This window comes from Aquarana catesbeiana, linkage group LG13, assembly GCF_042186555.1.
Source record: "Aquarana catesbeiana isolate 2022-GZ linkage group LG13, ASM4218655v1, whole genome shotgun sequence".
NCBI lineage: Eukaryota > Metazoa > Chordata > Amphibia > Anura > Ranidae > Aquarana > Aquarana catesbeiana.
The window spans coordinates 93,691,240-93,835,418 of NC_133336.1; the positions used below are offsets into that span (position 1 = coordinate 93,691,240).

The 144,179-nt window shown below is 44.6% G+C and overlaps 1 pseudogene; it reads left to right on the plus strand.

Moving 5' to 3' along the window:
• Positions 1–76,041: 76,041 nt before the first annotated feature.
• LOC141120776 (U4 spliceosomal RNA) lies at positions 76,042–76,106 on the plus strand (annotated as a pseudogene).
• The last annotated feature ends 68,073 nt before the right edge of the window (positions 76,107–144,179 follow it).

The following is a 144,179-nucleotide window of genomic DNA, read 5'->3' on the forward strand; positions in this document are numbered from 1 at the left end:
ACCTGAAGAAAATTAGTGGTGTTCTTCTGATCCCATTAATACCACAGGCAGGCAGCTACAGTATTTACAGTTAGTGTAGTGCGTCCGCTACACAGTGTGCAGCTAAACCTACCTGTAGACAATTGCTGTTGTTCTGCTCCTATTAATACCACAGGCAGCTACAGTATTTACAGTTAGTGTACTGTGTCCTCTGCACAGTGTGCACCTAAAGCTAGCTGAATAAAATTGGTGGTGTTCTTCTGATCCTATATTAATACCACAGGCAGGCAGCTACAATATTTACAGTTAGTGTACTGTGTCCTCTGCACAGTGTGCACCTAAAGCTACCTGAATTAAATTGGTGGTGTTCTGATCCTATATTAAAGCGGGGGTCCACCTATCTATCGTTTTTTTTTTTTTTGAGTTCATTCACAAACTTTTCTTCTCAGCATTACATACTCACATATTGTGTGTAATATGTCCGCCTGTGTCAGATTTCGTCGGAAAGAATAACTTATATTATTCACTGCAGGCGGTTTCCATCTTCATTGTGGGCATTTGAAGCCCACAAGCATTTATTTCCTGGATGTGGTGAATGCTGTGCTCCCAGCATTCACCGCTCGTTCCCGTACATGCTCAGTGGCATCCTGGGAAGCCTGAGACTAGCTCCCAGGAGTCTGGGAGAGGCTAGAAACACGCCTACTCCCACGGGAGGAGAACCAGGAAGTGCAAAGAAGAATAGAAAAATAAAAGGTAATTACGGCGATTTAAATTTTTTTAAACGGCATGTCAGCATCTAGGCAAGGAAGAGAATACATACAGATATTGTTCAAAATTTGGGTGGAACCCCGCTTTAATACCACAGGCAGGCAGCTACAGTATTTACAGTTAGTGTACTGCGTCCTCTGCACAGTGTGCACCTAAAGCTACCTGAAGAAAATTGCTGTTGTTCTGCTCCTATTAATAACACAGGGAGGCAGCTACAGTATTTACAATTAGTGTACTGTGTCCTCTGCACAGTGTGCACCTAAAGCTACCTGAATAAAATTAGTGGTGTTCTTCTGATCCTATCAATACCACAGGCAGGCAGCTACAGTATTTACAGTTAGTGTAGTGGGTCCTCTGCACAGTGTGCACCTAAAGCTACCTGGAGACAATTGCTGTTGTTCTGCTCCTATTAATAACACAGGCAGGCAGCTACAGTATTTATAGTTAGTGTACTGTGTCCTCTGCACAGTGTGCACCTAAAGCTACCTGAAGAATATTGCTGTTGTTCTGCTCCTATTAATAACACAGGCAGGCAGCTACAGTATTTACACGTGCACGTAAAGCTACCTGGAGACTTGCTGTTGTTCTGCTCCTATTAATACCACAGGCAGCTACAGTATTTACAGTTAGTGTACTGTGTCCTCTGCACAGTGTGCACCTAAAGCTACCTGAAGAAAATTGCTGTTGTTCTGCTCCTATTAATACCATAGGCAGGCAGCTACAGTATTTACAGTTAGTGTACTGTGTCCTCTGCACAGTGTGCACCTAAAGCTACCTGAATAAAATTGGTGGTGTTCTTCTAATCCTATATGAATACCACAGGCAGGCAGCTACAGTATTTACAGTTAGTGTACTGTGTCCTCTGCACAGTGTGCACCTAAAGCTACCTGAAGAAGATTGCTGTTGTTCTGCTCCTATTAATACCACAGGCAGGCAGCTACAGTATTTACAGTTAGTGTACTGTGTCCTCTGCACAGTGTGCACCTAAAGCTACCTGAAGAAAATTAGTGGTGTTCTTCTGATCCCATTAATACCACAGGCAGGCAGCTACAGTATTTACAGTTAGTGTACTGTGTCCTCTGCACAGTGTGCACCTAAAGCTACCTGAATTAAATTGGTGGTGTTCCGATCCTATATTAATAACACAGGCAGGCAGCTACAGTATTTACAGTTAGTGTAGTGCCTCCTCTGCACAATGTGCACCTAAAGCTACCTGGAGACATTTGCTGTTGTTCTGCTCCTATTAATACCACAGGCAGGCAACTACAGTATTTACAGTTAATGAATTGTGTCCTCTGCACAGTGTGCACCCAAAGCTACCTGAATTAAATTGATGGTGTTCTTCTGATCCTATATTAATACCACAGGCAGGCAGCTACAGTATTTACATTTAGTGTACTGCGTCCTCTGCACAGTGTGCATCTAAAGCTACCTGAAGAAAATTGCTGTTGTTCTGCTCCTATTAATACCACAGGCAGGCAGCTACAGTATTTACAGTTAGTGTACTGTGTCCTCTACACAGTGTGCACCTAAAGCTACCTGAATAAAATTGGTGGTGTTCTTCTGATCCTATATTAATACAACAGGCAGGCAGCTACATTATTTACAGTTAGTGTACTGCGTCCTCTGCACAGTGTGCACCTAAATCTACCTGAAGAAAATTGCTGTTGTTCTGCTCCTATTAATACCACAGGCAGACAGCTACAGTATTTACAGTTAGTGTACTGTGTCCTCTGCACAGTGTGCACCGAAAGCTACCTGAATTAGATTGATGGTGTTCTACTGATCCTATATTAATACCACAGGCAGGCCGCTACAGTATTTACATTTAGTGTACTGCGTCCTCTGCGCAGTGTGCACCTAAAGCTACCTGAATTAAATTGGTGGTGTTCCGATCCTATATTAATAACACAAGCAGGCAGCTACAGTATTTACAGTTAGTGTAGTGCGTCCTCTGCACAGTGTGCACCTAAAGCTACCTGAAGAAAATTAGTGGTGTTCTTCTGATCCCATTAATACCACAGGCAGGCAGCTACAGTATTTACAGTTAGTGTACTGTGTGCTCTGCACAGTGTGCACCTAAAGCTACCTGAATTAAATTGGTGGTGTTCCGATCCTATATTAATAACACAGGCAGGCAGCTACAGTATTTACAGTTAGTGTAGTGCGTCCTCTGCACAGTGTGCACCTAAAGCTACCTGGAGACATTTGCTGTTGTTCTGCTCCTATTAATACCACAGGCAGGCAGCTGCAGTATTCACAGTTAATGAATTGTGTCCTCTGCACAGTGTGCACCCAAAGCTACCTGAATTAAATTGATGGTGTTCTTCTGATCCTATATTAATACCACAGGCAGGCAGCTACAGTATTTACATTTAGTGTACTGCGTCCTCTGCACAGTGTGCATCTAAAGCTACCTTAAAAAAATTGCTGTTGTTCTGCTCCTATTAATACCACAGGCAGGCAGCTACAGTTTTTACAGTTAGTGTACTGTGTCCTCTACACAGTGTGCACCTAAAGCTACCTGAATAAAATTGGTGGTGTTCTTCTGATCCTATATTAATACAACAGGCAGGCAGCTACAGTATTTACAGTTAGTGTACTGCGTCCTCTGCACAGTGTGCACCTAAATCTACCTGAAAAAAATTGCTGTTGTTCTGCTCCTTTTAATACCACAGGCAGGCAGCTACAGTATTTACATTTAGTGTACTGTGTCCTCTGCACAGTGTGCACCTAAAGCTACCTGAAGAAAATTGCTGTTGTTCTGCTCCTATTAATATCACAGGCAGGCAGCTACTGTATTTACAGTTAGTGTACTGTGTCCTCTGCACAGTGTGCACCTAAAGCTACCTGAATTAAATTGATGGTGTTCTTCTGACCTATATTAATATCACATGCAGGCAGCTACAGTATTTACAGTTAGTGTACTGCGTCCTCTGCACAGTGTGCACCTAAAGCTACCTGAAGAAAATTGCTGTTGTTCTGTTCCTATTAATACCACAGGCAGGCAGCTACAGTATTTAAAGTTAGTGTACTATGTCCTCTGCACAGTGCGCACCTAAAGCTACCTGAATAAAATTGGTGGTGTTCTTCTGATCCTATATTAATATCACAGGCAGGCAGCTACAGTATTTACAGTTAGTGTACTGCGTCCTCTGCACAGTGTGCACCTAAAGCTACCTGAAGAAAACTGCTGTTGTTCTGCTCCTATTAATACCACAGGCAGGCAGCTACAGTATTTACAGTTAGTGTACTGTGTCCTCTACACAGTGTGCACCTAAAGCTAGCTGAATAAAATTGGTGGTGTTCTTCTGATCCTAGATTAATACCACAGGCAGGCCGCTACAGTATTTACAGTTAGTGTACTGTGTCCTCTGCACAGTGTGCACCTAAAGCTACCTGAATTAAATTGGTGGTGTTCTGATCCTATATTAATACCACAGGCAGGCAGCTACAGTATTTACAGTTAGTTTACTGCATCCTCTGCACAGTTTCCACTTAAAGCTACCTGAAGATAATTGCTGTTGTTCTGCTCCTGTTAATACCACAGGCAGGCAGCTACAGTATTTACAGTTAGCGTACTGTGTCCTCTGCACAGTGTGCACCTAAAGCCAGCTGAATAAAATTGGTGGTGTTCTTCTGATCCTATATTAATACCACAGGCTGGCAGCTACAATATTTACAGTTAGTGTACTGTGTCCTCTGCACAGTGTTCGCCTAAAGCTACCTGAAGACAGTTGCTGTTGTTCTGCTCCTATTAATACCACAGGCAGGCAGCTACAGTATTTACAAGTTAGTGTACTGTGTCCTCTGCACAGTGCACACCTGAAGCTACCTGAATAAAATTGGTGGTGTTCTTCTGATCCTATATTAATACCACAAGCAGGCAGCTACAGTTTTTACAGTTAGTGTACTGCGTCCTCTGTACAGTGTGCACCTAAAGCTACCTGAAGAAAACTGCTGTTGTTCTGCTCCTATTAATACCACAGGCAGGCAGCTACATTATTTACAGTTAGTGTACTGTGTACTCTGCACAGTGTGCACCTAAAGCTACCTGAATAAAATTGGTGGTGTTCTTCTGATCCTATATTAATACCACAGGCTGGCAGCTACAGTATTTACAGTTAGTGTACTGTGTCCTCTGCACAGTGTGCACCTAAAGCTAGCTGAATAAAATTGTTGGTGTTCTTCTGATCCTATATTAATGCCACAGGCAGGCAGCTACAGTATTTACAGTTTGTTTACTGCGTCCTCTGCACAGTGTGCACCTAAAGCTACCTGAAGATAATTGCTGTTGTTCTGCTCCTGTTAATACCACAGGCAGGCAGCTACAGTATTTACAGTTAGCGTACTGTGTCCTCTGCACAGTGTGCACCTAAAGCTAGCTGAATAAAATTGGTGGTGTTCTTCTGATCCTATATTAATACCACAGGCTGGCAGCTACAATATTTACAGTTAGTGTACTGTGTCCTCTGCACAGTGTTCGCCTAAAGCTACCTGAAGACAGTTGCTGTTGTTCTGCTCCTATTAATACCACAGGCAGGCAGCTACAGTATTTACAGTTAGTGTACTGCGTCCTCTGCACAGTGTGCACCTAAAGCTACCTGAAGAAAATTGCTGTTGTTCTGCTCCAGTTAATACCACAGGCAGGCTCCTACAGTATTTACAGTTAGCGTACTGTGTCCTCTGCACAGTGTGCACCTAAAGCTAGTTGAATAAAATTGTTGGTGTTCTTCTGATCCTATATTAATACCGCAGGCTGGCAGCTACAATATTTACAGTTAGTGTACTGTGTCCTCTGCACAGTGTTCGCCTAAAGCTACCTGAAGATAGTTGCTGTTGTTCTGCTCCTATTAATACTACAGGCAGGCAGCTACAGTATTTACAGTTAGTGTATTGCGTCCTCTGCACGGTGTGCACCTAAAGCTACCGGAAGACAATTGCTGGTGTTCTCATACTAATAATACTACAGGCAGGCAGTTGATTCTGCTAGCTGCAGTATCAGTATATATATGCATCCCAGCCTTGTGCAGCTACATCTCACTGCAGGCCATTAGTATGTCTGGAAGGTGAACAAGGAGAGGCAGACAGTCACAAGCCAATAAAAGAGGGCAAGCAGGCTCTGTGTCTAGAGGCTACAGTGCTGGTCATGGAGACGGTGCATCCTCATCAGCATGTGGCCGTGGGACATGCTTGTCCTTTTTTTCGGCAGCTGGCCGTGTTGAGCCACAACATGCAGAAAACTTGGTAGCGTGGATGACCAACCCGTCCTCATCCTCCTCATCCTCTCTCACCCAGGCTCAGGGTACTTTGTCTGGCAAAGCAGCTGCCAATGCGGCCTCTTCCCTCGGCTCAATGACATCAGTCACTCCTTCCCTAGCCCCACCATGTCCTCCTGAGGTGTCCCCCGAACTGTTTGACCACACTGTTGGGTACATGCTCCAGGAGGATGCCCAACGTTTTGACGGCTCCGATGATGGTACCCAGCTAGCGGAAGCCAGTAACGTGAGCCCAGAGAGAGGCGGTGCCCAAGAAGGACAAGAAACTAGCAGTCATGTTCCCCCAGCTGCAGCATACTGCCAGCTTTGCTCCAGTGATGAGAAGGCAGGGGATGATGAAGTCACTGAGGCAGCGAGGCAGGATGCCCTCCAGGGGCCAGCTTAAGGGCAGCACACCGACTGCATCACACCACAGAGCTCCGCATGTGCAGGGCGCTGCTGTCTGTGCGCATTATTCCAAAAGTTCTTTGGTGTGGGCCTTTTTTGAGACGAGTGCATCAGATCCCACCGCTGCTATTTGCAACATATGTCTCAAGTGTATCTCGCGTGGCCAAAACATCCCCCGCTTGGGCACCACATGCTTAACCAGACATATGTTGACCTGCCATGCAGTTCATTGGCAAGCATACCTAAAAGACCCACACCAAAGAACAAAGAGGACCTCTCTTTGCTCCTCATCAGCTGGGATCTCCAACCCCACTATACCTTCAGTCCTCTCTGAGACCTGCAAAGAGAGGAATGAAGGTGTTGAATTAGGTGTGTCACAGTCAAGTACTTGGGGGCAATCTGCTATCGGTACACCGACATCAAATTGTACCAGGCAAATTTCCCTGCCCCAGCTGCTGACCGCCGAAAGAAGTTCGCTCCCAGCCATCCACATTCCCAGTGGTTGAATTCTAGCTTGGCTAAATTGCTGGCACTTCAACTGCTGCCTTTTCAGTTGGTAGACTCTGCCCCCTTCCGTGAGTTTGTGGAATGTGCGGTTCCTTAGTGGCTGGTTCCCAAACGCCACTTTTTCTCATGGTAGACGATTCCGGCTCTCTACCGGCATGTGAAAGGCTATGCCTTGGCCTCGCTGGACAGGGCGGTCAGCAGTAAGGTGCATATTACCACTGACTCATGGTCCAGCAGGCATGGACATGGACGTTACCTATCTTTCACCGCACACTGGGTGACTGTTTTGGTAGCTGGGAAGGATGCAAGACAGGGTGCAGTAGTGTTGGAGGTTGTTCCACCACCACACCTCCAAAATACTACTAGTGGTGATTCTGCCACACCTCTCTCCTCCACACCCTCCTCTTCTTCTTTCTCCATGGCCTCTTCCTGTGCTGATTTGTCTTCAGAACCAGCGGTGCTCCGTAGGCATTCAAGGGGCTATGCAAGCACGCAGGCCAAAAGATGCCATGCGGTGCTTGAGCTGGTGTGCTTGGGGGACACGAGCCACACTGGGGCAGACATTCTGTCAGCTCTGCAGGGGCAGGTTCAAAGGGGGTTGACGCCATGCCAGCTTAAGGCAGGTATGGTGGTTTGCGACAATGGCACCAACCTCCTCTCTGCCCTCCGACAGGGACAACTGACCCATGTGCCCTGTTTGGCTCACGTCCTTAACTTGGTGGTGCAGTGGTTCTTGGGCAGGTACCCGGGCTTACAGGATGTCCTGAGGCAGGCCAGGAAAGTCTGTGTGCATTTCCGCAGATCATATAATGCCAGTGCTCAGCTGGCTGACCTCCAAAAGGAATTTAACCTGCCCAAGAACCGCCTAATCTGTGACATGCCCACCAGGTGGAACTCAACGTTGGCCATCAATGAGTACCTGTGCGACTATGGCACCAGGACAGGGTCACGGGAGCTTGTTTTTTTTTCCCCACGCCAGTGGGCCATGATCAGGGATGCATGCACTGTCCTGTCACCATTTGAGGAGGCCATGAGGATGGTGAGCAGTGACAGTGCATGCACCAGTGGCATTGTCCCCCTTGTCCACCTGTTGGAGCACACGCTGCGTGTAATAATGGACAGGGCACTAGAGGCAGGAAGAGGATGACTTCCTTAGCTCTCAAGGCCCCCTTTATCCAGACAGTGTTCCTGCGTGCCCGCCGATCACACAGGAAGAGGAGGAGGAAGAGGAGGATTGTGTCAGCATGGAGGTGGAGCCTGGCACTCAGCATCAGCAGAAGTCTTTAAGGGATCATTTACAGTCCCAAGAAACCCATGGACTTGTACGTGGCTGGGAGGAGGTGGCTGCGGATCATGTCGTCCTTAGTGACCCAGAGCACTCCAGACCGAATGTTTCAGCAAACCTACCCTGCATGGCCTCCCTGATCCTGCAAAGCTTGCGGAATCCTCGTATTCGTGGTATCAAGGAGAGGGATCAATACTGGCTGGCAACCCTCCTTGATCCACGTTACAAGGGTAAGGTTGCGGACCTTATCTTGCCCTCGCAGAGGGAGGAGAGAATGAAACATATTCAGAAGGCCTTGCAGAAAGGTCTGTGCAACGCATTCCTAGAGACTGGGAGGTTACAAACTCCTGTTCCTGGACAGCGTGTTACTTTGGCTTCGGTCAGTCAAAGAAGGAGCGGTGGAGAAGGTGGACGTCTGACCGATGCGTTCAGACAATTTTTCAGTCCGCAGCCCCAAGGTATGATCAGTTCCAGCGACCATCGCCAGCGTCTGTTTTACATGGTGCAGGAATACCTAGGGGCAAGATATGAGTTGGACACCTTTCCCACCGAAAATCCTCTGGGGTACTGGGTCTTGAGGATGGATCACTGGCCAGAGCTTGCACAGTATGCAGTTGAGCTACTGGCCTGTCCTGCATCCAGCGTTCTTTTGGAACGCACATTCAGTGCTGCTGGAGGCTTTGTAACCAATCGCAGGGTGCGCCTTCATAAAAACGAATCAGTCTTGGATCACCACCAGCTACCAAGCACCTGATGCTGATGTAACAAATAATGGAATCATTTTTTTGAAATGTCAGATCCCTTCAAGACTGCCTATGCTGATGCTGAGTGACTATCTTCCTCCTCAATGATCATGCTGATAGCTTATAAGAATATTTTTGGTTCTGGGCGCCGCCACCAGTGGCTAAGGCCCAATTTTTCAGCCCCTGCTTAACAGGGGCGTGTAATTACAATTTTTGATGCAATATTTTGCAAGGAGGGTTCGTTGCTGCGCTAAACTAGAGTATTTGTGAGGGGTTGCAGTGTTGGGGCACCAGCACCAGTGCCTAAGGCCAAATTTTTCAGCCCCTGTTTAACAGGGACATGTAATTACAATTTTTGATGCAATATTTTGCAGGAGGGTTCATTCCTGCGCTCCAACTAGAGTATCTGTGAGGGGTTGCAGTGTTGTGGCACCAGTGCCTAAGGCCCAATTTTTCTGCCCCTGTTCAACAGGGGCATGTAATTACAATTCTTGATCTAATATTTTACAGCAGGGCCCGTTTCTGCGCCCACCAAGAGTAACTGTGAGTACTTACAGTGTTGTGGCAATACCACCACCACCAAAGGCCCAATTTTTCTGACCCTGTTCAACAGGGGCATGTAATTACAATTCTTGATCTAATATTTCACAGTGAGGGCTTACAGTGTTGTGGCAACACCAACACCTAAGGCCGCAATTTCTGCAGAGTATATAGGGCAGCCCCCTACTTTCAAACATCCAACTTACAAATGACTCCTACTTACAAACGGAAGGAGACAACAGGAAGTGAGATGAAATCTACCCCTAGGAAGGGAAATTCTCTCCTGTATGAGTTAATATGGGAAAAACGTGTCTCCTCTTCACTGATGCTTTATCACTAAAAACCCCAAATTGTCAAAAAACATTTGTCATTGGGACAGAAAGTGAGGTGAAATCTTCTGAAGAGGTGCACGGACAGCAAAACAAATGTCACAGGGATGATAACCCTTCCCTATGTTTTCCAAAAAGCTTAAAAATAGATTTTTTGGCTGGAGCTACACTTTAAAAATGTACCAGTTCAAAATTACAAACAGATTCTACTTAACAACAAACCTAGTCTCTGTCTTGTTTGCACCGCCTGTATACTGCTGTTCAGAGTATATAGGGCCTAGGGGCCCCACACCTTTCCTTTTTTTATTTTGGGTGTGGGGTTCCCCTTAATATCCATACAAGACCCAAAGGGCCTGGTAATGGACTGGGGGGGCTACCCATGCCGTTTGTCTCACTGATTTTCATCCATATTGCTGGGACATTACATTAAAGCCGCAAGCAGTTTTAAATGACTTTTATTCCTTTATAAATTTCATTTTGTGCAGGGACTGTTCTAAACACGGGAAACATGCACCGCTTTACAGGCATACTCTAGACACCCCACAGTTTCGATATTTAAAGATATATTTCACTTTTTTCACTTTAAGCATCATTAAATTCACTGCTCCCGAAAAAACGGCCATTATTAAAACTTTTTTGCATTGATACATGTCCCCTGGTGCAGGACCCGGGTCCCCAAACCCTTTTTAGGACAATACCATGCAAATTAGCCTTTAAAGAAAATTAAACCCAGAAATTTGAGTGTTCAACAGCAATGACATCGGGCTAACAAAGCCTCAAAAATACTCACGGTATATGTCTTAGTAAAAACAACAAGAAACAGTTAAGGGCGCCTGGGAAGCTGACATTAATGTTGAAAAAAATCACAGACGAATGGTGACTAAAGGGAAGAAAAGGAGAAAAAATAAGGGCCTATAAAGAGATGAAGTTATTGCCATTAGCAAAGAGACACATATTAGAGATAAGGAGTAGGGCCATGAGCATCATCCAGCTAGGCATAGTAAACCTACATGATTCGATAATTTAAAGAAGGGAAAAAAACAAACTCACCAATAGGTCCAGTGTGACTAATTAGAAGTAACCTGGAGCTATGGAAAAGCAGTCAGTGTAGGTAGTATGTAGAGCACGGTAAAGCTACACTGTAAAAAGGAAAAGGCATCGGGTCAGACTTGATGTCCCAGACCTGAGCGGCAAGGAGTCCTTCAGCGCAAAGTACAGGGATAAAACACGGGCTTACCTGGTTGAACAGGACAACAGGTTTGGGCACCCTAAACCACCGGCAGCGGAATGGCCGGAGAAGCCGGCCTTTAATGTCCCCCACACACGAGCGCGTCTGACGTCACCGAGCGTGTGAGCGGACACAAAGAGTGATTGTGCATGCGCCCATCGATAGCTCCGTGGGCCTACAAGACCCAGGGGGCTGTGCGGGATCATCTAACGCATCTTGTGATCTAAAGGTCGCGGAGAACTTGATACACTGAAAAGCCAACCGAGCTTTGGCGCTGCAGTATATCAGAGGATGTTGTAAAGATCAATGAAGATCATGTAAGCGCCAATGGCTGGAGACGGGCAGACACCAGCAAATAGCGGTGCCGCCCTTGGGTGTCCATACAGCCAAGGCGGCATAAGAAGCAGCAACCCACCTAGAAGGGGAACTGGCCAGGCACACCCCGTGACATATTAATTGGGAGAAAAGGGAGGGAATAGAGGGAAAGGGGGAACCCGAGGGCAGCAGAAGGAAAGCCGAGGAGGGGGAGGAGAGGGGCCAAAATGAGATATTAACAACTATGAAAAGTAATTGCATTCAAGTATAATCTGTAATGAATAAAGATAACTTGATCCGTGGATACATGGTGTGACTTGAAAGTGGGAGGGGAGAAGGGAGGGGGAGATGAGAAAATTGCAATGTACTGACGGAAAGTGTAAAAAAGATGGGGCCACAATTAAAGAAAAGATTTGAAACTAATGTATTCGTTCAACCCCGGAAATTTGGTGGCTTCCAGGGTGTGTATCCACCTAGTCTCAAGTTGAAGTAGCTTTTTTTTTTTTTTTTTTAAAGGGTAAATTTTATTGAAGTTCACAAAATTATTTTACAGTACTGTATCACAATTCTTTGTCACCTTATAACATCTTATATTGTGTAACATTGTATACTGGTAACAATCATTCAAATCTAATATTTGTTATTATAAAAAAAAAATTTATAAAAAAATAAAAAATAAAGCTCTGTCAATATACGTATTAACCAACTTATTCGTTTCTTATCTTATTGTTTCCTTTTCTTATTCCTATTATTTCCTTTGGCTTATATACTCTATTATTATTCCCAACAGTAAATCTATGTCCTACCTCGCGTCCATCACACCTGCACATATATCTTGTTAATTAAGCTGATATTAATTATATATCAATCTCTCCGGATACCTTTGTGATCCATTTCCCCCAGATTTTGTTAAATTTTTTGCTACTCCCTCTAGCCTGATATGTGAGTTTATACATTGGTAGGGCTTTATCTATCAATCTTAACCAGTCCCCAAGAGAGGGAGGGCTCTGTTCCCTCCACTTGAGGGCCAAGGCCTTCTTAGCATAACAAAATAGTATTCGTAAAAGGGTTTTCTTTGATGTGGGTATGTCTTCCTCTTCCAAATCTCCAAGCAAGCACCTAGCTGGAGAATAAATATTTGGAAGCTCTAGCTTTTCCTCCACGAATGTAAGGATTTCCCTCCAGTATGACATCACCTGGGGGCAATGCCATACCATGTGGAAGAAATCTCCCACCTCTGCTTTGCAACGGGTACACTCCGGGGAATCCCTCCTTCCCATTTTATGCAGCCTTTTCGGGGTGTAGTATATTCTATGCAGATAGTTGAATTGAAGCATTTTATCTCTAGCCGAGATCATTGATGACATTGTGGTGTCTAACACTCCCTGCCACGTTTCCTCTGTAAGAGATGGAATATCTGTTTTCCACTGTAAGGCCACCCTATCCAATCCAGGTGAAGAGGGAGCCAACAAAACTGAGTAGTATCTAGAGATCAGCTTTGAGTGGTCTTCCTCAGCAATAAGTTTTTCCATTGCGGACATGGAGAGATTAACCACACCCCCTCCGTATTGCGCCCTGACGGCATGCCTCAACTGGAGGTATCTAAACAGGGAGGTATTGGGTATGTTGTATTCAGTCTTCAGATCTATAAAAGTTCTGAAAATGCCATTCCTAAACAGTTGATGTGCGTATTTAATCCCATAAACAGCCCAGTGGGCTCCGTCTGGAACCTTGGCTATCTCGGGGAGTTGAGGGTTATGCCACAGCGGAGCATTAGGGGAAACTGCCAGATTTGATCCCCCTATTAACCCATTACATATATGAAATATTTTATATGAGAGCTTTAATATATTAGACCCCCTAGTCGGGTACGGGCCATTTCTAAACAGGACATTGTTCAGTGCTTCGTACGAATGAACCTGGGCAGCTTGAGTAGCCACCGAAGCTATGTTCATCTGCGGGAAGCACCACCAATGTACATGTGTTAATTGGGCAGCTAGATAGTAATATCTCAAGTTTGGTAGAGCTAGTCCACCCGACCTTATAGGTAAATGGAGTGTTTCCATAGATATTCTAGCGGGTTTGGGTCCCCATAGAAACGTACCAAGTGTCTTGTTTATGTCAACAAACCATTTCTTTGGAATGTATACCGGGGCATGCCAGAGTAGGTACAAGAACCTGGGCAAGTAAATCATTTTAAATATATTAATTCGCCCAAAAAGGCCAAGGGGAAGTTTAGCCCAGGTCTGCGTACTTTCCCTTAGACGTTTCCAGACCGGTAGTAGGTTAATCGACACATACGAGTTCAATGGTAGCTGTATCTCAACCCCGAGGTATCTAAACCTTGATACCAGGGCTAGTGATATCCCCTGAGAGAGTTTCGGAGCATATGCGGGGTCAATAGGAAATATTACGGATTTGCTCCAGTTCACTTTGAACCCGGAGTATCTCCCAAAATCAGATATTCTGTCCAAGGCTATGGGCAATGACCCCTCCGCCTCCTCCAGATATAGAAGCATATCGTCGGCGTATAAAGATGTTTTTTCTTCTCTGTCACCAATCCTACATCCCTTGATCTGCTCGTCCGCCCTCAACATCGCCGCCAATGGTTCTATTGCCAGGGCAAACAGCAGGGGCGACAAAGGGCACCCCTGCCGCGTGCCCCTAGCTATATTGAAAGGTCCAGCAATGGAGTTATTGACACGTAATCTAGCCCGAGGTTCCGCATATAGGAGTCTGACCCACCTTATGAATTTTGGGCCGAACCCCAGCCGCTCAAGAACCGCTATGAGATATGGCCATTCTATAGAGTCAAACGCCTTATGAGTGTCTAGTGACACCACCACCCGAGTATCGGGGACAGGGCCCTTCGATTGTAATATAGTAAATAGGCGTCTCAGATTTATGGCCGTCGATCTCTCAGGAATAAATCCTGTCTGATCAGGATGAATAATAGATGCTATCACCCCATTGAGACGTTTCGCCAGAATTTTAGCTAGGATTTTTGCGTCTACATTTATAAGGGATATAGGCCTATATGATTCACAGAAATCGTGGTCCTTGTGCGGCTTGGGGATCAGTACTATCAGAGCTTCCCTCATAGATTCAGGTAGAATACCCCTGTCAAAGGCATCTTCATACATCTCAAGCAACCTAGGGGTTAAGGTTTCCGCATATGCTTTGTACCATTCGACTGGAAACCCGTCCAGTCCGGGGGTTTTATTAGGTTTAAGGGACTTTATAGCTGATAATACTTCTTCAGTTGTAAACTGGGCATCTAGTTCCTCCACTCCCTCTGCCGTAATCCCAGTCAGGGGTATTGGGGCAAGGTACGTCCGCACCTCCTCCAACTCATAATCCACCCTTGACCTATACAGATCTTTATAGAACGATAAGAAAGCATCTGCAACATCATCGTGTGATGCGCAGATTTTCCCATTTGCGTCATATATTCTTGGAATAGAAGTGGGGGTCTGCTGGGAGTGTGCCAGGTATGCCATCAATCTACTATTTTTATCCCCAAACTCAAAGATCCTTTGTGACTGATAAAGTAGTTTTTTCTGAGTTTTTTCTATCAACACTAAATCTAGTTTTCTTATATTATCTCTCCATATTCTATGGGTATCAGAATTAGGGTTTTTAATATACTCTACTTCGGATTCCGTGGCTGTTTGTTCCGCATCTCTTACCTTCCAACCTTTATCAGACTGCAGTTGTTTTACTAAACCTGAGATGGATCCCCGGAGTGTAGCCTTAAAAGCATCCCATGTGACCCCAATCGGGACCTCTTTCTGGTTTACTAGCCAGAAATTGTTAATAGATGCTGCGGTGGACCTCTCGAAACACTCCTCCTCAAGCCATAGGGGAGTCAATCTCCATACCACATAACCCCTCGGTTTTTCCAAGTCAATGGAGAGAAGCATGGGAGAGTGATCCGAGATGGCCCTCGGCAGATACTGAACATCTACCACCCTTGGGAGCAGGTTTCTAGAGACAAAACATAAATCTATCCTCGAGAGTGTATTATAAGTGGCAGAGTAACAAGAATATTCTTTAACGTCAGGGTGTTTCCACCGCCAGGTCTCCATTAAATCATAGGGTTTCACACATGCCTCCAGGGGTGAACCTCCTATCGCAGCCATTTTAAACCTATCCTTGTCTGGTGATAATACAGCATTCAGATCCCCGGCCAAAATAATCGGGCCCTCCGCCATCTGCAATACATCAGCCATCATCTCCTCCCATACCTTGATTGCAAACGGGGGAGGTATATACACTGCTACCAGGGTAAAAGCTTGATTATTAATAATAACCGCGAGGGCCACATATCTACCCATAGGATCAATTTTGACCGTTTTAATAGTGTGTAGAAGCGATTTGGCAAGCAAAATGGACACACCCCTAGCATAACTGGAATAAGTAGAGTGGAATGCTCTACCTACAAAAGCCCTATGAAGGGCTAACGTCTTGGATCCCACTAGGTGTGTTTCCTGAAGGAATATGATATGTGGCCTTCGTTTTAATATGTATTTAAATACTAAGGCTCTTTTTATTTTTGAATTTAGACCTCTCACATTCCATGAGAGAATATCAAGGGACTGCATCATGGTGAAATTTGGGTATAATAGCAAGAACGTAAATATCTCGGGGGTATATCAGCATTTCCAATCCCCCCGCAAAGGGACGCTCCATGTATTTCCTTCCTACATCTAAATCTTGCCCCCTGAAGTAACACATGGTGGCATCCTTCCCATCTATAGGTATATCTAGCATGTATGTACCGTACTCTTGAATATGCATATGAACTCTTTTCCCGATACCAGAGTACCCCTATCCTAAGCAGTGTTAAACTTTTAGGGTATCCTTTCGTTGCTTGATATAACTTCAAAAACAAAAGAAAAAAGAAAAAAAAAGAACAAAAGGCATAACAACCAACATTGTGATCACTATAAGTGATCTGAACTCCCCGTCCCCCCACCCTGCCTGCAGCCCCGAACAACCCACAGACTTTCACCCCTAACATTGAAACCGAAAAGAGCACTTCCTAAAGGGGGGTATTCTTCCTACGCCAGCCGGCCTGGAAGCTTTAGGAAAAAGTATATGTGAGTTTACAGAGTTCTACCGACACCGCGTTGCTTGAAGATCATTTACTAGTGTTCCCAACAGGTCAACTTATAGCAGAATCTTGCAAATCGGCATCCATCTAGCTCAAAAGACATCTTTGATACCCTGCAGGGTATGACAAAATGGGATTATGTTGATCATTATTCGTTTCTTTACAGGAATCCACCCGGGCGTTTACCTCCAGTTCTGCTAGCTGTTAGGGACATCCCATCTTTATCCTTGACCAAGAGATTCCAGCCATCTATTCGCCTCTTTGGGTGAGGAAAAGAATTGCGTTTGTCCTTTGTGGACCACTCGAAGTTTGGCTGGGTAAAGCATGCTGTATGGTAAGCTGCGGTCCCGCAAGCGCTGTTTTACACTTTGAAATGCCGCCCGTTGTTTCTGTGTCGCAGCAGAGAAGTCAGGGAAAATGGAGACTCTGTTGTTGTTAAACATTAGCTCAGGTAAATTTCGGGCCTTTCTTAGTATCGTTTCCTTGTCTCTGAAGTAGAGAAAGCGCGCTATCATGGGTCTGGGATATCTCCCAGGAACAGGAGCTCTCAGCGGGATCCTATGCGCGCGCTCTATGGCGAATAGGTGGGAGAAGCTATCAGTGCCAAATACCTGTTTAAGCCAGGCCAGCAGAAATTCCTCCGGGTTTTTTCCCTCTGTGCCTTCTGGGAATCCTAAGAACCGAAGGTTGTTCCTTCTCAGCCTGTCCTCTATGTCTCCCAGTTTAGCCTCCTGGGCTTTGTTGTCCGCCGAGAGATCTCTGACATGTATCATCAGGGGATTAAGATCATCCTCCACTGCACTGATTCTGTGTTCCGTTTGGGTGACTCTCTGCCTCACCTTCTGCACATCATCTTTAAGCAGGGCAAAGTCCACTCTAATGGTTTCTATTTGCGTGGATAAGGCCGCATGGCAGCTTTTGATAGTATCCATAATTTGTAAAAGCGTCGGTTCACCACCTTGCGTACCGGAGCCGCTCTCCTCAGGTTCCGAACCCGGAGATGGCAGGGGATGAGCCAGCGGGTCTGTCGGATCCAGCCAGTCTCTATCCCCCTCGGTCCACTCACTGTTAGGCGGAGCTGCCGGTGGAGGCCTCGCTCTCCCCGTCCGGGCGCCATCTTGGGAGTCCTCGTGCGCATATTTCGCCAGCTTCTCTGCGGGCGTAGGATCTACACTCGGGCCATATTTCACCATCTTCAGGTGCCCGGGATGTTCCGCTATCCGATCCGGTAGTTTTGGGGCGAAAAGGATCAACCTGCAGGTACACAGGATTCGTCAGGATTTAGCCGCGGTCGGAGCTCTGAAGGAAAGCTTCCTCACATACCGGAAGTTGGACACGCCCCCTTGAAGTAGCTTTTGATCAATGCCACCGCCCCTGGCATGTAAAGGAACATGCTCAAGGGCGGTGAACCCAATGACATGAGGGTCAAATTTATGTTGTGAAGCAATATGTCTATTGATTGCAGTGGTTGTGATACGTTTGTACAATGGTTTTATGTGATCTCTAATGCATATATAAAAGGGGCGTTTAGTCTTGCCGACATAATAGCATCCGCAACGGCAAGTAGCTAGGTAGACGATTCCCACAGTTTGACACGTAATTGTGTGTTTTATGCTGTGGACGGAACCATTGGGAAGCGGTATTTCTCGGGAGTCATAAATGAATTCACATACATCACATTTTCCGCAAGGAAAAGTACCTGGAGCAGTTAAAGAGGATGCCTGCATAGGGGAATGGTGAATGGTTATCAAACGATCTCTTAATGAGGGAGATCGTCGGTAGGTTATGTCCGGATAAGGTTTGATGTATTTTTTAATAACAGTATCTGCCGTCAGTAATGGCCAAAATTTGTTGAGAATGTCTCTCACTTGATTGTGGTGCTGGGAAAATTGTGTGATGAGACAAACAGGCTGGGAAGTTTCGCAATTCTACTGGTAGGTAATTCACCATCATTGGGACTGAGGTTTTTGGGCTATCTGATGGGTTGGGAGATGTCCCCCTGGTGGGTGGTGATTGGGGCGATCGCCTGCCCCGGCGTTTTTTTGTGTGAGGAATCTTTTGGTCATGTCCGGCAGCCCCCTAATATGTATTTAATACGTGTTTATTTATTTCATTTCATCTTATTTCATTTGTGTTTGTTTGAGATATATATTGCTATAGTTTCTCTGATTATCTATTTCTCTATCTAGAGTTCAGGAAATTAATACAGGTATAACCAACTGTCCCTGAGGAAGCCAATGTTGGCGAAACATATAGGATTCTAATACCTGTTAACAAGACCCGCCGCCACGCTACTGGCTGGTTCTTACTACATTGCTGCATATGTTGGTTTTGTATTTTTCCCCTCAGTGTTTGTCCACACCCTTATCGAATATATTTATTGTATACTCCTTTTAATCTGTCTGTTAATAAAATTATATTTTTTATATTTATGTGTCAGTATACAGTACTCTAACAATTTCTTTGGGCACCGCTATAATCCCCTTACTCTCCTCCTACTTTTGTTACCATATTTACCCATAGGTCATTATGGGAGGTGAGCTGCTAATGGTGGTTACACATGGTGTGTATAACATACAGTACAAGCACTTTTAAGTGGATTTCATTGTGGTGAAGCACACAGACATGTTTTTTTCTTTTTTCACTTATTTGGAACTATATAAAGACTATTTCATTCATGAATATATTATGAATTTTTATATTTTTATTTATGTATGAGCATTTATACTGTGAAACACAAGTTTAGCACTGAATCACCTTGGATTGTAACATTTCAGTATTTTGGGGTGAGTGGTACACCCTTAGATTTTAGCAGCAGCACTCTATTTATTCGAATGTGTTTTTATTTGTTTCACATAAGTGTGTGCAAGGGTTTTTGTTTCTTTCTTTGCTCTCTGCCTGCCTTTTTTTTTTGGGGGGGGGGGGGGGTACAACTATCTGATTTCCGGTCCTCCTTAACATCCAGTAGCACTCCTATAATATTATAGAAACACTTTGTGAACTAGGTGTTAAAATTGCCAGGGAAAAACTCAGACTCTACCCCCAGAAAAGCTGCTGAGATGTTTTGAGATTTCTCTGCACACCTGAAGATGACACACCTCGCTCACCCAGCACTTATTGACACACCTTGTGATATTTCAAAGCATATATTAGGCCAAGCATAGTCTAAAAGAAGAGAGAGGATTAGCAAGTGTACTTATACAAACATTAAATAGGATAATAACATTACTCTGAGAGATATGATTAAACACTTGCAATATTCTGACTAACAATAATTAACAAAACTGAATTGCATTTACCTAGCAACGGTATACAAAGATATTCCTAACTTGTTATATCAATCCCAGTTTTATCCCAATAGCCAATGGTTGATGAAAAAAGTTGGCTGGCAAAGTTGGGGCCCTTGAAAAAAGCACATCCGTTCCCAGCAGGCAACAGATGAACTTGTACAATGTTACTCTCTTACCAGACCCAGTGTGCCCTCCTCTGGGTCTCTGGTCATGTGCTCTTATTCAGTAAATGTCAAGTTCAAGTCACACAGGGATAAAAGTTGCTGTGATTTCTCTCTTTCAGCCCAGCTGAGATGGTCCCTCTTCTGTTTCCTTACAAGCAGAAAGGGTGCTCTCTAGTACAGTCTGATCACAGCAGGCTTCTAAATCACACCTCACATCCTTCAACGGAAAAAGTTCCCAGTCTCTGAGTCGAGGTTCTGCGCAATGAGCAGTCTCTTTGCTTCTCTTACCCGATTGTGGACACCTAAGAAAGAGTTCCATTCAGTCAATAGCCCGTTCTCTCTCTGACTCCCTGCTAGCTTTAATATTGTCCCCTCATTTCCTCTCAGCAGCCTGCACACCCCTCTTGCTTTATTGCATCAACCAATCACCATCTTTTAGGATTGGTCCGGACCTCAGTCAAGATGGATGCCTCCTGCACTGGAGACACTCCATAGATAAGCATTGCAAAGTGGTCTCCTTAAAGATGACTGCTGAACTTCTGCATTAATGAATATCCAGGTTAACCCTGTCCACACTGCAGAAGGATATTACAGCAGCAACAAAGAAAGGAGTTCAATAATAGTGTAGTCTAAAGAAATAGGGGATTGGCGCTGTTCACTGATAGAGAATGATAATGAATAAATCAATAAACTATACAAACTGCTAACAAAAGGAAAACATAACCCCTCAATGTTGGGTGGATAAAACGTGTAACACAATGTAAATAATTGTTAAAAAATGGATATATGTGCTAAGAATGGTCAAAGGATGTGCAGAATACCTAAGTTGCAAAAGTTGTTATCACAAAATAAAATTGGTAAATAAAACACCAAGCATTAACAAAGGTGAATGATCAATCAGGTGTATATAAAAAAAAAAAAAAATGTATGTGTGCAATGAAAGATATGAGTGGATATACCTAAAAAAGAGGGCAAAACACCGTGTTGCCCACTGGAAATAAATATGTGTACTGGTAAAGCTGAATCGTGTTGGAAAATTTATATGTGAAAAAATGTAAGAATATATATAAAAAATGTGGAAATATGTATAATAATCGGCATGTGATGTGCAGACAATCTAAGTGCACAAAAAACAAAAAGGTGAAAAAACCAAAAAGAAAATGAGAGTCCAAGCAACCAGATCAATTATTAAAAAATATATAAAAAGTTATTATATCCGTGAATAAAAAACAGTTCTTATGCAGCCAGCTGATATATCTTCAAAGGTTGTGGATAGGTCTGTCCCAATGAGTATATGTTGTCCCGTGTGGAGTCCCCTCTAGTGCCCCCACTCACCAGAGTGCCCAACCCCTGCAGGGGTAATGAGCATGTAGATGATCCGATGATCCAAGCGGTTGGTGTCCCCTGTTGGTGTTAATGCTTGGTGTTTTATTTACCAATTTTATTTTGTGATAACAACTTTTGCAACTTAGGTATTCTGCACATCCTTTGACCATTCTTAGCACATATATCCATTTTTTAACAATTATTTACATTGTGTTACACGTTTTATCCACCCAACATTGAGGGGTTATGTTTTCCTTTTGTTAGCAGTTTGTATAGTTTATTGATTTATTCATTATCATTCTCTATCAGTGAACAGCGCCAATCCCCTATTTCTTTAGACTACACTATTATTGGATTGCACCATTGGTGCTTTCTCTTTTAGGGGGGCTGCAGTTCGGTTATAAGCCCGTCCTAAGCGCGGAACACCATTATATACAAAGAAAGGAGTTCCACAGCAGTTAGCTACAGTCCAGGTTACATTTGTATAATGTTTTTTAACTGAAATTAAAGGTATGCAATATATTAGATTACTGTGGGAACAATAATTGTGAACAGAATAAATTGACAGAGGGGTATTGGTTACATCGCAATAAAAATTTGAAAATACATCACAGTGTCTTGGCTTCTATTTATTACATTCAAACCTCAGTTAACTTATCTCAGATTTTCCACTAGATGGTAATTCAAGTAATCCTAGAGAGTGAGACATAGAATAAGAAGAGAAACAGAAGAAATGTTGGGGAATTATAATTAGGGATGGGCCGAACACCCCCAGTTCGGTTGGCGCAAGAACACCTCGAACAGGCAAAAAGTTCTAGGGATCATGCGAACCATATTAGTCTATGAGACACGAACATGAAAAATCAAACGTCCTCATTTTAAAGGCTTATATGCAAGTTATTGCTATAAAAAGAGTATGGGGACCCGGGTACTGCCCTAGGGGACATGTATCAATGCAAAAAAAAGTTTTTAAAACGATTATTTTTTCAGGAGCAGTGATTTTAATGATGCTTAAAGTGAAACAATAAGAATTAAATATCCCTTTAAACATCGTGCCTGGGGGGTCCCCTTGGTCTGCCTGTAAAGTGGTGCATCTGTGGAATGTATAGACTATGCCACAGCAATAATGACATTTCTAAAGGAAAAAATGTCAGTCAAACTTGCTCGCGGCTTGCGGCAATATAGATGAAAAATCAATGGAAAAAAACGGCATAGGGTCTCCCCCCAGTCCTTCGGGCCTGGTATGGATTTTAAGGGGAACTCCACGCCAAAATGTTAAAAAAATTGGCGTGGGGTCCTCCCCAAAATCCAAACTAGACCCTTATCCGAGCAAGCAACCTGGCAGGTCAGGATATGGTAGGGGCGAGCCAGCGCCCCCCCCTCCTGAACCATACCAGGCCGCTTGCCCTCAACATGGGAAGGGTGCTTTGGGGTGCCCCCCAAAGCACCTTGTCTGCATGTTGATGGGGACAAGGGCCTCTTCCCGTCAACCCTGGCCGGTGATTGTCGGGGTCTGCGGGTGGGGGGCTTATTGAAATTTGGAAGCTCCCTTTAACAAGGGGGCCCCCAGATCCCGCCCCCCCATGTGAATGGGTAGGGGTACATTGTACCCCTACCCATTCACCAAAAAAAGTGTCAAAAAGTAAAAACCACAAGAGACAATTTTTGACAATTTCTTTATTTAAAAAAAAATTCCTGCAGTGTACATCCATCGTCAATTATGACGCCCAACGGATCTGGAAAAGTGAAAAAAACGCCGCCTCCGGGGGAAGGCTCCTGCCAACTGCTGTCTTTTTGGCTTTGACAGCTCTTATATAGGCAAGGGCAGGGCCACCCACTGACATAGAAGAAGACTCCACCCCCTTCTGACATCACATGACATCTGAAGGGGCGGGGTCACTTGGTTATGTCACCGGGTAGCCCCACCCTTGCCTTTATAACAGCTGTCAAAGCCAAGAGACAGCAATTGCCGGGAGGCCTCCCATCGAGGCGGAGCTTTTTTAATTTTTTCTATTTTTCAGGTCCGTCGGGTGGCGTGATTGAAGATGGATGTACATCACGGGGCACTTTTTTTTAAAATAAAGGTATTGTCAAAACTGTCTTTTGTGGTTTTTACTTTTTGACACTTTTTTGGTGAATGGGTAGGGGTACAATGTACCCGATACCCATTCACATATGGGGGGCCGGGATCTGGGGGCCTAAAGGGGGCTTCCAGATTTCGATAAGCCTCCCACCCACAGACACCGACAACCACCGGTCAGAGTTGTCGGAAAGAGGCTCTTGTCCCCATCAACATGGGAACAAGGTGCTTTTGGGGGACCCATCCTGAGGACAAATGACTTGGCATGATTCAGGAGGTGGGGCGCTCACTCATCCCCCCCCTTTCCTGGCCTGCCAGGCTGCATGCTCAGGTAAGGGTCTGGTATGGATTTTTTTTAAAATTTTGGCTTGGAGTTCCCCTTAAAACCTATGCCAGACCTAAAGGGCCTGGTAAGAATTTTGGGGGGACCCCACGCCGTTTTTTTTCTTAATTCTGTCATAGGGTACCCCTTAACCACTTCAATACAGGGCACATTCATCCCCTCCTGCCCAGACCAATTTTCATCTTTCAGTGCTCTCACACTTTGAATGACAATTACTCAGTCATGCAACACTGTACTCAACCAAAATGTTTATAATTTTTTTTCACACAAATAGAGCTTTCTTTTGGTGGTATATAATCACCACTGTTTTTTTTCTTTTTTGCGATATAAATAAAAAAAGAGCGACAATTTTGAAAAAAACACACTTTTTTAAAAATTCTATTATAACATTTTGCAAATAAGTGATTTTTGTTCAAAAATTTGGGCCAAAATTGATACTGCTACATATCTTTGGTAAAAATAACCCAAATTAGTGGATATTATTTAGTCTGTGTGAAAGTTATAGAGTCTGCAAGCCATGGTGCAAATCATAAAAATGTGATCACATCTGATGTACTGACGGCCTATCTCAATTCTTGAGGCCCTGAAACCCCAGAACAGTACAAATACCCCCAAATGACCCCTTTTTTGGAAAGTAGACAGTCCAAGGAATATTTAGTAAGAGGCATAGTGAGTTTTTGAAGGTTGTAATTTTCACACAATTTTTGTGAAAATTAAGAAAATAAATTTTTTACACAAAATTGTCATATTAACAATTTTTTTTCTCACACGGCATATGTATACTTCCAATTACACTCCAAAATACATTCTGCTACTTGTCCCAAGTATGGCCATACCACATGTGTGAGAGTTTTACACTGCCTGGCTACATAGAGAGGCCCAACATGCAGAGAGCACCAACAGGCATTCTAGGAGCATAAATTACACATCAAATATCATTCCTATCTATTACATTTTTGAAGGTCCTTGAGCACCGATGTAGTTACCCACAAAATAACCCTATTTTGGAAAGAAAACACCCCAACGTATATTCTATGAGGCATGGGCTGCAGATAGGTAGTCGGGTACTCTGATGGGCTGCAGGAGGGATTTATGATGCGCCGGTAGGGAAGTGGTTAAAATCCATACCAGACCCAAAGGGTCCCCCCACACCGTTTTTTCTCCATTTTTTAAATTTGCATTCTTTTTTGTACATTCAATTTTTTTAAATTGAGCTCTCAGCGGGCAAGCCTTAACAACCTATTGACTGTGCACTCAGCAGGCAAACATCCCACTATGTGCCCAGAAAGTTCAAGTGTTAGGCGGGTACCTGAATGGGTGATGTTCAGGCCAAACTTATGCTCAGCCCAAACCGTTTGCCCATCTTAAGTGGTGCCTGAACACTGTAACCCCTCACAGTTACTCTTGTTGGGTGCAGGAATAAAAAAAAAAAACATTTGAAATTACATGCATCTGTCAAACAGGTGCCAAAAAAACTAGGCCTTGGGTGTTGGTGGTTCCTGAACACTAACCCCTCCCAGTTACTCTTGTTGGGAGCAGGAACTGCTGTTAAAATTTAGAAAACAAAAAATTTAATTGCATGCATCTCTCAAACAGGTGCAGAAAAAATTGGGCCTTGGGTGTCAGTGGTGCCTGAACACTGTAACCCCTCACAGTTACTCTTGGGCGCAGGGTGCCCTAAAAAAAAAACTAGAAAACAAAAATTAAACTAAGGGGATGAAACTAAGGGGAAAGTAATACTGGGAATATGCTATAGGCCCCCTAACCTGAGGGAGGAGGGGGAGACGGACCTCCTATCACAATTTAGATTAGCGGCCAGGATGGGAAGTGTCATCATAATGGGGGACATCTTGAAAAAAATTCCCAGTCGGGTTTTAAAGCAGCAATTGAGAGTCAAAAAAAGAGATTTGTAAAAAAATAAGTACTTTTGTTATCAAAAAACAATAGGACAATACTATACAAAAGTTAAAACATGTGCTCTGGTATACACTGTGCAAGACTATAGGATTGGGAAAAGGGGAAAAAAGGTTGACAATACCAAATAGAATATAAAAATCAAAATTGTTATAAAATTCTTAGCTTGCAATAATTGAATTATGGTTGTACGGGATGTGCGGGAAAAAAACCCAATGCATTTTTAAGTGTTTACGGTCTTCCTCAGGGGGTTCTCATATTTCTAGGAGTACATCAAAAGACAGATTTTAGTCATATATAATATGGTGTACAATCATAATTATTTATACATCTATCATGAATGTAAGAAACGGTAGTCACATCATATTTACCCTCTCCACCAAATAGGCTTGCTTAACCAGAGACTTCTTGTTAATAAAAAAACACACACAGTGATAGCAGTTGATTTTCCCATTGATGATCCTGGAAAATCCTCACCTCCACCCCGAAGGGGGCCACCTCCGACCGTGGCGCTTACAAGTGGTCACAAATAATTGGGCACCCCAGAGGGAGAGGTGGCTGGGAACAAGCAACACCTGAAAGTCATCATAATTATTATAATTAATATATTGTATACTTTTAGGTGTATAAGGGTATGATAGCTGGACTTAAAGGGAGAATAGTTACTAAAAAGCAGCAAGCCTCCTTGAAACAAAGTGGAAAACTTGGATCCCAATGTGTTGTGTGTGTTAAAAAAACACATAAGATTCCCAAAAAGAGTGTTAGGTTAGCGTGTTCTTATATAGTAATACATTCCCGTATGTACTATAGTGAACTACATGTTATTAAAAAGTGGTCAATTCTGATTAATGCTCTGGGATAAGTATTTATATTCAAAGAAACAATATGTGAAGGAATACATGATATTAGGTGTCATTGAATAATTAATAGACTGTATTCATTAAAATATTAGTTGATAGGTGTGAGATGGGAGTGAAATAAATGTGAAATGCAAAAAATAGTGAACTGAATAAAAATTATATAAAAAATATATGAGAATTGTAAAAATTGTGTAATAAAGTGACTAAAAATAATGAATAATGGTCAATATGGTGAAAAAGGTGTGCCATTAATGAAACTGGTGATCAAAAAGAGGAAGAATAAATCAACAGCGTAGTGATACAACAGTGAATAAGTGAGGCGTGTGCACTAAAAGAAATCAAAGTGCTGATAAGTAGGGATGAGCCGAACGAATAAATTCGTTCGAACACGCGAACACCGGTAAAGTCTATGGGACATGAACATGAATAATCAAAAGTGCTAATTTTAAAGGCTTATATGCAAGTTATTGTCATAAAAAGTGTTTGGGGACCTGGGTCCTGCCCCAGGGGACATGGATCAATGCAAAAAAAAGTTTTAAAAATGCCTGTTTTTTCGGGAGCAGTGATTTTAATAATGCTTAAAGTGAAACAATAAAAGTGTAATATCCCTTTAAATTTCGTACCTGGGGGGTGTCTATAGTATGCCTGTAAAGGGGCGCATGTTTCCCATGTTTAGAACAGTCTGACAGCAAAATGACATTTCAAAGGAAAAAAAGTCATTTAAAACTACTCGCGGGTATTAATGCATTGCCGGTCCGACAATACACATAGAAGTTCATTGATAAAAACGGCATGGGAATTCCCCACAGGGGAAAAAAATGACGTGGGGGTCCCCCTAAATTCCATACCAGGCCCTTCAGGTCTGGTATGGATATTAAGGGGAACGCCAGCCAAATTTTTTTTTTTTAAATGGCGTGGGGTCCCCCTAAAAATCCATACCAGACCCTTATCCGAGCACGCAACCTGGCAGGCCGCAGGAAAAGAGGGGGGATGTGAGATCGGCCCCCCCCCCTGACCCGTACCAGACCACATGCCCTCAACATTGGGAGGGTGCTTTGGGGTAGCCCCCCAAAACACCTTGTCCCCATGTTGATGAGGACAAGGGCCTCATCCCCACAACCCTGGCCGGTGGTTGTGGGGGTCTGCGGGCGGGGGCTTATCGGAAGGGGACCCCCAGATCCCGTCCCTCCCCCCTGTGTGAAATGGTAAGGGGGTACAAAAGTACCCCTGCCATTTCACTAAAAAACTGTCAAAAATGTTAAAAATGACAAGAGACAGTTTTTGACAATTCCTTTATTTAAATGCTTCTTCTTTCTTCTTTCTTCTATCTCCCTTCGGTTTCTTCCTCCATCTTCTTCTTCTTCTGGCTCTTCTGGTTCTTCTGGTTCTTCCTTCGGTGTTCTCGTCCGGCATCTTCCTCCGCGGTGTCGGCGTCTTCTTCCCTTCTTCTCCTCGGGCCGCTCCGCATCCATGATGGCATGGAGGGAGGCTCCCGCTCTTCTCTTCATCTTCTTCTCTTCATCTTCTTCTCTTCATCTTCTTCTCCTCATCTTCTTCTCTTCATCTTCTTTTCGGGCCGCTCCGCATCCATGATGGCATGGAGGGAGGCTCCCACTATGTGACGCTTCTCCTCTTCTGACGGTTCTTAAATAACAGGGAGGCGGGGCCACCCAGTGACCCCACCCCCCTCTGACGCACAGTGACTTGACGGGACTTCCCTGTGTCGTCACGGGGAATGCCACAGGGAAGTCCCGTCAAGTCCCCGTGTGTCCCCGTTATTTAAGAACCGTCAGAAGAGGAGAAGCGTCACACAGCGGGAGCCTCCCTCCATGCCATCATGGATGCGGAGCGGCCCGAAAAGAAGATGAAGAGAAGAAGATGAAGAGAAGAGCCGGAGCCACCCTCCATGCCATCATGGATGCGGAGCGGCCCGATGAGAAGAAGGGAAGAAGATGCCGATGCCGCGGAGGAAGATGCTGGACGAGAACACCGGAGGAAGAACCAGAAGAACCAGAAGAAGAAGAAGATGGAGGAAGAATCCGAAGAAAGATAGAAGATAGAAGAAAGAAGAAGCATTTAAATAAAGGAAGTCCCATCAAGTCACCGTGCGTCAGAGGGGGGTGGGGTCACTGGGTGGCCCCGCCTCCCTGTTATTTAAGAACCGTCAGAAGAGGAGAAGCGTCACACAGTGGGAGCCTCCCTCCATGCCATCATGGATGCGGAGTGGCCCGAAAAGAAGATGAAGAGAAGAAGATGAGGAGAAGAAGATGAAGAGAAGAAGATGAAGAGAAGAAGATGAAGAGAAGAGCGGGAGCCTCCCTCCATGCCATCCCATCATGGATGCGGAGCGGCCCGAGGAGAAGAAGGGAAGAAGACGCCGACACCGCGGAGGAAGATGCCGGACGAGAACACCAAAGGAAGAACCAGAAGAACCAGAAGAGCCAGAAGAAGAAGAAGATGGAGGAAGAAACCGAAGGGAGATAGAAGAAAGAAGAAGCATTTAAATAGGAATTGTCAAAAACTGTCTCTTGTCATTTTAAACATTTTTGACAGTTTTTTAGTGAAATGGTAGGGGTACTTTTGTACCCCCTTACCATTTCACACAGGGGGGAGGGCTGGGATCTGGGGGTCCCCTTGTTAAAGGGGGCTTCCAGATTCCGATAAGCCCTCCGCCCGCAGACCCCCACAACCACCGACCAGGGTTGTAGGGATGAGGCCTTTGTCCTCATCAACATGGGGACAAGGTGTTTTGGGGGCTACCCCAAAGCACCCTCCCAATGTTGAGGGCATGTGGCCTGGTATGGTTCAGGAGGGGGGGCGCTCTCTCGTCCCCCCCCTCTTTTCCTGCTGCCTGCCAGGTTGCGTGCTCGGATAAGGGTCTGGTATGGATTTTTAGGGGGACCCCACGCCGTTTTTTTTTAAATTTTGGCGCGGGGTTCCCCTTAAAATCCATACCAGACCTGAAGGGTCTGGTATAGATTTTGAGGGGGACCCCACGCCATTTTTTTTTATTTTGGCCGGGGTTCCCCTTAATAACCATACCAGACCTGAAGGGCCTGGTATGGAATTTAGGTGGACCCCCCACGTCATTTTTTTAAAAAAAATTTTGGCCGGGGTTCCCCTTAATATCCATACCAGACCTGAAGGGCTTGGTATGGAATTTAGGGGACCCCCCACGTCATTTTTTTTTAAATTTTGGTTCTTGGTTCCCCTGTGGGGAATTCCAATGCCGTTTTTATCAATGAACTTCTATGTGTATTGTCGGACCGGCAATGCATTAATAGCAATAAATGACTTTTTTCCCTTGAAATGTGATTTTGCTGTCAGACTGTTCTAAACACAAGAAACATGTGCCCCTTTACAGACATACTATAGACACCCCCCAGGTAGGAAATTTAAAGGGATATTACACTTTTATTGTTTCACTTTAAGCATTATTAAAATCACTGCTCCCGAAAAAACGTTAGTTTTTAAAACTTTTTTTTGCATTGATCCATGTCCCCTGGGGCAGGACCCAGGTCCCCAAACATTTTATGACAATACTATGAATATAAGCCTTTAAAATTAGCACTTTTGATTTCTCCCATAGACTTTTAAAGAGTGTTCTGCGGCATTCAAATTTGCCGCGAACACCCCAAATTGTTCGCTGTTCACCGAACTTGCGAAAGCCGATGTTCGAGTTGAACATGAGTTCGACTCGAACTCGAAGCTCATCCCTACTAATAGGTGCTGATAAGGCCCTGCTCATCAGGGATTAACTGAGAAGTCCACAGTTGCTGCACCTTTTATTTACCCTTGTTGCTTAATTGGTAACAATCCACAGGTCGCCAGCTCCCTAATACCCCCCTTCCAAAAGAGGAGGCACCACCAGGCCGCTGGTGACGGCCCTTCTGTGTCCACCTCAGCGTCCCGGAAGGCAAAAATGCCCCGGAATCCTCTGTCACCTCCGACGCAATTCGTGTGACCGAAAATGTGCCGTGCGCATGCGCGGCCGAGGCACTCCCCGCATAGCACCACGTCATTCCCCAGTTCGACAGTGAACACGGAATGCCGCCGGCAGGGCTAGAATTTCCCACAGTGGCGGATGAAAAGACTGCGGGTGCTGCTTAACCACTTGACCAGTGGGCACTTAAACCCCCTTAATAACCAGACCAATTTTCAGCTTTCAGTGCTCTCACATTTTGAATGACAATTACTCAGTCATGCAACGCTGTACCTATATGAAATTTTTGTCCTTTTTTTCACACAAATAGAGCTTTCTTTTGGTGGTATTTAATAACCGCTGGGTTCTTTATTTTTTGCGCTATAAAAGAAAAAAGGCAGAAAATTCTGTAAAAAAATGCATTTTTCTTCGTTTCTGTTATAAATTTTTGCAAATTACTAATTTTTCTTCATATATTTTGGCCAAAATTTATACCGCTACATATCATTGGTAAAAATAACCCAAATTGGTGTATATTATTTGGTAAAGTTATAGAGTCCAAAAGCTATGGTGCCAATATCTGAAAATTGACCTGAAGTACTGATTTCTGATTTCTTGAGACTCTAAGCCTCGGTTCACACTGGGACGACTTGTCAGGTGACCTAGTCGCCTGACAAGTAGCGTCCCATTCTCTGCAATGGAACCACTCTAATCGGAGCGGCGCAAGATGGCGATACCACATGTGTGAGACTTTTACACAGCGTGGCCACATACAGAGGCCCAACATGCACAGAGCACCTTCAGGCGTTCTGGAGCACCCAGGCCAATTCTGACATTTCTCTCCTACATGTAAAAATCATCATTTATTTGCTAGAAAATTACATAGAACCCCAAAACATTATAAAGTTGCAACTTTTTATCTCGCACGGTATTTGCGCAGCAATTTTTCGAACACTTTTTTGGAAAAAAACTGTTTTTTGCTTTAAAAAAAAATAAAACAGTAAAGTTAGCCCAATGTTTTTGCATAATATGAAAGATGAAGTTATGCAGAGTAAATAGATACCTAACATGTCACCCTTCAAAATTGCACACGCTCGTGGAATGGCGCCAAACTTTGCTACTTAAAAATCCCCATAAGCGATGCTTTAAAATTTTTTACTGGTTACATGTCTTAAGCGCCTTGTTACTGTGAGTACCCACTGCGGGATTTGTTTATGATTTTAATAAATTTAGTACATACTGTACCATGAAGTCCTTTTTGTGTTGATATATTGAGGTACAAACGGGACTGCTGTGAGGAACAGAGGCACCAGTGCAAATCTATCCAGGACCCTGCATATAACATCGAACCCATAGAGGTTCTAAGGCGCATTCTGACCAAGCTTAATTGCGAGGTCACACGCCCTAAGGTGAGGGGCTATCACCTGGGGGGGGAGCACTTGTATGAGCACACAGCACTTTAGTTTGTGTTCACAATAACACACGAATGGATTGTGGAAGATCTGTGGACTGTTAATTTGATCATTGCACAGCAACACAGCACTGAATTTCATAGAATCAAATGGATGCAACACCAAATCGCATGGATGCGTTTTTTGTATTTTTTAATTTTTTATTGTTTGAACATTGCACTAACACCATATTGCATAAATGCAGCACTGTAATGCATGGATGCAACACTAAATCGTACTGTTAATTTGATCATTGCACAGCAACACAGCACTGAATTGCATAGAATCAAATGGATGCAACACCAAATCGATATGATGCGTTTTTTGTATTTTTTTACTTTTTATTGTTTGAACATTGCACTAACACCATATTGCATAGATGCAGCATTGAAATGCATGGATGCAACACTAAATCGCATGAATGTTTGTTTTGAATTATCTATTAATGTTTGGAAATTGCACAAGCTTTGTGGAATATTTGCAATACACAGGCTGATTGGAGCACTTATTGCACAGTATTGCAGAATATTGCACAGTATTGCAGGGTATTGCAGAGTATTGTGGGGTATTGCAGGGTATTGCAGGGTATTGCGGGGTATTGCAGAATATTGCAGAATATTGCAGGGTATTGCAGAGTATTGCAGAGTATAGCGGGGTATTGCGGGGTATTGCAGAGTATTGCAGGGTATTGCAGAGTATTGCGGGGTATTACAGAGTATTGCAGAGTATCGCGTGGTATTGCAGGGTATTGCAGGGTATTGCAGAGCATTGCAGTGTATTGCAGGGTTTTGCAGGGTATTGCAAAGCATTGCAGAGTATTGCAGGGTATTGCAGAGCATTGCAGATTATTGCAGAGTATTGCACAGCATTGCAGAGTAGTGCAGGGTATTGCTGAGTATGGAGGGATGTCTGAGCATGGATGGATGGATCCATGGATGTGACAGCAATTGTCACAGAGCAGCGCTGTGGGCACTACACATCCAGCCCACAGCACTGCTGCCATCCGATCCCTCCCCCTCTGTGTACCGATCGCTACAGAGAGGGGAGGGAGGAACCGGCATCATGACATGACGCCGGTTTGTTTAAATGTGATCGTTCTGTCATTTGACAGATGGTAAACGGCCGCAATCCGTGATGGTCATGGATGTTCTCGGGTGAGCATCCCAGGGGGTGCGTGAGAGCAGGATTCTGGGAGGACGTCACTGTAAGCCCTCCCAGAGTTATCCAACCGCCCTGCAGCCGTCATTTGGCTATGGGCCGGTTGGTAACTGATTAATGGGGGGAGACATGATGCAAACACATTGGACAGTACAACCATAATTCAATTATTGCAAGCTAAGAATTTTATAAATTTTGAATGTTATATTCTAGTACTGCTTGGACCTTGAAGAAGGGGACATACCCCGAAAGCTTGTCCTGAAAAATTGTATGTTAGTGCAAATAAAAAAAGTATCACGGACAGTACTCAATTTTCTCTGTCACAATTGCACTAATACGGCTACAATCAAATCAAATATATTCTATATGGTATTGTCAACCTTTTTTCCCCTTTTCCCAATCCTATAGTCTCACACAGTGTATACCAGAGCTCATGTTTTAACCTTTGTATAGTATTGTCCTATTGTTTTTTGATAATAAAAGTACTTATTTTTTTACAAATCTCTTTTTTTGACTCTCAATTGCTGCTTTAAAAACCCCAGGAATTTTTCCTTTTTTTCAAGATTTGCTATCCAGGGTGCGCAGCCTCTCAGACTTATATATGTGTCATGCCATGCTATAGTTTTGTCTTTTTGGGTGGTTAAACACCCCTCCCCCATTTCCATGACACATATGGGCTGAAACATGAGCTTTTGGTACATTGTTAAAAATTGTAACTTTGGGAATTACGTATTGAGTTTTTGCTATGTAACCTCGTATTGACTCAGCTTTATATATTGTAGTTTGCATTTTTATTGATATATCTCTGTACCTCAAAATGAGTGACTTTCAAGGTGAGGAATGGATTAACTTAATGTCGGGCTATGAGACTGACTTTGAGTAAGGGGACCAGGTAGAGACCCAGATTGTTTCTCTCATTTAAAAATTTAGTAGAACCTTGGAGAAAAAATCTGCCCTCTATTGGCATACTAAATCTTTTGACCAATATATATAAAAGAAAAGATCAACCCGTATGGGTTACAGATTCAGATCTTTCCAAATTTGGAACTAATTAGTGAGGAGTGTAAAAAAGAATGGGAGACCAATCTGCAGAGCTGCTCAGAAACCATGATGACTATACTTATTAAAGAATATACAAAACAAATAGCCCAATTAGATTTGGAAATAAACACTTTGGAGACACAGCTGGTCCAATTTAAGGGCCATGCTTTGTACTCAAAGCTACAGACCAAGATAAAGGAGCACCTGTCAGTTTACAACAAAAATATTCTCCAGAATAAGGAAACAACATTTTGGAGGGACAAGACATCTTTCTCTGAGGGTAAAGCCTACAAATGGGCTAGTAATAAATTGCTTTTGAAAGGACAGGCTCGAGATTGCCCCCAATCCAACAAACCTTTTACCCATTCCCATTTTAATACCAATGACAGAGGGGTGGACACCAAAAGAGGATGATAACCAATAGGGGTTCTCTACAACAGGATCCGAAGAAACGCACTGTAGACACTGATTCTGATTACACTCAGTGCTTCCCGATGGCGGCAAGAGGATGTGAATCCTCCTACACAGCTCCTGGTGAATCCGATTCATCACTACCGGATGCCACCACTGCTGCGAACTGACCATTAAGTTCACAGGAACGTGCAGTATCGCAGAAGACTTTAAACTCTATACGGGGAATGAACTCCCCACAATCCAACAAGACTTTGAAAGGGATGGACGCGCATGTGATTTGTCTATAACACAACCTCTTAATGTCATCAATTTGTCTAGATATTCCATTACAGAAGTAGAAACTCGCTTTTTATCTAAAGGCTTGAGTTTCTGCCCTGAACAAAACTTTGATTTGTTTGAATTGGTCACGGATCTACATCTTTTTGCTCGAAAGCTACTCTTGAAATGTCGATATGAATCTATACCTAATGAGACAGACACTACTGATTGGTCCCAATACACCATGAAGGAATTCAAGGCGCTACGTGACTTGACCCTGTTATTCCAAGAGAGCAATTCAGATGACTTGATAGATCAACTTGATCTGGACAAGTTACTTGAAGAAGTGAATAAGTCCAAGCTTAATCCAGTAACCCTTTTTAAAAAACAGTCGACCAAATTTCCACCCTTGCACACAAATTCAAGTGTAGCTACTTTCGTGCGACAAACACTGAAGGATGTTGCTAAATATCCTGCAGCACAAATATTCCATAGAATTTATCGGTAAAAGAGAATAAGGCACTTGAATCCCTATGCATGAATGACTCAATTGTAGTGAAGCCATCGGACAAAGGAGGTAATGTTGTCCTGATGGACAACAATATGTATAAGACAATGTGCCGTAACATACTTGATAACAGGGAATGGTATAAAACCATCCATATTAGACATTTGGAAAAGTCCAAACAGGTATTTTACAAATTGATTGACAATGCATACAGAAATGGGATCATCAATAAGGACCTTCAAGACTTTATCCGGATTAAACACCCCAAGACACCCACATTTTACAGTATTCCGAAAATCCGCAAAAAAAAAAACCCGACCCAAACTACATGTCGACCAATAGTGTCAGGGAATGGTGGAATCTCGGAGAATCTGAGTAGGGTGATTGATGTTTATCCTCAACTATTTATAGTAGCACTACCTTCCTTCACAAAGGATACGATTCACTTCTTACAGATGATAAATGCATTGAAACTTTCAGGAAATTTTATCTTGGTCACAATAGATGTGGAAGCCTTGTATTGTTCAATCCCACATGGGAAAGGACTCTTGGCTATCCAAAATTTATTGCAGCAGGGATCACGCTATGACAGTGCCCGTAATAATTTCATTCTAAGTGGACTTGACCACATTTTGAAAAACAATCATTTTTGTTTTGACAGCTCCCACTACCTCTAGGTGCAAGGCGTAGCGATGGGGACATGATGCGCCCCATCCTATGCCAATCTGTACCTGAGCCATGTCACCACGTGGCTCAGGTACATCGATGACATCTTCGTCATTTGGGAAGGACTCGAGGACCTTTTTAATTCAGTTTTTTGATCATATAAACACAAACAGTTTTAATTTAAAATTTACTATGAGTCATGACACTAGATCCGTGACCTTCCTAGATGTTAAGATTGAATGTGACACACAGGGAAGTTTAACTAGCACACGTTACAGAAAAAGCACTGCAGGTAATACGTATTACATGCGGAGATCTTCCATCCAAGCCCCTTAAAAAATTCCATCCCATATGGACAATACCTCAGTTTGCGGAGAAATTGTTCCAACAACATATTATTCAAAATAGAAGCTGGCAAGCTCCAGAATTGCCTCCTGGACAGAGGGTACAGCAGTTCCTGTTTACGTAAAGCCTACAATCGTACTATCGCACAAACTCGTGAAATTCTGCTGTTCAGACCTCAGACGAAAAGTAAGAAACAAACAGATCCTATGCGCATTATTATGCGCTTCTCGCGACAACATAAACAAATCCGTAACATCATTGAGAAACATCTGTCTATTCTAACGGACAATGATATAGTAAAACACTTTATTTCTCCAGTTCCCTCCATCACTTTCAAAAAAGTTGCGTCTTTAAAAGGCAAACTGGTAAAAAGTGAATATCGAAAGAGCATGAAAAAAACATTGGTCAACATATGGAACATTTCCATGTGGACATTGTGCCCATTGTCAATGGATTAGAAAAGAAAAAGTCTTCACTCTTCCTAACAGTCAGGTGTTTAAACCCAAACATTTCGTAAATTGCCAGATCCCAGCAGTAGTCTATCTAATGACCTGTGAGTGTGGCGCATTTTATGTGGGCAAAACGAGGCAAAGGTTCTGGTGTAGAACATCCAAGCTCGTTTATAACATGGAGATAGGGAATATCTATCTCCCCTTTGGAAGACATGTGGTCACTCAGCACCATTACAAAATGCTGAAAATTGCCTTCCCCGCCCTAGACCGGATACATATTCCGGTGAGGGGCGGTGACTGGAATAAATGGCTTTTACAAATCGAACAAAAATGGATATATAAACTTGGGGCCACTACATATCCAGGCCTCAATGAGTCAATTTCATATGTTCCATTTCTCAAGGGTTATAGTTCGGGAAAGACCAGTTAAGGTTGCGCGACCGGAGGGGCATGGATATAGATGTGATAGATGTAGATTCTTCCTTATCTTAGGATATCATCAGTAATCACCACTTCCTGTTTGGCTAGAGTTTATGTTGATGTACAGGTTCTCATAATAGTATTTTTATTACTGGGATATGAAATTGTATTTTCTCCCAGTTTAACAATACATGCATACATATGTTGTTTTACTCATGCCTTCCGATACGCGCAATCGATACCGGTTACTATACCTTGTAAACATACTCTAGGAAAGTCTGTATATTTCCCTATCGATGCCTAAATTACCATTTAGATTTTATACAGTGTACCTTCAATGATTAATGTGTTTACCTAATTCATGATTATGAATTCAAAACAATAAAAGTAACATAGTAATCACCATACTATTAACAAAGTAATGATTATAACAATTTTGACTAAAAGATTAATGTGCAAATTTTGAGTAGATTGATAGTGTATTGTACATATTATTATATAATTTTTTTCATTTTTTATTTTTTATGTTTTCTTTTTGTTCCCAGATTCTGGATTGCTGTGGTCCTTCCCTCCCTTTGCCTCTTACGGGGTATCCCCTAGGTCTGGTGGCTTCCCGGCAGGGTGGGGGGGATGTGTTTGCCTCATGTCTCCCCCCATTAAGCAGCACCCGCAGTCTTTTCATCCGCCACTATGGGGAGCTCTAGCCCTGCTGGCGGCATTCCGTGTTCGCCGTCAGACTGGGGAATGATGTGGCGCGCGTGCGCGGCACGGTCTCCTGCACTAGGCGGGGAGTGCCTCGGCCGCGCATGCGCACGGCACATTTACGGTCACGTGAATTGCGTCGAAGGCCACGGAGGATTCCGGGGCATTTTCGCCTTCCAAAACGCTGAGGTGGCCACAGAAGGACCGCAACCAGCGGCCTGGTGGCGCCTCCTCTTTTGGGAGGGGGGTATTAGGGAGCCGGCCACCTGTGGATTGTTACCAATTAAGCAACAAAGGTAAATAAGAGGTGCAGCAGCCGTGGACCTCTCAATTAATCCCTGATGAGCAGAGCCTATGCACTTTTGATCACTCGGTAAGAACGTATGGCAATAGATGGTGACTGAGCACTGCTGTTGCTATATATACATTTTTTACAACACTGTTTTTAAATAGTCTGTATGCTTTTCCCCATTTAGAGCCTTCAGCTATTTGTATCCAATCTAAATCACTGGACCTGATGCCTCATATTCCAGAGGCCACAGTGTTCTAACAACTTTTATATAGCTATCAGGTATTCAGCAATGTTGTCATTGCACTTATCAGCACTTTGATTTCTTTTAGTGCACACTCCTCACTTTTTTACTGTTGTATCACTACACTGTTGATTTATTCTTCCTCTTTTTGATCACCAGTTTCATTAATGGCACACCTTTTTCACCATATTGACCATTATTAATTATTTTTAGTCACTTTATTACACAATTTTTACAATTCTCATATGTTTTTTTATATATTTTTTATTCAGTTCACTATTTCACTCCCATCTCACACCTATCAACTAATATTTTAACTAATACAGTCTATTAATTATTCAATGACACCTAATATCATGTATTCCTTCACATATTGTTTCTTTGAATATAAATACTTATCCCAGAGCATTAATCAGAATTGACCACTTTTTCAATAACATGTAGTTCACTATAGTACATACAGGAATTTATTACTATATAAGAACACACTAACCTAACACTCTTTTTGGGAATCTTATGTGTTTTTTTAGCACACACAACACATTGTGATCCATGTTTTCCACTTTGTTTCAAGGAGGCTTGCTGTTTTTTAGTAACTATTCTCCCTTTAAGTCCAGCTATCATACCCATATACACCTAAAAGTATACAATATATTAATTATAATAATTATGATGACTGTCAGGTGTTGCTTGTTCCCAGGCGCCTCTCCCTCTGGGGTGCCCAATTATTTGTGACCACTTCTAAGCCCCACAGTCGGAGGTGGCCCCCTTCGGGGTGGAGGTGAGGACGGCCCTTCAGCATTTTCCAGGATCATCAATGGGGAAATCAACTGCTATCTCTGTGTGTGTTTTTTATTAACAAGAAGTCTCTGGTTAAGCGAGCCTATTAGGTGGAGAGGGTAAATATTATGTGACTACCGTTTCTTACATTCATGATTGCAATCTGTCTTTTGATGTACTCCTAGAAATATGAGAACCCCCTGAGGAAGACCGTAAACACTTAGGTCAAAATGCATTGGGTTTTTTTCCCACACATTGGACAGTACAACCATAATTCAATTATTGCAAGCTAAGAATTTTATAACAATTTTGAATTTTATATTCTATTTGGTATTGTCAACCTTTTTTCCCCTTTTCCCAATCCTATAGTCTCGCACAGTGTATATCAGAGCTCATGTTTTAACTTTTGTATAGTATTGTCCTATTGTTTTTTGATAATAAAAGTACTTATTTTTTACAAATCTCTTTTTTGACTCTCAATTGCTGCTTTAAAACCCTACAGGGAATTTTTCCTTTTTTTTTTCAAGATTTGCTATCCAGGGTGCGCAGCCTCTCAGACTCTGTATCATACCATGCTATAGAATTATCCAGACATAGACTGGGCGGAATGAACCACGCATTCGTCTAAGGCTCGTCAGTTCCTAAATGTCTTGCAGGACAATTTAATCGGTCAGATGGTAGATGCACTAACTAGAAACAAAATGTTACTAGACCTACTGATTACCAACAATACAGACCTGATCACGGATGTGGAAATAAGGGGCAATTTAGGAAACAGCGATCACAGGTCACAGGCCAATTAGCTTCAGTATAAATCACACAAATAGGAAACATAAGGGGAATACAAAGACACTGAATTTCAAAAGAGCCAACTTCCCTAAACTATGAACCTTTCTAGATGATATAAATTGGGATAAAATCTTAGGAACAAAGAACACGGAGGAGAGATGGGTTTGCTTTAAGAGCATATTAAATAAGGGCATTGGCCAGTGCATCCCATTGGGAAATACATTTAAAAGAGCGAACAAAAGTCCTGAATGGCTTAACTCCAATGTAAAAATGCATATAAAAGCAAAGGAGAAGGCCTTAGAATAAATACTAGGCTGAGGTATCATCATCAGCATTCAGACACTACAAAGAATGCAACAAGAAATGTAAGGGTGCAATTAGGGCGGCTAAGATAGAACATGAAAGACACAAGAGGAGTAGAGCAAAAAAAATCCCAAGAAATTCTTTAAGTATATAAACAGTAAAAGAGGGAGGACAGACCATATTGGCCCCATAAAGAATGAGGAAAAAAATCTGGTTACAAAGGATGGTGAGATGGCGAAGGTATTGAATTTATTCTTCTCCTCAGTCTTCGCGAGGGAATCGGGGGCTTCAGTAACCAAAACTGCAGTGTTTATCCTCAAGACACATCACAGGAAGCACCCTCATGGCTAACAGAGGATAGAATTAGAAATAGACTTGGAAAACTTAACATTAATAAGACACCGGGACCAGTGGCTTGCACCCGAGGGTCCTTAGGGAACTCAGTCAAGTAATTGCCAGACCATTGTTCCTAATTTTTACTGACAGTCCACTGACTGGAATGGTACCAGCTGATTGGAGAAAAGCCAATGTAGCACCAATATTTAAAAAAGGGCCAAAATACATCAATGGGAATTACAGACCAGGTAGCCTAACATCATTAGTATTCAAGTTCTTATAGAGGGTGATAAGGGACTATATACAAGATTTAGTAATGAAAACGGTTTCATTAGCAGTAATTAGGGATGAGCTTTGTGTTCGGATTGAACGCATGTTCGACTCGAACATTGCATGTTCGGTCGTTCGTCGAATTCCGAACGATATGGGCCGTTTGCGCCAAATTTGAGTGGCGTGTCACGGCCCATAATTCACTGCGGCATCGCAGTGCATTGCTGGCTGATGATTGGCCAAGCCTGCACTATGACCCGCATGCTTGGCCAATCACAGCGCCGTCTGTACAGAGAGACGTAATTAGCCAAAGGCACCCTGGCTCAGGGGGTTTAGTACACGCCCCACACTATATAAGGCCGCCTACCCGGCGGCCCTGTGTAGTGTGTTCCGGTGTTGAGAGAGAGATAGATAGACAGAGAGACAGTGTCATTTGATTTAAGTTAGAGTAGGCAGGCGAGTCAGTTAGCTACACTTACAGTGTATTGTGTATATATATATATATATATATATCCTAGGTGTTGTATATATATATATATATATATATATATATATATATATATATACACACTGTATTCAGTTTAGCTAGATCCTTTCCTGTTATTCTCTTTCTACTACTGACAGACAGGCAGGTGTTTTTACACTTTTTACAGCTACCTGAAGAAAATTAGTTTTCTTCTGATCCTATTAGTCCTATTAGCTACAGTATTTACAGTTAGTGTAGTGCGTCCTCTGCACAGTGTGCACCTAAAGCTACCTGAAGAAAATTAGTGTTCTTCTGATCCTATTAGTACAGTATCGCAGGCAGCTGTAGTATTTACAAGTTAATGTAGTGCAACCTCTGCACAGTGCGCACCCAAAGCTACCTGAAGAAAATTAGTGGTGTTCTTCTGATCCTATTAATTCCACAGGTAGGCAGCTACAGTATTTACAGTTAATGTAGTGCGTCCTCTGCAAAGTGTGCACCTAAAGCTACCTGAAGAAAATTAGTGGTGTTCTTCTGATCCTGTTAGTAAAGTACCACAGGCAGCTATAGTATTTACAAGTTAGTGTAGTGCGTCCTCTGCACAGTGTGCACCTAAAGCTACCTGAAGAAAATGAGTGGAGTTCTTCTGATCCTATTAGTACAGTACCACAGGCAGCTGTAGTATTTACAAGTTAGTGTAGTGTGTCCTCTACACAGTGTGCACCTAAAGATACCTGAAGAAAATTAGTGGTGTTCTTCTGATCCTATTAATACCACAGGCAGGCAGCTACAGCATTTACAGTTAGTGTAGTGCATCCTCTGCACAGTGTGCACCTAAAGCTACCTGAAGAAAATTAGTGGTGTTCTTCTGATCCTATTAGTACAGTACCGCAGGCAGCTGCACTATTTACAATTTAGTGTAGTGCGTCCTCTGCACATTGTGCACCTAAAGCTACCTGAAGAAAATTAGTGGAGTTCTTCTGATCCTATTAATACAACAGGCAGCTACAGTATTTACAGTTAGTGTAGTGCGTCCTCTGCACAGTGTGCAGCTAAAGCTGCCTGGAGACAATTGATGTTGTTCTGCTCCTATTAATACCACAGGCAGGCAGCTACAGTATTTACAGTTAGTGTACTGTGTCCTCTGCATAGTGTGCACCTAAAGCTACCTGAAAAAAATTAGTGGTGTTCTTCTGATCCTATTAATACCACAGGCAGGCAGCTACAGCATTTACAGTTAGTGTAGTATATAACAAAAAAATTCCGCGCTAGATGTATATAAAATTAAGCAGCAGTAAACAGTGCGACAACACCAATCAAAACAAAAAGAATTTATAAACTGCGCTAACCAGAAATCTTATGTTTGAAGTAAAGTGATAGTATAACCTAACACCAACAAATATTTAAAAAGTAATATAAAGTCCAAATCTCCAAAATGGTAGGATGTTCGGTTTGAACGTAAATAATAATCCAAATGAGCTATGATTGCTCTTACCAGAAATACCAATGATATGAGCGGATGGCAAAAAACCCTGCCAGGGCCTTTGGAATGATAGACCAGTCAGCACCGTCCGTTTTTCAAATCAAATACCCTCAGTGGATGCAGGAGAAAAAACAAACAAAAGGAAACTGGCCATGGTGTAGTATTTTAAATATTAAGCATGGACAGACAAACATACCAAACACCCTGGTGTGCACATAACAACAACCAAAAACAAAGGGGGGAGGGAAGTGAAAAAAACCCCACCACCGTGGCTGTAGATTGTGCTTACCAAATCACAGTGATAAGCAGGCTCTAAATGAGTTGGAGGCGGATCAGAAGTTGGCAAGGAACACTTTGATTCATCCACATTAGCCCGAAATCCACATCATCAGTACACCACCCAGAATACAAATGATAAGCTTTCCATGGTGAAGTACGTTTAAAATCAAGTTTAATAAGTAAAGTAATGCACTTACAGGATAAAAACACTTGTATCGCATAGAGTATAAGTCGCCGGCCGGCATACAAACATGGAAGCGAAGCTCGTCCTACTTCCTGGTCTCGTGGTAGCATCGCTGCGTGCGTACCCAGACGCGTTTCATCATCAAAAGGACGTTCTCAATGGGGACCTAAAAATTAGTGGTGTTCTTCTGATCCTATTAATTCTACAGGTAGGCAGCTACAGTATTTACAGTTAGTGTAGTGCATCCTCTGCACAGTGTGCACCTAAAGCTACCTGGAGACAATTGCTGTTGTTCTGCTCCTATTAATACCACAGGCAGGCAGCTACAGTATTTACAATTAGTGCACTGTGTCCTCTGCACAGTGTGCACCTAAAGCGACCTGGAGAAAATTAGTGGTGTTCTTCTGATCATATTAATACCACAGGCAGGCAACTACAGTATTTACAGTTAGTGTAGTGCGTCCTCTGCAAATTGCGCACCTAAAGCTACCTGAAGAAAATTAGTGGTGTTCTTCTGATCCTATTAATACCACAGGCAGGCAACTACAGTATTTACAGTTAGTGTAGTGCGTCCTCTGCAAAGTGTGCACCTAAAGCTACCTGAAGAAAATTAGTGGTGTTCTTCTGATCCTATTAGTACAGTACCACAGGCAGCTATAGTACTTACAAGTTACTGTAGTGCATCCTCTGCACAGTGTGCACCTAAAGCTACCTGAAGAAAATTAGTTGTGTTCTTATGATCCTATTAGTACAGTACCACAGGCAGCCGTAGTATTTACAAGTTAGTGTAGCGTGTCCTCTACACAGTGTGCACCTAAAGCTACCTGAAGAAAATTAGTGGTGTTCTTCTGATCCTATTAATACCACGGTCAGGCAGCTACAGCATTTATAGTTAGTGTAGTGCATCCTCTGCACAGTGTGCACCTAAAGCCACTTGAAGAAAATTAGTGGTGTTCTTCTGATCCTATTAGTACAGCACCGCAGGCAGCTGCAGTATTTACAATTTAGTGCAGTGCGTCCCCTGCACAGTGTTTACCTAAAGCTACCTGAAGAAAATTAGTGAAGTTCTTCTGATCCTATTAATGCAACAGGCATCTACATTATTTACAGTTAGTGTAGTGCGTCCTCTGCACAGTGTACATCTAAAGCTACCTGGAGACAATTAATGTTATTCTGCTCCTATTAATACCGCAGGTAGGTAGCTACAGTATTTACAGTTAATGTACTGTGTCCTCTGCACGGTGTGCACCTAAAGCTACCTGGAGACAATTGCTGTTGTTCTGCTCCTATTAATACCACAGGCAGGCAGCTACAGTATTTACAGTTAGTGCACTGTGTCCTCTGCACAGTGTGCACCTAAAGCTACCTGAAGAAAATTAGTGGTGTTCTTCTGATCCTATTAATACCACAGGCAGGCAGCTACAGAATTTACAGTTAGTGTAGTTCGTCCTCTGCACAGTGTGCACCTAAAGCTACCTGAAGAAAATTAGAGGTGTTCTTCTGATCCTATTAGTACAGTACCACAGGCAGCTGTAGTATTTACAAGTTAGTGTAGTGCGTCCTCTGCACAGTGTACACCTAAAGCTACCTGAAGAAAATTAGTGGTGTTCTTCTGATCCTATTAGTACAGTACCACTGGCAGCTGTAGTATTTACAAGTTAGTGTAGTGCGTCCCCTGCACAGTGTGCACCTAAAGCTACCTGGAGAAAATTAGTGGTGTTCTTCTGATCCTATTAATACCACAGGCAGGCAACCACAGTATTTACAGTTAGTGTAGTGCGTCCTCTGCACAGTGTGCACCTAAAGCTACCTGAAGAAAATGAGTGGTGTTCTTCTGATCCTATTAGTACAGTACCACAGGCAGCTATAGTATTTACAAGTTAGTGTAGTGCGTCCTCTGCACAGTGTGCACCTAAAGCTACCTGAAGAAAATTAGTGGTGTTCTTCTCATCCTATTAGTACGGTACCACAGGCAGCTATAGTATTTACAAGTTAGTGTAGTGTGTCCTCTGCATAGTGTGCACCAAAAGCTACCTGAAGAAAATTAGGGGTGTTCTTCTGATCCTATTAATACCACAGGCAGGCAGCTACAGTATTTACAGTTAGTGTAATGCGTCCTGTGCACAGTGTACACCTAAAGCTACCTGAAGAAAATTAATGGTGTTCTTATGATCCTATTTGTACAGTACCACAGGCAGCTGTAGTATTTAAAAGTTAGTGTAGTGCGTCCTCTGTACAATGTGCACCTAAAGCTACCTGAAGAAAATTAGTGGTATTCTTCTGATCCTATTAGTACAGTACCACAGGCAGCTATAGTATTTACAAGTTAGTGTAGTGCGTCCTCTGCACAGTGTGCACCTAAAGCTACCTGGAAAAAATTAGTGGTGTTCTTCTGATCCTATGAGTACAGTACCACAGGCAGCTGTAGTATTTACAAGTTAGTGTACTGTGTCCTTTGCACAGTGTGCACCTAAAGCTACCTGAAGAAAATTAGTGGTGTTCTTCTGATCCTATTAATACCACAGGCAGGCAGCTACAGTATTTACAGTTAGTGTAGTGCGTCCTCTACACAGTGTGCACGTAAAGCTTCCTGGAGACAATTGCTGTTGTTCTGCTCCTATTAATACCATGGGAAGGCAGCTACAGTATTTATAGTTAGTGCACTGTGTCCTCTGCACCATGTGCACCTAAAGCTACCTGGAGAAAATTAGTGGTGTTCTTCTGATCCTATTAATACCACAGGCAGGCAACCACAGTATTTACAGTTAGTGTAGTGCGTTCTCTGCACAGTGTGCACCTAAAGCTACCTGAAGAAAATGAGTGATGTTCTTCTGATCCTATTAGTACAGTACCACAGGCGTGGTGTTCTTCTGATCCTATTAATACCACAGGCAGGCAACCACAGTATTTACAGTTAGTGTAGTGCGTTCTCTGCACAGTGTGCACCTAAAGCTACCTGAAGAAAATGAGTGATGTTCTTCTGATCCTATTAGTACAGTACCACAGGCAGCTATAGTATTTACAAGTTAGTGTAGTGCGTCCTCTGCACAGTGTGCACCTAAAGCTACCTGAAGAAAATTAGTGGTGTTCTTCTGATCCTATTAGTACGGTACCACAGGCAGCTATAGTATTTACAAGTTAGTGTAGTGTGTCCTCTGCATAGTGTGCACCTAAAGCTACCTGAAGAAAATTAGTGGTGTTCTTCTGATCCTATTAATACCACAGGCAGGCAGCTACAGTATTTACAGTTAGTGTAGTGCGTCCTCTGCACAGTGTGCACCTAAAGCTACCTGGAGACAATTAGTGGTGTTCTTCTGATCCTATTAATACCACAGGCAGGCAGCTACAGCATTTACAGTTAGTGTAGTTCGTCCTCTGCACAGTGTGCACCTAAAGCTACCTGAAGAAATGTATGGTGTTCTTATGATCCTATTTGTACAGTACCACAGGCAGCTGTAGTATTTACAAGTTAGTGTAGTGCGTCCTCTGTACAATGTGCACCTAAAGCTACCTGAAGAAAATTAGTGGTGTTCTTCTGATCCTATTAGTACAGTACCACAGGCAGCTATAGTATTTACAAGTTAGTGTAGTGCATCCTCTGCACAATGTGCACCTAAAGCTACCTGAAAAAATTAGTGGTGTTCTTCTGATCCTATGAGTACAGTACCACAGGCAGCTGTAGTATTTACAAGTTAGTGTACTGTGTCCTCTGCACAGTGTGCACCTAAAGCTACCTGAAGAAAATGAGTGGTGTTCTTCTGATCCTATTAATACCACAGGCAGGCAGCTACAGTATTTACAGTTAGTGTAGTGCGTCCTCTACACAGTGTGCACGTAAAGCTTCCTGGAGACAATTGCTGTTGTTCTGCTCCTATTAATACCATGGGCAGGCAGCTACAGTATTTGTAGTTAGTGCACTGTGTCCTCTGCACCATGTGCACCTAAAGCTACCTGGAGAAAATTAGTGGTGTTCTTCTGATCCTATTAATACCACAGGCAGGCAACAACAGTATTTACAGTTAGTGTAGTGCGTCCTCTGCACAGTGTGCACCTAAAGCTACCTGAAGAAAATGAGTGGTGTTCTTCTGATCCTATTAGTACAGTACCACAGGCAGCTATAGTATTTACAAGTTAGTGTAGTGCGTCCTCTGCACAGTGTGCACCTAAAGCTACCTGAAGAAAATTAGTGGTGTTCTTCTGATCCTATTAGTACGGTACCACAGGCAGCTATAGTATTTACAAGTTAGTGTAGTGTGTCCTCTGCATAGTGTGCACCAAAAGCTACCTGAAGAAAATTAGTGGTGTTCTTCTGATCCTATTAATACCACAGGCAGGCAGCTACAGTATTTACAGTTAGTGTAGTGCGTCCTCTACACAGTGTGCACGTAAAGCTTCCTGGAGACAATTGCTGTTGTTCTGCTCCTATTAATACCATGGGAAGGCAGCTACAGTATTTATAGTTAGTGCACTGTGTCCTCTGCACCATGTGCACCTAAAGCTACCTGGAGAAAATTAGTGGTGTTCTTCTGATCCTATTAATACCACAGGCAGGCAACCACAGTATTTACAGTTAGTGTAGTGCGTCCTCTGCACAGTGTGCACCTAAAGCTACCTGAAGAAAATGAGTGATGTTCTTCTGATCCTATTAGTACAGTACCACAGGCAGCTATAGTATTTACAAGTTAGTGTAGTGTGTCCTCTGCACAGTGTGCACCTAAAGCTAAATGAAGAAAATTAGTGGTGTTCTTCTGATCCTATTAGTACGGTACCACAGGCAGCTATAGTATTAACAAGTTATTGTAGTGCGTCCTCTGCACAGTGTGCACCTAAAGCTACCTGGAGACAATTAGTGGTGTTCTTCTGATCCTATTAATACCACAGGCAGGCAACCACAGTATTTACAAGTTAGTGTAGTGCGTCCTCTGTACAATGTGCACCTAAAGCTACCTGAAGAAAATTAGTGGTGTTCTTCTGATCCTATTAGTACAGTACCACAGGCAGCTATAGTATTTACAAGTTAGTGTAGTGCATCCTCTGCACAATGTGCACCTAAAGCTACCTGAAAAAATTAGTGGTGTTCTTCTGAGCCTATGAGTACAGTACCACAGGCAGCTGTAGTATTTACAAGTTAGTGTACTGTGTCCTCTGCACAGTGTGCACCTAAAGCTACCTGAAGAAAATGAGTGGTGTTCTTCTGATCCTATTAATACCACAGGCAGGCAGCTACAGTATTTACAGTTAGTGTAGTGCGTCCTCTACACAGTGTGCACGTAAAGCTTCCTGGAGACAATTGCTGTTGTTCTGCTCCTAATAATACCATGGGCAGGCAGCTACAGTATTTGTAGTTAGTGCACTGTGTCCTCTGCACCATGTGCACCTAAAGCTACCTGGAGAAAATTAGTGGTGTTCTTCTGATCCTATTAATACCACAGGCAGGCAACCACAGTATTTACAGTTAGTGTAGTGCGTCCTCTGCACAGTGTGCACCTAAAGCTACCTGAAGAAAATGAGTGGTGTTCTTCTTATCCTATTAGTACAGTACCACAGGCAGCTATAGTATTTACAAGTTAGTGTAGTGCGTCCTCTGCACAGTGTGCACCTAAAGCTACCTGAAGAAAATTAGTGGTGTTCTTCTGATCCTATTAGTACGGTACCACAGGCAGCTATAGTATTTACAAGTTAGTGTAGTGTGTCCTCTGCATAGTGTGCACCAAAAGCTACCTGAAGAAAATTAGTGGTGTTCTTCTGATCCTATTAATACCACAGGCAGGCAGCTACAGTATTTACAGTTAGTGTAGTGCGTCCTCTGCACAGTGTGCACCTAAAGCTACCTGGAGACAATTAGTGGTGTTCTTCTGATGCTAATAATACCACAGGCAGGCAGTTACAGCATTTACAGTTAGTGTAGTTCGTCCTCTGCACAGTGTGCACAAAGAGCTACCTGAAGAAAATTAGTGGTGTTCTTCTGATCCTATTAGTACAGTACCACAGGCAGCTGTAGTATTTACAAGTTAGTGTAGTGCGTCCTCTGCACAGTGTGCACCTAAAGCTACCTGAAGAAAATTAGTGGTGTTCTTCTGATCCTATTAATACCACAGGCAGGCAGCTACAGTATTTACCGTTATTGTAATGCGTCCTGTGCACAGTGTACACCTAAAGCTACCTGAAGAAAATTAGTGGTGTTCTTATGATCCTATTTGTACAGTACCACAGGCAGCTGTAGTATTTACAAGTTAGTGTAGTGCGTCCTCTGTACAATGTGCACCTAAAGCTTCCTGAAGAAAATTAGTGGTGTTCTTCTGATCCTATTAGTACAGTACCACAGGCAGCTATAGTATTTACAAGTTAGTGTAGTGCATCCTCTGCACAGTGTGCACCTAAAGCTACCTGAAGAAAATTAGTGGTGTTCTTCTGATCCTATTAATTCCACAGATTGGCAGCTACAGTATTTACAGTTAGTGTAGTGCGTCCTCTACACAGTGTGCAACTAAAGCTACCTGGAGACAATTGCTGTTGTTCTGCTCCTATTAATACCACAGGCAGGCAGCTACAGTATTTACAGTTAGTGTACTGTGTCCTTTGCACAGTGTGCACCTAAAGCTACCTGAAGAAAATTAGTGGTGTTCTTCTGATCCTATTAGTACAGTACCGCAGGCAGCTGCAATATTTACAAGTTAGTGTAGTGCGTCCCCTGCACAGTGTGCATTTAAAGCTACCTGAAGAAAATTTGTGGTGTTCTTCTGATCCTATTATTAAAGTATCACAGGCAGCTATAGTATTTACAAGTTAGTGTAGTGCATCCTCTGCACAGTGTGCACCTAAAGCTACCTGAAGAAAATTAGTGGTGTTCTTCTGATCCTATTAATTCCACAGGTAGGCAGCTACAGTATTTACAGTTAGTGTAGTGCATCCTCTACACAGTGTGCAACTAAAGCTACCTGGAGACAATTGTTGTTGTTCTGCTCCTATTAATACCACAGGCAGGCAGCTACAGTATTTACAGTTAGTGTACTGTGTCCTTTGCACAGTGTGCACCTAAAGCTACCTGAAGAAAATTAGTGGTGTTAATATGATCCTATTAGTACAGTCCTGCAGGCAGCTGCAATATTTACAAGTTAGTGTAGTGCGTCCCCTGCACAGTGTGCATTTAAAGCTACCTGAAGAAAATTTGTGGTGTTCTTCTGATCCTATTATTAAAGTATCACAGGCAGCTATAGTATTTACAAGTTAGTGTAGTGCATCCTCTGCACAGTGTGCACCTAAAGGTACCTGAAGAAAATAGTGGTGTTCTTCTGATCCTATTAATTCCACAGGTAGGCAGCTACAGTATTTACAGTTAGTGTAGTGCGTCCTCTGTACAATGTGCACCTAAAGCTACCTGAAGAAAATTAGTGGTGTTCTTCTGATCCTATTAGTACAGTACCACAGGCAGCTATAGTATTTACAAGTTAGTGTAGTGCATCCTCTGCACAGTGTGCACCTAAAGCTACCTGAAAAAAATTAGTGGTGTTCTTCTGATCCTATTAATTCCAAAGGTAGGCAGCTACAGTATTTACAGTTAGTGTAGTGCGTCCTCTACACAGTGTGCAACTAAAGCTACCTGGAGACAATTGCTGTTGTTCTGCTCCTATTAATACCACAGGCAGGCAGCTACAGTATTTACAGTTAGTGTACTGTGTCCTTTGCACAGTGTGCACCTAAAGCTACCTGAAGAAAATTAGTGGTGTTCTTCTGATCCTATTAATACAGTACCGCAGGCAGCTGCAATATTTACAAGTTAGTGTAGTGCGTCCCCTGCACAGTGTGCATTTAAAGCTACCTGAAGAAAATTTGTGGTGTTCTTCTGATCCTATTATTAAAGAATCACAGGCAGCTATAGTATTTACAAGTTATTGTAGTGCATCCTCTGCACAGTGTGCACCTAAAGGTACCTGAAGAAAATTAGTGGTGTTCTTCTGATCCTATGAGTACAGTACCACAGGCAGCTGTAGTATTTACAAGTTAGTGTAGTGCATCCTCTGCACAGTGTGCACCTAAAGCTACCTGAAGAAAATTAGTGGTGTTCTTCTGATCCTATTAATTCCACAGGTAGGCAGCTACAGTATTTACAGTTAGTGTAGTGCGTCCTCTACACAGTGTGCAACTAAAGCTACCTGGAGACAATTGCTGTTGTTCTGCTCCTATTAATACCACAGGCAGGCAGCTACAGTATTTGCAGTTAGTGTACTGTGTCCTTTGCACAGTGTGCACCTAAAGCTACCTGAAGAAAATTAGTGGTGTTCTTCTGATCCTATTAGTACAGTACCGCAGGCAGCTGCAATATTTACAAGTTAGTGTAGTGCGTCCCCTGCACAGTGTGCACCTAAAGCTACCTGAAGAAAATTTGTGGTGTTCTTCTGATCCTATTATTACAGTATCACAGGCAGCTATAGTATTTACAAGTTAGTGTAGTGCATCCTCTGCACAGTGTGCACCTAAAGGTACCTGAAGAAAATTAGTGTTGTTCTTCTGATCCTATTAATTCCACAGATTGGCAGCTACAGTATTTACAGTTAGTGTAGTGCGTCCTCTACACAGTGTGCAACTAAAGCTACCTGGAGACAATTGCTGTTGTTCTGCTCCTATTAATACCACAGGCAGGCAGCTACAGTATTTACAGTTAGTGTACTGTGTCCTTTGCACAGTGTGCACGTAAAGCTACCTGAAGAAAATTAGTGGTGTTCTTCTGATCCTATTAGTACAGTACCGCAGGCAGCTGCGATATTTACAAGTTAGTGTAGTGCGTCCCCTGCACAGTGTGCACCTAAAGCTACCTGAAGAAAATTTGTGGTGTTCTTCTGATCCTATTATTACAGTATCACAGGCAGCTATAGTATTTACAAGTTAGTGTAGTGCATCCTCTGCACAGTGTGCACCTAAAGTTACCTGAAGAAAATTAGTGGTGTTCTTCTGATCCTATTATTACCACAGGCAGGCAGCTACAGTATTTACAGTTTGTGTAGTGCGTCCTCTGCACAGTGTGCACCTAAATCTACCTGAAGAAAATTAGTGGTGTTCTTCTGATCCTATTATTACAGTACCACAGGAAGCTGTAGTATTTACAAGTTAGTGTAGTGCTTCCTCTGCACAGTGTGCACCTAAAGTTACCTGAAGAAAATTAGTGGTGTTCTTCTGCTCCTATTAATACCACAGGCAGGCAGCTACAGTATTTACAGTTAGTGTAGTGTGTCCTCTGCACAGTGTTCACCTAAAGCTACCTGAAGACAATTGCTAGTGTTCTCATACTAATAATACTAGTAGTTCATTCTGCTAGCTGCAGTATCAGTATGTATATACATCCCAGATTTGTGCAGCTACATCTCACTGCAAGCCATTAGTATGTCTGGAAGGCCTACAAGGAGAGGCAGACAGTCACAAGCCAGTAAAAGAGGGCAAGCAGGCTCTGTGTCTAGAGGCAACAGTGCTGGTTGTGGAGACGGTGCATCCTCATCAGCACGTGGCCGTGGGACACGTTTTTCCTTTTTTTCGGCAACTGGCCGTGTTGAGCCACAACATGCAGAAGACTTGGTAGAGTGGATTGTTGTAATATGTTGTAATGTTCACCGATTTATGTGGGACATTATTATATGTATATACACATACAGTCAATATTAACCAGGCCAGAATTGAGTTGACGATGGTCTATTTGTCCAAACCAACTCAATTTTAATATAACAGCTGAAAACCCTTTGATGTGTTAGTCTCATGCAAGTCTACCTAGGGGTGTGAGGTATGGGCTGTTAACCTAATTGAACATTTCAAAGGGTACATTGTTTAAAGGACCATAGAAGAAATATTTATTGATGGTAATTAGACTTGAGGGGGTAACAATGGGATCAAGGAGTGTTTTGGGTTGGCCTAGCGGAGGCTCCCTCCTGTGGGGCTAATTTATCAGGGGGGCTTGTTGATATGCAGGAATGTAGGTATTCCAAAAGGTATTCAAAAGGGTGTTCAGGTGGTATACACATATCTAAAGGGGACTTGTTGATGTTGATATGCGGGAGTGCAAATTGGGGTGGTTCACGGCTGTTCACGGCTGGGGGTTGTTGTCTGTTTGAAAGACTAAAGCTAATCAAAGTCCTAAATTGAAACGGCCAATCAAATTGCTCAGCCATTCAATATTTAGTGAATATAACACGGCATTCAGTCTATAGGTTTGGGGAGTGAGGCTCGTCTGTGTATGAGAGAGGCTTGTCTGTGTATGCACACTCGGACCTAAGACATGAGGTTCTGAATTATATCCACTCTGTCGGATCTTTTTGTCATCTGTGGACTTTGGACTTTGTTCTGTGTTGGAAGTCAATAAAGTGCATCTCTCTGGAAGAATTGGGTTGCTGCGGAAGAGTACTTACATCATCATCATTATAATAATACTTACTAATTAATTATCATACCCACTCTACATCATATCACCCAATATATATTAATATACTCGATCACTACATTGGTGCCGTTCATGTGACCAGAAGAGCATTTTCGGACTTAGTAACAGAAGTCGGTGGTGACAACAATCCTTTGAGGTGGACAGAAGTCTGATGAAGAACCAAGAGCTGTGCTGTGACTCTAATGTCTGGTTGTGACATAAGAGAGTCTGATCTACAAAATTAAACAAGTTGGAAACCCCAGAATTATTCTCTGGAGACTGGAAACAACAAAAAAAAAAAAAAGGACTGTGTCGTGTACCAGAAGACCTGAACTGGAAGATGAAGAGTAACTAATGCGGTGAGTAAAATATTTCCTTTTTTTAATCCTAGCAGAAACTCCCTCTTAGTGGACTAGTATTTCATAGAGGACATTCAAGCTGGATTTAGTTTTAAGTGAGGCTTGTCTGGGTATGAGAGAGGCTTGTCTGTGTATGCACACTCGGACCTAAGACATGGGGTTCTGAATTATATCTACTTTGTCAGATCTTTTTGTCATCTGTGGACTTTGGACTTTGTTCTGTGTTGGAAGTCAATAAAGTGCATCTCTCTGGAAGAATTGGGTTGCTGCGGAAGAGTACTTACATCATCATCATTATAATACCTAAATATTAATTATCATACCCACTCTACATCTATACACCCATTAATATACCCGATCACTACATGGATGACCAAGCCGTCCTCATCCTCCTCATCCTCTCTCACCCAGGCTCAGGGTACTTTGTCTGGCAAAGCAGCTGCCAACACGGCCACTTCCCTCAGCTCAATGGCTTCAGTCACTCCTTCCCTAGCCCCACCATGTCCTCCTGAGTAGTCCCCCGAACTGTTTAACCACAGTGTTGGGTACATGCTCCAGGAGGATGCCCAATGTTTTGAAGGCTCTGATGATGGTACCCAGCTAGAGGAAGGCAGTGACATGAGCCCAGAGAGAGGGGGTGCCCAAGAAGGACAGCAATCTGGCATTCATGTTCCCCCAGCTGCAGCATACTGCCAGCTTTGCTCCAGTGATGAGGAGGGAGGGGATGATGAGGTCACTGACTCCACGTGGGTGCCCGATATAAGAGAGAAGGAGGCACATCTCCAATGAGGCAGGATGCCCTCCATGGGCCAGCTTAAGGGCAGCATACCGACTACATCACACCGCAGAGTTCAGCATGTGCAGGGCGCTGCTGTCTCTGCGCGTTATTCCAAAATTTCTTTGTTGTGGGCCTTTTTGGAGACGAGTGCATCAGATCCCACCGCTGCTATTTGCAACATATGTCTCAAGTATATCTCTCGTGGCGAAAACATCTCCCGCTTGGGCACCACATGCTTGACCAGACATGCAGTTCGTTGGCAAGCGTACCTAAAAGACCCACACCAAAGAACAAAGAGGACCTCTCTTTGATCCTCATCAGCTGGGATCTCCAACCCCACTATACCTTCAGTCCTCTCTGAGACCTGCACTGAGAGGAATGAAGGTGTAGAATTAGGTGTGTCACAGCCAAGTACTTGGGGGCAATCTGCTATCGGTACACCAACGTCATATTGTACCAGGCAGATTTCCCTGCCCCAGCTGCTGCACCGCCAAAAGAAGTTTGCTCCCACATTCCCAGCGGTTTAATGCTATCTTGGCTAAATTGCTAGCACTTCAACTGCTGCCTTTTCAGTTGGTAGACTCTGCCCCCTTCTGTGAGTTTGAGGAATGTGCTGTACCTCAGTGGCAGGTTCCCAAATGCCACTTTTTCTCATGGAAGGCGATTCCGGCTGTCTACTGGCATGTGGAAGGCAATGTCTTGGCCTCGCTGGACAGGGTGGTCAGCGGTAAGGTGCATATTACCGCTGACTCTTGGTCCAGCAGGCATGGACGGGGACGTTACCTATCTTTCACCGCACACTGGGTGACTCTTCTGCCAGCTGGGAAGGATGCAGGACAGGGTGCAGTAGTGTTGGAGGTTTTTCTGCCACCACGCCTCCAAAATACTACTAGTGGTGATTCTGCCATACCTCTCTCCTCCACCCCCTCCTCTTCTTCTTCCTCCATGGCCTCTTCCTGTGCTGATTTGACTTCGGAAAGCAGCGGTGCTCCGTAGGCGTTCAAGGGCGTACGCAAGCACGCAGGCCAAAAGATGCCATGCGGTGCTTGAGCTGGTGTGCTTAGGGGACAGGAGCCACACTGGGGCAGAGATTCTGTCAGCTCTGCAGGGGCAGGTTCAGAGGTGGTTGACGCCACGCCAGCTTAAGGCAGGTATGGTGGTTTGCGACAATGGCACCAACCTCCTCTCCGCCCTCCGACAGGGACAACTGACCCATGTGCCCTGTTTGGCTCACGTCCTTAACTTGGTGGTACAGCGGTTCTTGGGCAGGTACCCTGGCTTACAGGATGTCCTGAGGCAGGCCAGGAAAGTCTGTGTGCATTTCCACACGTCATATAATGCTAGTGCTTGGCTGGCTGACCTCCAAAAGGAATTTAACCTGCCCAAGAACCGCCTAATCTGTGACATGCCCACCGGGTGGAACTCAACGTTGGCCATGCTGCAGCAGCTGCACACGCAGCAGAGGGCTATCAATGAGTACTTGTGCTACTCTGGCACCAGGACAGGGTCAGGAGAGCTTGTTTTTTTTTCCCTACGCCAGTGGGCCATGATCAGGGATGCATGCACTGTCCTGTCACCATTTGAGGAGGCCACGAGGATGGTGAGCAGTGACAGTGCATGCATCAGTGACACTGTCCCCCTTGTCCACCTGTTGGAGCACACGCTGCGTGGAATAATGGACAGGGCACTTGAGGCAGAACAGAGGCAGGAAGAGGAGAACTTCCTTAGCTCTCAAGGCCCCCTTTATCCATACAGTGTTCCTACGTGCCCGCCGATCACACAGGAAGAGGAGGAGGAGGAGGAGGAAGAGAAGGGTTGTGTCAGCATGGAGGTGGAGCCTGGCAGTCAGCATCAGCAGCAGTCTTTAAGGGATCATTTACAGTCGCAAGAAACCCATGGACTTGTACGTGGCTGGGAGGAGGTGGCTGTGGATCATGTCGTCCTTAGTGACCCAGAGGACTCCGGACCGAATGCCTCAGCAAACCTACACTGCATGGCCTCCCTGATCCTGCAAAGCCTGCGGAAGGATCCTCGTATTTGTGATATCAAGGAGAGGGATCAATACTGGCTGGCAACCCTCCTTGTTCCACGTTACAAGGGTAAGGTTGCGGACCTTATCTTGTCGTCGCAGAGGGAGCAGAGGATGAAACATCTTCGGGAGGCCTTGCAGAAAGGTCTGTGCGCGTTCCCAGAGACTGGGAGGTTACAAACTCCTGTTCCTGGACAACGTGTTGCTGAGGCTTCGGTCAGTCAAAGAAGGAGCGGTGGAGAGGGTGGCCATCTGACCGATGCGTTCAGACAATTTTTTAGTCCGTAGCCCCAAGGTATGATCGGTTCCAGCAACCATCGCCAGCGTCTGTTTTACATGGTGCAGGAATACCTAGGGACAAGATCTGACTTGGACACCTTTCCCACCGAAAATCCTCTGGGTTACTGGGTCTTGAGGATGGATCACTGGCCAGAGCTTGCACAGTATGCAATTGAGCTGCTGGCCTGTCCTGCATCCAGCGTTCTTTCGGAACGCACATTCAGTGCTGCTAGAGGTTTTGTAACCGATCACAGGGTGCGTCTGTCCACCAACTTGGTCGATCGACTGACCTTCATAAAAATGAATTAGTCTTGGATCACCACCAGCTACCAAGCACCTGATGCTGATGTAACTGAATAATTTTTTTTGAAATGTCAGATCCCTTCAAGACTGCCTATGCTGATGCTGAGTGACTATCCTTTTCCTCCTCAATGATCATGCTGATAGCTTGTAAGAATATTTTTGGTTCTGGGGGCCACCACCAGTGGCTAAGGCCCAATTTTTCAGCCCCTGTTTAACAGGGTCGTGTAATTTTTGATGCAATATTTTTCAAGGAGGGTTCGTTGCTGCGCTCAACTAGAGTATTTGTGAGGGGTTGCAGTGTTGTGGCACCAGCACCAGTGCCTAAGGCCCAATTTTTCTGCCCCTGTTTAACAGGAGCATGTAATTACAATTTTTGATGCAATACTTTGCAGCAGGGCTCATTCCTGCGCTCTAACTAGAGTATCTGTGAGGGGTTGCAGTGTTGTGGCACCAGCACCAGTGCCTAAGGCCCAATTTTTCAGCCCCTGTTTAAGAGGGGCATGTAATTACAATTTTTGATGCAATATTTTGCAGGAGGGCTCATTCCTGCACTCCAACTAAAGTATCTGTGAGGGGTTGCAGTGTTGTGGCAACACCACCACCAAAGGCCCAATTTTTATGCCCCTGTTCAACAGGTGCATGTAATTACAATTCTTGATCTAATATTTCATAGCAGGGCCCATTTCTGCGCCCACCAAGAGTAACTGTGAGGACTTACAGTGTTGTGGCACCAGCACCACCACCACCGAAGGCCCAATTTTTCTGCCCCTGTTCAACAGGTGCATGTAATTACAATTCTTGATCTAATATTTCACAGCAGGGCCCGTTTCAGCTCCCACCAAGAGTAACTGTGAGGACTTACAGTGTTGTAGCAATACCCCACCACCACCAAAGGCCCAATTTTTCTTCTCCTGTTCAACAGGTGCATATAATTACAATTCTTGATCTAATATTTCACAGCAGGGCCCATTTCTGCGCCCACCAAGAGTAACTGTGAGGACTTACAGTGTTGTGGCAACACCAACACCTAAGGCCCCAATTTCTGCAGAGTATATAGGGCAGGCCCCTACTTTCAAACATCCAACTAACAAATGACTCCTACTTCCGAACGGAAGGAGACAGCAGGAAGTGAGATGAAATTTACCCCTATGAAGGGAAATTCTCTCCTGTAAAAGTTAATATGATAAAAACGTGTCTCCTTTCCACTGATGCTTTATCACCAATCCTTGCTTCACTAAAAACCCCAAATTGTCAAAAAAGCATTTGTCATTGGGACAGAAAGTGAGGTAAAATCTTCTGAGGAGGTGTACAGACAGCAAAACAAATGTCACAGGGGTGATAACCCTTCCCTATGTTTTCCAAAAAGCTTAAAAATTTATTTTTTGGCTGGAGCTACACTTTAAAAATGTACCAGTTCAAAATTACAAACAGATTATACTTAACAACAAACCTACAGTCCCTGTCTTGTTTGCACCTCCTGTATACTGCTGTTCAGAGGGCCTGGGGCCCCACGCCTTTCCTTTTTTTAATTTGGGTACAGGGTTCCCCTTAATATCCATACAAGACCCAAAGGGCCTGGTAATGGACTGGGGGGGGTACCCATGCCATTTGTCTCACTGATTTTCATTCATATTGCCAGGACCGGACATTACATTAAAGCCGTAAGCAGTTTTAAATTACTTTTATTACTTTAAAAATGTCATTTTGTGCAGGGACTGTTCTAAGCACTGGATACACGCGCCACTTTACAGGCATACTATAGGCACCCCCAGGTATGATATTTAAAGGAATATTTCACTTTTTTTTTCACTTTAAGCATCATTAAAATCACTGCTCCCGAAAAAACGGACGTTTTTAGAACTTTTTTTTGCATTAATACATGTCCCCTGGGGCAGGACCCGGGTCCCTAAACCCTTTTTAGGACAATACCATGCAAATTAGCCTTTAAAATTAGCACTTTTGATTTCAAACGTTTGTGTACCATAGACTTCAATGGGGTTCTGACGTTCGTGCGAATTTTCGGTCCGTTCGCAGGTTCTGGTGCGAACTGAACCGGGGGGTGTTTGGCTCATCCCTAGCAGTAATCAGCATGGATTAATTTAGAATCGTTCTTGCCAAACCAATCTATTAACCTTCTATGAGGAGGTGAGCTGCCATCTAGATTATGGGAGGCCCGTAGACGTGGTCGTGTATCTGGATTATACAAAAGCATTTGACACAGTTCCCCATAAACGTTTACTGTACAAAGTAAGGTCTTTTAGCATGCACCATAGGGTGAATACATGGACTGAAAACTGGCTACTTTGCTGGAAATGGAGCAAGTACAGAGAAGGGCAACAAAATTAATAAAGGGACTGGAGAATATTAGTTATGAAGAAAAGGAGCACTGAACTTATTCTCTCTGGAGAAGAGATGCTTGAGAGGGGATATGATTTCAATTTACAAATACCATACTGGTGACCCCACAATAGGAATTAAACTTTTCCGTGGAAGGGAGTTTAATAAGACACGTGGCCACTCATTAAAATTAGAATAAAAGAGCTTTAACCTTAAACTGCGTAAAGGGGGTTCTTTACTGTAAGAGCGGCAAGGATGTGGTATTTCCACGGGAGGAGCTGGGTGACATCACTTCCGGTTTATGGCCATGACGGCCATGAAGTCCCTGTGTTTGACACATTTTTCTGCTGTTGCCATTTTTGACATTTTAAATTGTCATGTTACCTTATACTTTTAAATAAACCAAACCAATTTTTAACTACTACACTATGGAGGCTCTTCTCTTCTATCCTGTGGTCTTGGAGACAATATCTTAGAGGAGCTGGTCGTGGAACTTGGATCCTTTGGAGAAACAGTCTTGATACTGCAGTGATCATTTGTCCAGGATACATCCACGGAGGAGGAAAAGATCATATCGGTGTTATACATTCTTTGATGCGCGACTAGACCCATCAGGGGTCTATCTTTAAGGTGAGAGGCTAGCACACACTGGGTGTGGATTGGAGAAGGACATCTACAGGCTATCATATTTCATCTATAATTGGACTCCCTTTCCTCTCCCTTTCCCTCTCTTTATCTTTTTGCACTTACTTTTTGCATTTATACACTCAAAGAGACAATTTTTCTATAACTGTTTGATATTTTGGATGCACTTTATTATTGGATTATTCATCCTTGTTATTTATTTGTTGGACATTTTTTAATGATATTATTTTGCACTGTTTGCACATTGGGATGTGAGATATATATTAGCACTTTATATTTAAGTATTGCTTTAGAGTATTGAGCGCTGCTTCACTATGTCCTATATACATTCATTGGTGCTGGCAACACTATAGAAGTTCAGCAGTTGTATACACCTTTTGCATTAAGCACTTTATTATTCTAATCGTTTGCACTTCTAGTAGCGCATTAGTATTTCACATATATTAAGGATGTGGAATTCCCTTCCACAGGCGGGGGTTTCAGCGGGGAGCAACGATAGTTTCAAAAAAGTATTAGATAAGCACCTGAACGACCACAACATACAGGGGGATATACAATGTAATTCTGACAGATAATCACACACATAGGTTGAATTTGATGGACTTGTGTCTTTTTTCAACCTCACCTACTATGTAAAAATTACAGGCATCTGTCAAACAGGTGCAGAAAAAATTGGGCCTTAGGTGTTGGTGGTGCCCTAAACCAAAAATATTGTTTGAAGCCAGCATAATCAAGATTCAGAAAGAGGATAGGCAGCATAGGGGATAGGCATCTTCAAGGGATCCCAGATTCCTAGCAAATTCGATCACATCAATTACATCAGCATCAGGGGCTTGATAGCTGCTGATCCAGGACTGATTCATTTTGATAAATGTCAGCCTATCAAATGAGTCTGTGGACAGACGCACTCTTTAATCTGTGACAAACCCTCCAGCAGCACTGAATGTCCATTCAGAAAGCACACTGAATGCAGGACAGGCCAGTAGCTCGACTGCATATTGAGCAAATTCTGGCCAGAGGTTCATCGTCAAGAACCAGTAATCCAGTGCATGCTCAGTTAGAAAGGTCTCCAAGTCTGCTCTTGCCCCTAGATAATCCTGCACCATATAATGCAGATGCTGCCAATAGTTGCTTAAACCTAATAGACATGTGCGCCGTCAATAAATTTGTTTCATTTCGTTTTATTCCATTTTGTATTGAAATTAATTCATCATTCGTAATTCGTGTCCGAAATTCAATTCGGATTCGTACAAAATACGAAGGTTCGTAAACTTTTCGTAAAAATAACGAAAGTTCGTTATGATAAATGCATCATTATGAGGGGCTCCTGCCATCCCTGTGCTGTGCTGTGCAGACTTCCTGGGGTTTTTAACTTTTAGGTTCATTAACTTTTCGTAATAATAACGAAAGTTCGCTCTGATAAATTTATCCAAAGTTTGTTAACGAAATTTCGTATTTCGTACAAAATTCGTATGCATAAAAATTCGTATTTCGGATCCTCATGAATGTACGAATTTCCTATTCGCACAAAACTAATCATAAATGTCTAAAATAGCCCTGGGTGCTGAGGACTAAAGAATTGTTTAAAGGCATCAGTCAGCTGGCCACCTTCTCCACTGCTCTTCCTCTGACCGAAAGAAAGCCTCAGAAACACATTGTCCAGGAAGTGGTAACCTCCCAGTGTCTGAAAAAGCGTTACACAAATTTTTCTTCAAGGCGCCCTGAAGATGTTTCATCTTCTGCTCCCTCTGCGAAGGCAGGATGAGCTCTCCAACTTTACCCTTGTAACGTGGATCAAGAAGGGTTGCCAGCCAATAATGATCCCTCTCCTTGATACCACGAATCCTTGGGTCCTTTCACAGGCTTTGCAGAATCATGGAGCCCATCCAGCATTCGTTTGAGAAGGCATGAGAGTCCTCTGGGTCACTAAGGATGACATTGTCAGGAACTACCTCCTCCCAGCCACATACAACTCCTTCGGTTTCTCCTCCTCCTCTTCCCCCTGTGTGTTTGGCGGCCCCATAGGAATAGTATCTACATAAAGGGGGCCTTGAGAGGAAAGAAAGTCATCCTCTTCCTCCCGCTGTTCTGCCTAAAGTGCCCTGTCCATGATTCCACGAAGCGTGTGCTCCAGCAGGAGGATTAGACGAACAGTGTCACTGATGCATGCATTGTTGCTGCTCACCATCCTTGTGTATTCTTAAACGGTGACAGGACAGTGCATGCATCCTTTATAAGTAGCCACTGGCGTGGCAAAAAGAAGCCAAGCTCCACTGAGGCTGTCCTGATGCCATACTCGCACAGGTACTCATTGATGGCCCTCTGTTGTGTGTGCAGCCGCTGCAGCATTGCCAATGTTGAGTTCCACCTGGTGGGCATTTCACAAATGAGGCGGTTGGTGGGCAGGTTGAATTCCTATTGAATGCCAGCCAGCCGAGCACTGGCATTGTATGACCGCTGGAAATGCCCACAGACTTTTCTGGCCTGCCTCAGAAGATCTTGTAAGCATGGGTACCTGGTCAAGAAACGCTGCACCACCAAATTCAGGACATGTGCCAAGCATGGAACATGTGTCAAGTGTCCCTCTCGGAGGGCGGAGAGAAGGTTGGTGCCACTGTCGCATACAACCATTCCTGGCTCAAGCTGCAGTGGCGTCAACCACCTCTGAGCCTGCCCCTGCAGAGCTGATAGAATTTCTGCCCCAGTGTAGCTCCTGTCCCCTAGGCAGACCAACTCAAGCACCGCATGGCATCTTTTAGCCTGACTGCTTGCGTAGCCCCTTGAACGCTTATGGAACACTGCTGGTTTAGAGGACAATTCAGCAGAAAAGGCCATAGAGGAAGAAGAAGAGGAGGGGGTGGAGCAGATAAATGTGGCAGAATCACCACCAGCTTTTTGGAGGCGTTGTGGTGGAACAAGCTCCAACACTAAACCCTGTCCTGCATCCTTCCCAGCTGCCAGCAGAGTTACCCAGTGTGCTGTGAAGGAAAGGTAACGTCCCTAACTATGCCCGCTGGACCATGAGTCAGCGGTAATGTGAACCTTGCTGCTGACCACCCTGTCCAACGAGGCCAAAACATTGCCTTTCACATGATGGTACAGAGTTGGTGTCAGGGACATGGCATGCACAGACGTGCATTTACAGGTGTCCGTCTTGCCGGGCATAGCTGCGCTGGAACATTAGCTATAACAGGCGAACACTATGCGCATGCACGAAAATACTGGTGCAGCTGCTGTCTGATCTGCAGCTGTACCCTGTGTTCTGATTCTGTGCCTGTATCTGATCCAGTATTGACCCGGATTCCTGACCATGCTGTTATCTTCAGTCCTGACCCTTGGCTTGCTTGACCCTGCTATTCCTGCCTGTTGCCTGATTCTCCATGGCCAAACCCGGCCTGAACTCTGACCACCCTCTGCCTGCTACTTATACTGATTGACCCTCTGTGTATGACCTTGCTTGTCTGACTCTGATCCAGCCTTCTGCCATCCTGCATCCGCAGAACCCCTGCATCCACTGTCCTGCATCCACAGCACACTTGCATCTGCAGCACACCTGCATTCGCTGGTCCTGCTACTCATCAGCTGCTACCTCTTCCAGCAAGAGTCTCCGCAGGCACTCTTACCTCACCGTGCTCTCGCGACCAGCTCCGGTGGTCCTTGAACTGGGGCTGTACAAGAGGTCTCCCTCTGCACATCAGGCTCATCTCCAAGGTACGTGACAGTTGGAATGGCCTTAGTTAATAAGTAACTATAGACCTGTTAGTTTAACTTCTATAGTCGGGAAGATACTGGAGAGTTTAATAAAAGACCACATAGACGAGATCTTGTTGAAAAAAAATAATTTAAGCAACAGACAGCATGAATTTATGAAAGACAGAAGTTGTCAAACAAGCCTGATTTCTTTGTATGAGGACGTGGTATAGCTGGACTTTGCAAAAGCGTTTGACACAGTTCCCCACACACAGCTCATGAGTAAGCTAAAGTCTACAGGCTCGGAAAGATCAATTTGTAAATGGATAGAAAACTGGCTAAAAGACAGAATTTAGAGAGTAGTGGTTAATGATTCGTATTCTGAATGGTCTAAGGTTATCAGTGGTGTACCCCAAGGTTCAGTGCTGGGACCCTTACTTTTTAATATCTTTATAAATTATATAGGGTCTGGGATTAAAAGTAACATTTCTGTCTTTGCAGATTACACTGGGGGAATCAATGGTGGAGAAGGATCTGGGGGTTTTGGTAGATCATTAGCTCAATAATAGCATGCAATGCCAAGCTGCAGTTTCCAAAGCAAGCAAAGTCCTTTCTTGTATTAGGAGAGGTATGGACTCCAGAGAGAGAGATATCATTTTGCCCCTGTACAAATCATTAGTAAGACCTCATCTGGAGTATGCAGTTCAGTTTTGGGCACCAGTTCTCAAAAAGGATATCGGGGAACTGGAGAAAGTGCAGAGAACGGCAACTAAACTAATAAGAGGCATGGAGGAGCTCAACTATGAGGAAAGATTAGAAGAACTGAATCTATTCCCTCTTGAGAAGAGGAGATTAAGGGGGGGAGATGATCAACATGTACAAACACATAAGTGGTCCATATCGTGAATTAGTTATTCACTTTGAGGTCATCACAGAGGACAAGGGGGAACTCTTTACGTCTAGAGGAAAAAAGATTTCATCTCCAAATACAGAAAGGTTTCTTCACAATTATGCCCCGTACACACGGTCGCATTTTCCGACGGAAAATGTTCGATGGGAGCTTATTGACGGAAATTCTGACCGTGTGTAGGCTCCATCGGACATTTTCCATCGGAACTTCCATCACACAAAATTTCAGATCTGGATCTCAAATTTTCCGACAACAAAATCCGTTGTCGGAAATTCCGATTTTGTGTACACAATTCCAACGCACAAAGTTCCAAGCATGCTCGGAATCAAGCAGAAGAGCCGCACTGGCTATTGAACTTCATTTTTCTCGGCTCGTTGTATGTGTTGTATGTCACCGCGTTCTTGACTTTCGGAATTTCCGTCAAGATTCGTGTGACTGTGTGTATGCAAGACAAGTTTGAGCCAACATCCATCGGAAAAAATCCATGGATTTTGTTGTTAGAATGTCTGATCATGTGTACGGAGCATAAAGGGCTGTGAAAATGTGGAATAGACTCCCTCAAGAGGTGGTTCTGGCAAGCTCAGTCAATTGCTTTAAAAAAGGCCTGGATTCTTTCCTAAATGGACACAATATAATTGGGTACTAACTGGGATGTTGCACATTCCCTGCATTTGCCCACTCACTTTTTTGATCATGACAATGTCCCTACCACTACTTTTATCTTCTCAGATGTTTATTACGGTCTTGCTCCTGACGAGTGACTTAAAGGTCCCAAAACGCGTAGAGCTTACAACTACCGTTACCACCATCCATTCATGAATTCACTACGGCCGTTTTTCTCCACCAAGTATTATTTCCTTTTTCCCAATGTGATGCTTTAATGCATCCTTTTACTGATTTCATTATTACCTACACTGCAATTAATCACGCCCTTATGTGACCCGTGCAACTGTAAAATACTGCCTTACATTTTCTACCAGAGTCTAGATGCAAGTTTTTTAATAATTATTTTCCTACTTGTCTTATCTCTACTATTATTTCTAATGACGCTTTAATGCGCTAGCTACTTTTATGAGTATTCCTACATTACAATTAATCATGTTATTACGTGACCTGTGTATCTGTAAAATATTGTTTTATAATATGATAATGTACCTATATGTGATGATTTATCTTGAAACAATGACATACTATATGCAATGTATTTTCAATCTATGTTCTAAAAAAAAATTGACTCTATTAATAAACCATTTCTTAATTCATTTCTTTACTGCATCCGTGTGCTTCACTCAAAGTCCCGCCCCCTTAAAAAACCTTTCTATAATTGGGTACTAACATTTATACGTAAAGTTGATCCAGGCAAAATCCGATTGCCTCTCGGGGATCAGGAAATAATTTTTTTCCCCTGCTGTAGCAAATCGGAGCATGCTTTGCTGGGGGTTTTTTGCCTTCCTCTGGATAAACTCTGGGTATAGGTTTGTGTATATGTGTACATGGCATTGTAATTATTTTATTTTTTTGGTTGAACTTGATGTACTTGTGTCTTTTTTCAACCTGACTAACTATGTAGGCTAATCCAAAGTATTAGTCACTTTGGTGATCTGTGGGGCATAGTATAACCCATAACAAGCTCATATTTTGTAGAGCTTTTTGTATTTATCCTGGCTTATGAGTACCTATCTTTCTGCTTCCATGATATTATCTACCTCTCCTTTCCATTCTAGTAGACTAGGACATCTTTACTCTTTCCACAGGCAAGGGATGAGACATTTGGCAGAATTTAGTAGGTGTGGTAACACACTATTTTTATAGGACTTGATGAAAATTTGTGTCTTGATATAGGAGTTGTAGCGGGTCATGGGTAACAGGCTGTGGCAATATTTTCTTTATTCAGGGTGTGATTGTTTTCTAAAATTCCTGAATGTTTGCACAATACAACCATATGTGCATAAAGGAACATGTTTCAGCACAGCCATGCCAGCAAGGTGGGAAAAGCTTGGGTACATGATTTTGTTGGAGTTTTATACAGCTTGGATATAAATTTATAACAGAAATCTTGCATTTTCATGTTCGACATGAGTCAGGTGCGGATTTAAAGTTTTTGGACAGAAGTTTGCAGTATAACTCTTTTTCCCATTTGTACAGGTAATTTGTACATTAATGAGAGAAGGTGGTAGGTACTCAAATTATCACATTCTTTCAAATACTGTAAGGGTGACTATGGATCCCAGGAAACACATGTATCTATGATGCGCTTGAGTGTATCGCCTCAAAATTCTGAGATTTAATAATAATTTGCTTGAACTAGCAAAAGTCTTGCAGAGCAATATTTAGCATCATCCCCATGTACCTGTTGTAATTTTAAAGTAGAACTTAACAGCGGCCATACCAGTGCTATTCTAAAAAAAATTCTCTGGCACATTTTTATAACATAACATTACAAGCAGTGGCTCCATAATTCGGTGGGGGGTGGGAGATGGACATTAACGCGAGGAACACCAGGAACACACCCCCACTGCCGCCGTCACCTTACCTCTGTCATGGCCAGACTCCAATCTCCCCTCCTCGAACTGGAGAGTGCTGGATGCTGGATGGTGAGCCATCCCTGGAGTAGCGGCTGGTAGGTCCGTCAGTCTTCTCCTGTTTCTCCCCTGTTGCACGTCTCTTCCCCCCCCTTGGCCAATAAGATCACTTGTCCTTTCGGCCAATTGGAAATGGGTCACACGACCTGCTTCCTGAGAAGCTGGGAGAAGAATCAGTGTGAGAATAGCGAATATTTTGGCTCTAATCACGTGCTTCAAAAAAAAACACCCCCCCCATTGGTATCCATGGTCCGGCGCGCTGTATATGGATCAGGGGGCCAGACACATGGATGGGGGTGTGGCGCCCGTGCGCCCCTAATGGATGGACCACCACTGATTACGAGTGTGCTTTCTGCTTGATGTGCTTAGGTACTCTATAGCAAGCAATGTCCTTTCTCATTCAAAACTTTTTTTTAAAAAAGTGTTGGGAGGAAGAGGAAATCTTTGCCAAGTCATGTGATAGCGCTTTTCTCCTGTTCCAGAGCGTTCTCTGTAGCATTATGAACAGAACAACCTGCAGGACAAGCTCCACCCTGCACAGCATCAGTCTACATTATAAATATAAAGAAACAAAAAAGTGTAGCGCTATACTGTATCAGTTAGCAGCATCAAAATGTGCTAGGGTGACGAACAGTGTATATCAAAAGTTATATTAGACCATATGCGAAAGTACAGTGAACCATTAAGAAATCTAATATTCCAAAAGGAACATCTGTTCACATATCAGCTATACTTTATCGGTTAACACCATCACAATGTGTCAGGATGACAAACAGTGTGTATCAACAATTGAATTAATATTTGACCTCATACAAGAGGATAGTACATCCGTGAGGAATCCAATATTCAAAAGAGGACCTCTGTTAGCATATCCTCTATAATAAAACAATGTGAATCAAAGGTGCATCACACAAATTAAAAATCATACATAAGCATGTGTGGATAAGAGTAAATAATAAGTCTCTGAGGTGGGGACAGTTCATATAATCAAATGGAGACTTCTTGGAGCATAGGTATCTATCTCAAAATGACATTTGTTGCTGGATTCTTCCAGTGATCAGCCTGGTGTAATAATATAAAATGCCCTTACCGGACGCGGTGGACTCACAGGCCGTACAGCGGTGAGTTATACGAGCTTGAACCGTGTACCACGGTAGAGTTATAGTTGTTCCTGGTCCACCATCAGATGATCTTGATAGAAAACTCCAATCATAAACGGTCTCCCGGTTCGTCCTCCAACACTCACTTTGGTCTCCGACAATTCAGGACAGGGACAATAGGAGAAGAAAGGCTCCACATAGTGTGAATTCCGAAAGGATTTTATTGCATAAAAAATTCCAGCATAAAAATTCCAGATAAAAGCAAAATTTATAAAAACATGAAAAAATGTAGTAAGCGCAGTAGATAAATGGTTTGAGGTAGCGTCCTACCTCAAACCATTTATCTACTGCGCTTACTACATTTTTTCATGTTTTTATAAATTTTGCTTTTATCTGGAATTTTTATGCTGGAATTTTTTATGCAATAAAATCCTTTCGGAATTCACACTATGTGGAGCCTTTCTTCTCCTATTGTCCCTGTCCTGAATTGTCGGAGACCAAAGTGAGTGTTGGAGGACGAACCGGGAGACCGTTTATGATTGGAGTTTTCTATCAAGATCATCTGATGGTGGACCAGGAACAACTATAACTCTACCGTGGTACACGGTTCAAGCTCGTATGACTCACCGCTGTACGGCCTGTGAGTCCACCACGTCCGGTAAGGGCATTTTATATTATTACACCAGGCTGATCACTGGAAGAATCCAGCAACAAATGTCATTTTGAGATAGATACCTATGCTCCAAGAAGTCTCCATTTGATTATATGAACTGTCCCCACCTCAGAGACTTATTATTTACTCTTATCCACACATGCTTATGTATGATTTTTAATTTGTGTGATGCACCTTTGATTCACATTGTTTTATTATAGAGGATATGCTAACAGAGGTCCTCTTTTGAATATTGGATTCCTCACGGATGTACTATCCTCTTGTATGAGGTCAAATATTAATTCAATTGTTGATACACACTGTTTGTCATCCTGACACATTGTGATGGTGTTAACCGATAAAGTATAGCTGATATGTGAACAGATGTTCCTTTTGGAATATTAGATTTCTTAATGGTTCACTGTACTTTCGCATATGGTCTAATATAACTTTTGATATACACTGTTCGTCACCCTAGCACATTTTGATGCTGCTAACTGATACAGTATAGCGCTACACTTTTTTGTTTCTTTATTCATTGTCACAATTTGTCTAATTGTTGGTGTTGGCTGCTTATTGTTTCACTACATTTCATTTTCACTTTTATTGGTTTGTTGGGTTGGCGCAGCAGTTTCTCTTCTCTTTTTTTACATTATAAATATGGTTTCACTTTTAGGTCTTTCTCTTAAAAACTTATAGGATGGTTGCCCTAAAAATTCTATCCCCTGTGCACTTGCTAACATGATCCTACTAGCTTAAAGTCCCGTTCACATGTAACGATTCGGGATCGCAGGTAGAATTACTGAAATCCTGCCTGCTATTCGAAATTGCACTGCAATACTGACAAAACACATCATGTGTGTTCGAGTGCCATTCATTTTCATTGGCACCTAAATACAGTGTGGTTTTGTTGCAATTGTTGCTTGATAAATCTCATTGCAATCGCTCTAAAACCGCATCACACAAAGCTTGTCACCCAAAAAGGAGCTTCTTTTGGGCAACAAACTTTACGCAATGTGGTTTTCCATGGTTACAGTGCTATTTATGGCATGACAAACGCAGCAAAACGGAATGGCACCTGAACACGCGAGCTGTGTATTGCCAGCATTGCAGTTCAATTTGGAATCTAGGGCAGAATCGCAGCGGGGTCTTAGTAATTTTCAGTTATGTATGATTTAGTAAAGGAAAATAAATTGTGCAAGTGTAGTCGCACTCTACAAACTGCAATTGTTCCAGAACTTAGTAAATGAGGGGAAGCTCTGCTTACTTCTATTATCCAATCATGTGCAAGCAAAAACGCTTTTTTTTGTCTTGCGTGTTATTGGATATTCTTTGCAAAGTGAAGCTTTGCCTCATTTACTAAGCTCTGGAGCAACTGCACTTTGTAGAGAGCAACTGCATTTGCAAAAAGCACAGTCTATTTGCCTTTAGTAGATCAACCCCTATGTGTTGCTGGATTTTCAAGCTGAAGCAAGGATTCACAATAATTCCCAATATCTCTGAACTTTCTGATGTTTATGTCCCCCACATGATTGTATGAATTTTGTCAGGGTTCTCTGGTTTGTTCTCCAAATCCACAAGCATGTGGGAAGATGTGGATCTATACTCTTTGTGGTGTGGACATTCGGTAAGTAATGGGACAATTGGCTGCTCAGCTATTCCATGGCCAGGTGTGTGTTATTCCTTCATTATCCCATTTACAAGGAGCAGATAAAAGGTCCAGAGTTCATTTCAAGTGTGCTATTTGCATTTGGAATCTGTTGCTGTCAACTCTCAATATGAGATCCAAAGAGCTGTCACTATCAGTGAAGCAAGCCATCATTAGGCTGAAAAAACAAAACAAACCCACCAGAGAGATAGCAAAAACATTAGGTGTGGCCAAATCAACTGTTTGGAACATCCTTAAAAAGAAAGAATGCACCGGTGAGCTCGGCAACACCAATAGACCCAGAAGACCACGGAAAACAACTGTGGTGGATGACCGAAGAATTCTTTCCATAGTGAAGAAAACACCCTTCACAACAGTCAAGAATCAAGAACACTCTCCACGAGGTAGGTGTATGTGTGTCAAAGTCAACAATCAAGAGAAGACTTCACCAGAGTGAATACAGAGGGTTCACCACAAGATGTAAACCATTGGTGAGCCTCAAAAACAGGAAGGCCAGATTAGAGATTGCCAAACAACATCTAAAAAAGCCTTCACAGTTTTGGAACAACATCCTTTGGACAGATGAGACCAAGACCAACTTGTACCAAAGTGATGGGAAGAGAAGAGTATGAAGAAGGAAAGAAACTGCTCATGATCCAAAGCATACCACCTCATCAGTGAAGCATGATGGTGGTAGAGTCATGGCGTGGGCATGTATGGCTGCCAATGGAACTGGTTCTTTTGTATTTATTGATGATGTGACTGCTGACAAAAGCAGCAGGATGAATTCTGAAGTGTTTCGGGCAATATTATCTGCTCATATTCAGCAAAAAGCTTCAGAACTCATTGGACGGCGCTTCACAGTGCAGATGGACAATGACCCAAAGCATACTGCGAAAGCAACCAAAGACTTTTTTAAGGGAAAGAAGTGGAATGTTATGCAATGGCCAAGTCAATCACCTGACCTGAATCCGATTGAGCATGCATTTCACTTGCTGAAGACAAAACTGAAGGGAAAATGCCCCAAGAACAAGCAGGAACTTAAGACAGTTGCAGTAGAGGCCTGGCAGAGCATCACCAGGGATGAAACCCAGCATCTGGTGATGTTTATGCGTTCCAGACTTCAGGCTGTAATTGACTGCAAAGGATTTGCAACCAAGTATTAAAAAGTGAAAGTTTGATGGATGATTGTTAATCTGTCCCATTTTGGTCCCTTAAAAAGTGGGAGGCATATATACCAACTGTTGTAATTCCTACACTGTTCACTTGATTTGGATGTAAATACTCACTCAAATTAAAGATGAAAGTCTGCAGTTAAAGCACATCTTGTTCGTTTCATTTCAAATCCATTGTGGTGGTGTATAGAGCCAAAAAGATTAGAATTGTGTTGATGTCCCAATATTTATGGACCTGACTGTAAGGTAAGAAAAGTAATTATATCTAAGTGAAGTGTTTTGAAAGTGAGTTCTCCCAAGAATGTGCCACTCACAAGGAATCAAAAAGTCACATATTATATTGTAGTCAGTCACACCCTGATACAACTGCTGTAAGGCTTAGCTTGTGAGAAATTAGAAAAATTGACCCATTACTTAGCCAAAGTGGTCTGTAAAAATAACCATACAGTACATTGCGTGACAGGCTGCTCATTCTAATACATTATGTTTGGCCAAATTGGTCACAGTGTCCAGAGAAGAACTTGAACACACTCCAACATTCTGGATTTGGGAGTGGAAACAACACCTATCTGAGGTCCAACAAATTATTAAAGACCAGTCATAGGTGGAGCAAAGAAAGATGGAAATGTCGGAGTTTGACCTTTAACTTGGGGAGACAGTTCAAAATAAAGTCTCACACCAGCATGGAAAATTGCAAACGCCCAGGTGTATACAAAAGATATCAAAAAGAAAGGTTGGGACTTTAATGAAGCACAGCTAAGAGCGTACAGAAAAATAAAAATCACATCATGGATTCCAAAAACATATACATTGAATCACAAGAATAACATGATGGAATTTAGTAAAATCTTAATAATTTATTATGCGTGATGATGACATAAATCATAACCAAACTATGAGTAATAGATATATTGGTACATGATAATGCGATTATGCTAATTCATGAGCAACATGATTGAGTTGATAATTACATAATTCATAACCAGTCTATGGATAATAGAAACATTGGTACACGATAGTGCGATTATGCTAAGACATGAATCATGTTAAAAATAACAATGAATTGGTAAACATTAATGACAAAATTAATATCACTTGTTACGGAGTCTCAAGATCACGTGATTATGTGATGTACTCCCCGCATTGGGTACTCCCCGCATATGTGTTCCATGTGTATTGGAGTTCCATGATTGTGAATCTTTTGCATTTTGTATTGCTATCTTTTTGTATGTATCACGTATGCTGCATATTTACCCCATGTACCACAGATCTATTTGAAGATCTATACCATTAATAAACACTCTATTATTTGAATACAATCTTATATCTTTCCTACTGTTTATGACCCGTGAGTAGGTGTTCCCTTTAAAGTCCCGTAAGAGGATCAATTTCCATTTAGCTAGTTTAACTTGGGATGTGGGTTCACCCTACCCCTTAGACCAACTTAGCACCAACCCCTGTTTATTCATGTGATGTACCATAAGGCTAGGGCTCTACTGGGGATTCCCACCCATCAGGAGCAGTTGCACGTGCAATGGTCTATAATAGAAGAGTAAAAGATTACAAAGTGAACAATTGCTGGACACAGAGGAATTAAGAGCGAAAATGCAAGGGTATTGCTAAACGCTCTTACCTACAGTTAAAAGTAAGTATTTAGGTAGTATGATTGAAGGTTGAAGACACCATAGGGATATCAAACCTCCCACGGGAGCTGAGGCCGCATATACATGGCAACACCGAGGCCCAGGGCCGCAGCATGAGGAACACCAGTGGTAATGTGGTTCCCTGTTGGTGATTGATTGATGGTGAAATGTAAATGCCAGTTCCAGTGAATGTACTGTAAAATAAAAGAAGTGATTGTGTTAGTGTATGAAAACTGTCCCTGGGCAGCGTCTGCCCAAGCCAGGCGAAAGACTGTGCTAAATGGTGTATCACACCAACCCAGCCCGGGTTGGTGGGGAAGTGAAAAACACAAAACTTGGTGAAAAAACCTCACTAACAAAAGAGTGTAAAAAAGTGTTTACCTTGCATCTCAAAAGGAGATCATGGGGACCAGTATGTGAAGAACTGGAAAAAAGAAATGGGATGTGTGCTCCACCAGCATGCAGTCCTAGAGGCCAAGGATAGCCACGGTATTCCGCCAATGCCACGCTGCATTATGAAGCGGAGGGAGGAGGGATGGCACCAACACATGGATGCCTGGCATCACTCAGCAGTTGGCGCTCAAGATCCTCCCTCGCGTCAAACGTCGTTGGGAAACAGAAGCACAGCAGTGTGCGGCACCTGGGGACGCCTCTAATCAGCCCGCGGCATCATATGGCGCCGCACGCTGAGTGCATGTAACATGGTGTTGATGTGTGGGTGGCGCCACCCACAGCCCCAGATTCGTAGGAGGGAGGCAGAGGGAGGGGCCAAACCATACATCGCAGCTCCCGGGGATGCAGAACCCAGGCGTCTGCAACCAAGATATACTATTGTTGGGCAATTAAAACTATTAAAGTCTCAAGTGTCAAGCAGGGGTCACCCTGCAATATAAAACCAATATACACTTAACAAACCGTATGCTACCTTAGCTTGTGTGCTTCCATCCCTACGTCATGGTGGCAAAAAAGAATAGAAGTCCCTACAGTTGTCCCTAAATATCCTATTCTAGATATTTCAGTCTACAATATTCATAGAGAAGGAACCCATGCAAAAATGAGAGTCCTATACTGTAAAATCATCAAACCCACTGGGACACATAGAGAGGCCCATAAGGGGGTACCTGTCAAAGTTCAATGGTGGCTGCCCCAGCTCTTTCACTTTCAATAGGTTTTTATTAAGATATAACCCCAGCTCTTTAAACATTATCAGATTCTAACAATAGTATAAAGCCCAGTGGTCAACCAGCTCAGGTCCATGCTCCTGCTGTGGATATGTCTGGGATCAGGATGGAGGTCACTGGTTGCAGCAGTACAGAGGTTCAAGCAATAGTTTTCTGGCTGAATACATAAGTAGATCCCCCTAGCGGATGGAGTGGGCTCACCCGAGGGGCAGGGTCTAAGCACTAGCCGGTCTTCACCAGAACTCCTGGTGGTGGAGAGGGGTTTTGCTGCATGCTCATGCCAGGTCGCGGCTCTCTGGATTGCCCTAGCATGAAGAGAGCAAGTGTGGGTTAGGTAGCAGATAAAACAAATAAGGAGCAAGCAAAAGCATAGTTGAGGAACAAGACAAAATGTCAGTAACGAGCAGTAGCTGCATGGGATCAGAAGGAAGTGCAGTCGACAAATGCCTAAAAGGTCAATAAGGAGTTATAGCTAGATAAGATCAGGCAGAGGCGTAGTCGATGCACATGCCAAGGGTCGATAACAAAAGTAACGATGGTAAGGACAGCAGCAAGTATGCAAAGATTCAACATGTCAGCTGAAGAGAGCACAATAATCTGGAAGTGGAGACATAGCTTACTGGTAAATTGAAAGTTCATGGGAGGAGCAAGGAGTTCAAGATTCACCAGAAAAATGTGTAGCACCAGTGTCTGTAAATAGTTCATCTTTTTGTTTTTTGGTAGGCAGGGCAGACCCATGTGGGCTGGCTTTGCTGGGTGCCCCTGAGCAGCCTTGGTAGAAATCTACAAGGTTTCCCCAGGGACTGACTAACAGGGAAGAGAGCCACTGCTTGGCACTACTGTGGAAGTCCTGGCCAATTCCAAGCTGAGAGCTTGATGGGGGGGGGGTACCACATATATACTGCTGGGGCCTGCTACATGGGGAGTTATGTGGAGAGATGGAGATGAAGTGATGGAATGCTGAGCCAAGAGGGGGCCCCCGGGTGGAGCGAGGTGCTACCTCTCTCTATGTGTGTGGTTAAGGTGACCACCGATGTGCCTGTGCCACAGTCAAGACTGGCTGCTGGCATTCCTGAGGCTGGTGAAGAGCAGGCACCCCAGTGAGCTGTACTGTGAGCTTTGCGCAGTGGCAGTATCATAGCCAATGAGGTTCAACTGAGGCGTGATTATTGCTAATTGCTTCTCGGCCTTTTGGCGAAGATCAAGTGTAGTATCTATTCTTATCAGTTTCCAGGAGGTGGCGCTTGCTTCCGTCCCTGATCTATGGCGAAATAGAGATGGGATTGCGGTTGCTATGCAAAACCTGCTGGAGTGAAGGTGACCTGGAGCGGTTTGTAGCCGAAAGGGAAGCCTTCTGATGGGGATGGAGAACCACGGGGTCTGAACCAGAGGGTCGGGACCCTGGCCTTCTGGCCTGGATTGGGGCGGATCTAGCTCCAGACAGTTATTTGGGAGAGAACGCTTACTCCTGCCTTGCAAGGGGGGGAGGGAGTGGCAAGTACTTCCCGAATGTAATTAGGAGGAGTGATGGGAGCGACGGCAGTGCCTGATGGTAAAGGGCTCTTTCCGGCTTCCTGATCTCCATATCCTTCCTGTCTGTGGTGGGGTCTGCTGTGGTCTGGGCTGGGTGGTCAGGGCTTTTTTGAAAAGCCAGTGGTGAATGTGCCCCTGAAGTGGCAGTTCAGGGGTGCCGTATAGTCACGGTGTGAAAGCACTTGATTTTATGGCACCATGGTCACTTCACCACAACACACGTTTTTCACACCTGCCTCTTGGGCCGGGCCTTTTGGCCAGGACCAGGGGAAATTTTTATGCCTGGCTGGAGGGCCGGCCATTGTATAGCACAATGGCCACTTTCACTCTCCCATCTCACTATCTTCCCCACTCTTTCTTTTACCCCTGTTTGTCACCTTTTTGTCTTTTTTTTGGTTGTCTTTGTATACACGTTTTGTCACTGTGTGGCGAGTAGGGTGTGGGTCCTCGGGCCTACTCTGAAAGTCTTGGGAGGGGGTGGACATAGGCCTTTTGGCTTGGTTCGCCCTCTCCTTTGAGGGGTCTCTCTTCGGGAGAGCCCCACTGTACTTGGGTTGGTCTGCTTCGGCAGTCCTTCCAGTTGTGGGGGTCCGCCTGGTTTCGGCCGGATGGACCCTTTGTCTGAGTACCTCAGTCCCTGTCTGGAGCCTAACGCCCCGGGGGATCAGGGTAAGGTCCTTCCCTAGTGGAGGACTCTGTACACCCGTTGCACGTTTTTGTGTTTCACTCTCTATGTGTGGGCACTTTTTTTTGGCACCGGGTGGAAGTTTTTGAGGTGTGTTTTGCACGCCACTGGCTTTTCGATAGAGAGTGAGCTGTACTGTGAGTAACCATCCCCCTTAGAAGCAAGGATCAGGTATAGTGGGGCATCTGTTTGTTTGTACTTCTATAGCCAGAAGAGGGGATAGAAGCAGACAGGCACAGGGACCAGCTAGTTTCCAGAGATCGCAGGAGGGATCACACCTCTTGCTATAGGAGGACTGTGTTGTACTGCATCCAGAAACCGTGAGATGTGAAGAGGAGTGGAAATACAGTTGCTGCAGTGTATGTAAAGCTTTGCTGTGAAAGAGAGACTGAGCCACTTAAGAAAGGCTTCTCTTGGGTAGTCTGAAGATTACTTAAAGTGACAGAGTCCACAATGTATAAAGTTAATGGATTAATAGTGTCCTGGTCCTTTCCCATACCCCATCCAAGTTTAAATTCCCTAATAGATATAAAAAAAAACAATTCAATTGACTGTTCTCTGACTGCGAGTGGCTGGTATAAATGCTGGTTGCTTGGCTGTCGGGCTCGAATGATTCCCACCTGGCTGCACACACAGGGTGAACCTTTTTTAATCAAGCGGCTGCTATGGGGAAGGGCTACACATGTAACAAACTAAGGTTGTCCAAGAAATCAGGCAGGGAGCTGTCAAGCATCTCAGGTAGCATAGAAAAAAGAGACACAGCAGGACACCGGAGAGGTCCCAGGTTCATATCTGGATCCTGACAGTACTCCCTTCCTTCCAAGATGGTCCCTGGATGTCTTAGGGCCAGCTTTTTGAGGAAACCTCTGTTGGAATTCTCTTATCAATCTGGGGGCATGAACATTCTCCTCAGGTTCCTAAGATTATTCTCTGGTCCGTATCTTTCCTACTGAACCAGATATTGTAATTTGTTCCTAAAGATCCTGGAATCATGAATTCTTTCAACCACAAATTCTTTTCAACCTGTACCTCAATGGGTGGGGGGGCTGGGAGAATTCTACCAGAAAAAGCATTTTCATTAAAAATGATATGAGTAGTGATATGCAAAAAAACAGGGTAAATCTTTGTACTGTCGGGAGGTTTTAAGGGAAAGGTGACCAGATTGATTTAAGCAGAAATCTGGAGGGTCCCACAAACTTTTCACCCAGCTTAGCAGATGGAAGATGAACCTTCAAACATTTGGTAGATGACCAAACTTTGTCACCCACATAAAAACTACGGAGTGATCTGCAATATCTCCTTCAAAGTATCAATCAAATTCTCCTAAATTTCCTGTAAAGTAGTTAACCTGTTGGTAACAGCAAGAATTAGAGTTGAGAAAAGGCAATCAGGAATAAAAACTGGGTGATTAACTGTGTAAAAAAAAAGACTCTGAGAAGTTCAGGAGACCCTCTGTACACCTCGTGCAATCTGAATTTGTATAGTCTGCAAACTTGCCAAGGACAGCAATTTCAACTGGGGTGGAGAGTAGCAAAATGCCATTTACTGACCATGCTCAGATGCAGGTATAGGCCCCTTTAACTACTTTTCCCACAATTGAGTTTGTGAACACACCCAGGGAAAATTTTTCTGCTTCCCTACTTCCCAGGAGCTCAGCCAGTACACACCCGATGAGGCAGAGGTAGTTAAGCAAGTAATCTGCAGCCAGATGAGAGGCCCTCCAATGTCAGAACTGCCATGTGGACAGCCAGGCAGGAACCTAATAGCATATGGCTTCCACAAAAGACCCAGCTACTGTGGGGCGCTCACATCCAAGTACTACCAGAGTGCTCCAGTTTCAGTGGGGGGGCCCTTTGTTCTCGGGCCTTGGATCTCTCCAGCGGTTCATCTGTATTACCAGAGCTACCCTGTGACAGTTAAACTGGTGAGGTGACCGGACAGCAGCCAACTAGACACCTGGATGGATATTGCGATCCCTGAAGCGGTGTGGGTTGTCTCATTTGGGCGGCACTGGGTTGCTGAGCAGGGTGCCTGGGCTGAACGGTGGCGAACCGTGTAGTTTTCACTGTTCCTGACTCCCCTCAGCCTCCTGTCTGCACTCTCACAGTAGTCTCAGGAAAAGCGTGGCTAGCAGGTGCTGCTAGACAGTGTGTTTCTTTCTCTTTCAGATTGGGTTTCACCACACAGTCCAGTCACCTCTCCTCCACTCTCTCTTCTTCTGCTGACAGCACTCTCTCTGTAGTGCTGTGTGGAAGCCTGTCTCTCTCTGTAGTGCTGTGTGGAAACCTGTCTCTCTCTCTTCAATCACCTCAGCACTCCAGAAAACTCCCCCTTCTTCCCAGTGTCCTCTCTGTCACCTCATGTTCAGGCAGGAAGGAAGGGTCAGAATCCTCCTATCTCCATCTTGTGGCCAAAAGGAGAAACTGCATGTTTGGTTGTATCAAATAGGCTTATATTATAATCTATGCATGTCCTGAATGGGGCCAATGACAGAATGCCTGTTAGACACTCCCCACACCAAGGAACCTTCAGTCCCCAAATGAGGGACAGAGTCTACCAAAATATAATGTCTGCAACCTGTTACATGCTTTCAAAATACATCAGGAGGCAAAAGCAGGTTATACATATATGGAAACAAACAATCTGCATGCACATATGAACCTGGCACGGGAACCTCCCACCATTTGCCATAAGAGGTGAGCTTGTCTTGCCCACAAGCCACCGATATCGGGATAGCCCAGTGGTGTATTTAGGTTTTGTGCTGCCCTAGGCCTGACTAAGCACGCGCACCCCCCTAATTTAACTATGACCCACCCCTTCCTGTCAAGGCCACACCCCTTCCTTTTTAAGATCCGCCCTGTCATCTTCATGGGAGGACAAAGGGACGCCACGGGAAGAGGACAAAGGGACGCCGCGGGAGGAGGACAGTGAGCGATACAGCATCTTTTCATTTGGGGGTAAGGGGATATGTGCTGGGTGCTTTGGGAGGCTCTTGCACTGAAGTCGTGTCCCTCCTCTGTGGCTCCTCCTCCTCCTGGCTGTGTACTGAGTATGTGGCTGACAGTGGGGAGAGAGGTGTTGGCTGCTATGGAAAGCCCATCGCCGCTTGTGGGACTCCGGGCGGCAGATGTCCTGGGTGCCCACGCTGGCGCATCCCTGTCTGGCCAGTTACCGAAACTCAGTGCCGTAACTTGTTGTGGGCTCTGGGACAGTGGCGTCACTAGGGTTGGCCTAGAGGATATCAGGTTAGGTACTTCCTAATGGCTCAGTTCCTGGGAACAGTAATGTATAATGGCCAACAGGCTCTCTTACCAGACCCGGTGAAACTGCAACAGTGATCCCTCCGGCTGGACGTTCACTCACTCTGGGTTTCCCAGGCCAACTCTAGTCAGTAGTGTAGCATCTCTACCCTGGCAGTGGCTTCATCTTCCTCCCCCTCTGGTGGTGCGGGTACAGCGTGGCTCTCTGGTGGTGCGGGTACAGCGTGGCTCTCTGGTGGTGCGGGTACAGCGTGGCTCTGGTGGTGCGGGTACAGCGTGGCTCTCTGGTGGTGCGGGTACAGCATGGCTCTCTGGTGGTGCGGGTACAGCATGGCTCTCTGGTGGTGCGGGTACAGCGTGGCTCTCTGGTGGTGCAGGTACAGCATGGCTCTCTGGTGGTGCGGGTACAGCATGGCTTTCTGGTGGTGCGGGTACAGCGTGTTTCTGGTGTTGCGGGAACAACGTCTCTCTGGTGGTGCGGGAACAACGTGGCTCTCTGGTGGTGCGGGAACAGCGTGGCTCTCTCTCTGGTGGTGCGTGGCTCCCTCTCTGGTAGTGCGGGTACAGCGTGGCTCTCTGGTGGTGTGGGTACAGCATGGCTCTGGTGGTGCGGGTACAGCGTGGCTCTGGTGGTGCGGGTACAGTGTGGCTCTCTGGTGGTGCGGGTACAGCGTGGCTCTGGTGGTACGGGTACAGCGTGGCTCTGGTGGTGCGGGTACAGCGTGGCTCTGGTGGTGTGGGTACAGCGTGGCTCTGGTGGTGCGGGTACAGCGTGGCTCTGGTGGTGCAGGTACAGCGTGGCTCTGGTGGTGCGGGTACAGCGTGGCTCTGGTGGTGCGGGTACAGCGTGGCTCTGGTGGTGCGGATACAGCGTAGCTCTGGTGGTGCGGGTACAGCGTGGCTCTGGTGGTATGGGTACAGCGTGGCTCTGGTGGTGCGGATACAGCGTGGCTCTGGTGGTGCGGATACAGCGTGGCTTTCTGGTGGTGCGGGTACAGAGTGGCTCTGGTGGTGCGGGTACAGCATGGCTTTCTGGTGGTGCGTGTACAGCATGGCTTTCTGGTGGTGCGGGTACAGCATGGCTTTCTGGTGGTGCGGGTACAGCGTGGCTCCCTATCTGGCTTCCCCCAGCACAGTACTCTCTTTTTCTCCTCCTGTAACCCCCCCCCAGCAGAGTGCATGCATGCTGGGGGCTGTAGCATGATGTCTGTGGACACACAGGGCTACCATTCTTCAGGGATTACTCTTCCCATGATGCCCCCAGAGTCTTCTGATTGGCCCTCTGCTGTGGCCAATTATGGGGTGAGAAACAGCGGTCAGGAAGCTGGGCAGCGGCGCAGGGAAACCAATTAGAGCCGCTCTCTCTCTCTTCTCTGACAGAAAGGGGAGGGGGGGCGAGCGGGGGAGATACACAGACAGCCCGCATCTCTCCTCTCCCTGTCACAGCTTCTCCATTTACCAGAGAACTCCCCCGCTCGCCCCCCCTCCCCTTTCTGTCAGCTGAACGGAGAAGAGAGAAGAAAGAGAGAGAGCGGCTCTAATTGATTTTGCCGTGCCGCCGCCCAGCTTCCTCCCTGCTGTTTCCCTCCCCATGATTGGCCACATCAGAGAGAGAGAATCACAGCTTTACAGGGGCGGCTTGACAGCTCCTGATTTAACTGCTTCCTGGCCTCATCTGCAGCCGCGAGGCCACTGCACTCCCAAGCTGTACTCTCCTGATGTGCCCTGCTGTGCGGGAGGAGAGCGGGTGCCGTTTTTGTGGGGGGGGCGGCTTTTTGCCGCCCCCCACAAAGTGCCGCCCTAGGCCTGGGCCTTGTTGGCCTAGGCCAAAACACAGCACTGGGATAGCCCACCTAGATGTGCCAGAGGGTGAGTTGGAGTCGCCCTCCACTAAATCTGTAGTGGGAAGAGTCGGCAGGTTGTGCGTTCTCTGAGATGTGAGGATAATTTCTTCAGAACTTTCACCTAAAGTATTGTATGTCAGCCTTTTTGGTGGATGAATTGTTCGCTTTCCTCTCTGCTCTTTGGGCTCAGGGGTTTTGGGTATAGTGGCCTCTTCCTCTGATGCTACAGAAAGTTGGGGAGCGTCTATGTCCTCTACAGTTGGGAAACTCAGAAAGTCTTCTTGGCTTGTCAAGGGTTGGCTCTGTGGAATGAACTCCGGAGCCTCAGGCCTGAGGGTTCCCATATCAGCTTCTCTGGGAGAAAGGAGAGTGTCAGTCTCTGACATAATAGATTGCTATAGCCAGTCCATTCCCATTTCTTCATCCTCACTGTCTTCTGAATCCATGTTTGGTGGAAAGGATTGGGACCTGGTTACTGGAGATGATTCCTGAGAGGTGGTTTGAATAGGCTGTGGATTTGGTTGATGAGGTATATGAACCGCTTCTGATAAAGGTAGCAGATGATTCCAGTGCCAGGTCTTTAGTGAGCCTGTGCTTCCTTCTGGGTGAAACTGGTATACTGAAAATGCTGTCAACTGCTTACAGATGATGTAGGGCTGCGACTTCCACCTATCAGCCAGTTTGTGTTTACCAGGGATGCCCAAGTTCCTTAATAACACTCTGTCACCAGGCTGCAAATCATGTACTCTCAACTTCAGGTCAAAGTTTTGCTTGTTTTGCTGGCCCTGGGTGTCTGAGGCAGCCTGGGCTTTTTCATATGCTGTTTTCAGACTCTTCCTTAGGCAGTCCACATATCCTCTGTGTGACGCCATCGAGGTATGATCTAAAGAGGTGCTGAATTCTAAGTCAACTGTCAGTCGAACTTCTGTTCTGAACATCAGCCTATATGGTGAATAACCTGTGACATTGTTTTCAGTGCTATTATAGGCATGTACAATAGCTGCAACGTGCCTGCTCCAATGTTGCTTCTTTTCAGCCATAAGAGTCCCAAGCATATCTAGGAGGGTGTGATTTAAGCATTTTGGCTGAGGATCCCCTTGAGGGTGGTAGGGAGTGGTTCTTGACTTCTGAACACCTAACAGGTCTAACAGTCGTTTACAGTCTACTCTCAAAGTCTCTCCCCTGGTCAGAGTGAATACATTGAGGTAGGCCATAATGGACAAAGAACTTCTCTACCAGAATTTTGGCCACTGTAGATGCTTGTTGGTCTTTAGTTGGGAATGCCTGGGTGTACCGGGTGAAGTGGTCAGTTAACACCAGAACATTTCCCTGTTCAATCAAGTCAGGCTCCAGACACAGAAAGTCAATACACACTAATTCCAGTGGTCCTTGATTTTGAAGATGACCCGCTGGGGCAGCTCTGTGGGGCAAAGTCTTTGTCTGCATACACCGTATGCAGGAGTGACAGTATCCCTCAACTTCAGCCCACATACAAGGCCAATAGAACCAGTCTCACACCAGTTTGAATGTCCTCTCAGGCCCTAGGTGGCCATGATTGTCATGCAAGGCAGTCTGCACAGTCTTCCTATGCTTTCTTGGTAAGAATAGCTGCCACTTATCTTCAGGATTGTCTGAGGGGCCCCTTCGGTAGACCACCTCATTGCGTAGCTGCAACTGATCCCATTCTTTATGTACCAGATGTGCTTCTTTTGGAGAGTCTGTCAGCAGTAGATCTGGACATTAACCTTTCATTGATCTTCCAGGGCCTTCAATGCTAAACAACTCCATCTGGTCCTTTCTTAAGTCTCTGTCTGAAAGCATAGGTAGGCTTTTGTCCCTGACCTGGGACAGATCACGGTAGTATTTGGGGACACCTGCCACTGTGACTCGGATGGCTTCGGTCCCAGTTGCTCCACTGGTATGATGTTTCACTCCTTGACACAAGGCTTGTATCCCTTCTGGTGTAAGTTGATTCCACTCTTCAGAGGAAGCTCCTGTGTCATAGGGTCTCCTCGATAGGGCATCAGCATTCCAGTTCCCAACCCCTGGACAGTACTTTAAGCTGAAACGGAATCCTGATAGGGTGGCCAACTACCTGTGCCCAGTGGCATCTAGCTTAGTTGTGGTAAGGATAAATGTGAGCGGGTTGTCGGTTTTAATTATGAAGTCTGCACCAGGGCCGGTGCCAGACTATTTTGCACCCTAGGCGAGACCAGCTACTTGCGCCCCCCCTCAAAAAAAAAAAAATCAATTCAATAATTTTAGCACCAGAACTCCTGGTGGAGGGATGGAGCCAGGGAGGGGGGTGGAGCCAGGTGGAGGGATGGAGGGATGAGCCAGGTGGTGGGATGGAGGGATGAGCCAGGTGGAGGGATGGAGCCAGGTGGTGGGATGAGCCAGGTGGAGGGATGGAGTCACAGTGGAGGGGGATGGAGGGATGAGCCAGGTTGAGCTACGCTTGCTTCCACGCTTGCTTCCGGGCTGTGGCTCTGGTGTTGGAGTTGTGGCAGGAGATGGAGGAGGAGGATGGTCCAACTCACTCAGGTGGGTTTTGCTTGTGAATTCACCCCTCAACCCCTTATTTAGGGCCAGATAGATCACATTTTCACAAAAGAGGCGTTGGCCCACCATTTCCTGAATTTTGTTGGCTACCATGCAGACATAGGCCTCTTGAATATTGGGGGTGGTTCTGAGGGCCGCAGCAGCCTCCCTAATCAAAGAAAGCGCTGACTCCTGCACGTTCCTCCCCTTCCTGGTACTTTTTATTGGAAGGCGGAGGGGAGGAACCTGGGATTCGGTCAGGCTACAGGGCCTGGCCACCTCCTGGATGCCACTTTTCCCCGCCACCTCCTGGCTGCCACTTTCCACAGCCTCCTCTTGGCTGAGGCTTTTCTGTGTATGAAAATGGGACATATTTTTAGTTTATTGTTCATCAATCAAACAGAGCTCAAATTGAGGGAGCAGGATCAGTACAGAAGAATCAAGAGAGTGCTGCAAAAAAGTAAGTATTTTTTGTTCCTATTATTATTATTACGTTCATGCTGCTCCATGTGCTTTTCTTTACTGTTGTACAGTTTAAAATGGCAAGTTTCAGGTTCATGGGCACAGTAATCATTCGCAGATTAACTATATGCAGATTAACTACATTTGTTCATACCTATTTGTATTAAAAGAAGGTTATAACATTGTTGTCTAGATGGGTTTGTAACTAGAATGAAATGCAAACTTGATACAGTGTAAGTAGAGGACATTCAGCAGCTGTTTACAAATCTGGACGCAGGAGCACTAGTGTGGGACACCAGAACAAACTTTTTAGGGTGTCCCACACAGGTGCTCCAGTGGATACTAGGGGTCTCTACATGTGTGAAACTTGCACAAAAAGGTAATTATTCCAGGTTTAGAAAGGCAAAAAAATCATGTCTTCAGCTTGGAAATCTGACAAAACTGACAATTGTACATCACTTCCAAGCAATATTTCATATTCTTATTTCTGGCCTCAAATATCTGTGTGCTAAGTATACCTATTTTTTAATTCACATAGGGGAGAAAAGACTCGGGACCTCTGAGGTCAACAGGGATCCCCAAACTCTTAAAGAAGGGGAACTCACAACACCACAACCATAATGTGGAGGAAGGAGAGGTTTATGAAGTGGGCGAAATAGTGACCACAACAGGTGAGTGTCTGAGACCACAGCTTCAGTTAATAGATGTATGCCTGCATATTTATAATACACGGTGTGGTTTTTTATTTTAGGTGATATGGATGTTGTGGAAGAAGAATCTCATTTCACGAGTACAAGTGCACACGTCCTCATCGGGGAGTTCATGGTGTGCAATCGTGATTTACAGAAGATCAAGGAAGACATCAATGATGTGGAAAAAAGACTCAAAAACATCACTGATGTTTTAGGCAGAATCTAAAACACCCCAAAATTATTCTAGTTTGTTTGTATTTTTCTGACTTTCACACATTTTAAATATTTTTTAGAAAGCCAAATTTTGAAGATGCACACAGTGTGTCAACATGTGCTATCTGCCATCATGGGATATCAAGGTACGCGTTTTGTGGGTGCAACCCCTTCCTCACAACTAAAGTAGATGAGAGGAAGGGGTTGCACCCCCGAAACACGTCCATTGATCCCCCATGATGGGAGGTAGAACATGTTGACATTAGGCATGGGATCAGGAGGGAAATCCACATTTTCACTCCCAATTTGTGTGCATCTTCAAAATTTGGCTTTCACAGGGGTGACATCACCCCATCTGATGAAGGTAAGATCAACACAGTTTGGATATACTGTTGTATGATATTGCTTCACTTTGTCAAAGTTGAACTTTGTAAGTTCCTGAGTTGTGTATGTTTATGGTTTTAAACATGCCTGTTTAACCCAAAACAGGCTATTTGTACTGTCAATCCTAAAAATGTTATACAGCAAATATGTTGGTTTGTTCAAAAACCCTTTTCTAACGCACATGTGAATGTGCACAGAGTAAAATGTTTTATACTCAACAAAGTGTGGCTTCTTCTTTCAATACTCACTACCAGTTTTTGTAGTAATTTGGTGTTTACAGTGGCAATGGGGGTTATTTACTAAAGGCAAATCCACTTTGCACTACAAGTGCACTTTCAGTGCTGTTTCAGTGCACTTTCAAGTGCACTTGCAGTGCACTAGTAGTGCAAAGTGGATTTGCCTTTAGTAAATAACCCCCACAGTTCTCTAAAATTTACCCCAATCAGGCCAGTTTGGGGGCTCAAAACAATTAATTCATGGTGCTGAAAAGGATGTTTTTTATCATTAATGCTTTACATACATTAACAACAAAAACATTGTATGTGTGTAGCAGACCCACAATATAATAGTTAGCTGAAGAAGAGATTGTCACCTCATGTATCAACTAAATTACGTTTGCACTATTGAAGAAGATGGCCAAAAAGAAAAGCCCATAGGAGAACCTAGGAGACAGCTAACAGAAACACAAGCAATAAATAAAATGAAATATTATTATTGCTTATCAAACATTTGCTGGCATATCAATGGCCCCCCTACCAGCAAAGTACCAGACCTCGCGGGCACTTTGGGGTGGCAAGCCAGGACGTCCAGTTTCAAGCTCCATCAGGGTTGTTGTTTGTTCTGGAAATCTGGCCTCAGGCCCAACTGAGGCCACATAGTTTGTAGCATTTCTCCTGAAAAGTTGTGTAGAATGCAGCATGCAAGTATTATATGGTTTAGTTTATATTCCGCCATGTTGATTGGCGTCAGGAACAGGTGGAACCGGTTGGCCATTATCCCGAAAGCATTCTCCACCACTCTTCTGGCTCTGGCCAGCCAGTAGTTAAAAACCCTCTCCTCCGAGGTGAGGGTCCTCATCGGGAATGGCCACATCAGGTGATCACCCAGCCCAAATGCTTCATCAGCGACAAAGATGAACAATAGACCGTCCACATAGAGAAACTCGTATGTCGCTGACACCACCACCAACATCACAATACTATTAAACCCCTTGTAATTATAGTAGTATGACCCTGAGTTGGGGGGGGTGGCACGATGTGGACGTGTTTCCCATCAATTGCCCCTCCACAGTTGGGAAAGTCCCACCGCTTGGCAGATTGGGAAGCCACAGTCTGCCATTCCTGTGGCGTTGAAGGAAACTGTGGAGTCAAACAAGAAAAAAATTAATTAGTACTTTTGCACATTGCAAGCAGATTAAATACAAACATTCTTGGCCAACATAAGTATAAAACATTTATTTTAAGGAGTATTTAAAGACAAAATATAAAGTCCACTTATCAGATTCCTCACCCCCTCTGATTGACCATTTAAAAATTTTAGGGGGGGAGATGTTTTGGACAGGTAACCCTCTCCACTTCATTGAGAGCTGAATGCATACATAATGCGTGTTACTTTTGCCATCGGTTGACTTAGCGGTTGGGGGGAGGAAGGGCCCCCAAAAAAAGCCTCTTGCACTCTGCCTGAATTAAAGGACAAAAGTAACATTTGTACACATTTTAGGGGGTGTTTAGGTTAAACAGTACAATGGGGCTGACAAAATAAATTGTTAAGTGACTAGGCTACGTGTGTATGGGCCCAAGATAGCATGCTGGGGAGGTTAGTGAAGGCAAATATGCATGAAGGACAAAAAAGAGCATTAAAAAATTCAAGCATCCATGAGGATAAAGGGGACATTCACAGCATATTACAATCATGGTAATTATGGAATGATGAAAGAAATACAATACATTAGCAAACATTAAATACATAGAATGTGATGTTAAAGGATACAACTTACCTTAATATAGTCCTTCTGTAGGACCTGAATGATGGCAGAACAGGTCTCTGGAATATTGATCCCCAGAGCCTGGGGGGAGATGCCTGTCGAGAACATGATGTCCTGCAGACTTCTCCCCATCGCCAAGTACCACAAGGTGGCGATGAGCCCCTGTTCAGGAGTGATGGCTTGCTGCATGCAGGTGTCCTGCTTCGTAATATAAGGGGACAGCAAAGTCAACAAACGGTGAAAAACGGGGTCCGTAATCCAGAGATAATTCCTGAAATCATCAGGATTATTCTCATGGATCTCCGCAACAAAGGCATGTGCGAGAATTGGTCACGCTGGAGCAACCAATTCTTCGTCCATGAATTCCTCCCCGCCCTGTTCATGGACTGGGCTTGGGTCAAAGTAAGAACCCCAACACCAAGCCCCTGCACAGCACGAACTCTATGACGAGTACGTAACCGCAACATGGCTTCAAAACAGTCGGCTGGTCAGAACGAACTAACAGAACACACTGAAAATCAGAAAGAACCTTAGAAGAACGAGCTGAAAATCAGAAACGAGCAGACAAGAACGCACTGCAAATCAAAACGTACTAGAAATAGCACGCACCGAAAACCAGATGCGAACTGACTACACGCACTGAAAACCAGATACAAACCCACAAGCACAAACTGAAGAGCAGTAACGATCGGAAAAGCACGAGGCTGAAAAGCGCGAATCGCCTCTCACCAAACTTTTATTAACACGAGATTAGCAGAAGGAGCCCAAAGGGTGGCGCACTGGCTATTGAACTTCCTTTTTCTAGTTCTGTCGTATACGTTGTACGTCAGTATGTTCTTGGCAATCGGAATTTCCAACAACATTTGTGTGACCGTGTGTATGCAGGACAAGTTTCAGCCAACATCTGTCGGAAATAAATTCACGGTTTGGTTGTCGGAAATTCCCATCGTCCGTACGCGGCATAAGAGTGGCAAGGATGTGGAACGACCGCAACATACAGGGATATACAATGTAATACTGACATAATCACACACATAGGTTGGACTTGATGGACTTGTGTCTTTTTTCAACCTCACCTACTATGTAACTATGCCTAGATACACCAACACTTCGATTAGGTTCATGTCCCCTACTGTCTTCTCCATCAGTCTCTGGAACGTTGCTGGGGCACCAGACAGACCTTGAGGCATCCTGTCAAATCAAAGAACCCTACTGTGGTGATAAAAGATGTATTTTTCCTGTCCTCAGGGTGCATGGGGATTTGATAATACCCCCTTTTCAAGTCTATTACCATTTTGCCCCTGACAGGCTTTGTAAGGCATCTTCTATTCTTGGAGTGGTGTACTGATCAGGGATAGTTCTCCGGTTTAGTGTTCAGTAATCGATGCACAATCTCAGGGAACCATTCTTCATCCATACCACCACTATGGAAGAGGCATAAGGACTCCGTGACTCTCGAATGATGCCTGCTCTCTTTAGCTCTGCTAGTTGTTCACGGAGATCTTCCAGATCACCCAGTGGGATCCGCCTGATTCTTTCCCTGAATGGCTTGTCTTCCTGAAGACGAATCTTGTGCTGGGTAGCACATCCCACATCAAACTCATGGTTCGAAAACATATCCTGCCATCTCAGGAGCTGGGCTTTAACCTTTTCTTTTTACTCAGATGATAGTGGGGTGTTTTGTGGGTAAAACTGTTCTATGGAGATTCTGTCCTTCCCTCCCTTCTCCAAATCAGATGTTGAGACTGGGGTGGCTGGATTCACTTGTCCTAACAGTATTTGGGCACACAGTTTCAACCGCGAGGCCGTAACATTCCGGATGCTGGCAGGGATCTTCCTATGACTCCATTGCAGAGCTCTAGTTGATATCACTTCTGGGATTACCTCCACTAATGTGTCCTCTCCCTGGTAGTCAGCTTCAAGGACAACAAAGGGGCCCGGTTGTTTCCAATTGAGTTTGACTGAAGCTTGTAGACACACACCCTCAACAGGCTGTAGTATCTTCTCACTTCTGTCCAATCGCCAAATCTTTCCCACTCCTTCATCTGGGGCTCTCTGTTCTTGAACTAGATGCTAATACACTTGTGTCAGCATAGGGTGTATGCCCTTGGTTGAGTTGTCGGACTTCGATACAAGAGTAGTCAGCAGCCTTCTGACGAGGACAGTGTTCCTATTATCAGAACTCTTGTTGGCTCCTAAAGGGCAAGGGCATACATAGGCTAGGGTATCAAATGTTTCTGTTTGTCCGGTCACAGAGGGGTCAAATGTCAACTTGACTAGTAAATATCCATCATACGGGAAATTCTGGGTTCCAAGGCCCTATATTTATAATTCCTCCAATTTCTGCAGGGGCAAGTGTTTGAATGCCTGTCATAAAAATGTCTAGATATAGCAGGGTCACTTACGCCCCCATGTCCAGAAGGGCCTTTGTGTAGATGCCTTCCGCTTGGATTGACACGATGGAAAAAGGTCCCACTAGTTTGTCAGGGAATTTACCAGTAGTGGGGCCAGTCTGTCCTGTTTTCTGTATTTGTGCACCTTTCTTGAGGCTCTTCCGGTTTTATTTGTGTCTCAGTGGGCCCCGGGAGGGCTGGTGTGCACTGACTTTCTGAAGTCGGTCACCCAAGGTCGATGGGAGCGGGTTGTCTGGTCGCTCAGAAACAGCAACGGGAGCCTTCTGAGAGGGTTTGGGCTTCCATTGTGGTTTCTTTGCGTCTTTAAATTTGGAGCTAATTGCTGAGGATGGACACCCGGTTGGCCCCTTTGAAGTTTCCCGCTGGTTTCCGGCATTGGCTTTCAGACTTGGGTGGACTTGAACAATCACGTTGGTAATGTCCCATTCCTCCACAGTTGAAACAAACCTCTCGATTCACTGATTTTGTGGTGAAGGCAATGATAGGAGTTTAAGATTGGCTGGACCCCAGAGTACTTTCAGCAGACAATGTGTTGATTTTGGCTGCTAACTGATTCATAATTTCCATCATCTGTGACATCTGGGATTTCAGCGTGGTTATCTCCAAATTGGGCTCTGCTGCCCCCACTGACATGACATCAGCTAGAGACGTAGATACTGGCCTGGTTGCAGTTTTCCTGCCCTCAAACATAGCCTCTTCCTCCCTCACTACCCTGATGAGTTCAGGATAGTTTAATGATATGACATCGGCTGTCTTTAGCTGGATCCAGATTAGCACCTCTCAGGATCTACTGCATTCTAGCTTGATATATGGCTGAAGGTTACATTCCCTTCTTTAATAAAATTTTGTTTAGTATTTTGTTTAATTTCCAGATATACTCGGACAGGCACTCACCCTGGCATTGGAGAGCATGCACAAATTGGTAAATCAAGTCTGCAGCCTTCTCTGTCCGAACTCCTCCTGCAACATGGCGAGGTAGTCATAGGCTGTGCATTTTCTTGGAGGTTTGTTAGTAGAATAGAGGATCCCGGACGAGCCCCCATGTGTAGCACCACCTCCGGAGGAGACGCTGGTTAAATTTTGGGTCCTCTGTCTTCCGCCTCGACTCCAAAAACAAACTCAGCCTCTCTGGCACACCTGGTTAGATATAAAATCACTACAAACACTTTCAAGAATAGAAGTAGAAAATCCTGGCTGTGGATTGTTACCAGAAACAGACAGACACAACTGGTAGTGATAAATAAGTTGAGTATATTATCACGGAAAGAAATGTGTAAACTTAAAGCACTGTTAAACCTTGCTGCAGAGTATCAATACAATAAATGACAACATCGAATATATAGCAACTGTAAATATAGAAAATAAAGCCCAATAATCTACATGTCCATTGCACGGGCACTGAGAGGGAGGAGAGAAGGTTTGTCAACTTCTCAGATCCTTATGGGCCACAATCACCACTGAAAGTAACCACACAAAAAAATATGAAGAAATGGGTTAAGCACTGTTCGGTAATGTTACAGGTCCTGGGGTGAAGAGTACTGATATCTTCTGCTAGCAAACGGTGTCCTTTGTAAAGAGAGTAGGTTTAATCAAGCAAAATAGAGACGGTAATCATCTAGGATATTCCGTTAGGTAGTGGCTAAAGGTGGCAGCTCCAAACAATCATCCTCTGACACTATAAAGCGGAATAGGTGTCTGCATGGAGTGTCTGTACTGTATTAAGAAGGATGTTTGGGTTTACACCAGCTCACCAATCCTCTGTGCGATGACACAACAGAGATTCGCAATGCTGGCTCAGGCTCCTGGCAGTGCTGTAAGGCACCAGATAGCCTCAGGTAGGCCAATCAGGATGGCTGGTAGCTAAACTGGCAAGGCGACCGGACAGCGGACAACTGGACACCTGGATGGATATTGCGATCCCTGAAGCGGTGTGGGTTGTCTCTTCTGGGCGGCACTGGGTTGCTGAGCAGGGTGCCTGGGCTGAACGGTGGCGAACCATGTAGTTGTCACTGTTCCTGACTCCCCTCAGCCTCCTGTCTGCACTCTCACAGTAGTCTCAGGAAAAGCGTGGCTAGCAGGTGCCGCTAGACAGTGCGGCACTTTCTCGTTCAGATGGCGTTTTACCACGCAGTCCTGTCACCTCTCCTCCACTCTCTCTTCTTCTGCTGACAGCACTCTCTCTGTAGTGCTGTGTGGAAGCCTGGCTCTCTCTCTTCAATCACCTCAGCCTTCCCTCTCTTCAGTCTCCTGTCAGCACTCTCTCTGTAGTGCTGTGTGGAATCCTGTCTCTCTCTCTGTAGTGCTGTGTGGAAGCCTGGCTCTCTCTCTTCAATCACCTCAGCCTACCCTCTCTTCAGTCTCCTGTCAGCACTCTCTCTGTAGTGCTGCTTGGAAGCCTGTCTCTCTCTGTAGTGCTGTGTGGAAACCTGTCTCGCTCTCTTCAATCACTTCAGCACTCCTGAAAACTCCCCCTTCTTCCCAGTGTCCTCTCTGTCTACTCATGTTCAGGCAGGAAGGAAGGGTCAGCATCCCTCTATCACCATCTTGTGACCAAAAGAGGAAACTGCATGTTTGGTTGGATCAAATAGTCTTAGATTATAATCTATGCATGTCCTGAATGGGCCAATGACAGAATGCCTGTTACAATAGCAAAAAGTAAAAAAACAGTGGTGATAAAATACCAACAAATGAAATCTCTATTTGCGTCAAGAAATTGATATAAATTTCACTTGCGTACGGTGTTGCATGATCACGCAATTGCCCGTTAATGAAGCCCAGTGCTGAATAGCAAAAAATGACCGGGTCATGAAGGGGGTAAAACCTTCTGGAGGTCAAGTAGTTAAATCTTCTCTAACTCCTCCAACCACTCAGCGAGCACCCACCAGTGCCCCCATAGCAAGCGGCTTGCTATTGGGGGCACTGGTCAAATGGGAGGAGTCAGGAGGTCCAGCGGGGAACCCGAAAATAAGAGGATTGGGCCTGCTCTGTGCAAAACAATTGGCAGGTAAGTATGACATATTTGTTATTTTTAAAAATCTGAAAAAAACTTTAATATCACTTTAAACATGTTACATAGTTACATAGTAGGTGAGGTTGAAAAAAGACACAAGTCCATCAAGTCCTAGGCTTTTGGTTTTGGCAGGCCCACCTATTATATAAAGAGGGAGACCACTAAGACCAGGGCCAGAGCTGGGAGATGGAGTGGAGTTCATAGAGTTCATAGGATATGGAGACCCACCTTTGAATGCTAGGATGGCACTGAAGATACCGGGAGTCACAGACAGCATTTAAGTCACGGAGAATGCCTCCATGGACTCTCACCTCATGGAGGTATGCCTGGGCCACTATGCTATTTTAGTTAGATTTAGGAACAGGACGTTATTCATGTTGTATTGCCACAATGCCTTTCCACAAGCTTTGTGAACCCTTCTGAGCCTGGTCTGAAGTTATTCAAAGGAATGCATGCTGGTTCTGGCATATGCCAAAGAATCTAGGTCTGTAAAAGCACTACGGGGTATGAGTAACACTACTACAAAAGGTTAACTCGGCAAGACAAGGAAGAGGCGTGTAGTTACTATGGGCAACCAAGTGAAGGAACAAGCTACAGCAACTAGTCATCAAGCATGATACCTGGTAAAGTGACAGGTCCTCTGGTAGCGTGGGGTTCGATGCTCTGGCTCCCTCCCTAGCAGTCCGTCTCCCATGGCAATCGGGAGCAGACTAGCATTATGGAGATCTGTGGCCTGGTCATAAAGTACAGGAAGGAGAGTAAAGGGAGAGCATGCATGAGATCTACGCTATGTGGTCAGTGGGACCCTATACTATCACTGGGAGTGAGGTTAGAGAGGTACGCTGGACTGGTGGAGTGGGCGCAGGCTTAGCACATCCCTTCTAATGCAACATACAAGTACAGTGTGTAGTGACATGGGACAAGTCACTTTTCAGAGGAACTCTGCACTTTATTACTGCACACAGTGAAAGATTATCTCTAAGCCAGGGAAATCCCTTAATGTTTGATTCTTCATATGACCACAGTCTCTGCCTGGTTCCAGGCATTGATGAGCACGCTTCGCGTGTGTGTTACCCTACGTGCAGGGCCTGCCCACACACAATTGGTCAAATAAGAGGGGAAAATAAGCATTTTTGGAATTTGGATCTGAACTGGTCCCATGGAATCAGTAATCTCTGCATTCCCTGTGGCAAAGCCACTGCAACATCATGAAAATGTAATTTCAGCAGGTATTGTCACTTGTATGAAAACATGACTATCCCCAATTTATTACTAAAATCACAGTGCTTTAAGCAAAAAAACAGTCAATTTTTGCAGACAGTCCCTAGCCAACCCAAATGTATCCATCAACATGTTCTCATTTTGACTCTGTGTCATTGAGAAAGAGATCCTAGTAATGTTTTGAGATCTCAGAAAACATAATGCTTTGAGTAGTTGGCAGGAGGGGGCTTAGCACAGAGTGGCAGTAAAAGGAGGGGTGTGGGAATAAAGTGCTATCTGCTCGTGTATTAGCACTTACTACCGTATTACGAACTGCAGCAGAGGTGTCAGAATAAAAGAGTGACGAGTATTCAAAGCAGATGCCTTTCACACCATTAGGATGAAACTAAACCAGCCATGGACAATAGAAGCAAGCCTAAGGATATCTTACATGGTTATGCTCTAAGGACAAAAAATCATCTAAGAGCAAGATTCATTTCTGTGCCTCAAAGCTCTTTGCACTCCATGTATCTAATCCTTTTAGTTTTTTTTTTTTTTTTTTTTTACTACAATGTAGTAGAGCTGTTTAATGTTATAATGTAGTAGAGCTGTTTAATGTTAGTTTCAATCATTCTTTCTCTAAGAACTTTTTGTCCAAGTATCACTTGGAATGTCCTTGTTGTGTATATTTTCATGGAAGCACTATTCATTTATATTATTGCACAGATTATTACCCTGAATTAATTGTGACTACACTTGTCTGACTGATTCAGGTTGGCAACTGTAATTGAGTGTTAGGAAAGCTATACATTATTTTATGTTGCTGTTGTATTTGTGTAACTGCATACCTCTCCAGAGGGCTGGTGCAAGGATTTTTGACACCCTAGGCCAAAACCTAATTTTGCCACCCCCTGGCTCCGCCACTGACTTCACCCCCTTTACCCTGCCCATGTATACGGTGGAGGTGGCGGTGGTGGAGATTTTTGCAGCACCTCTTCACCTATTTCTTCAGCCATGGTCCGCAGGCCCGCACCTGCGCCTCTGATACCCAGCCTATAGATAAATAGTGGCTGCAGCGGCTAGTTTCCTCACACCAGCCGGGGTCTGCAGGTATATGGGCAGGCTAGGGTAGTATATAGACAGACTAGGGTAGTATATAGACAGGCTAGGATAGTATATGGACAGGCTAGGGTAGTATATAGACAGGCAAGGTTAGTATATAGACAGGCTAGGGTAGTATATGCACAAGTTAGGGTAGTATATTGACAGGCTAGGGTAGTATATGGACAGGCAAGAGGAGTAAATAGACAGGCTAGGGTAGTAAATAGACAGGCTAGGGTAGTATATAGACAGGCTAGGGTAGTATATGGACAGTCTAGGGTAGAATATGGACAGGCTAGGGTAGTAAATAGACAGGCTTGGGTAGTAAATAGACAGGCTAGGGTAGTATATAGACAGGCTAGGGTAGTATATGGACAGTCTAGGGTAGAATATGGACAGGCTAGGGTAGTAAATAGACAGGCTTGGGTAGTAAATAGACAGGCTAGGGTAGTATTCTTTTTCACAATGATTGCTTATTACAGTGATGATCACTGTATAAAGTGAGGGAAAAAAGTATTTGATCCCCTGCTGATTTTCTACATTTGCCCACTGACAATGAAATGATCAGTCTATAATTTTAATGGTAGGTTTATCCTAATTTTAAAAAAGTTATAAATTGATTTTCATTTTAATGAGTGAAAAAAGTATTTGATCCCCTATCAATCAGCAAGATTTCTGGCTCCCAGGTATCTTCTATACAGGTAACGAGCTGAGATTAGGAGTACGCTCTTAAAGAGCGTGCTCCTAATCTCAGCTTGTTACCTGTATAAAAGACACCTGTCCACAGAAGCAATCAATCAGATTCCAATCTCTCCACCATGGCCAAGACCAAAGAGCTGTCCAAGGATGTCAGGGACAAGATTGTAGACCCACACAAGGCTGGAATGGGCTACAAGACCATCACCAAGCAGCTTGGTGAGAGAGTAACAACAGTTTGTGCGAACGGAAGAAACACAAAATAACTGTCAATCTCCCTCGGTCTGGGGCTACATGCAAGATCTCACCTCGTGGAGTTTCAATGATCATGGGAACGGTGAGGAATAAGCCCATAACTACACGGGAGAATCTTGTCAATGATCTCAAGGCAGCTGGGACCATAGTCACCAAAAAAACACTTGGTAACACATTACGCCGTGAAGGAAATCCTGCAGCGCCCGCAAGGTCCCCCTGCTCAAGAAAGCACATGTACAAGCCCATCTGAAGTTTGCTAATGAACAGCTGAAATATTCAGAGGAGAACTGGGTGAAAGTGTTGTGGTCAGAAGATACCAAAATCAAGCTCTTTGGCATCAACTCAACTCGCCGTGTTTGGAGGAGGAGGAATGCTGCCTATGACCCCAAGAACACCATCCCCACCATCAAACATGGAGCTGGAAACATCATGCTTTGGGGGTGTTTTTCTTCTAAGGGGACAGGACAACGTCACCGCATCAATGGGACAATGGACTGGGCCATGTACATCAAATCTTGGGTAAGAACCTCCTTTCACTGGCAAGGGCATTCAAAATGGGTTGTGGATGGGTATTCCAGCATGACAATGGCCCAAAACACATAGCCAAGGCAACAAAGGAGTGGCTCAAAAAGAAGTACATTAAGGTCCTGGAGTGGCCTAGCCAGTCTACAGACCTTAATCCCATAGAAAATATGTGGAGGGAGCTGAAGGTTCGAGTTACCAAACGTCAGCCTTGAAACCTTAATGACTTAGAGAGGATCTGCAAAGAGAAGTAGGACAAAACTATATATGAAATATAGTGAATGTGACAAGTTGCCAGCACTAAAAAGTCTAATACAAAAACTCCAAGTAAATATGCATAAAAAGTGAGTGCAGCGCTAAAGCAAACAACAAGAAAAATTATTTTCAAATTTGTAAGTGAAAAAAAGGTAAAAGGGAAAACTAAGGCAGAGTCCCAGTGCAAAAATCAGTCCATAAATCAAGAAAGAAACAGCAAACATCCATCCATGTAAGATATCTGTGACAAATTGTAAGAAATTGTGAAGAATCCTCCAAGAAATGTGCATCCAACTCCACACCCAAGTGAGTAAGTAACCTGCTTACCAGCTATCCGTGACTGCTAAAAAGCAGTGTCACCCAACACAGGGAAACGGTCTCCCCAAGACCATTGAGGATGTCTGGAACCACAGCTAGGACGATGTCACTCAGAAGAAAAGTTTGGAGCAGAAGTTAGCGGTCTCCAGGGGGTTCGGCTTGCCTTCCTTGTGCTCCATACTCAGCACACCCGGGTCACCACAATGCCCCTGTTGTCACCGGGACAGCCCCGGGCTGGAGGACTGAACAAATTGCACAGCGCAGCACTCTGCTAAACCTGACGCTTCTACCACCCAGCCCTGCACCAAACAGCACACTGCCACACAACACCACGCCCATCGCTGGAATAATAGCCTGCTACTGGATGGAGGCTCTCAGCCTGACCCGGGTGTGCTGAACATGGAGCATAAGGAAGGCAAGCCGAACCCCCTGGAGACCGCTAACTTCTGCTTCAAACTCTACTTCTGACTGACATCGCCCTAGATGTGGTTCCAGACATCCTCAATGGTCTTGGGGAGACCGATTTCCCTGTGCTGGGTGAGTAGCTTGCTGGTAAGCAGGCTACTTACTCACTTGGGTGTGGAGTTGGATGCACATTTTTTGGAGGATTCTTCACGATTTCTTACAATTTGTCACTGTTAAAATAAACCTACCAGTAAAATTATACACTGTAGACTGATCATTTGTCAATGGGCAATAATCAGCAGGTGATCAAATACCTCAGGTGTACTTGGCATTTTTTACCAACACCCGGTCTAGATGTTTAATGTGTTCTTCAAATGTTTTGGAAAAGATGATGATATCATTGAAGTAAACAAACACAATCTCAAAAATGAAGTCTCAAAGACATCTTTCCATTAAGCGCTGGAAGGTGCTAGGGGCATTACTGAGGCCAAAGGGCATGCAATCAAATTTGAATAGTCCCAAGGGGGAATGAAGGCAGTCTTCTCTTGGTCTTGATCCCGCACTGGGACCTGCCAGCAGCCGCTGGCCAAATCCAGGGTGGAGAGGAACTTTTCTTGTCTAAGGGTCATCAGAGATTCTTGACCCAAGGAAGTGTGCAGGCATCCCACTGGGTGCAGGCGCTGAGCTTATTGTAGTCCACGCAGAACCGTAGACTTCCATCCTTTTTTTCACACCAGGACAACAGGAGAGGCCCATGGACTGTGGCTTTCCTTGATCACTCCACTCTGAAGCATGGTACATAGTAACTATTTAACCTCATGACACAATGCTGGGGGAATGTGTCGGTACCACGCCCTGATGGGCGGTGCATCCCCTGTGTGTATGGAGTGGCCGATGACTTTCTGTGAACCTGTAGTCCCCTGGACTGGTGGCAAACACCAGCAGGTGTTTTTCCAGCAGCTGATGAAGCAGTCTCTGTTGGGGTAGGGAAAAGTCTTTGAAGGGAATGTCCAGCTGCTCTAGTATGGACCTGTATTGGGTTTCGTCCTAGGAGGACATAGTTGTCTGTAGAGGGGCACAGATCGCTTCCCACCCATGGTTGGGCCTCAGAGATACAGTGACAAGGTACTGTATAGATATCATCCAAGATGACATGCCTGGGCAGCGATATTGGTGCGGTTCCCAGGTTGACGAGTTGCACCAAGACTAAATTGGATAGGGTACAGCCCACCAGTCACTCTCCTGATGTCACTGGATCCTTGCAAAAGAAGATCCTTGCAAAAGAAGTACGAGAGCTTCTTTTGGATGAAAGATGTTCCGTGATTCTGTTTGCGTAATTTTAGCGTGATTGTCGCCAGACACGCCAAGATGTGAACGGAGCCTAAAAAGTAAAGTTTTGATACAAATACACTTTAGGCTCCGTTCACATCTTGGAGTATCGGACAGCAATCGCCTGACAAATCACGGCAACATCAAGCCGTGTTTGGGGTGCTATTGAAAGTGACAGAGGGGAGCATGTCTGGTGATGTAACGTGCTAAGAGCTGGGGGAGGGGCCTGGCAGCGGCACCATGGAAGTAGGAGTGATACACGCCGGGATGTTGCCTGAAACCCGCGATTGAAGCTGCAGGTGATCCATCTGTCCCGACTCGGCTCACAGCCGAAGATCTCGAGCCGGCTCTCCACGCGGATCGGGTCCGCTCTCCTCCACGCCGTCCTTCTGGCTCTACTCCTGGATCAGGACCTCCCTGAGCCAACCCTCTGTCCTCTCCACACACCCGGAGATTGTCTGGGGCAGTACCCCATTTAAAGCCTGCCAGGGTTTCACCTCAAGGTGCAGGATAAAGCAGCAGACCCCGCGGGAGACCCCCTGAAAGAAGAACACATTGACCCCTGGTATGCTTAGACAGCCGGGAGCATTCTCAAGGTAGGATTATGCTATGTTATACTCTGGCTGTGATTTAAAGGACAAGTTCAAGAGAAACGCTCGGAAAAATAAGGGATAGGTCCCCCTGTGCCCCCTCCTCCCTGTGTACCGTATGGGAGAGTGCAAGCAGGTTCTAAGGAAATTTTGTGTGAAGTTTTCCTTTTTTTTTTTTTTTCTTCTCTTCTCTTTTTCTCTTCCAGTGGGAGGGAAGAGAAGGGGAAAATATACATAATATCATTGTAGATGCTTGGAGTTTGGTTCCCAGCCGAGTGACTGTTGGTATAAGGAATGTGAATAACTCTGAATACAAATGTTCAACTACAGTACCAAAGCATGGTGTGAAATGTATGTTTACCCAGATTAGTGTTATTCTTTAAAATTACACTCTGCGGAGAGGGAAGGTGCAGAGTGAAGGGTTAAGGTGGGAGAGAAGCGATAAAGGAGAAAAGTGTGGGTAACAAAGTAAGCGCAGGTGGGCGGACGTGGTCATGCGTGGTCGCTCCCAAAGAGTGGCAGAATCAAAGAAGCCGAGAGACAGTTTAAATTCAAGCTCCATCCAGAAATATCTGAAGGAGGCAAACCTGGGAAGCCCAAGAAGTCCTGCTCAGGAAAGCAAACAACAGGGAGGTAAGGATAAGAAGAAAGACCCCGTGAAAAATAAAGGCGCCCAAGGTGGACTATCTAGTGCAGAAGGGAAAGATCTTAGCTTTGAGGAAGAGAGTGCCATGGAATCGCTACTAACGAAAATGGAATTTTTAGATATGTTTGCCAAGCTGGAGAACGTAATTAAATCTGAGATCCTCAATGTCAGAACTGATATGGGCCACCTGCTGAAGCGTGTGGAAATAGTGGAGGAAGTATCTGAGAAGCAAGTCCGAGAAAATGAATTGAATTAAAAGCGGGATACACTCTATAAAATAGAAGAGCAAGAGAATCAAAGTCGCAGACAGAATTTAAGGCTGAGAGCCTTACCAGAACAACATGGCGAAGACTTGCCTACCAAAATAAAAGCTATTTTTAACCCGCTTTTAGATAGAGGGCCCAACGAAGAATTGAAGATTGATCGGGTCCATAGGCTAAGAAAACCTCCCAGTGTCAGTGAAGACACTCCCAGAGATGTCATTATCAGGTTCCACCACTATGAAGACAAAGCAAGGATCTGGAGCAATCTTAGAAGAGCCCAGCCTGTAAAATATGATGGGGTTATGATCCAGATCTTTGCCGATCTTTCAGCAGGGACCTTGGCCAGGAGACTTCAGCTAAGGCCTTTGTTGGAAATACTGAAAAAGGCAAATTTAAAATATAGCTGGGGCTTCCCTACATCTCTGATCGTGGTGAAAGCTGGTAGAACTATCAGACTGAAACACTTAGAGGACTTACAGGATTTTTGTAGAGAATTAGATATTCCTGCCCCAGTTATACCTGGCTAGGCGGAGGATGATGGTGACTGCTGTTGGGTTTCCAATAGGGTTGACGGGTGTATAGGTTTAAGATATGGATTACAGGAGAGGGGAGGGGGGGTTTGGAGGGGGGGAGGGGCTGGGGGGAGGGGCGAACTATAGGACGAGGTGAGAGGTTGCTGGTTGCCCACTGGCCCTGCCCCCCCCTTCGAGGTGGTGGGTGGGGGGACCAGGGCGACCCGCCGTTAGAGCCACACCCCAATACTTGATTGGACGCAGGCAGAGATCCATGTTATCTCTCTGCTGCGGACCTAGAGCCAGGTATTGGCTGGCAGGGGGGGTGGGTGGGAGGCGAGTTGGGGGGGTGGGTGAGTTGGGTGAAGGGGAGGGTGGAGGTGGGAGAAGGAGAGATGCGGGAGGTAGGGAGGGGCGGGGGGAGGGGGGGGTGCGGGGGATCTTAGTCCTGCAGAGGCTTCGTTTAGGGATTTAAAGAGCAACATGCGCCATCATAATGCAGGTTCTACCTAAAGAATAAATGACAGTGTTCCCTTGTTTGACATACAACGTTAAAAGGTTGAACTCCCCCCCTCAAGAGGCACAAGGTGTTAAGAGAACTAGAGCAATTCAATACAGACGTTGTGTTTCTTCAGGAGACCCACCTCTCACAAGACTCACACATTAGATTGTTTTCCAGATGCTTCCCCAGTTGGTTCTTTAGTGATTCCCTTATCAGGAGGGCCAAAGGGGTGGCAATTGGGTTCTCAAAAAGGACTAAGTTTGCGCTCTTGGAGAGGAGCGCAGATCTGGAGGGCCGCTATCTTTTTTTGAAGGTGAGGGTGGGAGAAAGGGTCTTACTCTGGCAAATGTTTACTGTCCTAATAGAAACCCAACTGAATACCTGTCTCAGGTCCCGAATAAGTTGATGGTTTTCAGGGCAGGGGAGGTGATTTTGGCAGGAGATTTCAATTTCTGTTTAGATCCAACTTGGGATAGTACATCTAGTTCACAGGGTGTGGGTAGGAAACTTAAAAAAAAAATAGGTCAGAAACTGCATAGTTGCCATATGATTGACACATGGAGAGTACAACACACGAAGGATAGGGACTATACTTTTTTTTCATCAGCCCACGGGTCTTATTCAAGGCTCGATTATTTTTTGGTAGATCATAGATTATTAAAACATGTTAAGGATACGAAGATTGAAGTCATCACGTTGTCTGACCACGCCCCAGTTCTGAGGTGGGGATCCTGGGATTCCGGAGGCCCCCATTTTCATGGTATCTAGATGAAAGGCTCATCGAGAATCCCAATATCAGTAAAAAAATTCAGGAAGAAATCGATGGGTTTCTTTCGATAAACGATACCAGTGAGATTTCTGGATCAGTCCTGTGGGAGGCACTAAAAGCATACATAAGGTGCATCTTGATCTCAATAGGGGCTAATGAGAAAAAAGAAAGGTTAAAAAATAAACAGAACTCTTATAGGGCGTACACACGGTCGGACTTTGTTCGGACATTCCGACAACAAAATCCTAGGATTTTTTCCTACGGATGTTGGCTCAAACTTTTTTTGTCTACACACGGTCGCACAAAGTTGTCGGAATTTCCGATCGCCAACCACGCGGTCACGTACACCACGTACGACGAGACTAGAAAAGGCCGGTTCAGAACCAAGTGTGGCACCCTTTGGGCTCCTTTTGCTAATCTCGTGTTAGTAAAAGTTTGGTGAGAGACGATTCGCGCTTTTTCAGACTCGTGGCTTTCAGATCGTTTTCTGCCGTTCAGTTTGTGCTTGTGGGTTTGTATCTGCTCTTCAGTGCATGCAGCAAGTTCCGCATGACTTTAGGTAGTCATTGTATTCTTGTTCGTTCGTTACTGTTTTTCAGGTCGCTCTTCACAGGCCTTGCTGTTCTTCAGTGCGTTATGTTACTTCGTTCTGAGCAGCCGACCGTTTTCTAGCCATGTTTCGTATGCGTACTCCTCGTAGAGTTCGTGCTGTGCGGGGGCTTGGTGTTGGGGTCCTGACCTTGACACAAGTCCAGTCCATGAACAGGGTGGGGAGGAGTTCATGGACCAAGAATTGGTTGCTTCAGCGTGACCAGTTCTCTCATATGCCTTTGCTCCGTGAGATCCGTGAGAATAATCCTGATGATTTCAGGAACTTTCTCAGGATGGGATTGGGATTGGGATTTAAAACAGGAGGTTATAACAGGGGTCATAGTACCTGTGTAGTGTGAGTATCTGAGTGTTGTCTGAGTAGTGTGTGTGGATCGTTAGTACTTGTGTATTGTGTACTGTGTACTTGTGTATTGCGAGTGCACGTAGGTCTGTGAGTACCTGTGTATTGTCTTGTTGTGTACCTGTGTATTGTCTTGTTGTGTACCTGTGTATTGTCGTGTACCTGTGTATTGTCTTGAGTATTAGTGCCAGGAATCTAGCTGTTAGGTAATTTGGACAGGGTAAAATCCCCAAATCCTCACTAAATTTAATAGGTACGATGCCCGGCGGGTGTGGAGAAGCGACTCTTTGTACATCTTGCCGCATGTATGCGTTCCTTGATCATCCAATCGAGGGCGAATACTGCTGTGCAAAATGTAAGCACATTGTTTCCCTGGAAGCCCAGGTTCTGAATCTGGGGAAGCAACTGTCAGCACTGAGAAGTCCCTCCATACTAAAGGTGAGCCAGGAACGTACACGGCAGGTGCCGGCAGGGGCCAGCACAGAGGCGGGTGGAGACAAAGAGGTGCAGGCACTAGCAAAGAGTAAATGGGTGACAGTCAGGAGGGGTAGAGGGGGAAGTGCCAGAGAGGCCGATCCAGGACTGGAGCATCCCAATAAGTACGCTCCATTGAGTGACATTGGTGAAACCAGTCAGGGACCAGCACTGCTGGAGATGAGGGACTCTCCTAGCTGCCAGGAGAAGAACTCCTCCAGTGAGAGTGGGGGGGGCAGCAAAGGGAAAGGAAAGACAGATTCTGGTGGTAGGGGACTCAATTCTTAGAAGGACAGAGAGGGCAATCTGTAACCAAGACCTGAAGCGCCGAACAGTATGTTGTCTACCGGGCGCTCGGGTTCGGCACATCACGGATCTTGTGGACAGATTACTGGGAGGGGCTGGGGAAGACCCGGCTGTCATGGTGCACGTTGGCACCAATGACAAAGTCAGAGGCAGATGGAGTGTCCTAAAGAACGATTTTAGAGACTTAGGAGCTAAATTGAGGAAAAGGACCTCCAAGGTAGTGTTCTCAGGAATACTACCGGTACATCGAGCCACACCAGAAAGGCAGAGGGAGATTAGGGAAGTAAACAAGTGGCTGAAGAGCTGGTGTAGTAAGGAGGGGTTTGGGTTCCTGGAGGACTGGGCTGACTTCTCAGTCGGTAACCAGTACTATAGAAGGGGCGGACTGCACCTAAATGAGGAGGGTGCAGATCTGCTGGGAATGAAGATGGCCAAAAAGTTAGAGGGGTTTTTAAACTAGGCGATGGGGGGGAGGGTCCAGAGACAGTGATAGCCAGCGCGGAAGATATTCCAGAGGGTAGTATTGGGGGCATTAGTGGTAGGTTAACCAAAGCACAAAAACACAAGGTGAGTATAGTAGCAAGTCCTAGTTGCAATCTTGAAACACCCAATACGAGGACAATATGCGACCGGTCTAAACTATGTGGCATGTTCACTAATGCCAGGAGCATGACGGACAAGATGGGTGAACTAGAGATACTGTTGTACAAGGAGGATTTGGATTTTGTGGGAATTTCAGAGACCTGGTTCAACAGCTCTCATGATTGGCTGGCAAACATTCAAGGGTATACCCTATACCGCAAGGATAGAGAGGGTAAAAAAGGGGGAGGGGTATGCCTATATATCAAGAATAATGTACAAGTGAATGTGAGAGATGACATCACTGAGGGGGCTAGGGAGGAGGTGGAATCTTTATGGGTAGAGCTCCAAAGGGATGAAGCTAAGGGGAAAATAATACTGGGAGTATGCTATAGGCCCCCTAACCTGAGGGAGGAAGTGGAGACGGATCTCCTATCATAAATTGGATTAGCAGCAAGGATGGGAAGTGTTATCATAATGGGGGATTTTAATTATCCAGACATAGACTGGGCGGAGGGAACCGCGCATTCATTTAAGGCTCGCCAGTTCCTTAATGTCTTGCAGGACAATTTTATGGGTCAGATGGTAGACGCACCAACTAGAAATAAAACATTACTAGATCTACTGATTACCAACAATACAGACCTGATCACAGATGTGGAAATACGGGGCAATTTAGGTAACAGCGATCACAGGTCAATTAGTTTCAGTATAAATCACACAAATAGGAAACATGAAGGGAACACAAAGACACTGTTTCAAAAGAGCCAACTTCCCTAAACTACAAACCTTGCTAAAAGGCATAAATTGGGATAAAATATTAGGAACAAAGAATACGGAGGAGAGATGGGTTTGCTTTAAGAGCATATTAAATAAGGGCATTAGCCAATGTATCCCATTGGGTAATAAATTTAAAAGAGCGAACCAACATCCTGGATGGCTTAACTCCAATATAAAAATGCATATAAAAGCAAAGGAGAAGGCCTTAAAAAAATACAAGGTTGAGGGATCATCCTCAGCATTCAGAATTTATAAAGAATGCAATAAGAAATGTAAGGGTGCAATTAGGACGGCTAAGATAGAACATGAAAGACACATAGCGGAGGAGAGCAAAAAAAATCCCAAGAAATTCTTTAAGTATGTAAACAGTAAAAAAGGGAGGACAGACCATATTGGCCCCATAAAGAATGAGGAAGGACATCTGGTTACAAAGGATAGGGAGATGGCAAAGGTATTGAATTTATTCTTCTCCTCAGTCTTCACGAGTGAATCGGGGGGCTTCAGTAACCAAAACTGCAGTGTTTATCCTCATGACACAACACAGGAAGCACCTACATGGTTAACAGAGGACGGAATTAAAATTAGACTTGAGAAACTTAACATTAATAAATCACCGGGACCAGATGGCTTGCATCCGAGGGTACTTAGGGAACTCAGTCAGGTGATTGCCAGACCGTTGTTCCTAATTTTTACGGACAGTCTATTGACTGGAATGGTACCAGCTGATTGGAGAAAAGCCAATGTAGCACCAATATTTAAAAAGGGCCCAAAAAACATCCCTGGGAATTACAGACCAGTTAGCCTAACATCAATAGTATGTAAACTCTTGGAGGGGATGATAAGGGACTATATACAAGATTTTAGTAATAAGAATGATATCATTAGCAGTAATCAGCATGGATTCATGAAGAATCATTCTTGCCAAACCAATCTTTTAACCTTCTATGAGGAGGTGAGTTGCCATCTAGATAAAGGAAGGCCCGTAGACGTGGTGTATCTGGATTTTGCAAAAGCATTTGACACAGTTCCCCATAAACGTTTACTGTACAAAATAAGGTGCGTTGGCATGGACCATAGGGTGAGTACATGGATTGAAAACTGGCTACAAGGGCGTGTTCAGAGGGTGGTGATAAATGGGGAGTACTCAGAATGGTCAGGGGTGGGTAGTGGGGTTTCCCAGGGTTCTGTGCTGGGACCAATCCTATTTAATTTGTTCATAAACGACCTGGAGGATGGGATAAACAGTTCAATATCTGTATTTGCAGACGATACTAAGCTAAGCAGGGCAATAACTTCTCCGCAGGATGTGGAAATCTTGCAAAAAGACCTGAACAAATTAATGGGGTGGGCGAATACAAGGCAAATGAGGTTCAATGTAGAAAAATGTAAAATAATGCATTTGGGTGGCAAAAATATGAATGCAATCTATACACTGGGGGGAGAACCTCTGGGGGAATCTAGGATGGAAAAGGACCTGGGGGTCCTAGTAGATGATAGGCTCAGCAATGGCATGCAATGCCAAGCTGCTGCTAATAAAGCAAACAGAATATTGGCATGCATTAAAAGGGGATCAGCTCCAGAGATAAAACGATAATTCTCCCGCTCTACAAGACTCTGGTCCGGCTGCACCTGGAGTATGCTGTCCAGTTCTGGGCACCAGTCCTCAGGAGGGACGTACTGGAAATGGAGCGAGTACAAAGAAGGGCAACAAAGCTAATAAAGGGTCTGGAGGATCTTAGTTATGAGGAAAGGTTGCAAGCACTGAACTTATTCTCTCTGGAGAAGAGACGCTTGAGAGGGGATATGATTTCAATTTACAAATACTGTACTGGTGACCCCACAATAGGGATAAAACTTTTTCGCAGAAGAGAGTTTAATAAGACTCGTGGCCACTCATTACAATTAGAAGAAAAGAGGTTTAACCTTAAACTACGTAGAGGGTTCTTTACTGTAAGAGCGGCAAGGATGTGGAATTCCCTTCCACAGGCGGTGGTCTCAGCGGGGAGCATTGATAGCTTCAAGAAACTATTAGATAATCACCTGAATGTCCGCAACATACAGGGATATGTAATGTAATACTGACACATAATCACACACATAGGTTGGACTTGATGGACTTGTGTCTTTTTTCAACCTCACCTACTATGTAACTATGTAACTATGATGACGGACCCCATGTTTCACCGTTTGTTGGCTTCGCTGACCCCCTATATCAGCAGGCAGGATACCTGCATGAGGCAAGCCATCACTCCGGAGCAGAGGTTGGTCGCTACCCTGCGGTATTTGGCGACAGGGAGAAGCCTGCAGGACTTGAAGTTCTCGACAGGCATCTCCCCCCAGGCTCTGGGGATCATTATCCCAGAGACCTGTTCTGCCATCATCCAGGTCCTGCAGAAGGAGTATATGAAGGTAAGATTTTTATCCTTTTATATCACATTTTATTGTATTGAATGTTTGCTAATATATTGTATTTCTTTCCTCATTCCCTAATTACCATGCTTGTAATATGCTGTGAATGTCCCCTTTGTCCTCATGCATGCTGGATTTTTATGTAATTATTATTTTATGTCCTTCATACATATTTGCCCTTCACTAACCTCCCCAGCATGGTGTCTCCTGGCCCTATATTCACCTCATGTAGTCACTTAACAATGTATTTTATCAGCTCCATAGTAGTGCTTTACCCCAAACACCCCCTAAAATGTTTGGAAATTTTATTTTTGATTTAAATTCAGGCAGAGTGGCAGAGGCTTTTTTTTTGTGGTGTCCCCAAATAATTTTTAGTAACTGCTAAGTCAGCTGATCCCAATTCTCTATCCTCAATCATCATGCTGACTTTGCCAAACCCATACACACTATACCCATCTCTTTTGTGCTCAGATTTATGGATGAATTCCCCAAAGCATGTAGTGCAAGGGCCTGCCTGTATACTTTCCAATGGTACTGTTTAAAGTTTTTGTATCCTATTATTATCTTGATAGGTAATAGCAGAATGTCCAAATGTCCTCAAATGTGTACAGTGTGTATTTATATCTTTGTATCATGACACTTCTTACCTGTCCAGTGGTCTGCCAATAGTGTAACTAAGGAGGGGCTGTTCAAAGTAATACCCATTATTTAGGCATTCATCTCTCAATGAAGTGAAGAGGGTTACCTGTCCAAGATTTACACACACCCCCTATAATGTTAGAAATGGCCCATGAGAGGGGGGAGGGGGAATATGATAGGTGTACCTTATACTTTGGCGTTGTTAAATTCCCTTTAGTAAATGTATATCTGGAGGTTGCCCCATAATGTTTGTGTATAATCTGCTTGCCATGTTTCAGAGTAAAAATAGTAATGTTTATTGTTTTTTCCTCAACAGTTTCCTTCCACGCCACAGGAATGGCAGACTGTGGCCTCCCACTTTGCAGAGCGGTGGGACTTTCCTAACTGCGGAGGGGCAATTGATGGGAAACACGTCCACATCGTCCCACCACCCAACTCGGGGTCGTACTATTATAATTACAAGGGGTTTAATAGTATAGTGATGTTGGCGGTGGTGTCAGCTAATTACGACTTCTTATATGTGGACGTGGGGAAGAATGGCCGGATGTCCGATGGTGGAGTCATCGCCCAGACGGAGTTCTACAGGCGTCTCCAGAATGGCAGCTTGGACTTGCCAGCTCCAGAGGACAATGTGGAAGGACTCCCATTTGTGTTCGTCGCTGATGAAGCGTTTGCGCTGGGGGACCACCTGATGCGGTCATTCCCAATGAGGACCCTCACCCCGGAACAGAGGGTTTTTAATTACTGGCTGGCCAGAGCCCGAAGAGTGGTGGAGAACACATTTGGAATCCTGGCCAGCCGGTTCCGACTATTTCTGACACCCATCCATATGGCGGAGTATAAACTGAACCATATTATACTGGCGTGCTGTGTTCTCCATAACTTTTTAAGGAAACATTCAGCCAACTATGCTGGCTCAGTTGGGCCTGAGGCCGGAATCCTACATCAAACCACACTGACGGCGCTTGAAAGTGGCCGTCCTGGCTTGCCCTCCCTGAGTGCCCGTGATGTCCGGTTACGCTACCTGGAGTTCTTTGCGGGTAGGGGGGCTATCAATATGCCACACAATCTGTGAAGCCTTTTTATAATAAAAAAAAAAGAAATTCTTGGTGGACATTTACTGCTTGTGTTTGTTTTAGCTGACTCTGACAGAAATGTGTTGAGTCCAGAAAATGTCGTGATTGTGTAACCTTATACAAAGCACTGTTGGCTGTTATTTCCTAAATGCAAAAACACATTTCACTACAAGTGCACTTGCAACTGCACTGAAACTGCACTTGTAGTGCAAAGAGGATTTGCCCTTAGGAAATAACCCCCATTTTTGCTGAAAACAGCAATTACATCACCCTAAAAGTGTTGTATTGTAGTGTTGAGACAATAATCCACACATTCTTGAGTAAGCAACTTTTTTATACCTGCACAATTACATGTGCATTTACCAAAGGTTTTTAAAACAAACCAACATGTTTGTTGTATAACAATTTTTGCAGTAGCATTATCAAAAATTGAAATGTCCATTTCAGATAAAACAGGCCTGTGTAAAACCAACAAGAAAGACAAAAAACTTGAACTTACAAAGTTCACATTAGGTAAAACCTGAAGGCTATATCAGACATCAGTATTTAGGAACTGGGTTTGATATAGCGTTCAGATGGGGGGAAATCACCCCAGGAAAAGCCAGATTTGGAAGATGCACACCAATTTACGAATGTCAACATGTGCTATCTGCCATCAGGGGGGATCAAGGGACGTGTTTTGGGGGAGCAAGCCCTTCCTCAATGCTACTTTATAATTGAGGAAGGGGTTGCACCCCCAAAACGCGTCCATTGATCTCCCGTGATGGCAGATAGCACATGTTGGCACACTGTGTGCATCCTCCAAATTTGGCTTTTCAAAACATTGCAAAAAGTTTTAAAAGATTGGACCACAATACAAAAAGTGATTTTGTGGGGTTTTAAATTCACCCCAAAACATCAATGATGTTATTATTTTTTTTAATAACATCATTGATTTTTTGCTGTATGTTTTGCAGTTCTACATTACACCCCATGATCTCCCCGATCAGGATCTGGGCACTTTCTGATGTGAAACGTTCTGGATCCACAACATCACGATCACCTAAAAAGAGAGAAACAAAACAAAAACAGGTATCAAAAATCTGCCACCATCCATCTCTTTTACCTGAGCCCGTGGTCGCAGACACTCACCTGTTGTGGTGCCAATCTCCACCACATCTTCTTCTTCCTCCTGCTCAGCTTGGGTTGGTGGTATTTCACCTTCTTCCAGAGGTGGGGGGTCTCTGGTCTCCTCGGATGAGGGGTGTCCTCCGAGTCTTTTCTCCCCTATGTAAAACAAAAATGGTATAATTAGTACACAGATATTTGATCTATAAATAGGAAACATTGCTTGGAAGTGGGGTACAAATGTCAATTTTAGCCGAGTTCCAAGATGTCTTTTTTTTATTGCCCTTTGTCAAGCTGCAATACTTTACCTGTTTAGTACAAGCTTCACAGATGGAGACCCCCCTATAGTATACACTGGAGCACCTGTGTGGCCCCCTAATAAAAATGTTGTTCTGGTGTCCCACACTAGTGCTCCAGTGTCCAGATGTGAAAACAGCTGCTGAGTGTCCTCTCCTTACACACAATCTAGTTTGCATTTCATTCTAGTAACAAACCCATCTACACAAACAACTATTTGGCATCCAAGTAGGCCCAAAAAAAATGTGGGAAAATGCATATGGCCTAAACAATGGTGTTTTAGAGGCCGAACAACAAATGTTTGATACGAACGAATAATGGGCCCATGAACATTAAAGTTGCCCTTTTAAACGTTACAATTAATAAAAGCATATGGAGCAGCACGAATGCAATAAAGACAAAAAGAATAGGAACACAGCACAACTACTTACTTTTTTGCAGCACTCTCCGGATCTTTTGGTACTGCTCTGGCTCTCTTAACTTCAGGTCCGACCACCGCTTCCTGAGCTGATCTTTCGATCGTAGTACCCCGAAATTCTTCTGCAGACTTTTGATCACTTTCGCCATGATCTTGGCCTTTCGTATATTGGGGTTGGGGTAAGGCCCATACTTTCCGTCATAGTCGGACTTCTTCATGATGTCGACCATCTCCAACATCTCCCCAAAGGACATATTTGTGGCCTTAAAACGTCTCCTTCTGGATCAGGACGTGTCCGGATCCGGGCTTTCCTCCTCCTCCTCCTCGTTGCTATAATTAGCACGCACCTGCTCTGACTCCGCCATGTGCTCTTCACCCACTGCGCCGAACGAAAAGGGGCGGGGAATAGACTAGAGAGAACGTCAGGGGCGGGCGGAGTTACACGCATGCGCAGTGTGTATAAAGCGTAACACGCGTGCGTATTACGTACGATCTGTGAGCGGAGGAAGGAGCATTGGACGCGCCGATCGTAAGAACGAAGGTAAGAGACAAACTTGTGCCTATACTGCTTCTACATTGAAGCCTATATTGTAACAAGATTAGGAGAGTTTTGTCTGACATTAGGCTTTGTCTTGTGTCGTGTCTTGCAGTGAACATGGATATCTTAGTGAAAGACAATGACTTCATGTCAGTATTCATAGATATCTTAAGGGAGCTGCCCTATCTGTGGGAGATTAAACACCCCCATTTCAAGAACCAAGCAAAGAGGAAGGCAGCACTGGTGCAATTGTGTGAAATTGTGAAGCAGGTGATCCCCACGGCAGACATCACCTATTTAAAGATCTTCATTGGTGGCCTGAGGAGTACATATCTAAGGGAGCGCAAGAAAGTCCTGGATTCACAGAGATCCGGAGCAGCAGATGACATCTATGTCCCCAGGATGTTGTACTACGACAGGCTGCATTTTCTGGCAGGCCAGACTGAACCCAGGCCATCCCTCTCCAGTCTTCCTTCCACGCTTCCTTCCCCCCTGGCTGAGGCTTCTGACGCCCAACCTGGGCCTTCCAGGCAGCATGTGGAGGAGCCCAGATTGAGCCAGGTATAGCATTCCTCTAAATATTTCTGCTTGTCCAATCAATGATGTTAACTAGATGTTAGTTTGGAGTACTAATTTAGGATTGTGATTGATGAAGCAACAACTAAAACCATGTCCTTTTTCATACACAGGGAAGTCTCAGCCAGGAGGTGGCCGGGCCGAGCCGGCTGGCTGATCTGCAGGTCCCTCCACCCCCACTGAAAAGAGAAAGTGGCAGTAGGAGGAGTGCCTTAGAGGAGGCTACCGGAGGACTCTTTTGGAGGGCTACAGAGGTCCTGGGAGCACGACAGACCGTGGAGGAGGACATTGCTGCCGTCATTGCATATAAAATGCAGAGGATGGAGGAGGGCCAACAAGTCATGTGTGAGGCGCTCATATTGGAGGCTCTTAACAAAGGTATGAGGGGCCAAATGACAGCTCAGACACACCTTTGCGATGGTCCTCCTCCTCCTCCTGTAGGTCCTCCTCCTCGTCCTCCCTCTCCTCCAGGTCCTCCCAGTCCTCCTCCAGGTCCTACTCCTCCTCCTGCCACATCTCCAACTGCACAGCCACAGCCGGGAATGAAGCGTGAAAGGAAGACCAGAAAGTGAGAACCCTGGATCCAGTCTGGTCGGCCAAAAAATGCAGCCTCTTGTGGTACCACAGCCTGGGGACACAGATGTCATCTGCTGCTTTCCGGATCTCTGGGACTTCTGGACCAGACTGCCCTCCCTTACATATGGACTCCTCAGGCCACCAATTTTGATGTTCAAGAATTGATGTCTGCCGTGGGGGTCCCTGGCTTCGCTAATTTCTCATGTTGAGCCAGTGTTGCCTTCCTCTTTGTTTGGTTCTGATCCCTTAATAAAGGATTTTTGTTTTGAATTATACTCTCCTATGTGTTTTACTTCAAAAATGACAGTTTGTTTGTGAGGATTCAGGTACATTTCAAATATACAATGTGAAATGAACAAGGGACATCAACACCAAACAAATAATAAAAGATATCAATGGTGTTGGGGTAACTTGACACACAAAACACACCCAAAAATATTCTGGAGTAAAAATAAAAATAACATTGAACAAAGATCAGCCTTTGAAAAAATCCAAACATTAAATAAAAAAAAAGGCTTAAAATCCCAAAAAAAATTAAATACAAAAAAAAAATTCTGTCAGATGTGACAACTAATAACAATATATTCAGGGAATCCCAATAAAAAAACAAAAATAAAACTTTGTGAGAAGTGTGTGTGAATATGAGCAGCAAAACTACTTAATTCTTGTCACATTATAAAGAAGAAGAGAGTGCGCTGTATTAAACCATTTTTAACATTGCAGCGTGACGAAAGTGCTGTATCCATTGCGAACGCTAAGTTTACCAGAACGAGCTGTTCCGTCTTGGAATTTCTTCTGAGCATGCGTGGCACTTTGTGAGTCGGAACAGGCCACACACGGTCGGAATTGACGCGATCGGATTTTGTTGTCGGAAAATTTTATCTCCTGCTCTCCAACTTTGTATGTCAGAAAATCCGATGGAAAATGTCCGATGGAGCCCACACACGGTCGGAATTTCCGACAACACGCTCCGATCGGACATTTTCCATCGGAAAATCCGACCGTGTGTACGGGGCATTAGATGAAATTTACCACTTTGAACAGTTACATAAGGCAACTAGAGGCAGTCACTCCTACATCAGCTAATCATAAAAAGAGAAGAATTAAAAGACTTAATGGAGATAGATTCGAAGCGTACCTTAAACAAAATCTCAAAAGATAGACTTAGATGAAGTAGCAAGGTGGGGAAGCATCTGGCAACGGTATTGAAAAGGAAAGGGGGGACCAACTTTATGGATAGGATCCAAAGTAAAAAGGGGGTACTAAAACATAATTCTGGAGATATAGCTGAAGAATTTCTGAGTTATTTTGCATCCCTCTATAAGGTTGGACAAGGTGGGGTAGGTACCATGGAAAGAGAGGAAAAGATGGATGAGTTTATAAGGGAGGCAGGTTTACCAAGCCTTTCGGATAGTGATGCAAAAGAACTAGACGGACCAATCACTGTAGAAGAGATCGAGAAGGCTTTGAAAGCATCTCCCTCAGGAAAGAATCCAGGGCCAGATGGTTTCACTTCCTATTTCTATAAAAAATTTAAGGAGTCCCTGATCCCCAAGCTCTGTCAGATTTGGAATAGGTTAGGGGGCCAGGAAGAGTTATGCGAGGGATCACTGGCGGCGTCAATAACATTAATACCTAAGGAAGGCAAAGATAGTTCGCTGTGTTCGAACTATAGGCTGATAGCATTGCTGAATGCAGATATTAAATTATACGCCAAGGTATTAGCCAGCAGATTAAGGGATAAAATGCCGCATTGGATCCATCCAGATCAGACGGGTTTTATTCCAGGGAGGGAGGGGAGAGACAACGGCGTTAGATCGCTCCTGGTTATGGATGCGATGAAAGCAAAGGGGACCCCCGGTCTGCTTCTGTCGATTGACGCAGAGAAAGCCTTCGACAGAGTAGACAGGGGGTTTATGATAAGGACGCTGAGGGCAGTCGTCTTGGGTGGTACCATGCTGAATTGGATTAAAGCATTGTATAAATCTCCCTCGGCATTTGTCAGGGTGAACGGTACACCATCGGCGGAGTTCAGGATGGAGAACGGGACCAGGCAGGGCTGCCCCTTGTCCCCCCTACTGTTTGTTTTAACCCTGGAACCCTTGCTAGCCTCGATTCGTAAGAATCCGGATATATGCGGATGTGTGGTGGAGGGAGACGTACATAAGCTCTCGGCGTTTGCCGACGATGTATTGTTCTATATCGTTAAACCGAGGATTTCACTCCCCAATCTTCTGGCTACTCTGAGGAGATACGAGGAGCTATCAAATTATAAGGTCAACCTTAGTAAATCAGTTGTTCTAAACATTAATATTGATGGACGAGAAGCAACTAAACTCAAGGAAAATTTCCATTTTCCATGGAGCAAACAAATTAGTTATCTGGGAGTTACACTAGCAAATTCCTTAAGGAAATTGTACCTCTTAAACTTCATTCCTCTCCTCGACGAGGAAACGAGAAAAAGTATGTATCTTCCGATCTCTTGGATCGGAAGAGTAAATACTGTTAAAATGACCCTGGCCCCGAAGATCCTGTATAAAATGCAACTACACCCAATCCCGTTTGCGCAGATTTTCTTCAGGGTATTGAATAACATTCTTACTAGATTTATTTGGAAAAATAAGAAGCCACGGATTGCCTTTAAGGTCCTGAGTAGGGATAAAGCACAGGGTGGTCTGGCTCTTCCAGACTTTAAAAAATACCACAGAGCAATAGCTTTATCATGGGTGTTAGATTGGGGAAAGGAATCAATAGACAAAAGATGGGTAAAATTAGAAAAAGATATGAGTAATGCAAAACTGCACCAATTCATTTGGAATCCCCCACACTTTAGGAAACTAGGCCCTAATACACATAATATAACATGCTACACTTTAAAGATTTGGGACCAGTTACATAAGCAAAATGCTTGGGAGTTTAATTCACCATGTATTTATTTAAAAGATAACGAGTTTTTTCGCCAGGGTTGAGGGAAGTGGGAGGGAACTGGATAAAAAAAAATGACACACAATTAATGGATATTACGAAAAACTGTAAAATTGTCACTTTCCAGGAGTTAAACTTACTCAAGGACCTAATGAAAATAGACACATGGCGATATAACCAGCTTGCGCTCTTTATCAAAAGCCTCCCCGGGCCCATCAGAGATAAGAAGAACCTCAGGTCTTTGGAGAAACTGTTCTTGAAGAACAGAGTTTTAAAGAAAACAAAAGAATTATACAAAATAGTGCGGGATGAGGGTGAAGTAGCGAAACCGTTATATTTCAATAAATGGGAATCCGAATTAGGATCTCTATCTAGCAGAGCGACTTGGAAGGCCATTCTAAATGCAACACATAAATCAGCAGTAGACACGAGAATGATAGAATCAAATTTCAAATGCCTAGCCAGATGGTATACGACACCAGATAGAACAAATAGGTTGCAACCGGAAATTTCTGGGAATTGTTGGAGGGGGTGCTCCATTAGGGGAACTATGGCCCACCTCTGGTGGGAGTGCCCAATTATTAAAAAATTCTGGCAGGATGTGCTAAAGATAATACATGAGATAATGGGTACTGAGATCAGGGAGGACCCCTGGGTGTGCTTGTTCCACGGGACTGAAGGTCATATTAGCAAGTATAATGCATCTCCAACGCCGGTACTTCTAAATGCGCCGAAAAGTTTAATTCCAAAAAAAGGCAAGAGGCTGAGGGCCCAAGTATCCGAGAGTGGTAAATAAGGGTTAATGAAACCTATATCTTAGAGGTGGGAGGGGTTGAAGATACTAGGTTAGAGATGGAAGAGGATCTGGATGGAGCAAAGTGGGCGAAGTGGATATCCTTCAAAAAAACAGGTAGTTTTGCTGAGAAGTTCATGTAATGAATGCATGGTTTACTGGAAGCACGACTGCAGGCAGGGGGAGGGGGCTCTTGGTGCATGGGAATTTAAGTTGCATATTGGAGCTTAGTGACAGTAGAGGGATTTCTAAATTTTGTAAAGAATAAATAAAGTTTTTTTAAAATGAATAGAAAATAAAAAAAAAAGCCACATCTCTGCTACTATGATGTGACGGTAACGAGATGGGAAAAAAATGAGCCATAAATGGTGATTTAAATGCTCTCACTGGAAACGCTGAAGTAGCAAAAAAAAAAAGAAAGTGACAGGGAATGCAGGGGCATCCCGCGATTTGCCACTATTTCAAATTGCGGGCAGATTCTCTGCGATTCCACTCATGATTCAGAACATGGAGATGTGAGCGAAGCCTAAAAGCAGTAGTAGACTGGAAAAAAAAATTGACCACCCTGCAGGTTTATGTCATAATGTGCTAGTATGTGCCCCATACTTACCTTTCAAACAAAGCCCCTCCAGCACCACAGTGTTACCGATGCCGGGGCTTCAAATTTTCACCAGGTCATCCTTCCATGTTCGCAGGCTACGGCCATTTGAATGGCCAGGATGACATCACTCTCACACTCTGCATCCCATGGCACACTCTGTATGTCCTCACTGCACATATGTAGGTTATGTCATTAGCTATTGCCAATGTGAATATTTCTTAAATGGTGCACATTTAGAAGATATTCATTGTATCTACAGGTAAGTCTTATTGTTAGCTTACTTGTAGGTACAAGTTCACAAGTTTGCATCACCACTGGCCATGTTACTTGAAAACCCAATCATCTGGGCTAGGGATGGGCTATCTGTTTGAGTCGAGCATGAGTTCGACTCGAACATTGGCTGTTCGCCCGTTCACTGAACAGCGAACAATTTGGGGTGTTCGTGGCAAATTCGAAAAGCCGCTGAACACCCTTTAAAATTCTATGGGAGAAATCTAAAGTGCTAATTTTAAAGGTTAATATGCAAGTTATTGTAATAAAAAGTGTTTGGGGACCTGGGTCCTGCCCCAGGTCCTGCCCCAGGGGACATGTATCAATGCAAAAAAATTAAAAACGGACATTTTTTCAGGAGCAGTGATTTTAATAATGCTTAAAGTGAAACAATAAAAGTGAAATATTCCTTTACATTTCGTACCTGAGGGGTGTCTATAGTATGCCTGTAAAGTAGCACATGTTTCCTGTCTTTATAACAGTCCAAGAGCAAAATGACATTTCTAAAGGAAAAAAAGTAATTTAAAAGTGCTAGCGCTAGTGCCGGCTATTAATGAATTGTTGGTCTCGACAATACACATAAAAGCCATTGAAAGTCCCCCAAAATTCCATTACCAGGTCCTTCAGGTCTGGTATGGATATTAAGCGGAAATCAGATAAGAAAAAGATAAGAAAAAAATGGCGTGGGGTTCCCCAAAAAATCCAAACCAGACCTTTATCCGAGCATGCAACTTGGCAGGCCGCAGGAAAAGAGGGGGGGACGAGAGAGCGCCCCCCACCTCCCGAACCATACCAGGTCACATGCCCTCAACAAGGGTTGTGGGGATGAGGCTCTTGTCCCCATGAACATGGGGACATCCTTCCCATGTTGAGGGCATGTGGCCTGGTACAGTTCAGGAGGGGGGGCGCTCTCTTGTCCCCCCCTTTTTTGCTGCAGCCTGCCAGGTTGCATGCTGGAATAAGGGTCTGGTGTGGATTTTTGGGGGAACCCCACGCCATTTTACAAAAAAATTTTGGCGCGGAGTTCCCCTTAATATCCATACCAGATTTTTCAATGGCTTTCAATGACTTTTATGTGTATTGTCGGGACTGACAATTCATTAATAGCCGGCACCAGCGCTAGCACTTTTAAATGACTTTTTTTTCCCTTAGAAATGTCATTTTGCTCTCGGACTGTTATAAACACGGGAAACATGTGCTACTTTACAGGCATACTATAGACAGCCCCCCATGTACGAAATTTAAAGGAATATTTCACTTTTATTGTTTCACTTTAAGCATTATTAAAATCACTGCTCCCAAAAAAACGGCCATTTTTAAAACTTTTTTTTGCATTAATACATGTCCCCTGGGGCAGGACCCGGGTCCCCAAACACTTTTTATGACAATAACTTGCATATTAACGTTTAAAATTAGCACTTTTGATTTTTCATGTTTGTGTCCCATAGACTTTAATGGTGTTCGCGTGTTCGAACTAATTTTTTTGCCTGTTCGCATGTCCTGGATGCGAACCGAACAAGGGGGTGTTCGGCCCATCCCTAATCTGGGCCATATGATTTGGGTAAATACAGTATATGTAAATGCTGCTTTATAGTTGGTTTCCAGATTGAAAGACTCACTTTAGGATGAAAGAAAGTTTGAGCCTGTAAACTCCAGTTAATAATCTTGTGATTAGAAGGGCCAGAAAGAATGACAAGAAGACTTGGTTATATTCTGTAGGTTTGGTCATTAGAAGCAGCTCCTCAGTACCTTATGATGGCAACTAGGGATGAGCCAGATACGGGGTCAAGATGTATAAGCTCTGTGACAGGGACACAGGCTATACATATAGTTTTTTGGTTTACAAGAGAAGAGATAGTCATGTAGAGCTGCCGATCTGCCCAGATTACATAGGGAGCGCTGGCAAGATTGTGTGGGACTTGGTGTCACCCTTATTCAGAAAGGGGTACCATTTGTATGTGGACAATTATTACACCAGCGTGCTACTTTTTAGTCACTTGTTTGATCATCAGATTGGCACATGTGGCACCGTGCGATCTAATCGCCGGGGCTTACCCCAGAGGCTTGTAGATTCCCCTCTTAGGCTGGGGGAGAGAGCCTGCTTGAAGTGGAAAAACTTGCTCACTGTGAAGTGGAGGGATAATAAGAATGTTTTTGTTCTGTCCTCCCTTCATGCAGACACGACGGTCCAAATTCCTACGGCGACTGGTGTTGTGGAGAAACCCCTCTGTGTCCACGAATATAACCAAAATATGGGAGGGGTGGACCTCAACGACCAGTTGTTAGCCCGTACCTAGTTGCCCATAAGGCCAGATGCTGGTATAAAAAAGTGTCTGTATACTTATTTCAATTGGCTTTGCTGAACGCTCATGTGCTATACAGAGCTTCAAGACAGACTGGATCCTTCCTTAAATTCCAGAAAGAGATTGTCAGAGCCCTTCTGTTTCCAGACGGTGCTCCACCTCACCTTCCCAATCCAAATGCAGTAAGCCGGCTGCATGAGAGGCATTTTCCGTATGTCCTCCCAAGTACCCCTACCCAACGAGCCCCCCAAAAGAAGATGTCGTGTCTGTAGCATGCACGGATATTGGCGTGACACCTGCTATTATTGTCCCTCCTGTCCTGACAATCCTGGTCTTTGCATTGGTGAATGTTTTGAACGCTACCATACACTAGTGGAGTTTTAGCGTAGGGTACAGCACTGCACAGACTAGGACACACTTTCACAGGGTCTCCCAAGATGCCATCACATTTTGAGAGACCCAAACCTGGAACCAAACCGTTACAGTTACAGTTACAAATAAAAGTGTAAAAAAAAAAAAAAAAAAAAAAAACACAAAAAAATATATATTAAAAAAAAATAGTTGTCGTTTTATTGTTCTCTCTCTCTCTTCTCTCTCTATTGTTCTGCTCTTTTTTACTGTATTCTATTCTGCAATGTTTTATTGTTGTTATGTTTTATCATGTTTGCTTTTCAGGTATGTAATTTTTTTATACATTACTGGTCATACCCACCGATCAATCTCTTTTTTTCGTTCAGCCCACAGGCTGCATGAAAAAAACAGATTACAATATATGCCCAATAGGGATGAGCTTCGTGTTCGAGTCGAACCCATGTTCGACTCGAACATCGGCTGTTCGATCGTTCGTCGAATTGCGAACGATATGGGCCGTTCGCGCCAAATTCGTGTGGCGCGTCACGGCCCATAATTCACTGCGGCATCGCAGTGCATTGCTTGCTGATGATTGGCCAAGCATGCACTATGACCCGCATGCTTGGCCAATCACAGCGCCGCCTTAACAGAGAGCCATAGTTGGCCAAAGCCAAGGAGGCTTTGGCCAATTATGGCTCAGGGGATTTAGTACACGCCCCACACTATATAAGGCCGCCTGCACGGCGGCCCTGTGCAGTGTGTTCCGGTGTGTTTAGAGAGAGAGAGAGACAGTGTCATTTCATTTGAGTTAGCTAGATTAGGCAGGACAGTCAGTCAGTTAGCTGCACTTAAAGTGTATTGTGTATATATATGCATCCCAGGTGTTGCATATATATATATATATACACTGTATTCAGTTTAGCTAGATCCGTTCCTATTATCTTCTAGACTATTTACATTTAGTGCAGTGCGTCCTGCTCACAGTGTTCAGCTAGATCCGTTCCTGTTATATTCCTACTGACAGGCAGGCTTGTCTTGTTACAGTATTTTGAAGAAAATTACTGGTGTTCTTTTGATCCTATTAGTGCCACAGTCAGGCAGCTAGACTATTTACATTTAGTGCAGTGCGTCCTGCTCACAGTGTTCAGCTAGATCCGTTCCTGTTATATTCCTACTGACAGGCAGGCTTGTCTTGTTACAGTATTTTGAAAAAAATTACTGGTGTTCTTTTGATCCTATTAGTGCCACAGTCAGGCAGCTAGACTATTTACATTTAGTGCAGTGCGTCCTGCTCACAGTGTTCAGCTAGATCCGTTCCTGTTATCTTCTTACTGACAGGCAGGCTTGTCTTGTTACAGTATTTTAAAGAAAATTACTGGTGTTCTTTTGATCCTATTAGTACCACAGTCAGGCAGCTAGACTATTTACAGTTAGTGCAGTGCGTCCTGCCCACAGTGTTCTGCTAAACCTACAAGTAAGTGGGGTGCATCCTGCTCACAGTGTTCAGCTAAACCTACAAGTTAGTGGGGTGCGTCCACCTCACAGTGTTCAGCTAAACCTACAAGCTAGTGGGGTGCGTCCTGCTCACAGTGTTCAGCTAGATCCATTTCTGTTATCTTCTTACTGACAGGCAGGCTTGTCTTGTTACAGTAAATACAGCTACCTGAAGAAAATTGCTGGTGTTCTTTTGATCCTATTAGTACCACAGTCAGGCAGCTAGACTATTTACAGTTAGTGCAGTGCGTCCTGCTCACAGTGTTCTGCTAAACCTACAAGTTAGTGGGGTGCGTGCTGCTCACAGTGTTCAGCAAAACCTACAAGTTAGTGGGGTGCGTCCACCTCACAGTGTTCAGCTAAACCTACAAGCTAGTGGGGTGCGTCCTGCTCACAGTGTTCAGCTAGATCCGTTCCTGTTATCTTCTTACTGACAGGCAGGCTGGTCTTGTTACAGTATTTTAAAGAAAATTGCTGGTGTTCTTTTGATCCTATTAGTACCACAGTCAGGCAGCTAGACTATTTACAGTTAGTGCAGTGCGTCCTGCTCACAGTGTTCTGCTAAACCTACAAGTTAGTGGGGTGCGTCCTGCTCACAGTGTTCAGCTAAACCTACAAGTTAGTGGGGTGCATCCACCTCACAGTGTTCAGCTAAACCTACAAGCTAGTGGGGTGCGTCCTGCTCACAGTGTTCAGCTAGATCTGTTCCTGTTATCTTCTTACTGACAGGCAGGCTTGTCTTGTTACAGTATTTTAAAGAAAATTGCTGGTGTTCTTTTGATCCTATTAGTACCACAGTCAGGCAGCTAGACTATTTACAGTTAGTGCAGTGCGTCCTGCTCACAGTGTTCTGCTAAACCTACAAGTTAGTGGGGTGCGTCCTGCTCACAGTGTTCAGCTAAACCTACAAGTTAGTGGGGTGCGTCCACCTCACAGTGTTCAGCTAAACCTACAAGCTAGTGGGATGCGTCCTGCTCACAGTGTTCAGCTAGATCCGTTCCTGTTATCTTCTTACTGACAGGCAGGCTTGTCTTGTTACAGTATTTTAAAGAAAATGACTGATGTTCTTTTGATCCTATTAGTACCACAGTCAGGCAGCTAGACTATTTACAGTTAGTGCAGTGCATCCTGCTCACAGTGTTCTGCTAAACCTACAAGTTAGTGGGGTGCGTCCTGCTCACAGTGTTCAGCTAAACCTACAAGTTAGTGGGGTGCGTCCACCTCACAGTGTTCAGCTAAACCTACAAGCTAGTGGGGTGCGTCCTGCTCACAGTGTTCAGCTAGATCCGTTTCTGTTATCTTCTTACTGACAGGCAGGCTTGTCTTGTTACAGTAAATACAGCTACCTGAAGAAAATTGCTGGTGTTCTTTTGATCCTATTAGTACCACAGTCAGGCAGCTAGACTATTTACAGTTAGTGCAGTGCGTCCTGCTCACAGTGTTCTGCTAAACCTACAAGTTAGTGGGGTGCGTCCTGCTCACAGTGTTCTGCTAAACCTACAAGTTAGTGGGGTGCGTCCACCTCACAGTGTTCAGCTAAAGCTACCTGTAGAAGGTTGGTGGTGTTCTCATACTACAGGCAGGCAGTTGATTTTGCTAGCTGCAGTATTAGTACATATATATATATATATATATATATATATATATATATATATATATCCCAGCTTAGTGCAGCTACAGGCTATTAGTATGTCTGGAAGGCCAAGAAGGAGAGGCAGACAGTCACAAGCCAATAAGAGAGGGCAAGCAGGCTCTGTGTCTAGTGCTGGTCGTGGAGACGGTGCATCCTCATCAGCACGTGGCCATGGGACACGCTTGGCCTTTTTTTCGGCAGCTGGCCATGTTGAGCCGCAACATGCGGAAGACTTGGTCGAGTGGATGACCAAGCCGTCCTCATCCTCCTCATCCTCTCTCACCCATGCCCAGGGTACTTTGTCTGGCAAAGCAGCGGCCTCTTCCCTCGGCTCAATGTCATCAGTGACTCCTTCCCTAGCCCCACCATGTCCTCCTGAGGAGTCCCTCAAACTGTTTGACCACAGTGTTGGGTACATGCTCCAGGAGGATGCCCAGCGTTTGGAAGGCTCTGATGATGATACTGAGCTCGATGAAGGCAGTAACACGAGCACGGACAGAGGGGTGCCCAAGAAGGACAGCAATCTGGCAGTCATGCTCCCCCTGCTGCAGCATACTGCCAGGTTTGCTCCAGTGATGAGGAGGGAGGGGATGATGAGGTCACTGACTCAACGTAGGTGCCTGATAGGAGAGAGGAGGAGGAGGAGGAGGAGGAGGCGGCACATCACCAACGAGGCAGGATGCCCTCCAGGGGCCAGCCTAAGGGCAGCACATTGACTGCATCACACCCCAAAGCTCCACATGTGCAGGGCGCTGCAGTCTCTGCGCGTTATTCAAAAAGTTCTTTGGTGTGGGCCTTTTTTGAGACGAGTGCATCAGATCGCACCGCTGCTATTTGCAACATATGTCTCAAGCGTATCTCGCGTGGCCAAAACATCTCCCGCTTGGGTACCACATGCTTGACCAGACATATGTTGACCTGCCATGCAGTTCGTTGGCAAGCGTATCTAAAAGACCCACACCAAAGAACAAAGAGGACCTCTGCTTGCTCCTCATCAGCTGAGATTTCCAACCCCACTAGACCTTCAGTCCTCTCTGAGACCTACACTGAGAGGAATGAAGGTGTAGAATTAGGTGTGTCACAGCCACGTACTTGTGGGCAATCTGATTTTGGTACACCGACGTCAGATTGTACCAGGCAAATTTCCCTGCCCCAGCTGCTGCACCGCCGAAAGAAGTTTGCTCCCAGCCATCCACATGCCCAGCGGTTGAATGCTAGCTTGGCAAAATTGCTAGCACTTCAACTGCTGCCTTTTCAGTTGGTAGACTCTGCCCCCTTCCGTGAGTTTGTGGAATGTGCAGTTCCTCAGTGGCAGGTACCCAAACGCCACTTTTTCTCACGGAAGGCGATTCCGGCTCTCTACCAGCATGTGGAAGGCAATGTCCATGCCCGCTGGACAGGGTGGTCAGCGGTAAGGTGCATATTACCGCTGACTCATGGTCCAGCAGGCATGGACAGGGACGTTACCTAAGTTTCACGGCGCATTGGGTGACTCTGCTGGCAGCTGGGAAGGATGCAGGACAAGGTGCAGTAGTGTTGGAGGTTGTTTCGCCACCACGCCTCCAAAATGCTAATGATTGTGACACACCTCTCTCCTCCACCCCCTCCTCTTCTTCTTCCTCCATGGCCTCTTCCTCGGAACCAGCAGTGCTCCGTAGTCGTTCAAGGGGCTACGCAAGTACGCAGGCCAAAAGATGCCATGTGGTGCTTGAGCTGGTGTGCTTGGGGGACAGGAGCCACACTGGGGCAGAGGTTCTGTCAGCTCTGCAGGGGCAGGTTCAGAGGTGGTTGACGCCACGCCAACTTAAGGCAGGAATGGTGGTTTGCGACAATGGCACCAACCTCCTCTCTGCCCTCCGACAGGGACAAATGACCCATGTGCCCTGTTTGGCTCACGTCCTTAACTTGGTGGTGCAGCGGTTCTTGGGCAGGTACCCGGGCTTACAGGATGTCCTGAGGCAGGCCAGGAAAGTCTGTGTGCATTTCCGCCGGTCATATAATGCCAGTGCTCGGCTGACGGACCTCCAAAAGGAGTTTAACCTGCCCAAGAACCGCCTAATCTGTGACATGCCCACCAGGTGGAACTCAACGTTGGCCATGCTGCAGCGGCTGCACACGCAGCAGAGGGCCATCAATGAGTACCTGTGCGAGTATGGCACCAGGACAGGGTCAGGGGAGCTTGTTTTTTTTTCCCCACGCCAGTGGGCCATGATCAGGGATGCATGCACTGTCCTGTCACCATTTGAGGAGGCCACGAGGATGGTGAGCAGTGACAGTGCATGCATCAGTGACACTGTCCCCCTTGTCCACCTGTTGGAGCACACGCTGCATGGAATAATGGACAGGGCACTTGAGGCAGAACAGAGGCAGGAAGAGGAGGACTTCCTTAGCTCTCAAGGCCCCCTTTATCCAGACAGTGTTCCTGCGTGCCCGCCGATCACACAGGAAGAGGACGAGGAGGAAGAGGAGGAGGAGGAGGAGGAAGATTGTGTCAGTATGGAGGTGGAGCCTGGCACTCAGCATCAGCAGCAGTCTTTAAGGGATCAGTCCCAAGAAACACATGGACTTGTATGTGGCTGGGAGGAGGTGGCTGCGGACCATGTCGTCCTTAGTGACCCAGAGGACTCCGGACCGAATGCCTCAGCAAACCTACGCTGCATGGCTGCCCTGATCCTGCAAAGCCTGCGTAAGGATCCTCGTATTCGTGGTATCAAGGAGAAGGACCAATACTGGCTGGCAACCCTCCTTGATCCACGTTACAAGGGTAAGGTTGCGGACCTTATCTTGCCATCGCAGAGGGAGCAGAGGATGAAACATCTTCGGGAGGCCTTGCAGAAAGGTCTGTGCAACGCGTTCCCAGAGACTGGGAGGTTACAAACTCCTGTTTCTGGACAACGTGTTGCTGAGGCTTCGGTCAGTCAAAGAAGGAGCGGTGGAGAAGGTGGCCGTCTGACCGATGCGTTCAGACAATTTTTTGGTCCGCAGCCCCAAGGTATGATCGGTTCCAGCAACCATCGCCAGCGTCTGTTTTACATGGTGCAGGAATACCTAGGGGCAAGATCAGACTTGGACACCTTTCCCACCGAAAATCCTCTGGGTTACTGGGTCTTGAGGATGGATCACTGGCCAGAGCTTGCACAGTATGCAATTGAGCTACTGGCCTGTCCTGCATCCAGCGTTCTTTCGGAACGCACATTCAGTGCTGCTGGAGGCGTGGTAACCGATCACAGGGTGCGTCTGTCCACTGACTCGGTCGATCAACTGACCTTCATAAAAATGAATGAGTCTTGGATCACCACCAGCTACCAAGCACCTGATGCTGATGTAACTGAATAATTTTTTTTGAAATCTCAGATCCCTTCAAAGACTGCCTATGCTGATGCTGAGTGACTATTCCTGAGTAATTATCCTCTTCCTCCTCAATCATCACGCTGATAGCTTGTAAGAGCATTTTTGGTTCTGGGCGCCACCACCAGTGCCTAAGGCCCAATTTTTCAGCCCCTGTTTAACAGGGGCCTGTAATTACGATTTTTGATGTAATACTTTGCAGCAGGGCTCGTTCCTGCATTCCAACTAGAGTGTCTGTGAGGGGTTGCAGTGTTGTGGCACCAGCACCAGTGCCTAAGGCCCAATTTTTCAGCCCTTGTTTAACATGGGTGTGTAATTACAATTTTTGATGCAATACTTTGCAGCAGGGCTCGTTCCTGCATTCCAACTAGAGTGTCTGTGAGGGGTTGCAGTGTTGTGGCACCAGCACCAGTGCCTAAGGCCTAATTTTTCAGCTCCTGTTCAACAGGGGCATGTAATTACAATTCTTGATCTAATATTTCACAGCAGAGCCCTGTGAGGGCTTACAGTGTTGTGGCCACAGCAACACCTAAGGCCCAAATTTCTGCTGAGTATATAGGGCAGGACCCTACTTTCAAACAACTAACTTACAAACGACTCCTACTTGCAAACGGAAGGAGACAACAGGAAGTGAGAATAAATCTACCCCTAGGAAGGGAAATTCTCTCCTGTAAGAGTTAATATGGGAAAAACATTTCTCCTTTCCACTGATGCTTTCCAATCCATTGGGACAAAAAGTGAGGTGAAATCTTCTGAAGAGGAGGAAAGACAGCAAAACAAATGTCACAGGGGTGATAACCCTTCCCTATGTTTTCCAAAAAGCTTAAAAAAGATTTTTTGGCTGGAGCTAAACATGTTAAAAATGTACCCGTTCAAAATTACAAAGAGATTCTACTTAACAACAAACCTACAGCCTGTATACTGCTGTTCAGAGTATATAGAGCCTGGTGGCCCCACACCTTTCCTTATTTTAATTTGGGTGCGGGGTTCCCCTTAATATCCATACAAGACCCAAAGGGCCTGGTAATGGACTGGGGGGTACCCATGCCGTTTGTCTCACTGATTTTCATCCATATTGCCAGGACCCGACATTACATTAAACCCACAAGCAGTTTTAAATGAGATTTTTTCCTTTAAAAATGACATTTGGTGCAGGGACTGTTCTAAACACGGGAAACACGCGTCACTTTACAGGCATACTATAAACACCCCTCAGGTACGATATTTAAAGGAATATTTCACTTTTTTTTTTTTTTACTTTAAGCATCATTAAAATCACTGCTCCCGAAAAAACGGCCGTTTTTAAACGTTTTTTTTGCATTGATACATGTCCCCTGGGGTAGGACCTGGGTCCCCAAACCCTTTTTAGGACAATACCATGCAAATTAGCCTTTAAAATGAGCACTTTTGATTTCGAACGTTCGAGTCCCATAGACGTCAATGGGGTTCTAACGTTCGTGCGAACTTTCGGTCCGTTCGCAGGTTCTGGTACGAACCGAACCGGGGGGTGTTCGGCTCATCCCTAATGCCCAACAAGGACCAGCAACCTACTGGTATGTTGCTGAACTTTGAGTGGTTATACCAGAATGATGCCTGCGGGTTTAGGTATCATTTTGGTATCACTCTTTTCAGCCAGTAGTCAGCTTTCATGTAAAAGCAATACTAGCAGCTAATTAGCCTCTACACTGCTTTTACAAGCAGTGGGAGGGATTGCCCCCCCACCATCTTCCATGGTTTTCTCTGGCTCTCCTGTCCCAACAGGGAACCTGAGAATGCAGTGGTTCTGAGCGCATGCGCAGAGCCCGGAAGATGGCGGCTTAAGCCAGCAGCTCCTCAACACCCCAGCCCAGCCCATAACTCCGCACACAGCGCTCCGGGAACGGAGTTAGCGATCACCGCAGCACCCCAGACAATCTGGAACCCCCCATGCCTGGTACCGCAGTACGGAGGGACCTTGGGCCGGAATTCAACATTATTGATCCCGCCGGCGGATCTAAGATGGCGGCCGCACTGAAGCCTCATGTCCACGGCGCTGAGGACTTGGGAGATGACCGACGATCACCCCTGCTACCTTGCCACACACCCCTATGACTCATGTGAGTAACCCACAAGCCCTGACTCCGTCCCCAGCCTCCACAGAATCGCTGCTAAGCCGCTTCATGCGGGACTATGTCCTCTCCCCCATGGGGCCTAACACAGCCAGACATGCAGACACACTCCATGCTGATCCCCTAGCTGCAGCACCAGCCTTCTCAGTAGCTGACTCATATCAAAAACTATCAGATCTCCTTGACAGGGGTTTATCCCAAACTGCTGCTAAGATCACAGGAGATTTAAAGGCAGACTTTCAGAATCTTGGCTCTAGAATAGAAGCCATTGAAGATAGGCTGGAGCAAACGATCGCGAATACAAATCAAAACACGGATCACTTGCACACACTTCAGAATCAATTAGATGTGGCCATGTCCAGGATCGATGATTTGGAAAACCAATCGAGAAGGTATAACATCTGGATCAGGGGCCTCCCTGAATACATCACTAACGTACATGCAGCTGTACAAAATGTGATCCAGAACCTGATTCCAAATATCTCACAACACCGCCTGGAGCTGGACAGGGCCCACAGAGCTCTAGGGCCCCCTAGAAAGGATGGAACGCCAAGAGACATTATCGCTAAACCCCACTTCTACGCAGTAAAAGAGGAGGTAATGAGACAGGCCCTGTCTGCTCCCAAGGTGCTGTGCCAAGGACACTGTCACGTACCTGGTAGGTAGAGCCCAGAATGCAGGGAACGGCCTCTCGTATACCTCTGACTCGGGAACCCCTGGTAGTGTTGACAGGGGCTCGAGAGTACAAAGGGGCACAAGTGCCTGACTGGAACACTGGAGCAGAGGGCTGGATCCTGTAGTCAGCTGGGAGGTGTCCTGTAGTCCAGCAGCAGGATGCAGACAGCAGGGAGGTGTACTGTAGTTCAGCAGCAAGATGCAGACAGCAGAGAGGTGTTTTGTAGTCCGACAGCAGGATGCAGACAGCAGGGAGGTGTACTGTAGTCCAGCAGCAGGATGCAGACAGCAGGGAGGTGTACTGTAGTCCAGCAGCAGGATGCAGACAGCAGGGAGGTGTCTTGTAGTTCGACAGCAGGATGCAGACAGCAGGGAGGTGTACTGTAGTTCAGCAGCAGAATGCAGACAGCAGGGTACAGGCAGACCGGGTCAGAACACAGGCGGGCAAATCAGGTACAGAAGGGTAATCCAGAAGAATGGTCAAAGTCCAAAGCCGAGATCAGGGCAGGCAGCAAACAGGATAGTCAAGAACAGTCCAAACAGGTAACAGTAGACCGGACAGCAAGGCTACAATGGAACAGTTCCCTTTTTATAGCACATCTTCGGCGCCAAGTGCTGTCATAGGGGGCGCGTGCGCTTCTGCGCGCGCCCATGCGCCGCTATTAGCGCTATTGTGCATGCGCGTGCGCCCGACGGCACTTCTGTGCACAGGCATCCTTCTAGTCTTTCTATTACTTGAACGCTTACAGGAAGGCTTTTCCTGACAGACACCCTGTCCAAATATATGCAGACCTCTCACCATCCACTATGCAACGCAGGCGATCTCTTAAACCGCTTCTCCTAGCCCTGACAAGAAGGGACATTAAATACAAGTGGGCCTTCCCTTTCGCCATGAAGTTCTCAGATAACGGGAAGAATTACTCATTCTCCAACAACCCTGAGGGCAAAAGACTGCTCCTACGCCTACATTTCATCTCACCAGAAGCAGCTATGGACACTTCCCACAGCAACACAGGATCGTCCAAGAGACCGACCCCCGCCAGCCCCCAATCCCCACTGTGGATCGGGACGAAGATCAAGAAGGCTAAAGACAACGGTCCACCCTGATCATCAACGGGGCGACGCAAACTGTCCGTTTTGATCCACCTGAGTTTGAACCCAGATCCTTTCTGGGCCAGGGGACTGGACTATTTCTCCTATATATACCAAGTTTCTATTCAGATGTGTCCTTAAAAATTTTACATGAGCGAGGGTGGGGTTCCCCCTGTGAAGGTGGGACCCTACACCATCCACTTATGGGCCCTCCCTCCTTGACTCCCTTTAGGAGGGAAGCCGGAGGGCCAAGAGTTCTGGACCCAGTCCCCGGCAATTACCCCACATCCTAAGTTTATTGTTCCCAGTTGCTGTGGTTTACTAAATTTCCTCATTCATTGGGGGCGCCCTGGCTGGGGTGGGCCCCATGCGCCTACACCTCTCCGTCAGACTCCGGCTGGTTTCTGGAGGACGGGTTTGGCCCTACCTGTCCAAACTAGGTAGTAGTTCTTGGGGGGCTTCTCCCCCCCGGGAACAGTTCCTCTAGACTAGGAGACCTTTCCTCCCTCTTTCTCTACCCTCCTACCTATCTACAACCCTACCTAACCCACATGCATATCATCTGTTTATTCTTTGCAGTACACATCATCATTACAAGAAGGGGAACCTGCCGGAAGCTGAAGAAACTTATGGGGAACCAACTAGACCTGACGGTCAGAAAACGTCGAAGGGTGAGTGGCGGGAGACACGAGCATAGAGCCTTTCCTCGGTTCCATGGCTGACCCCACACAGAGCTCCCTCAAAGTAGCCACACATAATGTACAAGGGCTTAATTTCCCCATCAAAAGAAAGAAAATATTTCACTATTACAAGTCCCTTAAACTCGACATCCTTATGCTCCAGGAGACCCATTTCCCTAGGCAATACAACTCAAAGTTCATTCACTCACAATACCCCCATATCCATCTCCCTAACGCAGACAATAAGACCAGAGGCGTCGCTATACTTCTATCCAAATCCTGTGATTTTGAATTCCTCTCAGACCTTAGGGATCAGGATGGGAGGTTCCTCCTGGTCAAGGGAAAAATGGGGGACACTTGTACTCCCTAGTCTCATACTACTGTCCCAATAAAGGGCAAGAAAAATTTTTCCGCCTCATCTTAGACACCCTTACCCCTCTACTGGAGGGCACAGTCATCTGGGGGGGAGACTCTAATGTAGCATTCGACCAGGGTTTAGACAAATCTAAACCCCCATTGGCCCAATTTACCAGACCCACTAGGGTAAGCCTTAAAATCGCTAAGCTTCTCCACGAGAGGGGTCTGGCAGTTGTCTGGCGAGAATCTAACCCCTCTAAAAAAGACTACACCCACTTCTCCCACCCGCACAATACCTATGCAAGGATCGACCACATTCTGGTCCCAAGAGAAATCAGAGCAAGGGCCTTTCCAATTAGGTCCGGCCTCTTTGTATGAGGCACACTCATACAAGTATTTTCTTGAATAACTATCTAACAGATCCACCAGCCGCTGCCGTAATAAACCCCCTATTATGGACATTTGTCCAGTGCCTTCTTCATATGTCAAAAATATACTAGACACTTATGGCTTTAGACTAAAATTGTAAATTTTGTTTTACCTGTTCTCTCCCCCTTCCCTCTCCCCCCCCCCCCCATCTCTGTATGCACTATCGGGTCCTCCCCATGACTGCTTGTAAGTGGACTCTCCACACATAGTGGTTCACACTATGTATCATTCATTTCTTGATGTGTTTTCTTTGTGGCTGACTTCAGGTTATCAGTACATAACATGCTTTGTAAATAATAGCTATGTATACCATATTGATTTGTTCTATATCTCTTGGTATGGGGCTGTGATGCACATATCCTTGGCCATGGGTCCCCATATACCCCCATTGCCGGTGATCGTGCATTCCTCCCCTGTTCCGTTTATTCCCTGTTTTATTTTATCTTTACCCATTCAATTACTATTACTTGCACCTGCTCTACTTGTTTGGAGGGATGTGAGGAGTTAATTCTCCCCCTAAGGCGGGCTTGCGTTCCTCCGGCAGCAGGCGGGGCTCCACGGAGCCCAGCTGCTGCTTCTCTCGATTGATGCTTCGGCACCAATCATTATTGAGCTGCGCGCCTGCGCTGGATTAAGTTCCTGCGCCTGCGCAACAGTGGAGGACCGGACCCGGAAGAGACAGCAGCTGTTATTCTCATCGCTGTTTAACTTCCGGGTTGGAGGCATTTAAGGAGCTCAGATTCGGCAGCTAACCTTCACAGGCAGACACCCAGCAACTTATCAGCGCCACTTGGAGCCCCTGTAAGTACTTACCACATACTGTTATGGGAAAGATGGGGACTACTGTCATTTTACCATGATACCTTTCCCCCCCCTTGATTATCTGGCATGCCTTGCAATCCATGCCAATTATTATAACCACCCTCTAATTTTTTCCCCTTATACATTTACCTTCCTTACAGCGGCTCCCTATGGCATTGCGGTCTGGCTCACTGGCCATTAGTCACTTTACTCTGGGTGTCACTGGCTCTTGAATCTTGCTCTTAACAATACAGCAACGGTGGGTATACCTTATTGATAAAAAAAAAACCCATTCGTTATAGTTCCTTTTCTACTTTTTTAAATAGGTGGCAGGTTTATTTTCCCTCCTCTTTTGCCTCCTCTCCCCTTCCCCTCTTTCCCGTTTCCTCTTGCTTTTTCCTTTCCCTCTCCCCCCCCCCTTTTTCTTTTTCCTCCCCCCCCCCCGTCTTTCCCTTCTTTTCCCTCGCCTCCGTTCCTTCCCTTTTATTTTTCTCCTCTCCCTCTTTCCCTTCTTTTTTTCCCTTTCTTTTCTGTTCCTTTTCTTCTTTCCTTTCCTTGTTCTCCCCGCCACCATCCCCCCCCCATTTTTTGTTCTCTCTCTCCCCCCTTTCCACCCCTTTTTCGTCTCCCCACTTGACACACCTGGGTGGTTTCTCAAGTAGAACCCATAGTTTATAAATTACAAATCTTCATTCATTGTATTTCTTTACAATAGTATCACCCCAAATTGCCTCCCTGGCTCGCCCCCGGGGGAACGCCTCTTGAGGGCGTCTCACAGTATCGCTCCAAAACCCTTGTGGTTATAGGTTGGTGAGTGCAACTTTCAAACTTAAATTACTTCCTCCAATATTAATTCTGTGTTTCTTATGATATCTGTTTATTATATATATATATATTTTTTTTTTCGTTTGTTGTGTTGATACTATATTGTTCTTTCACTTTTGTAGATTATATACTATCAGACGCCTCCTGAAGAAGCGGCTGTGACCGCGAAACTGTAGAGGTCACGTCTGCAAGTATTATACTATACAACCTGTTCCCATACACCTGTGTGGGCATTAGTCTTACCAACCAAGTGTCAACAATGCTGTAACAATGACTGTTTTTGTGTAAGTTAATCCATGATAATGTATATGATGTGTCCTGTGTAGGACTTTTTACTGTTATCTTGAAATAAATCTTATATTCTTTTATAAAAAGTCTGTTCATATCCCTCTGGTACCGTAATAGTCCCAATTCTCCCGAAAGAGGCAGGACCTAATTGGAGAGGCCCTTGCTCTGATTTCTCTTTCAACCCCATTTTTTGCCTTATTCATATTCAGGATGATGGTACCTATTAACGACATTATACCTTATTTCGTCAACCATGTGGCACACCTTTGAATTTTCACATTCTGGTCCCCCCAAACACACTTCCAGCAGTCCTCAAATCACAAATCAGAGATACGGTCCTGTCTGACCACTCTCTGGTGCTCGTATATATCCGCTCGAGTCATATTAAGGTGAATAGGGGACATTGGCGACTCAATGAGTCCATCCTATCTAATCCAATTCACAAAACAATACTAAACAGAGAACTTCGAGAATATTTCTCACTTAATAATGTGGAGGGCACATCAGCTGAGACCCTTTGGGCAGCGCACAAAGCCTTCATCAGAGGCAGGATTATACAGCTTACAACGCAAACTAAAAGAGAACACAAAGCGGACATAGAGCGCCTGGAGAGGTCATACAGGACCATGAAGACACAACACAAAAAGACTCCCTCCCCAGCGTTGCTTGCCCAAGTAGAGAAGCTCCGATTAGAGCTCAACCTCGCCCTCACAACGACAGTGGAAAAATCGCTCCGCTGGAGCAGTAATAAATTCTACACACAAAAGGATAAGATCAGCTCAATGCTGGCAGCCAAACTATCCCCTAAGCCACGGATCTCTGCTTTCCCCAAGATACGCATTGCGGGCCAAGACCCCACTGATAATCCAGCCAAAATATTGGAGGCTTTCCAGAAATTTTACTCTGACCTATATAGCTCCCCCCACAGCCACCTGAGAATGCGGTAACTGAATTCTTAGATGGTATAAACATCTCATCCCTAGAACCCGAACATAGAGACATCCTTGAGGCTCCCTTTCAGGAGGAAGAGGTGGCGGTGGTCATCAAGGGTCTTCACACGGGCTCTGCACCGGGGCCTGATGGCCTATTGGTCCCATATTATAAATCCTTTTTAGACACTCTCACCCCGCATATGACAAAGTTTTTCAACTCCAAAACACGGGGTGGCCCCTTAGAGGCTCAGCTTAATACTGCATATATTACGGTCATACCAAAACCAGACAAAAACCCAGAAGATGTTGGTAGCTACCACCCCATTTCTCTCATCAATAATGATCTCAAAATACTAACTAAAATTTTAGCAGATCGACTTTCCTCATTTATAAGTAAATATATTCACAGGGACCAGGTGGGATTTATACCAGGCAGACAAGGTCCAGACCAGGTGAGAAGAGCAGTGGACCTTATATCCATACTACAATCCAATTGGGAAGGGGGTCCTAAACATCAAGGCTTTATGCTGGTCCTTGACCTACAAAAGGCCTTTGACTCCATGTCCTGGCCATATCTATTTTCCCTCCTCGAGAGATGGGGCTTTGGCTCACGTTTCATGGGAGTGCTGCAAGCCCTATACTCTTCACCCAAAGCCCTAATTCACTTACAAGGCTATTACTCAACTCCGTTTGACATAGCTAGAGGTGCTAGACAAGGCTGCCCGCTTTCCACAATTATATTCGCCATAGCAATAGAGACCCTAGCTACAACTATTCGACAGAACAAGGACATTCAGGGGGTAACATGCGGGGACCGGACCCACAGGTGTGGATTATTCGCAGACGATATCCTCCTGTTCTTGACCTCTCCCGTCACCTCCCTACCAAACCTACATAAAACTCTAGTGGAATTCTCTAAAATCTCTGGGCTCACAGTAAACTATTCTAAATCTCAGGCCTTAAACGTATCCCTTCCGCCATCCACAGTCTCCCTCCTCCAACAATCCTTTAAGTTTGAATGGAGCCCCAAATCTATCAAATACCTAGGGGTCACCCTCACAGCTCCGATAGAATCCCTTTACGCTAACAACTACCCTCCTCTATATAAAAAATTGCAAGCAGACCTGAAAACCTGGGCCAGATACGAACTCTCCTGGATGGGTAGAATAAATTCAATTAAAATGACACTTTTGCCTAGAATCCTGTACCTATTTAGATCTCTCCCCATTTCAATCCGAAAGGACCACTTGCGATCTTTACAAAGTAAAATCCTGAAATTTATCTGGGGCAACTCAGGATACAGAATTCCCCAACACACTCTATATCTTCATAGAAGAAAGGGCGGGGTAGGTTTACCTCATCTCTGCAAATATTTCCTAGCAGCCAGACTGGCCCAACTCTCTACAGTATACACAAGACTAGAAAAACCTGACTGGGTCCAGATAGAAAGGCAGGCTACACCCCTACACACACTCGATTATCTTCTCCGGTGCCCTCAAAAATGAAGACCACCAATTATGTCGCCTTCCCTCTCCCACTAGTTCAGACTATGGGATGGTATCCGCAATCTCCCATCCCTAACGTCTAAGGGACAACCCCTAGCCCACATTTTCCATAACCCAAACTTACCTCCTGGACTGGATATTAAAGCCTTTAAATGGTGGCTCGACAAAGGCCTATACCGCATAGGTCACTTTTTCACTGCCAAAGGCCCGTTCACCCTAAGCCATTGTATAAACAACCTGGATCTCCCAAATTCTGAGAAATTCCGGTTCGGACAGATCTCATACTTTCTACGCAAAATCTGGGTGGAAAAACCACTCCCCCCCCCAAATTTACATATTCCGAGCTCTGGTGTGGACAGGCCATGGGGCAGAGGGGTGGCATATCAATCATCTACTCGTCTCTCACCCATCCGACAGAGAAATCTACTTATATGAAGGCCTGGAAGGCTGACCTCCAACATGAGTAGGACCTGGGGACTTGGCAGACGGCTGGCTCTAAAGCCTTTCAAGGCATTATAAACACTTCACTCATGGAAGCGAATTTAAAAGTTCTCATGAGGTGGTACATGACCCCCACCAGGCTCGCAGCTATATACCCCACAGCTGACCCCAATTGTTTCAGGGGCTGCCAGCTTCTGGGCTCGATGGCACAGGTCTGGTGGGAATGCCCTAAAATCAGACCAATTTGGAGGAAACTCTTTAACTTAATTTACAAAGTCACTAAATGCGAGGTCCCCAGGTCTGCATCGGTAGCCCTTCTAAATGCCCATATCCCCCATATCTCTAAACCTAACCGTAAGTTGATCCACTTCATGCTCATAGGTGCGAAACTCACCATAGCCAGAGCATGGAAACAACCAAAGGTATCCTTTCTAGCTATACAGCGCAAGATTTCATGGATAATGACCCAAGAAAAATTAGCCAGCATCCTGTCAGACACGTCCCACAGGTTTGAAACCGTATGGACACCTTGGGCAGCATATTGTGGAATACCCCTAGTGGCTGGGGTTCCCCATGACACATCTGTAACTTCCAGCTAAAGTCAGGCATATGTTCCCATTACTTCCCCTCCCCCATCCTATTCCTCTTTCTCTTTTCTTTCCCCTCTTCTTCCATAATCTTTTTAAGTACAGTTAGACAAAAGGTCTTAACATTGGTTGATAGTTTTTTAGCTAAATCGGCAACAGTAAAAACCTGTCTGGAAAAGTGACACTTTATCTGTGACAAACAGGGGCCATCCTTGTTAAGTTCTAGGGCGGGGTGTAGCCAAAGATGGGAGGGGGGGGACCCTGCTGGGGCACAGGAAGATCCTATTAGGTGTGCCCGGGCTGGGCGATCCCTCCTTATCCGCAGGTGCTACTTATCAGAAGATTCTCTACTTCCCAGCCATTGCACAGTGCAGGGACTGAATACACTTTGTCCCGATCCACTGTTTGATTAAGTTTTTCTTTTTCATAAGATGTTCCGTGTTGCCGATTACAACTAAGTTATGCTCATTTTTGTATGTATAATTGTAATTTGGGCCTTATGTTGGGCCATCTAAATGTTTTGACTATATCTTGAGCTATTTTAAAATAGAGCTGATCAGAGACCAGAATGACTTCAATCATCTCTATGGCCTAAGAAACCGGAAGCTATGAGCATTTCATGACTTATGCCCCGTAACACACGGTCGGATTTTCCGACGAAAAATGTGTGATAGGACCTTGTTGTCGGAAATTCCGACCGTGTGTAGGCTCCATCACACATTTTCCATCGGATTTTCCAACACACAAAGTTTGAGAGCAGGCTATAACATTTTCCGACAACAAAATCCGTTGTCGGAATTTCCGATCGTGTGTACACAAATCCGACGCACAAAGTGCCACGCATGCTCAGAATAAATAAAGAGCCCTAAGGCTGATACACAGACCAGAGTTCTCTCATGGTTTTTAAAAACATCCGGTTGGCCTGTTGAAACGTTTGGACGGTTGAAGCTGTGCATGGATTTTCCTTTCCCCCCATTTGAAGTTGTGGACACCCGATGATCCATCTTGCCAGCCCTGGCGGCTCATTAAGCTTTCTGAGACTTGTAAGACGTATGTCTTTTCAAGTCCCCTGCTTCTGGTAAGCCTCCTCAGATACTCTGGTGATGGTCCTGTCTTATATTTAGACGTCTCATTTAATTTTGGTGCTCTACCTTTTCATCTACCAGAAGCTTTCCATCGTTGTTTTCACCAGTTGACCCTCAGAGACCTTTCGGTGGTGGTTTTTGATTTTTATCAGGAACACATTTTCTAATATTTATGGACTCTTTTGGCTGAACTTTTATCTATATATAATTTGTTCTTGTTCACCATTAATCACTGGTTTGTTGTAATTATTATAATTTACATGTCATTTTATAACATATAGTGCACTTTTGATTGTATTGAGTCACTTTTATTTAATTTTGAAGTATTTTCTGTCTATTTGCTGGCCATTAAGAGATGGCTCGAGCCTAACCCACTGTTTTTATACCCTTTACCATTTACACACACAGCGCTACACTATATATATTTTTTGTTAATTTACTTCTACCTGTGTCTTAGAGGTGTGTTAGCTGCTTATTGTGTAACCATCTTTATAACACCATCGGAGCAGCGCTGTACTTATTCCCTATCGATTCCAATAAATAAAGAGATGAAAGCTATTGGCTACTGCCCCGTTTATAGTCCCGACGTACGTGTTTTACGTCAACGCGTTCAGAATGATCGGATTGTCCGGCAACTTTGTGTGACCGTGTGTATGCAAGACAAGTTTGAGCCAACATCTGTCGGAAAAAATCCTAGGATTTTGTTGTCGGAATGTCTGATCAATGTCCGACCGTGTGTACGGGGCATTAGATTTCGCTGGATGTAAACAGCGCTATTGAAAAATTGGGAAAGCATTTTATCACAACGATCTTGGTGTGGTCAGATGCGTTGTGGACAGAGGAGAGATCTAGGGTCTAATAGACCCCAATTTTGAGTACTTGTCACTACCTATTGCTATCATAGGGGATATTTACATTCACTGAGATAACAATAAAAATGATTAAAAAAAAAAAAAAATGAAAGGAACAGTTTAAAAATAAAATAAAAAAGCAAAATTAAAAATTAAAAAAAAAAAAAACACCCCTGTCCCTCCCTGCTCTCGCGCAAAGGCGAACGCAAGGGTCGGTCTGGCGTCATATGTAAACAACAATTGCACCATGCATGTGAGGTATCACCGCGAAGGTCAGATCGAGGGCAGTAATTTTAGCAGTAGACCTCCTCTGTAAATCTAATGTAAAGGCTTTTAAAGGCTTTTAAAAATGTATGTAGTTTGTCGCTGTTGCACGTTTGTGCGCAATTTTAAAGCATGTTGTGTTTGCTATCCATGTACTCGGCCTAAGATCATATTTTTTATTTCATCAAACATTTGGGCAATATAGTGTGTTTTAGTGCATTAAAATTAAAAAAGTGTGTTTTTCCCCCAAAAAATGCGTTTGAAAAATTGCTGCGCAAATACTGTGTTAAAAAAAAATTAAACACCCACCATTTTAATCTGTAGGGCCTTTGCTTTAAAAAAATATATAATGTTTGGGGGTTCAAAGTAATTTTCTTGCAAAAAAAAATATTTTTTTAAGTAAACAAAAAGTGTCAGAAAGGGCTTTGTCTTCAAGTGGTTAGAACAGTGGATGATGTGTGACATAAGCTTCTAAACGTTGTGCATAAAATGCCAGGACAGTTCAAAACTCCCCTAAATGACCCCATTTTGGAAAGTAGACACCCCAATCTATTTGCTGAGAGGCATGTCGAGTCCATGCAATATTTTATATTTTGACACAAGTTGCGGGAAAAAGACAAATTTTTTTTTTTTTGCACAAAGTTGTCACTAAATTATAAATTGCTCAAGCATGCCATGGGCATATGTGAAATTACACCCCAAAATACATTCTGTTGCTTCTCCTGAGTACAGGGATACCACATGTGTGAGACTTTTTGGGAGCCTAGCCACATACGGGACCCCAAAAACCAAGCACCACCTTCAGGCTTTCTAAAGGTGTAAATTTTTGATTTCACTCCTCACTGCCTATCACAGTTTCGGAGACCATGGAATGCCCAGATGGCACAAACCCCCCCAAATGACCCCATTTTGGAAAGTAGACACCCCAAGCTATTTGCTGAGAGGCATGGTGAGCATTTTGTAGATCTTGCTTTTTGTCACAAAGTGTTGAAAATTGAAAAAATACATTTTTCTTTTCTTTCTTCATTTTCAAAAACATAAATGAGAGCTGCAAAATACTCACCATGCCTCTCAGCAAATAGCTTGGGGTGTCTACTTTCCAAAATGGGGTCATTTGTGGGGGTTTTGTGCCATCTTGGCATTTTATGGCCTTCAAAACTATGATGGGTAGTGAGGAGAGAAATCAAAAATTTACAGTGCTTGGTTTTCGGGGCCCCGTAGGCGGTTAGGCACCCAAAAAGTCCTACACATGTGGTATCTCCGTACTCAGGAGAAGCAGCAGAATGTATTTTGTGGTGTAATTCCACATATGCCCATGGCATGTGTGAGCAATATATCATTTAGTGACAACTTTGTGCAAAAAAAAAAAAAAGTTTGTCTTTTTCTCACAACTTGTGGCAAAATATAAAATAATATAATATGGACTCAACATGCCTATCAGCAAATAGCTTGAGGTGTCTAATTTCCAAAATGGAGTCATTTGGGGGGGGGGGGGGGTTGTGCCATCTTGGCATTTTATGGCCTTCAAAACTGTGATAGGTAGTGAGGAGTGAAAGCCAAAATTTTTACCCTTAGAAATCCTGAAGGCGGTGATTGGTTTTCGGGGCCCTGTACGCGGCTAGGCTCCCAAAAAGTCCCACACATGTGGTATCCCCATACTCAGGAGAAGCAGCAAAATATATTTTGGCATGCAATTCCACATATAACCATGGCATGTGTGAGCAATATATCATTTAGTGACAACTTTTTGTAAAAAAAATGTTTTGCTTTTTGTCATTATTCAATCACTTGGCACAAAAAAATGAAATATTCAATGGGCTCAACATGCCTCTCAGCAATTTCCTTGGGGTGTCTACTTTCCAAAATGGGGTCATTTGGGGGGGTTGTACTGCCCTGCCATTTTAGCACCTCAAGAAATGAGAAAGTCAGTCATAAACTAAAAGCTGTGTAAATTCCAGAAAATGTACCTTAGTTTGTAGACGCTATAACTTTTGCGCAAACCAATAAATATACGCTTATTGACATTTTTTACCAAAGACATGTGGCTGAATACATTTTGGCCTAAATGTATGACTAACATTGAGTTTATTGGATTTTTCTTATAACAAAAAGTAGAAAATATAATTTTTTTTCAAAATTTCAAAAGTCTTTTTCAATTTATATCGCAAAAAATAAAAATCGCAGAGGCAATCAAATACCATAAAAAGAAAGCTCTATTTGTGGGGAAAAAAGGACACAAATTTCGTTTGGGTACAACATTGCATGACTGCGCAAGTACCAGTTAAAGCAGCGCAGTGCCAATTTGTAAAAAGTCCTCTGGTCTTTAAGCAGCCAGATGGTCCGGGGATTAAGTGGTTAACCGCTTGCCGACGAGCCACGCAGTTATACTGTGGCAGGTTGGCATGGCTGCACATATCATAGTTACATAGTTACATAGTAGGTGAGGTTGAAAAAAGACACAAGTCCATCAAGTCCAACCTATGTGTGTGATTATATGTCAGTATTATGCCGCGTACACATGATCGGACATTCCAACAACAAATGTTTCGATAGGAGCTTGTTGTCGTAAATTCCGTGTGTAGGCTCCTTCAGACATTTTTTGTTGGAATTTGAGAGCTGGTTCTCAAATTTTCCGACAACAAAATCTGTTCTCGTAAATTCCGAGCGTGTGTAGACAATTCTGCCGCACAAAATTCCACGCATGCTCTGGAACAACTCCAAGACGGAAGCGCTTGATTTTTTTCGTTTTGTGTGTCAAGTTACCACAACACCATTATTAACTTGGATTTTTTAAACTCAAGGAGGTTGTTTGGTGTTGGTGTCCCTTGTTAATTTGACATTGTATTTTTGAAATGTACCTGCCTACTCACAAACAAACCTGTCCTTTTTGAAGTAAAACACATAGGCAAGTATTTGTGAAAAAAGAATTGCCATTTATTATGGGGTGGAAGGAAGAGTTGAAGGAAGACTGGAGAGTGCTGGCCTGGGTTCCCTCTAGTCTGCCAGAAAATGCAGTCTGTCATAGTACCTCAGCCTGGGTACATAAATATCATCTGCTGCAGCTCCTGATCTCATGGAATCCTGGACCTTCTTGCGCTCCCCGTTATAAGTGCTCCTCATGCCACCAACTGTGGCCTTCAAATAGTTGATGGTTGCCGTGGGGATCTGCAGCTTCACAAATTCCAGCAATTGATCCAGCGCTGCCTGCCTCTTTCTTTTATTGGTATAAAAGGGGTGATTTACCTGCCACAGACAGGGCAGCTCCCTGTACATATCAATGAATATGGAGATAAAGTCCTGATCATTCAATAGATCCATTTTCTCTGCAAGACAACAACACAAGACAAAAACCCTAATGTCAGGCTAAACTCTCCTAATCTTGTCCCAATATAGGCCTCAATCTATAAGCAGTATAGGCCCAAGTTAAAATTATACCTTCGTTATCACGATCGGTGCTTCCGCTACTCCTTCCTCCGCTCACAGATTGTATGTATGACACACGT